The sequence below is a fragment of the Alexandromys fortis genome, unplaced genomic scaffold (assembly GCF_014885135.2).
Source record: "Alexandromys fortis isolate MF-2015 unplaced genomic scaffold, M_Fortis_MF-2015_v1.1 scaffold_47, whole genome shotgun sequence".
In the NCBI taxonomy this organism is placed as follows: Eukaryota; Metazoa; Chordata; class Mammalia; order Rodentia; family Cricetidae; genus Alexandromys; species Alexandromys fortis.
This window is the reverse complement of record NW_026067957.1, coordinates 4,721,210-4,860,834: the sequence shown is the minus strand read 5'-3', so window position 1 is coordinate 4,860,834 and position 139,625 is coordinate 4,721,210. Positions and strand designations below refer to the sequence as shown.

Sequence of the window (139,625 nt, the reverse complement as noted above, 5' to 3'; positions counted from 1 at the left end):
CCTCTCCTCCCCCCCCCTCCCTTCCCTCCCTCCCTCCCTCCCTCCCTCCCTCCCTCCCTCCCTCCTTCCCTCCCTCCCTTCCTGAAACAAGGTTTCCTGTAGCCAAGGCTAGCCTTGAACTAATCTACTTGCTTCCATCTGCTGCTCAATAATTCTTCCTCCTCCTTCATTTGTTTGTTTGTTCTTGTTGGTTTTTCCAGAGAATGTTTCTCCTTGTAGCTCAGGCTACCCTGGAACTTGCTCTGTAGACCAGGCGACCTCAACCTCAGAAATCTGCCAGCCTCTGCCTTCCGCGTGCTGGAATTAAAGCTGTGTGTCACCACCACCCAGATAATTAACTGCCTGTCTTAGCGCATGGGCCTTTGGTGAGTTGCTCAGCTTTTCTGAGCTTCCTATAACTCCCTACCTCTGAGGCCTCTTCCCTTTCTCCCTGGCAAAATGTAACCTTGGAGTCTGGCCCCACAGAAAAAGCGGCCCTTTCCTTTTGGCTCTCAGACCTTCACACTGCATTCTGTCATGCTGTGCCCATGCAAGCCACGTGTCCTGCATGAGACCTAACCTCTCTGAGGACAGATGCCAGGCCTCCTCCAGGAAGGCTCAGCCTTTGTTGTTGGCCCAGGTACATGACACAGGTTCAGGAAGCTTCCCTTTCACGTTGTAGAACTTAGACTCATGAGCCATGCCTTTTGGGGTGCAGGGGAGGCCCAGGAACACCAACAGGGAGCATGCTGCTGCCAAAGCCTGGCCAATATCCTGCTGGCCTCATGGAGCAGCCCTGGATGCTGGAACCCTGGCTCATTCTGACAGATCCCTCTCTAGCAGAGTCTGCCAGGGGCCTCCAAAGAATAACCAAGGGTAGAAGTAGAAGCCCCCTTTTCCCCTTACCCCCAGCATCTCCTAGCTCCGGGTTCCCATCAAGACCCCCTTCCTGGTAGGAACCTGGAGCGTGGCAAGGATAGTCGGCTACAATCTCTCCCATAGGAAGAGGTGCTTAGTGATTCCTGCTTTCCAGGGATGCCCCATCCTCCCAAGAGAGAGGCTCCCCAAGGCCCAGCAACAAGAGCTAGCCCCTCACTAACCTGGATCAAGCATATCCGTAGCATTGTGGGCTAGGGGCTGCCACCCCTCACTGGGAAAGCCCAAGGCGTGCTCATCTTCAGTGCCTTTGGGAAGAGAGGAGGCCAGGCTGGTGGCGCCCCAGGGCACCTTTGTGCTCCTGATAGGGAAGCCCAGCCCTCACTAGGCTCTCGGTGCCCACAGCATCTGGGACAGGCCTGGGATAGGACCACCGTATTCGTGAGCTTCCCATACCCCTCTCCAAAGTCCACCCCTCCTATTTCTACAAGCACCCCAGTTTCACAATCTCAGGGAGCCACGTTAGCCACTCCTGGGCGGGGGCTGCAGCTCATCTCACCAGGACAGGGGGGCAGGTCGCAGACCCGGGACTCTGTGGCAGTACAGGCATAGCCGCAGGGACGAGTTCTCTGCTGGTTGCCGCTGGTACAGCTCCCACTGCAGGGAGACCAGGCGCTCCACTCCTCCTGAGGTTCGTAGTCTGAGTTGAAGTAAGGGGCCAGGATGAGTGCACTCGGCCCCCAGAGCACACCAGCACAAATTCACAAAAGGCACCCCTTTATCCCCGGCCAGCGCCAGTGGATGGGGCATAACTGGATTCCAGTCCTGCCTATTCCCTCAGTTAGATGTCCTTATACAGCAAACACCTGTGCAATGCATCAGGCGGTCCTATATAGACAGAACAAATGCCAACCACCCACTGTGTCAACACAGGGGTACTTGGAACTAGAAGCCACCAGGCCCACTATCAGTGTGACCTTAGGCAAGCCCCATACATTTCTGAGCTAATGTTTTTACGTCCATCAGAACCAAGGAAGGCAGTCAATAGTGCTTGTCTAGCACGAGTAAAGCCCTGGGTTCCATCCCCAGCACCAGGTTGGTAGCCAATGCAAGCCATCCCAGCAGGGAGGACACAGGGGGAAGAAAGGTAAGAAATCCAAGATTACCCCTGACTGTTTATTAATTTTGAAGTTAGTCTGGGCCTCAGGTTACTCTGTCTCAAATAGTAACAGAGAGAAGCTGGAGTCAGAAATCGAGGGTGGCAATACTTTCTTTCCTAGGTCTGGGATTCCGTTTCTTTATCTGAGGGAGAGCAAACACCCGGGCCCGGGCCTGTATCCCTGTATCCGCGTCCAGGTGTGGAACTCCGCAGGTCTGGCACACTCCTCTCTAGCTCCCAAGGCCTCAGGCCAGCTGGCACCAAGAGCCGGAGGGCGGGGATGGAAGAAAAGCTGAGACTCCTGAAGCTCTGTTTACAGCAGTTTAGGAAACCTGGAAGAGCTTGTCAGGACTTAGTCTTAATCCCTGGCGTCTCAGCAGTGGGATAACAAGACCCCGGGGCTTCCGGAGAGTCGGAGAAGCTGTTTACCCAGCGCAGTGGGAAGTACAACCTGAAGAGTACTCGTGGCCACCCCAGCAGGAGGTGGAAGGAGAGCCAGGGAGTTCGTCACCACACGCTGACACTCTATGGACATATTTTTGGTATCTGTATGTGTGCGGCATGAGTGCTTGTGTGCTCATATATGTGGAGGTACACATGGTTCGGGGGGGGGGGTAGTATGTGTGTGCGTATGTGGGTAGGCCCCAGGTTGACATGGGGTGTCTTTTTTTTTTTTTTAAATAACTTTTCTACCTTATTGACACCGGGCCCCCTGCTAAACCCAGAGCTTGCCAGATAGCTAGTATGATCCGTCAGCTAAAGCTGGGGATGCCTGTCTGCCTCTGACATCCTGGGAATACAGGTGGGCTGCCATTCAGCTGGCTTCTGGTTTGTTTGGTTGTTGTTTTTTTTTTTTTTTTTTTTTTTCCCCAAACACAGTTTCTCTGTTTTGGAACTGTTCTGGAACTCACTCTGTAAACCCAAGGGCCTTGAACTCACTGCCTCTGGTTCCCAAGTGCTGGGATGGAAGGCTCACACAACTGTTACCTGGCTTTTTTCCTTAAGAGTTGCACTCTGGCAGGTGGATCTCTGTGAGTTCGAGGCCAGCCTGGTCTACAAGAGCTTGTTCCAGGACAGGCGTTAAAGCTACATAGAAACCCCATCTCAGAAAAACAAAACAAAACAACAACAACAACAAAAAAAAAAAAGAGTTGAACTCTGGTTCTCATGCTTGCATTACAGGTGCTTCCCCCCCTTGAGTGATCTCAATGGCCCAGCTGTTTTATTTTTTGAGACAAGGTCTCAAGGTAGCTCAGGCAGGCCTGGAACTTGCTACATAGCCCAGGTTAGCCTCTAATCCTCAGTCTGACTCCTGGTTGTATATGATGATACCTGACTGGATAGAAGCTTGCTGATTCACTCTCACCAACCCCATGTCATTTAGACATGTGACCGCCTGGTTCAGAGAGGTAAAGTACCTGGCCTAGGGACACTCAACGGCCGAGCCGCAAAGGCTAGCAGTCAAACTCACAATCTCAGGATGAGGCTCGCTCGCTGTAAGTGGTGTGACTTAAGTGTATTTTTCAGTTTTTTTAGGAACCGAAGCGTGAACATTTATGCTATTAAGTAACACTTACTTAGAGGAGCTCAGGGCTATTGTTCAAATGTTGGAGGGAAAAATATTTCATTCTAGCAATGTCACTTTGGGGTTTTCAACGGTACCTGCATAGGCCTGGCTGCATAGGGCTACCCAGCACTACTGGCCTGGAAACTTCACACACACACACACACACACACACACGCACACGCACACGCGCACGCACACATGTGCGTGCTCCAACTCATTCCCACTCAGGACCTAGCAGGGCAGCAGCTGAGGGTGCCCAGCCAGAGCACTCACCGTAGCTGTCTGGTTCCTTGAAGTCCTGGTCCTGAGGACCCAACCAGCCATAGTCCCAGTTGTCTGTGTCCCCACTGGACCAAGGCTCCTCCTCCTGGTCCTCTTCACTGCCCTCCTGGTCCTCACCGTCACTGTACTCTGTGGCGTAACCCTTCTCTTCTTCCTCCCCTACTTCCCCTGGGGCCGTGTCTCTGAGGCTGGCGCCTCCTTCTTCACCTTCCTGATAGCCCCAGAAGAGGGGCCAGAAGAGCTCCCTGGTGGGCAGCCAGCTGGAAACGCGCAGGGGCCAGAGACTTCTAGGTTCAGAAGGCAAGTCCATCTCTACCTCAGCCTGGGGGTCCTGCACCACCTCGATGGTTACCTATGGGAAAGACAGACGGATGCCAGACAGGCAGGCTCAGCACAGGACTCCAAAGAGGAGACCGGTTGGACCCAGATGCCAAGGCCCATCCTTGCTACCAAGCCTGCTGCTGTCTTCCTGCCTGACCTTGGCCTCTCAGGGAACAAAGGGCATTGGGTCGGACATCCTGCGTGTCAGAATCATCTGGGCGTAGAGGCGCTGGGGTGAATCTAGCAGGTGCCAGGCCCACTAGTTTAAGAGAGGCTGTTTGGAATTCTGCCTGGTCTTAGGGGCCAAAAAGGTCCAGAGCAGGACTGCAGATGAGACATCCTGTGTCACATCCCCAGGCTAGCCTCCGGAGTGCTCCAGCTGTACCAACCACAGAAATAAACAAGTAAAAATACAAAGAAGAAAATGAGCCATGGGGGCGCACACCTTTAATCCCAGCAGTAAGGAAGCAAAGAGAGGCAGGCGGATCTCTGAGTTCAAGGCCAGCCAACTGGTCTACAGAGTGAGTCCCAGGAAAGCCAGGGCTACATAGAGAGACTATGTCTTGAAAAACCAAAAGAAAAAAAATTATTAAAAAAAATCATCTGCTATACACACTACAAATCCATCACCAGCAGGAACACTTGCAATCTTTGTGTGCACATATGCACGTGTTATTTTAATACAGGTAGACAGATAGACTTAAGACAATTAGAGAATATTTTGCACTTTTACACTCTTTGTTTTGGTCAAAGTATTCTGCTACACAAACAGGCACACCCACTATTCTTAAAGAGTAAGGATAGGGAGTAGAGCACAGGGCTCGATTTCTGCCTGGCTTTCCTGGAACACCCTTCTGAGGGCTTTTCCATGCTTCAGCACCTTGCCCTCCATTCTGAACTGAATCCCTCTCTTGCATGCAGTAGGGTTTGGGGGCCAAGAGGGGATCACCCCCGTAGGCTATTCCAGCAAGTCTCCATCACATTCCAAGACCTTGGCAGTATCAGGAGCAGGGTGTCTGGTGTCCGTGTTCCTAGTCCTCAGACTAGCCCTACCAGGTTGCTGGGTTTGTCCCCTGCTACATCCAGGGTCAAGGCTCAGGAGCCAAGAGACTTTTTGACGAGGAGAGGGGCAGATGCTCTTCCCACACTGCATGAGAAGTTTACTGTTTTCACTCAGCCAGCAGAAGAAAGAGGATGAAGCTCAGTCGCCAGCCTGGTACCTCTCCAGGGGTCCCCTATACATTTTTTTGTTTTGTTTTGTTTGTTTGTTTTTCTAGACAGGGTTTCTCTGTTAGCTTTGGTGCCTGTCCTGGCACTAGCTCTTGTAGACCAGGCTGGCCTCGAACTCCCAGAGATCCGCCTGTCTCTGCCTCCCGAGTGCTGGGATTAAAGGCGTGCGCCACCACTGCCCGGCTCCCCTAGACATTTTATATGCTCACCTGGATATTGGGGTTTGGGGCACTCAAGTCTGTGTTGGCCAATCCTGGAAGGTTCTTCAGCTCCAACAGCAGGGGTGTGTGTTCTAGGGTCCCGGGAGGGGTGGCTGTACCCAGAGTCAGAGCTGCTGGCTCAGGGAGGGTCTGACACTCGGGGTGACATGGTTCTGCCTGCAGATGGTCTCCAGCAAATTCCAGTGTTACCTCCTTATCTTGGGGAGAGCCAGGATCTGGGGCAGGCGAGGCCTGGGGAAAGAAAGAGGAAGGAGCGGGGGCGACTAAGATCAGAGTGTATCACATGGAAGGAACTGGGCTAAGGAACCAGGAACCTGGGCCTGGCTGAATCATACAGTCGCCTGTGACACAGAGCATCTGGAGTATGTGTTTGGAAAGTCTTAAGGGCCCTAGGAGATAGGTTGAGGTACAGTCAAGAGCAGAAAATAGACTATGTTCACAAAATGGTCTTTTCTCTCTCTGTGTGTGAGTGTGTGTGTGTGTGTGTGTGTATGTGTGTGTGTGATTATACCAAAGCTGACTGAACAACTGACCCTGGAAAGACACCTAAACACACACACACACACACACACACACACACGCCCAGTGCTCTAGTATACATGTGAAGAACAGAAATACATTTTCAGGAGTGGGTTCTCTTCTTCCATGTGGGCTCCAGGGTTGACCCCAATACCTACTGAGCATCTTATCAGCCCACAAAGCTTCTGACAGCAGAGGCTTCAAGGCAAGGATGGATGACACCGCCCAGCTAAATGCGTTTATTCATCTTACAAATGAAGCGGCCCAGAAAGAAGAAGCAGCTACCCATGGTGGTAGCTCCAAAGTGCTGTCCTAGCCAGGCGGTGGTGGCGCACTCGGGAGGCAGAGGCAGGCGGATCTCTGTGAGTTCGAGACCAGCCTGGTCTACAAGAGCTAGTTCCAGGACAGGCTCCAAAACCACAGAGAAACCCTGTCTCGAAAAAACAAAAAAACAAAAAACAAAAAACAAAAACAAAGTGCTGTCCTAGTCCTTCACCCAGACCCTTGCCTCTACCTACTCTACATGTACTGCACCCCCACCCCAGAGCAGGAAGATTCCCGGGGAAGAGCCTGGTCATACCAGGGCATGGGCAGCAGGCCTGCTCATTCCCCTCAGCATAACCCAGACACCTGGCCCTGCCCTCAGCAAATTTCTTGGCAGCTCCTCTTGTCTGTTGGGCCTTGCACCTCTTTTCAGTCTGCTCACTTTGACTGTCAGCCAGTCTGTCCTCCACCAGCTGCTGCCAGAGTGCCTGTCTCCGACAGTGCTCTTCTGCTGCGAAGAGACACCTTGACCGAGGCAACTTTTACAAAGGAAAGCATTTCACTGGGGCTTGTTCTCAGATTCATTCACAGGCTGAGCCCATCATCATCATCAGCAGCATCATCATCATTATCATCATCATCATCATGGAGGGGAGCATGGCAACAGGCAGTAACCAAGAAGCTTTCATCCTGACCCACAGGCTGAGAGAAAGAGAAACTGGGCCTAGTGTGGGCTTTTGGAAGCTCTAAGCTCCTTACCAGTGGTGTGCTTCTTCCAGGACCACACCTGCTCCAACAAGGCCACGCCTCTTAATCCTTCTCAGACAGTGCCACTCCCTGATGACTAAGCATGCAAATATGCGAGCCTATGAGGGCCACTCTTTTTCAAGCCACCATAGTGTCCAAGCCAGGACTATCTTTTGTCAGCTGAGATGGTGAGGGGAAGGAGCCCCTGAGTAAAATTCACCTTAGATGGTAAACATTGGGTAGTCTATGCCTGCTACCTGTTTCTGTTCCCCACGTACCCATGGCAAGGCAGGAGGAGCTCCTTCCAGGGACACCTTTGTGGGTCCTGTTCAGGCCACAGTCTTATTCCCTTCCACCTTGTCCCTGGTGCAGTATAGGACAATTGCTTCTAAAAATTTAGATAAGAATGAACCCAACAGGGGGACTGGAGAGATGGCTCAGAGGTAAAGAGCACTGGCTGCTCTTCCAGAGGTCCTGAGTTCAATTCCCAGCAACCACATGGTGGCTCACAATCATCTGTAATAAGATCTGGTATCCTCTTCTGTACTGTAGGATACATTCAGGAAGAACCCTGTATACATAATGAATTTAAAAAAATCTTAAAAAAAAGAATGAACCCAATAGCCAGTTCCATTTTCTATTAAGGTATTCAACAAAGTGAAGGGTTCTACCAAATGAGAATAAGAAAGAAGGGTCAGAATCTTCTTACTAGACATGTCCACAGCATTTACTGTGTAGTGGGCACTATTTGTGTGTGTGTGTGTGTGTGTACATGTGTGCATGTCTGTGGAGGCTGGAGAACAGCTTTGGCTGTCATTCTTCAGAAGCCATCTGCCTTTAAAAATACTTTCTTAGTTTTATTTTATATGTATGAGTGTTTTACCTGCCCCTGTCTCCCGAGTGCTGGGATTAGAAGCGTACAGCACACACCCGGCCCTATAAAGAGCTTTACCGACTAACACCCCAGTCTCTACAACAAATGCCTCCGCTCAGATCAGCCCTCTGCCAAGCAGCCACAGGACAGGTGGATGGTGCAGAGGTGGAACCTCCTCTGCTGATGTGCCCGGAGACCTGAGCATCCCTGGTACCTCAGGTCAGCTCCACAGCCCTGATGGTCCTTCATTATTTATAATGTATACAATATTCTGTCTGTGTGCATGCCTGCAGGCCAGAAGAGGGCACCAGACCCCCATTACAGATGGTTGTGGGTTGCTGGGAATTGAACTCAGGACCTTTGGAAGAGCGGGCAATGCTCTTAACCAGCGCCCCTGGTCCTGACTCTTTGCCCAGAGTCTCCACTGTGCTGCTGCCTCCGTCACAGATGGGCAGTCGTGGGTGGCTTTGGTGACTATTCTGGATGCTCTTGTCACAAGTTGGAGGTGGTGAGGGACAGTGATGAAGTGATTTTCATCTGGGAACCACCGGCAAAGTCTGGAAAGATGAGTGACTGTCCTCATGGCCTGGGGTTTCTAGTGGCACCTAGTGGCTAGAGGCCAGAAATGCAGCTAAGCAGAGAGAATTCCTGGGGTCAGAAGAGACCACCAATTTGCACCTTCATCTCTATATAGCACGGGAAATGGCGGCAGAGAGGCTAACCCAGACCCTGCTGTCCTAAAGGCAAGCAGAACGTTCCTTCTCATCCCTCCTTACCATCTCCACCTGGCTCCTGAGGACAACTAAAGCCAGGGAAAGCCCCGGCATTGGGTCCCAAATCCTCAGGCTGCCCTTCCTCCTTGGTATACTCTTTCCTGAGCCTCTTACGCTGGAAAGCAGTCCCTGAGAAACTGTTGGGGGGTGGAGAGAGACAGAGAAGTCCTAATGGGGTCCCTCAGATGCCTACCCTAAGAAGAGCCAAATGCAGGCCCCCATCCCCACAGCCCATCCCCGAGCTGCCTCCTCTCCCTTAACCAGCTCTTCTTTGTTCCTGACAGAGAGAGAGAGAGAGAGAGAGAGAGAGAGAGAGAGAGAGAGAGAGAGAGAGAGATCTGGAGGGACAAGAAGGCCCCGGGGATGTGGGCAGCTGCAGGAGGAGGCTGCTAAGACAAGCCCTAGGCCTGCTATTACAATGGCCCCATGTAGCTCCCTCCTGGACTAGAGACAGTCAGGCCTCAAGCACAGAAGATTCACCACTAGGAAAACACCTGCATCACCACCAGGTTGCCCACCCAACACCAGAGCTCTTCCAAACCCCTCCCCTCTCCTGTCATCCGGGCCTGCTTTCCCACAACAACGCATAAGGAGTGTGGGTGCTGAACAAGAAGCCTGCCAGGTGCATGACCCTGTGGGTTTGTCAGGACTCCCAAGGTCCTTCCTCTGCACTCAGCTCTCTGCCAGCCTGATTATTTTTGTTGTTGGGATTACAGGGGTATTCAACCACATCTGGCTTTGAGGCCTCTGAAGTGGGGTTTCTCAGCAATGGCCAGGGGAGCCAGGTGGCACACATCTGTAGTCCCAACAGTCAGGAGGCTGGGGCAGGACTGTCAGTCCAAGGCCAGCCTGAGCTATGTAGTGAGTTCCAGGCTGGCCTAGACTTTAGGGTAAGAGCCTGTCTCAAAAAAGCAGGCCACCTCCCGCCCCCAAATAGCCACACCAAACAGAATAAAATGATGCAGGCAAGGGGTGGGATGTGTTTCTCTCAGGAGACAATTCGGCAACATCTGGCCAACATCAGATAAGCAGCGCGGGACATGCCATGTGAAGATGTGCCGACCTTCCTGGAACAGCTCCTCATGGCTGGCCTCGTCTCATCTATGTTTAACACCTCTCTGATCTGATTTTTCTTGTAGACTGGACCTTGTAACATAGCTAGAAATGATATTCAATTCATGATCCCCCTGCCTCAGCTTCCCACGTTGTGGGATTACACCTTCTGGGTTTAGTCATGTGGACTCACTGAGGAGCCAGTGGATTGGGTGAATCCAGGTCCCACAGATAGCTGTCTGCGTTTTCTCAATAGGATCCTTGACTTGACATTAGAAATTTTAGCTGGGCTGTGGTGGGGCATGCCTTTTATCCTTTTAATTTTAGAAACACACCAATGTTTTCATGGAGATGATGTAGCCCCCTTTTTCACTTTTTAATTATTATTATAATTTTTTTTTTTGAGACGGGGTCTCACTATGTAGCCCAGGCTGGCCTGGAACTCACAGAAGCCTGCCTGCCTCTGCCCCCTGAGTGCTGGGATTATGGGTGTGTACTGCCATGCCCAGGTGTGTTTAGTTGTTTCTCAAGAGTGCTGGGATTACAGGCGTGCGCTGCTATGCCCAGGTGTATTTAGGTGTTTTTCAGAGTATTGGCAGGTTCTATCCTGGGCCTAAGGATACATTTCTGACTCTAAAGTAATGCATCTTCTCACACTAAAGCATACAAAAAATAATTACAGCATGAACTGACGAGTTAAAATAAGAACTACTGAGCCAAGACAACAGAAATAAGGCCAATTTAGTTTTTATTTTAATTTGATTCTATTTTGAGACAGGGTCTCACATGGGCCAGGCTGGCCTTGAACTTGGTATGTAGCTAAATTAAACTTGAGCTTCTCATTTTCATGCCTAAACCCCCTCTGGGCTGGGTTTACAAGCCCGCGTCATCACTACCAAGCCAATTTCATCTGGTCACTGTCATTATTCTCAGGTTAGTAGTGAGACTGACCAAAAGTCTCTGGGGTTTGTTTGTTTGTTTGTTTTGTTGTTGTTTCTATGGCTGCTGTTTCTAGTTATTTCATTGTTTTGATTTTTTTTTTTTTTTTTACAATGTCTCGCTCAGACTAGCCAGAGACTTTACATAGCACATATTGGCCTCAAACACGTGAGCCTCCTGCTTCAGGATCCTGAGCGCTAGAATTACAGGTGTTCAATGGTACATCGAGCTCAGAAATCCCCGCGTTTGCCCACATCGGCGGTTCTCAACAATGGCCAGGTAGATGTGAGTCCCGGGCAACAGTTGACAGCATCTGGCCCCTATGGAGGTGGCCACTGCCTAGGAACAGTGGTAGGTAGACATCCTGCAAAGCATAGGACAGCTATCCCCAGGACAACAAATTCCAGGCCCCAGAATGACAGACTGCAGCTTTACTACCAACCCTGTGATTTACCTGAGGAGAAAAAAAGTCTTAGAGATAACAATGGTTTGTGATACTTCAGGGCCATAGGGCATAAAGTTAAGGGAGGGTTCCCAGCCTCTAAAGGGCTCCTGTAGGCTGGGCTCTCACAGTGTGGTTCAAACTCCGGCCCAAGTCTTGCGGTCAGCGTCACCTATTTCCTACGGGTCCTGGGTCCTGGCCCCTCCGTTCTGGTCTTGGAAATGAGGGTTTTCCTCCAGAACAGCTCAGGGCAAGAAGGAGCCAGCTATGCCTCCAAGAAAAAAGGGATGGAGAACGCCCACTGAAACTCTAAGAAGAGAGCATCCAGCAGGACCGCAGAGCCGAAAGAGCATGACCGACTGGAGTTCCTAACACAGCAAACACTCTTTCACCTTGTTCTTCTATCTTACGACCCACGGTCCTTGTGGAAATGTCGGGCTGATGGCTCACACCCACTAAGGTGCAAAGGCCCTTGATTACCTCAGCTTTCCTCAACTCTCAGTGAAAAACTCTATTCCTGGCTGTTTGGAATTAAGGGGCTGGGACTGGAGAGAGAGGACTCAGTGGTGAAGAGCACTTGACTGCTTTTTCAGAGGTCCCGAGTTCAATTCCCAGGACCCGTAAATGAGGGCCCACAACCATCTGTAACGGGATCAGATTCCTTCTTCTGGTGTTCATGAGGACAGAGCACTCATACACATAAAATACACGAATAAATAAATCTTTAAAAAAGAGAGAGTATGGAGGCCAACCAAGGTAGCCTAACAATATTTAAAAAAATAAAATTAAGGGGCTTCTGCAGGGGATCACCTGGCCCACCTGGGCAGCCCCAGGCCACCACTCCACAGAGCTGAGCTCAGGCGCTCCGGAGGCCCTCTCGCCACCCTGCACGACTTCTCAGGGCGGGGTGGCTCTGGGTGAAGTTCGCTCAGGGTTAGGAAGGGGTCCATAGGACCCAGGAAGCCGGGCCACTGCAGAGCAGGAACCAAAGTCAACTTTCTCCTTAGCAGCCTGGACGTCACAACGCCGCCAGGGCTCCCGGGCATGCGTGGGGCGTGTAAACTCCTATAGGCTCAGTGCACCTGGCCATCACTGGTGGATCCCTGAGTTCGAGACCAGCCTGGTTCCAGGACAGCCAGGGCTACACCGAGAAACCCTGTCTCCTCGAGGCATCCAGCCCTCTCTGTCCCTCCAGTCCTAATCATCTCTCACCTCCAGCATCCTCGAGTGGCCGTGGGGCCCGGGACCCCGCTTCCTCAGTGGTAGCCCTCGGCCGGTGGCCAGCAGCGCAGCCAGCAGCATCAGGGCGCGCGGGAGCCGCGCTCGCACGGGCGGTGGCCGCATCGCCTGTCCTCGCGGCTGCTCTGCGGGAGCCGCCAGTTTCGGGAGCGCGTTCGCGCAGCGGCGCAGGCCCGGCCCGGGCTGCGCGGGGACCCAGCCAGGAGCGGCGGGAACGCGCGCGCGCTCGGGGGCGCGCGGCCGGTGATCCCGGGTCCGCGAGCGAGGTCAGCGGCCCTGGTGTCTTCCCCCCTCCCTCCTCCAGGGGCCCCTCGGCGCTCGGGGACTCGTCCGGGCCCCGCGGGCGGCTCCTTTGATCTGGCGGCCTCCCCGCCCTCAGTCCCCGCCGCTGTCGCCGTCGCGGCCCCAAGCGAATTCCTGTCCCGGGGAAGTTGCCGCCCGGCGCTGTGCGGCCCCGTGCGACCGCTGCTGAGGGGCGGGGAGGCTGCGGCGCCACAGCAGCGCTCCCCGACGGCGCGGCGACGGCCACCTGAACTAGCCCGGGGCTCGCTCGCAGCTGCGGCGAACGGCGGGAGTCTTTGGAACCTAGGCAGAGGTGTGCGTGCAGCCAGGTAGGTTTGCGACGAGGCTTGGCAAGATGCCTCGGGCTAGAAACTCGCCGAGCTGCGGTCCCTGATCGCAGTTCCCTTTCAGAACCGGGAGACCACACAAACTACAGTCCCGGGACGGCGGGCGGGGTGGGGAAGGCTTGAACGCAGGGGTCAGGGGATCTGTCCTGAAGCTGGTGTCACTGACCATAGGGTTGGCCCAGCCCCTTCTGCCAGCCCCTCGGGTTGGGTCTTCACAGCAGGCTACAGAGTAACTCGAATTCCTGAGATGACCAGTATGTCCAGCTGCGTTCAGGAGTGGCTGGAGCAGAGTGAAATTCTCAGAGCTGCGTTGAGTTTTTTTTTTTTTTTTTGGGGGGGGGTGTTTTTGAAGTTACTCTCGTTCTCCACAGCAGCAGACAATCTGGGTCTGAGGTCGGGTCAAAGGGGTTGGATACTGGAGATTTCGCATGATCCACCTAAGAGGATACTTGCCTGGTACATGATAAATACTCAAATGCTAGCCAACAGGATGCTAGCCTCTGAGCATCTTCTAAATCAAACTGTGTTTACTAGGCTGAAGGCAAGGCTGTAAAACAATTTTGGCTTAACTAGTTTTACTATTTAGCCTGTTAACCATGCTTTTGATGCTTTCTACGGGGTTAAATGTGACTTGGAAGGTAATGAGCTTGTTTGTTCGTTCATCATTCATTCATTCATAGCTGTCTCCAGGTCAGTAACTGCTACTTCACCTCAAGCCCCACTCCCTGACTGGTCTGTCTGAAAGGGGTCCTGCTGGCTGTACCACTCCCGTTCCCACAGTGCTTCCACCCCTGACTGCCATGATACTTACCTTTTCTGATTTTGATCAATTTCATTGAGACACAGTTTACATAAAATAAAATATATCCATGTTTAGGGGCTGGAGAGATGACCTTACCTGCATCCACAACTGATTTTTTTTCCCCCCAGACAGAATCTCATTATGTAGCTTTGGCTGTCCTGGAAGTCACAGAGACCCACCTACCTGTTCTGTTTCTCTAGTGCTGGGATTAAAGGCATAGGCCACTATACCTGGGTCTACCGTGGTTTGAATGTTCCCCATAAGTTCATGTGTTTGAATAGTTAGCCCTCAGTTGGTGGAACTGTTTGGGAAGAATTAGGAGGTGTGGCTTGTTGGAGGAGGTGTGTCACTTTAGGATAGGGTTGAGGTTTCAAGACTCAAGGCATTCCCAGCGTGCTCTCTGCTTCCTGTTTGTGGACTGGGATGTGATCTCTCAGCTGCTGCTCCAGCACCAGGCCTGCCTGCCTTCTGCTCTTTGCCCAGTCAAGACGGTGATGGCCTCCTGTCCCTCGGGAACTGTAAGCCCTGAATGAACTCTTCTAGAAGTTGCTTTGGTCATGGTGTCTTATCACATCGCAATGGAAAAGTAACTGATCCAGCCACCACCTGGAAGTCCAGTTTTAGGGGATCTGACACCCACTTCTGGTCTCCAGTGGGCACTAGGCATGCACATGGTGCACAGACATACATGCAGGCAAACAGATAAAATTTAAAAAAAAATATATATATATCTATTTTAACTGTACAGCTCAGTGAATTTTAAGTAATGTATAGATTCATGTGGGCCAGTGAGATGGCTCGGCTGATAAAGGCCCTTGCTGCCAACCACCTGAGTTCCATCCTTGGAATCCAGATAGTGGAAGGAGAAAACCAACCCCCACACGTTGTCCTCTGATATCTACCCATGCCCTGTGCAATATGCATGCAGGTGTGTTGCATCCACACCCACAATAAACAGATAAATGTATTTTGGTTTTTCGAGACAGGGTTTCTCGAAAAACCAGCTTTGGAGCCTGTCCTGAAACTTGCTCTTGTAGACCAGGCTGGCCTCGAACTCAGAGAGATCTGCCTGCCTCTGCCTCCAGAGTGCTGGGATTAAAGGCCTGCACCACTGCCCGGCTAACATATTTTTTAAACATATGCTTTTATGTGACCACTATAGCTAAGATTAGAACCTTCCCATGATTCTGATTTCTTTCTAGAGCTGTATGAAGATAAAACGGGGGATGATGAAAAGTCATGAGAACCCTGTACTGTCTGCGGACAGTGCATCCCTGCCATTCTTCTCGTGATCTGATGATTTTCTCATGATTTTCTGAGCTATATTGCTACATTTGTAGTCATCAACAGTAAAGCAAAATGACTTGTCTGCCGGAATGTAAATTCATCTCTAAATTTCTGTTCTTCTATATCTTATTTCTTCATTAACGAGTCTTTTGTATTCATTTTTATTTCTCTAAGAAAATCACGATTTTTATGTTTTTGTTGTTGTTTTGAAGATGATCTTTTAACAATGTCATTGTACAATCACCACCCCATAATCTTGTCTCCTGGCAACAGCTTATGCTACTGTACTACTATTTGCCTTTTTCTAGAATTTATCAATAAAATCATGTGATATAGTCTCTTACGTAGGCTTCCTTCAGCATGTTTCTGAGAGACATCTACCTTATAGCTATTGGTGATTTGTTCACTTACATGGCTAGGTTGTACCTATTGCTATTATTTGGGCACACTGCAATGTGTGTATCCACTTAACACGATGTTTCACGAGTTGTTTTCAGTTTGGGACTGCTATTAGTGAAGTAGCAATGAATGGTCAAGTTCTGAACGGACACGTTTTATTTTTTTCATGGAAATATAAACACCTAGTTGGCTGCAAAAAGGAAAGTGGTTGGGAGCTGGAGAGATGGCTCAGAGGTTTAGAGCATTGCCTGCTCTTCCAAAGGTCCTGAGTTCAATTCCCAGCAACCACATGGTGGCTCACAACCATCTGTAAAGAGGTCTGGCGCCCTCTTCTGGCCTTCAGGCACACACACAAGACATTGTATACATTATTGTATACATAATAAGTAAATATTAAAAAAAAAACGAAAGTGGTCATCTTGCTTCTCAGATGGTCCCCACCAGTAACCTAAAACAGCCCCAGTTACTCCATTTCTATGCCCACTGACTATTGTAATTCTTCTAGTTTTAGCCATTCTGTGTGCCGGACGATATCTTATTGTTTTCATTTAAACTTTTTGATAGTAACGATGAACAATTTTTTAATGGATTAGCATCTTTTTTGTTGTTTAAATGCTGGGATTACAGGCATGTGCCACCACACCCCTTGCCAGACTTTTTCGACAAGTGTTTGATCAAATATTTTATCTTATCTACATTTTAAAAACATTTAATGTTATAAGCCGGGAAGTGGTGATGAACGCCTTTCATCCCAGCACTATGGAGGCAGAGGCAGGTGGATCTATGAGTTTGAGACCATCCTGGTCTACAGGGCAAGTTCTCGAACAGCCTGGGCTACATAGAGGAAACTCTGTCTTGAAAAAACAAAATAAAAATAAAAAAAATAACTTTATGTGTATGGTTTTGCCTGCATATGTGTCTGTGTGTCACATGCATGCTTGCCTGCAGTGGCTGGGCACTGGGTCCCTTGGAACTGCAGCTACAGTTAAGAGCTGCTATGATGGTGCTGGGGGTTGGCCCTGAGTCCTCAGGGAGAACAGCCAGTGCTCTTAGCTACCCCAGGCCACTTTTAGTGAATGTGTTGACTTTATTGAGGAGAAATTCTTTGCATGTGTGTATCTGTGTGGTGAGCACATTTGTATGTGAGGAGGCCGGCTGCTCTCATTTTATTTACTGAGGTGGGGTCTTTCTCTGAACATGGAGCTCACAGGTCATCTAGCTAGCTAGACAAGACGGTGGGTGCTGGGGACCTGAACGCTGGCACTCATGCTTGGTGACAAGTCACCTGAACTACCGCCCTAGGCCTGTCATTTTCATATTTAGATCTATCACCTAATTAATTAATTATTGTATATGGAGGCTAAAGATCATCCTCCCGCCCCATACGGGCATTTAGTGACTCCATTGCCACTGGTTGCAGCACTTGCATTTGCTTCTCTGAAGTACTTTGGATCTTTTTCTTTTTCTTTCTTTCTTTTTTTTTTTTGGTTTTTCGAGACAGGGTTTCTCTGTGGCTTTGGAGCCTGTCCTGGCACTAGCTCTGTAGACCAGGCTGGTCTCGAACTCACAGAGATCCACCTGCCTCTGCCTGGGATTAAAGTGCTGGGATTAAAGGCGTGTGCCACCATCGCCGGGCATGTACTTTGGATCTTTTGCTGAAGCTGGGCAGTGGTGGTGCATGCCTGTAATCCCAGTACTAGGGAGGCAGGTAGACCTCTGAGTTCAAGGCTAGCCTGGTCTACAGAGCAAGTTCCAGGGCTATACAGAGAAACCCTGTCTCGAAAACGAAACAAAATAAAAAAAGAAAAGAAAAAGAAAGAGAAAATCAAGTGATCACATTACACATGAGTCTGTTTCTGGACTCTGCTGAGTTTAGTGACCCACAGGCACCCTAAAGCCAAGAACACTACCTACAATGTTAAAGAATGGTTTTAGGCAGTATAAGCCATTTTTCAAAACTGTGGACTATTCTTAGGTCCTTTGTATTTACATACAAATTATATTACTTGTCAGCGTTCACAAAAACGCCTGCTATCTTTTTCCACTCTCCAATTTTTCTTTTCTTTTTCTTTATTTTTGGTTTTTCGAGACAGGGTTTCTCTGTGTTGCTTTGAAGCCAGTCCTGGAACTAGCTCTTGTAGACCAGGCTGGCCTCCAACTCACAGAGATCCGCCTGCCTCTGCCTCCCGAGTGCTGGGATTAAAGGCATGTGCCACCACCACCTGGCTTCATTCTCCAAATTTTTCTAGCCAGTAACATGGTTCAGTTGGCACTTTGCCGCCAAGTCCCGTGACCCCACATGATAGAGAAATGGGCTTCTACAAATTGCACTCTGACCACATGTGAACTGGCAGGCTTACCCAGACACATGCTCTCCCCACAATAAATGTGAAAGAACAAAATAAAAAAAAAAACTTTTCACTGTTTTTTTTTCACAAGTACAGTGAATATCTCCCCTGACCTGCAAAGAGGCATAGCTGCCCCAGCCTCTCTAGCCTTTCCCTGTGGTCCCCCACCCCAACCTGCAAAGACATACCTGTCCTGGCCTCTCTAGCCTTGGCCTGTGGTCCCCCACCCCACCCCATCCCAACGTGCAAAGAGGCATAGCTGTCCTGGCCTCTCTAGCCTTGGCCTGTGGTCCCCCACCAAACTTACAATGATCTTCCCACCTCTGCCTCCCAACTGAGGTCTTCTTTTACTGAAACCCATCAGACTTTCCACTTCCTCAGACAAGTCTTCTCTGCTACCCGTTTCTATTATTCCTTTTGGGTGCTCTGCAAGCCTTAGCAATCTGTAAAACGGTGTTCACACACTTGTCCATATCTGTCTTTTCACTGCTGTTAATGCCCAGTGCACTTGCACTTGCTGGCATTGAGGTTAATGCCTAATATTTATTGGCTGAATGAATAAAGGCAGGTGTCTATTTCTGAATATTTTATTAGGGCAAAACAATATTTGTGGGATGATTCATCTCAAGTAGGTCCCCTTTAATTCTTAACATGTACTCTGAAAACGGATACCCTCTACAACCTACTATGTATAGCTTCACAGTCATCCGATACAATATCAAATTTTAAAAAATATCATGATCTGGCAAGAAGGCTATGGGCGAGTGACATTTGTAAGACGTTACTAAAATTCAAATGAACCCCACATTCCCAGATGGTAAGAACATTGCAGCAATGGAAAGGGTTAGGTCACAGGACACCTGCAGACTCCAGCTTACAGTAACTTGGTCAGTGGGAAGGCATGGATCAACAGGACCACCCTAATTCAGCTCTCACACCTGCTCTCCTCCCTCTCCCCCATCCCTTACTGCTAGCTGCCTTTGTACAGAGAGGGATCATCAAGACTATGGGCATGCAGGCTAAGCTCACACAAAAGGCTTCTATGTCCTGTGGAGAAAGACCCAATAAGGAAGCTCTCAGTTCCAGCTACTGGCTAAACCAATCCTGAGGTACAAGGATAAGGGGGAAGGTAAGTCACTACTCTGCCTCACTTGGTGGTGCAACCGCCACTCCTTTGAAAGGCCTACGCCAGTCAGGATCTGTACAGGAAACCTGGGACCTGTGCTAGACTTAGAGTTGACCCGGGGAGAGCAGCAGCACGTGGGGGTGCCATTCTTGCAGGCACCTTCCATTCCACCTACCTCGACTGCTCCAAAAACAGAGCGCTAGGTATTGCTTCATTAAAAACAGTGACCGCAGGGTGAGAGCCTCGCGTCCTTCCGTGTGCACCAACTACAGTGACAATGCAAGGCCACATCATAGTGAACGAAATCTTGCCCACGTCTCCCCAACCCCCACGCTGCTCCCAAGGGCGAACTGTGAACGTAGAGCCTCCAGACTCAGCCAAGATGAAAAAGGCCATTTTCATTAAGGGCTTAAATTGGCTCCTCGTGTTTCCTTCCTAGCAACACTTCACTCTACAGCAAAAAGCCGTTTGGAAAACACAAGTCACCGATAACTCCCATTTTACAGGCAAGGCAAGGGAAGGGATCAGTGGAAGGCCTTAGCATGTCTCTGAGCTGGCTGTCTGGCTGGACACAGCAGCTGGCTACGAGCCCAAGCACACATTTCATGTGGATAAGAAGGAGGGAAGGAAGGACATGGTTTTCTTCACGTGGAAGGTATTTTGATTGACCGGCTTAATGGATTAAGATGCCTGCTGGGCACGGAGCTTACAGGTAACGGCTCATCCATAGGTTCTGGAACTTGGTGGTGAGTGGGATGGGGGCTAAAGATTCTCTGATAAACCGCCAAGCAGAATCCTCATTTTTTATGAACCTCTCTCTTCATAGCCCCAGGTTAAGGTGATTTTACCTGTGGGAAGTACTCCACAGTTCCTGATCATCACAGGCACAGGGCTGTCAGAAAGAAAGAACACCATTCTCCCTCTTCTAACCCCACCTTGAAGCAAAATGACAGGAACACCCAGGTAGTTTTTACCTAGAACAGCGTCCGGGCACTCAGTCATATCAATCCACCCGTCACCCCCAGAGCTTTACCGGGTCCTCTTCTGTCCGAGTGTTGGGACTACAGATGTGCACCATACCTGACCCATAGCAATCATTTACACAGGAGACTGGCTGTTATTTTCTATGGCGTTTTGTCAAAAATACTACAAACCATTAGGCAGATTCATCAATTTGGAAAAAATGGAGTTGGTAATAGATACTTTGTCCAAAAAGTCAAAAGATCTAAGTCAGTTGTTCATTCCACCCACTTTTTGCAGGGTGTATTACATACCAGGTAATCCAGCCACACCCTGCCGGTCATGGACACTCAGATGTGGATGCCCTCAACTAGTAAAGATAGAAAAAGTCCCCTGCGGATCACTGAGGTGCATGGCTGTGCATGCAAGGGGCAGGCTGTCTACACTGCAGCTCCCCACACCCTGCAGCACACGTCAGTCCTCTCTGAAGCAGAAGACACAGAGGGCGAGCGAAGGACCAGCCAACGAGAGAGAGAGAGAGAGAGAGAGAGAGAGAGAGAGAGAGAGAGAGAGAGCGCGAGCGAGCGCGTGGGGCGGAAACTTTGCCTAGACCAGAAGAGTTGAAGAGCATGAGGAACTGAAGAGGGCTGGATCCCTTAAACAGGGATACTGCAGAGGGGAGATGCTCACTGCCCTGGCCCCTTGGGCCATCTCCCTCACGTATGATTCTGGTTGGCTGTAGTGGGTCTTACACACAATGGTAAGGAAAGGCAGGATGCAAAGCGCCACGATGAGCTGCACCTTGCAAACCAATCAGCAGCCAGGTCTGGTGGTGGCAGCTGACTTACATGTTTGAATCTCTTCAAGATTCTCAAGTGCTGGACTAAGATACCCTTGTATTGCCCCAAATTTAGATAATAATCTGTGACACGACTGGACAGGAGATTTCTATAACAGAGTTACAAATAACCAGTCACATATAATGTGCATACACCACTTTGTCCTCTAGAATGTACATAGGTAGATCACACGAGTTTTCTCTCTTCAAAATAAACTTTGCACCAAACAAGTGATACACACATAAAAATTTAAATGCCTGTCAAGAACACTTTCATTTGAAGTGACTTTGCTAAAAGACATGCTCATCGCTTAAAGTTCGTTACTTTTACAAGCCCTATGTCTACATCATTAAAGTCACTATACTTGGTATTCCAGTGGGATTCCACAGGGGGAATGTGAGCAAGATGTTTTGAGCTTTACAAGACTTCGTTACAAAATCTTTTTTATAAATGTAGTTGTTGTCTCTTTCTATGGTTCTTTTATTTACCATTTGCTTTTTCTTTTTTTTTTTTTGAGACAGGTTTCACTATGCAGCCCTGGCTGTCCTCAAGCTCAGAGATATGCTTGTTTCTGCCTCCCAAGTGCTAAGATTAAAGGCACAGGCTACCATGCCCAGCTTATTCAACCATTTCTATTCCTTTTTTGGGGGGATGGGTGAGTTGAGACAGGGTTTCTCTGTGTAACAGCTCTGGCTGGCCTCGAACTCACTCTGTAGACCAGCCTGGCCTCGAACTCACAGAGATCCACCAGCCTCTGCCTCCCGAGTGCTGGGACTAAGGCGTGTGATGCCATCACCAAGCTCCATATCTATTCTTTAAGAAAGCCTCATACAACCTTAGACTATCTCCTGGGCTGGAAGCTCACAGATCTCAAGAGGGCATGAGAGCACAGCTTCACCAACAGCAAGGCTTCTGCTTTCTCTTCCATGTACTGCAGCAGACAAGAAGGTCCCAGGAGAATCTGGGTGGGGCATCTTTACCAACAAAAACAGTAATTTTAAAGAATGACATATAGAATATACTTTTATACAGTTCTTTTCATTCTGTTCTCAATCAAGTGATAGACTTGATCACTACTAAAAGACAAATTCATCTTCAGTACAATAGAGACAAAAGTTCTCTTCCACTATGCTTTGGTTGAAAGAAAAAAGTACTAACTCCAAATGGTGTTCTTCAGATGTGTTCTTTGGTCAAGCAGCACAAAGCTCTGGATGAAGTCCCTGACCTGGTAGTGACAGAAAAACAGAAGCTGTTCCAGTTTAGGAAAGAGGTATTTGATCAGAAATTCCTCAAAGAAAAAAATACACAACAGAAGCTCAAGAGAAGCCAGCCCTAGATGCTGGGTTAGGGTCGTCTTAGGATGTCAAGAGTAGAAGAACCGGCATTTGGAAGAGCACTGTTCAAGTGGGTCAGCATCTACAAGGAAAACTTACACCACTGACGATGAGGCGGAACGGGTGAAGGACTGACCAACACTTTCCTTTACCATGCCAAATCCTACTCTGGACCCAGAACCAGGCAGAGGCTGTCGTAACTTTGGAGGTGGGAAGCATTAGGGTTAGATCTGGGGAAGAACCCAAACTCTGGATACATCTTCAGTCTGTGACCATATGAAGAAATAAGTACTAATGAATAAACTATCTGGTGACCACCACCACCACCACAACAGAGTAAGAACAGATTAGGGAGACTTTGTGTGTGTGGGGGGGGTCACATAATAAACTTCTTGGCATTGTTAACATTGAAGACTAAAGACAGATGCTTTGGTTGATTAACTTGACTGGTTAAATAAGGGTTACCAGGGGGGCGACTTCTGAGACCTGGACGGAAGTCAGCAGAAGGCACTTGCTCCCTAGGGAGAGGGCCAGTGAGTCTCAAAGGCTGGAGAGCCAGGGCCAGAGTAAGTCTTGATGGATCCAAGTCCGTGAGGTGGCTGGAGTGGGGAATGCCTGTGCGGTAAGGCATAGGCAAGGGTCAGTGTGATTTCACAAGTAGAATAGTTATAAAATAAAACATTTTTTAATGGGCAAAGTAATCATTTATATGTATATAAAGGTGAGACTTAGCAAACAAAGGAAGAATGTGAAGCAGTTTGTTTTTTTACTATTTACAAAATGCCATTTGGAGTGGAGGTGGCCACCTTCAGTAGTTTCAGAAATGTCTTTCACATGAGGTGGTCACTGAAGTGTGGTTCCTGGAACTGGCTCAGAAAGGCCACACGCTGTCCTGGGAGGGAGTTTCCCCCTCTAGGGAGCACCAAAAAGGCTCAGTCTTCTGTCTCCTCATAGGTCGTCTCATCAAAGGGCCTGTCCAACAGAGGCACCAACCGACGTCGTGAGTACTTCAGCTGCAGCAGGTCCCCGACTTCATCTATCTCCTTTAAAGCCTAAAACACACAAGACAGGGGTCAGCCAGGACAAGCAGGATGCAAGCATGCCCAACACTTTCCTGGAATGACCACAGTGGTATGGTTATCTCGGTGGAACACACTGAATTCCAGCATCCAGGAAAAGTCGTACACAGCTGAAGCTAGATAAGAGCTCAGGCCTGGCCATCAGATGGGCACGGGCACCCAAGCATGCACTACAAAGGCCACAGTTCTTCTAAGTGTAACGTGCTCGGTAGGAAAGGGACAGGCTTCCTGCCAGGATCATATCTATAATTCTGTATGAAAACACACACCTTGGGTCAGTGAGGGGCTCAGCTGGTAAAGGCGTCTTCCACATAGCCTCACAACCTGAGATCAATCCCTAGGACCCACATAGTGGAAAGAACCAACTCCTGCAACTTGCCCTTTGGCCTCCATCTTTAAGTTATGGCATGTTTGAACCCATACCCATACTCAAAAGCACAATAAATAAAAATTGTAATAAAATGTTTTTTTAAAATGTATATTTTAGAACAGTTTACCAGCATAAAGTTGAGTTTGCCTGTTCTTTATTCCAAGATGTGAAAAATAAAAAGAATAAGCGTTGGACTTCACTGTGCTATCAGAACAAGTACCTCTGAAGCCAGGCTTAAAACTGAAGACTCCACATACAGTCGACTCTGAACTTCAGACGGGGGAACCCATTTATTTCTTGACTCTGACAGAGGATTTATACATTTGAAACAGAAGAGTACGCAACTCAGAACGCAAAGGAAAGGATATTTACGAACGGTGACTTCAGGAGCACCTCATTTTTTTTTCCATCAGTGTAAAAAGGAAAGTGGTCAAGAATAGTCAGTGAGCAAACAAGCTCACAGTGCCCAAGGGGATGAGGGTAAGAGCTCTGTTCTCACAGCAAGTGCTTCACACAAGGCTTTTGAATGTTATTTTGCTATTTGATGTGGAATCTCAATAAACTTCCCAAGCTGATCTGAAAGTCTTGAGCTCAAGTGATGTTCCTGCCTCAGACTTCTGGGCACCTAGGACTATGGGCATATGCCAACATTCACAACCCCAGGTAAGATTTTAATCTATTAAAAAAAACAAATTTCTAATAGAAACTGTTGGCTCTTAGTGAGGTTATTTGGTTAGGAGTAAAGAACCACTATATGGTACCTTTTTTTTTTTTTTTTTTTTTGGTTTTTTGAGACAGGGTTTCGGAGCCTGTCCTGGAACTAGCTCTTGTAGACCAGGCTGGTCTCGAACTCACAGAGATCCGCCTGCCTCTGCCTCCCGAGTGCTGGGATTAAAGGCGTGCGCCACCACCGCCCGGCCATTTTTTAGCAAATAATTACAGTGACCCCTGCTCAAGACACAGGATGAACTCATTCAGGACAGGCCGAGTGAGGAAGCAGGTAACACCGCTGCCCCCCCCACAGCTGATGCTATTGTTCTTCCCATTATGTGGAGAAATAACTTTACTGAAATATGACCCACATTCTACAAAACCCAGCTCTTTACTAGTCATAATTCAGTGCTTCTATACAATCCCAGCAGCAATTTCCATCACTTCACTAAGTGTAGAAAGTTTCAGTCTCTCTATCTCTCTTGGCTCTTCGAGACAGGGTTTCTCTGTGCAGCCTGGCTGTCTTGGAACTGGCTCTGCAGAGCAGGCTTTCTCTGTCTCTGATTAACTCCCACACTCAGTACGTTTACTGCTCGGCACCCCTGCTTTCCCTCTGAGCTCTCTCAACCACCACTGTATTCTCTGACACGGCAGTTGCCCACTATGGGCATTCCTTATGAGTAGAATCCTAAGTCACAGCTGTGTCTAGCTTCTTTCAGTTAGCACAGCTTGTAGGTCTGTCCACGCTGCAGGGTTGCAGCTTCACTGGGCATCCATGCCGGCACTGCTTGCTTTAGAAACTACCTTTTGCTTACTGCCTACCCTTGGTGCCCTGTCAACAATCAGCTGACCAGACGATTAGGCTGATTCCTCAGCTCTCATTCCAAGCCTCTAGTCTAACTGCAATCCTTGTGCTGGTATTCAGCTTTAGCTACTGTGGGGTGTAATTAGATTTGTGATTAACGAATATGAGTCTTCCAAATTTCATATTCAACACAAGAGGACAATCATGCCTGATATTGGAAAATTAGCCAACTTCCTAGAGTGAAGTCACGAGCCTTGGAGAGGAACCTCGACCACTACCACTACTTTACTAAGATAGCATAGTTCCTAACAATAATATAAACAAATTTGTCCTTATACCCATGGTTAAGTGTAGATCTCACCCTCAGCAAGGAAACTTCTCTTTGCAACAGACAGAGACCATTACAGAAAATCACAGCAAAATGCAGGGTTCTGAAGCCCAGTCCAAGCTGATAACATCTGTACCACAACTCCTGCTCTAAGGTTCAGGGATCACTGCTGAAGGAGCAGGAAGTTTACTGTGAGACTGCGGCTCTTAGAAATCTCAGAAGCTAGACCCAAGTCTTACCAACACGACTGCCTAAACTTGTCCTAAATACTAACAGATATGTTAACACGGAAGGGGAATGTTTACAAGGTCTCAACTCTACACGCAGAGCTACAGACAAACAGGGAATGGAAACAGTCGAGTGGAAGAAATAGCCCTTCCCCGAGAAGAGAACACCAAGTTTTTACCTAATACCAAACAGTCAGCCCTGAAATAAGCATATAAGTAATGTTATACAGACTGAGCAAGTTGTATTTATATATTTACAAACACACACATAACAAAGAGGCCACGAATTTGAATGAGAGCAAGGGCAGTGGTGCATGGGAGAGACTGAACTGGAAAAGAGAAAGGGGAAAGATGTAATTGTCATCCTACCCACAGTCCACAATACTAGAGTATTGTGTTGATCACTTACAGAATGAATACCAATGACTAATAAGGCGCTCTAACTAAAAAAAAATTATTTATTTATTTGTTTGTTTTTTGAGAAAGTTTTGTTTGTATCTCAGGCTGGTTTCAAACTTCCAGCCCTCCTGCTTCAACCTACTAAACGCTGGGTTACTAAAGGAATGCATCTTTATGCCCAGCTCAGGAATATATTTTTAGTGAGAGAAATTTCATTTTGTAGATATAGAGGGAAATAGTAAAAAGTCTTCAGCTGTAAGAAATAGAAGTATAGGGCTTTAGAGATGGCTCAGAGGTTAAATGCACTGGCTGTTCTTCCAGATGTCTGAATTCAATTCCCAGCAACCACATGGTGGCTCACAACCACCCCTAATGAGATCTGATGCCCTCTTCTGGCAAGTAGGCATATATGCAGATAGAACACTATGCATAATCAATGAATAAATAAATCTTAAAAAAAAAGAAGTATAATTAGATATGTTAAGGAACAGAAACTGTTAGCTGGGCATGGTGGCACACACCTTTAAGCTAAGCACTCAGAAGGCAGAAGCAGGCAAAATTCTGTTTTGATGCCAGCCTGGTCTACTGAACACGTTCCAGGACAGCCAAGCTGTTACACAGAGAAACCCTGCTCTTAAAAAAAAAACAAAAACAAGACAAAACAAACCAACCCCCAAACTTCAATTAAATTATTATAATATTTTTAAAAAGAACGATTTAAAAAATTCCTTAAGATTAGTAGATCTTAGCCAAGTATAATGGCACATGTCTGTAATTTCACTACTCAGGAGACAGAAACCATTACCAGCATAAAGAATTTGCTGGACGGGGTATCTTAGGCTGCTGTGGGAACAACCAGCAAGCTTCCTTTTGAGTGGAGCTGTGATCAACACAGAGCAGCCACACAAGGAGGAAAGAGCTTAGGAAAGGAATGTATTTTAAGTGTAACATCGAATAAGAAAGTTTAAATTAGAAACAGCTGGAGAGAAGAGACCTGTCCTACTTTAGACTGTATCATGAGAGACAACAGTACAAGTGGATGAATGCTGATTGAGTAAGGTAGCCCACACCTATAATCCCAGCAGCTGGGGGGCTGAGACAGGAGGATCTCTAGTGTGAACACTGTTAGTTCAGGGGCAACCTCGGCTACTCAGCAAGACCCTGTCACAAACCAAAACAGAGGAAGCTAGACGGTTCTCCAGAACTCTGGTACTGGATTTGTGGACGATATGAAAGATTCGGCAACTGCTTTGAAATAGTCATTTAAGATAACACTGTCTGTCCTGTCTCACCAGGTGCTCGGGCTGGAGAAATGGCTCAGTGGTTAGGAGCACTGGGTGCTCTAGAGGAAATGGGTTCAATTCCCAGCACCTACATGACAGCTTACAACTGCCTGTACCTCCAGTTCCTGGAGATCCATGGCACCAAGTGTGCATGTGGCGCACACACATACACACACACACACACACACACACACACATCGTACAGATAAAATATTAATACACATAAAATAAATCTTAATAAAAAAAAATCCTAGATGCTCCAGAACATCAAGTGACTGGTACCGTCTGATATACAGCCCCTTTTAGAATGTGCCGTATTGATTTCAAGGTACTTACCGTATCAAGTATTTCTTTGGTATGAGCTGCTGACAGGCAAAATCTGGCTCTGGACTCAATGATTGGGGTAGCAGGAAATCCCACCACAACTACACCAATGTTCCGCTTCAGCATCTCCCGCCCAAAGGCACTACAAAAGGAAAACCAAGAAATGTAGCCAGACATGGTGGCACACGACTTTAATAGGCAGAGGTAGGTGGATCTAAGTTTGAGGCTAGCCTGGTCTACAGAACTAATTCTATGGCAACACAGAGAACTAACCAGGGCAAAATATAGAAATCCTGCCTCAGAAAACAAAACAGCAACAAAAGAAACCAAGAAGTATAAATAGCAGAAAGTACAAAGTCTTACTAGCTTGATGCCTGCCTGCCTCCCCCTCCCCCCCAAAAAACAGGGTTTCTCTGTGTAACAACCCTGACTGTCCTAGAGCTTGCTGTGTTGATCAGGCTGGCCTCCCACTCATGGAGACCCACCTGCCTCTGTCTCCCCTGCTGGGATTAAAGGCTCACACCACCACCACCTGGCTGCTGGCCCAATTCTTGATGATTCTAAAATCTCTGCTTTTCCAGTCCTCTGATAGTCATTCCTTCACAAAGGTGGAAGAATGCAACTGGCAAGGATCAACTCTGATAAAGTCTGCTACAGGTGATAGCCTGTCCCTGAAATGGAACAGTGGTTAAGATTGCAAACAAACCTGTGTTAGAAAACAGTAAGTTTTGAGACTGTGAGGACAGAGGACTTGTGACAGGTACAGCGGGAGTAACTGACTGGAATTGGCCTCCTAGGTCAGGAATTCCTCTTTTTTTTTCCTTTCCCTACTTGGGAAAGCAGGACAGGCTGCTTCTGAGGCTCTGTAGGCCAGCAGGTCCCCCAAACGCCACAGCTCTTATACAACAAGTTCACCATAGCTGTCTTGTGTCTTCCTCCACAGCAGAATCCGGACTAGATAATGAATTTTAATGGTTTGGCTTTTGTTTACCAAATTTTGCTTTGTGTTTTACCTTCCCTTAATTTGTTCACAAGTACTTGGGAATAAAAGGCAGCCCATGGCAGGTGTGGTGGTGCACACCTTTAATCTCAGCGCCTGGGAGACAGAGGCAGGCGAATGCGGTGAGGAAGTCTGATCTATACATAGTGACTTCCTGGCCAGCTAGGGCTACACAGTGAGATCGTCTTTAATAAAGCAAGCAAGGAAAACAATATCCTGCCCATGTAGCAACACAAGAATGCCAACTTCTCCTCCTTCCCCCCCCAACATATCTTTCTGTCTAATGACAGACCAGTTTGTGGCCTTTCCCAAAAGTACCCAATTTTGGCCGGCATGTAGAGCATCAAAGGCACCACCGGGGAGTCTTCATTGCCATAGATGATGAATCCCATTTCTTTCAGGCGTCTCCTGAAATACCTGGTGTTCTCAGCCAACTGTTGTACACATTCTTTGCCTAAAAAACCAAAAACCAAAATAATACTAAGGAATAGAAGAAAAAGATAACCATTTTCTTTGTCTTCTTTTTATCTGCCAGGACTTTTGTTTGTTTTGTTTTTCGAGACAGGGTTTCTTTGCCTAACAGCTCTGGCTGTTCTGGAGCTCTCTATGTAGACCAGGCTGGACTAAAATTCACAGAAATCCACCTGCTTTTGCCTCCTAAGTGTGCTGGGATTAAGGTTGTGCACCACAATCGTCTGGAGTCTTCATAGTTTTTATTGCTATGAAAGTATACTACAACCAAGGTTACTCTGACAAAAGAAAGTTACTATTGTTTTTTTATTTTTGAGACAGGATCTCTGTTGTGGAATAATCTTTCTGTATACTGTGAAAATGTGTTGTTCTCATTGGTTTAATACAGAGCTAAATGGCCAATATTTAGGCAGGAAGAGGTTAGGTGGGACTTGTGGACAGGGAGAATGCTGGGATGAAGAAGGTGGAGTCTCCAGGAGACCCAGGGAGAAACAAGATAAACATGCTGTGCTGAAGAAAGGTACCAAGCCACGTGGTAGAATATAGATAGGAAATATGGGTTAGTTTAAAATGTAAGAATTAGTAGTAACCAGCCTAAGCTATTGGCAAAACACTTATAACAACAAGTCTCTGTGTTGTTCTTTGGGAGCTGGCTGGTAGGACAGAAAATTATACCTATGGGTCTCTCTATATAGCCCTGGATGTCCTCAAACTCACTATGTAGACCAGGTTGACCTCAAACTCAGAGATATCTGCCTGCCTCTGCCTCCCAAGCAGTGAGGTTAAAGGCCTGTGTTAGCATACCTGGCTAAAAAAGTATTTAATTGGGGGCTTGCTTACAGTTTCAGGTTAGTCCTTTATCACCATTGCAGGGAGTGTGGAGGGTGGCATGCATGCAGGCATGCTCTTGGAACAGTAGCTGAGAGCTTTACATCCTGATTCAGAGGTAGCAGGAAGAGAGAGCCACTAGGCCTGGCTTCAGCCTTTAAAATCTTAAAGCCCACCCCCAGTGACACACTTCCTCCAACAAGGTCACACATTCTAATCCTTCTCAAATAGGCTACCAAATAGGAACTAAGCGTGCACATATGAGTGTTTGAGGGCCAGGCGCATTCACCTAGAACACCACACGTATGTTCTAGGGATCAGAAAGCGACCTCTGGATTTAGAGCTGTGTGCCACCATGCCTGGTTTAATGCAGTGCTAAGGATCAAACAAGGGCTCTGTGACTTCAAGGTAAGCATTCACCAGCTGAACTACACCCCCAGCCTTTTCCTCCATTTTAGAGACTTCTAGTGCTGCCTTATACCGGGACAAGATTTATCTTCCTACTGTGAACAGTGGAACGCTAGACAAAGTACAGAGCATAATGTGTTGTACCTATGCAACTCATTTAACAATGTAATGCAGATTTTTTAGCCCTTATTATTATCAGCTATTTAGGATAACAAGGAAAAGCAGGTTAGTAGTTAGTCATCTATTATAATCGAATTTGTAGTCATGTTAGGTATGTTTTCAAGGTCAAACAGATATATTTTAGGTATACAGGTGGCCTGCAAACACTTCAGAGATCTACAGAATATGGCATTTAAAATGTTTTAATAACACGGGTTTCTCCCTGTCTCTCTCTTTTTAATGACAATGAGACATGTCTGCTCCTGGCAGCATCAATCTACTTCAGAGAAGATGATGGGTACCAAAAACCTCCACAGGGTGTTTACTTTCTTTGTGGCAAAAGTTAGCCACTGGGCAAGAAAGTGCCCTTGCCTCAACTGCTGACAGTGTGCTGCCCAAATTGGACAAGCAGAACATAAAAGAAAGTGACTGACGAACTTTGCCAAAACAAGGTAGAACAACCCTTCAGAATATCCTGCTTCACAGAAAAGTCTGCCAGGTATGCAGGCCTGTAGGTAGAAGACGGCTGCCCCAATGTTGCAGAGGAACCTTGGGTGACTGTCCATGCAGTCAACTATCATTTGTTATATTTTTTTGGGAGTTGCCTGCTTGCACTTCCTGCTTATTCAGGTAATATTTCCTTCTTGGGTCTCTGATGGAGTTGAAGACTTTATAGTTATAGTTTTCCTTGTTACCAGATTCAGAAAAAAAATTCACTAAAGAAATGTAAAGTGTATAAGGTTGAAAGGCATAAAGGTAGGTTTTGTAATGCAAGTCAGAATAGAAAGTGAATTATCACCAAAATAAGATAATGAAGGATTTTCTCTAAATTTGTCAATTGTTAATGAATTAGACATTGTTGATATTTTTATAGCCTGTATATATTGTATAGTTATTGTACTTATTGTATATTTTTTCTTATATTAGTTATAATCTTTTTTTTTTAGACAAAAAAGGGGAAAGGTGATATTTGTTTGTGTTCCGACAAATAAAGCTTGCCTAGAGATTAAGTGCAGAGCTAAGCCACTAGTTAACCATAGAGGCAAGGCAGTGGCAGCATAATCTTCAATCCTAACACTTGGGAGGTGGAAGCAGCAGGAAGATCAGGAATTCAAGGCCACACTGGGCTACTAGTCTAAAAGAAAAACAGAGCTCACACCTTTGATCCTAGCACTAGGGAAGTAGAGACAGGAAGTGATATGGCTAGGCAGAGAGAGGAATATAAGGCAGGAGAAGACAGGAGCTCAACCCTATTTTGTCTGAGGATTCAGTAGAGGTAAGAAGTCTCTCTAGTGGCTGCTCCTTTACTTCTTTGATCTTTCAGTTTGTGACACTCTGGGATCAATCTAGTGATGCAGAAAATGAACTAAAATTTGGAACTTTCTAATTAATGACCATAAAAGACTAATGAAGTAATAAAATCCTTACGGGTGTGGAATTTGTGTTCATCTGTGCAAATATGTAGGTGGTTTCTTATGTTCTGATTTAAGCTCTCATTTTGAAATGTTCTTTCTATGTTCACATTCATGTAGCAATAGAACTTGAAACTACAGATAAAGATAAGCTGGCAAAACCACGAGGATTTAAACTTGTCATCATGCTGAAAGAAGAGTTTAGTATTGTTCCTGCATTGCATGTGCACAGGACCTCTGACATTACCTAGTAGAGGGTTGGTTTGTTACAATGTTGATTCCCTTTGAATATTAAAAACCATTTTTTAGTATGTATTATTATGCTTTGAGTTCATTCTCAATACTGCATAAGTAGATATGGTAACCCATAATTGTTTCTTGTTAGTCACTTTACAAAATTTTAAGGCGCTGGTTGCTAGTGAGGGTTCCTTTTCTTCCCACCATGTGGTCCTATGGATGGACTCAGTGCCACATTTGCTGACAAACACCTTGTTTTCTATCACCCCTTTCTGCTTTCCCTGACAAACGGCCCCAAGCCCCATCATACTCATTTGAAAATCAAACACTTATCAGAAACAGTACTAAATCTTAAGACTCATCTATTATTCCTTTAAAAACGGCGGCGGCGTGGGTGTGTGGACAAACACAGGATAGACGAGACGCAAAAGGAAGAGACGGGACACGCGGCTCCCACGTGGGTGCGCTTTAATGGGGAGAGGGGAACACAATAAGGGATGGGACGTGCGAGACACACAAGGGTAGGGGGAGAAAAAGGCCAAGAGAGCGAAACCTCATGGACCCTCGCTTTTAACAGGGGGGGGGGAGGGGGGGCGCAAGGTTATCTGGGAGGAATGACCCTCACCTGGGCGCGGCCAGCGCGCACACAGGTGACGGTAATCCAGGAGAAGTCTGGGAGCTGTAGTTTCCAAGGAATAACATCATCTAAGTAGTTTTAATTACAGGAGTAAGAAAACCCTGTTCCACTGGGCATGTAGAATAGACCTCTAATCCTAGTACTCAGGAGGCTGAGGCATACACATACACAGTTAAATTCAAAGTGAACCTGGGATACATAGCAGGATTCTGTCTTTAAAAACAAAACACAATCACCTCCCAAACCCCTCAATCAAAATACTTTGTCCATATCAAATATAAAATGGGCCAAGTACTCCTTTCATCCTTGATCAACCCCAACAAAACAAAGTGTGGCTCCTTCAGCCATGCATGGTGGCACATGCCTTTAAACCTCGTACTCTAGAGGCAGGAGCAAGTGATCTTTATGAATTTTGGGCCAGTCTGGTCTACATAAACTAGTTCCAGGGCAGACAGGGTTGTGTAGAGACCCTGGGTCCACAAAACAAATAAACACCCCAACTCTTTAGACATCCAAGGAAGAGACCCTATCACTGATGAGTCCCTGATAGGAAACACTGAAGGGTACAGATTACTTACAAAAAACAAACAAAAACCAAAACAACAATAACAACAACATAACCCCCCAAACTGTGGCAAAATCTAAAACAACAAAAACAAACACGTGCAGGAGGCAGAGAGGCAGGTGGATCTCTGTGAGTCTGAGGCCACCCTCGTCTACAGAGGGAGTTCCAAGACAGTCAGGACTCTCCCACAGAGAAACCCTGTCTTGAAAAACCAAAAAAGTGTGGCTATACTATGATTCTATTCTTACAAGAACATGTGTGTGTGGGAAGGGGCATTAAAAACTGAAGGCAGCAGAAAAAAAAATATCAAAAACTCACTAAAATCCTTTCTGTAGTGATGGCAAACATTTAGAGTTTGTTAGTATAATTGCTGCCCATCTTATGAATCTCACTATTCATTTGAAGTTCATTTCCATGCCACTAGAAAGATATAAAGACTAAACTTTAAGAACTTCTACTTGACACTTTTCACGTTTGGATATTTTAGCTATGAACTGTGTAGAAGAGGAATAAAACTTCACAAACTTTCTGGATCAGCAGATTCTGAACTGTCACAAATACCCCCACAGGATGTGCAAAGGACCCCTTAGTGTCTCGGGAGGGAGGAAGAGTTGGGAAAACATGACAGTGAGCATATAACTCACTAGGCCTTTAAGGATGCAGACTTAGACTGAAATCCAGATCATCACATCTAAAAATATCATAAAGCAGTGACTGGACTGGGAAGGGGTAGATGAGGATAGAACATGTAAAGGAAAAAAGAATGAAGGAGGCTTTAAAAAACCAAATTGCACTGGTAACTGAAATCTGTTCTGCTGGTTTTCTAACTCGGTGAAAGATGGAAAATCTTAGGTCAAAACTCTATGAAAGACAAAACCAAAATAAATGTTAGCTAAAATGCAAGATAAACTAACATATTCCCCTTAAGTTCCTGAAAATGGCATCAGGAAAAAAAAATCTTTGTTAGCCAATTAAGAATCCCAAGGAAAAGAAACAAATGCATCTTCACCAGGCTTCTAATAACCTAAGATGCTGTCTGCCTCGGAGAAGCACCTTGTAAAGGACAGGTGAAAAGGCTTCTAGGAAACGAGCGAGCTGGAGCAAAGGAGTGGGAGTCAGGTTCATCAACTCTGAGCCCCCATTTTGCTAGACTGGAGACCGAGCATCAAAGGGCCCAGCTAGAGTCACGGCCAGACTAAAGGACATCAAAGCAGCCCCTTGGCTCTCCAGCTCCATATAAGAATGAGAGCAGCTTAGCTAACACAGGCCTGTAAATTCCTCCAACAAGCAGAGTTTATCACCCCCTCCCTTGTAGTGGCTTAATCCTTTAATTCGTTTCAATGCCAAAAAATAGGATTTCCTGAGGGCTGCCACAGGATGTGCAACAAGCAGCAGGGGCAAGGGCTTAGCGTTGTTGATTCAATATAATCAAGAGTTTAGCACAAGGGTTGCTAATGCACAGTCAGTAACACAGGACCCCGAACAAAAGGAAGAAAAGAGGCCAAAAGCCTTTGAAAAAAATAAACCAAATTTTAAAGGGTGCCAACTCATTCAGGATTGAGTCTCTCTCAGCTCTCCTCCCCTTGGACCCAGAATCTTTAGCATGTTAGGCAAGCATTCTACAACTCAGTTACTTCCCTAGTCCAGGACAGTCTTAGTTTGTCTAAAGACTATTCTATCCTCTGACAGAGGTGGAATATAGGTAACACAACTACTTTAGACAGAACCAAAGGGATGAGGAATCTACTGTGTACAGTGTGGGCAGGCATCCACCTCCAGACCCAGAGGGTAGCAAACAAGGGCAATTACTGGAAAAGGTCTGCTTGGTTTTAAGTTGGTAATTTGAGTCAGATAACAAGGTAGTAAGTTAGTTTACAAACTGCTAAAAAATGAACATTAAGGAAAACATTTATTGGCCAAGACTATCTGTATGTTATTTCTAAAGACTTTGGGATTTTGAAGCTGGGCGGTGGTGGATCACACCTTTAATCCCAGCACTCAGGAGGCAGAGGCAGATGGATCTGTGAGTTTGAGGCCAGCCTGGTCTACAAGAGCTAGTTCCAGGACAGGCTTCAAAACTACAGAGAAACCTTGCCTTGGAAAAAAACAATATCTGAGTAGTCAAAATGGGGAGGGGAAAACAAAAAAATAATTCCAAGTAACACCCCCAATCCTGACCTCGGGTCTAAAGCCTCAATTCTCCCTCCCTAACTGGTTTCTGATTCCTAGCCCGGGGGTCAGGGATCAGGGTCCTAAGCAGTTAGGTCTCTGAAAATGATGAAAACCGGCAGCTTAGCTTTATCACCAAACATCACACTTCTTGCCTCCCTTTTTCTTGTGGGTAGATTCAGCTTTGGTGCTCTCTGATGTAAACAAGCTTTAAAGTATACATAAATAACAAGTTAAGTCTTTTAAATGCTAGTTTGCCTTCTGATTCTGGTGTTTTCAAAATGCTAGGTGACTGGTGACAATAATTATCAGTGGTTTGAGGAGAATCCTTTTTGTGGGGAGTGGGGAGACAGGGCCCCACCTAGCCCAGGCCAGCCTTGAATTTCCAATCCTCCCTGCCATTACAGGCACGCACCTGGCTCACACTGGCGGTACAGGGGGTGCTTCTGTGCTGGTTTTTAAGCTTTCCTGCATATGAACACAGTCAGGCACTACCACCTTAAGATGTCTCTGATGAAGTTCTCAGAGTTTACTTTTGGAAGGTCCTTCGGACACTGATAGAGACTCTCTTCTCACACTAACGTCAACCTCTCCCATGACTTTTCTGACCAAATCACACATTAAATACCCCTGTCTTTGAGGAATTCAGATTGGTCAAGATGGACAATCCTGCAAATCATATTAGAGAAAATCCCCTGAACATGGTATTTTATTGCCCTGTTTGCCTTCAGCAAAGACTCTAAAGGTAAGGAGCACCCATACCCTGATATTTTCTCTCCACTGACAACAAATCCCTGTATTTCCTGGTTGAAGTCAGAACTGACCTCAATAAATTGCTCTTCCTAGGACAAGACTTCACCGTAGCTGCAGTCTCGGCACCTGTACAGTCCCTCTTGAACAGAATTGCTCTACTGTATTAAAGAAGCATTATGGAGAAAGAGGTGGAGCTCAGAAGCCAGAGAGCTGGCTTACTACGTACAAGGTCCTGGATGAAAAAACTTCTAAGGTAAAAGCATCACGGATAGGCCTTCTTCTTTAACATTCATTACACTGTTAAGGTAGATGACAGGAACATACAAATCAAATTTAGGTAACTAGAAAGTCCACAGGAAGCACTAGAGATAAAACCAATCCTTTAGCATATTCTCAACTCTCATTGGGGAGCTGTCAGAGGATAACTGGCCCCTCTGTCTTGTTACTGAAATATATTACTAAGTCGCTGAGCAACAACCGTCTCAAAGTTGAAGGACTGCTATCACCAACTCTTTTAGATAAAAACCTCAGAAACAATTCCAGGGGAAAGAAGCAATGCCAATCGTGTTGTGGTGTACAAAGTTAGATATGTTCTTCAACACAGACTAAGCCACAGAGGCCACAAATCCAGAATGGTGAGGATAAAGACTATGTCCCAGCTCAAATAAACAGACATAAAAATTGCAGAGAAAAATCTTTAAAATAAATCTGACTATAAAAATAAACCAACCCAAAAAATTAAAATAGAACTAAGGAAATCTATCTACTTTAATCCCTAAAAATTTAAGACCTGAGCATCACCGTAGCATGCAACCACATCTCCAAATGAAGGGCCTCTGGTTTGGGGCTCCTTTCCTACCCCAGGGGAACCTAAATGCCTTTCTTAGGTATTCTAAGAACAATGTTCCATTTAATGGCCAAGTGTACATCTGTTCAAGGCCTAGCTTCCAGCCTGATGCTTGTGGGCATCTCAATAGCCAGCTTCAAACTGACTGCAACAAGACACAAAAAGAAGGTTCTTATTGCAAAAAACTTTTATTTGCATTTGGATTTTGAAAAAAGAGATGAGAGTGGGAGAAGGAAGCACACACAGGTCACATCCCTGAAAGGCTCTTGAGCTGAACTGCTTCTGAGTGTGTGTGTGTGGGGGGGGGGGGGGTGGAGATAGCGGTGGGGTGGTAAAGAGCTTGCTGAGTCACAGAGTGGAGACAGGCAGTCAAATGTCCCAGTGGCTGTCACTGTCAGCATGACCATCTACTAGGAAATTCAGGTGTTTTGTGGAAAATTAGCTGAACAAAGTAAGAAAATTAGTAAGAGGCCACAAAACAGCCTGTTTTAATAAAACACTGACTACAATCAGAAGTAGAAGCAGATGGACTGAGGGAAGCCACGTCCTATTTGGAAACAAGATACCGAAAGAACTTGCCCCACGTGTGAGCTCAAATTTCCCCACCTGTAAAGTGGTCTTAATGCTTTCTGATTTTAAAAAGCTTAAGCCATTGGTTAAAAGGCCTTTTGTGTTAGACATTAAAGCAACTAATTTATAAAAGAAAATTTTTTTTTCGTTTATAGTAATTTGTAAGAGGCTCTACAAAGAAAAAGCTCACTTAAGTTTGATTAAGCATGTTAGATCTGAGTTGGCCTCAAATAACTTTTACTGAGTTGTAGGAAACTTACTTTTCACTGGGGATGCAGTGTGGAAGGAGGTTGTTTAGAGGGAGGGACAGAGGGAATTAAGAAAGGAGCAAGGTGAAACAAAGGAAAATGTTTTGACTCTGGGACTAGTTCCTCCAGGAATGTTACCCTGCCAAGCTGCAGGACAGTTTTTAAAGACCTGGAGCACATCTTGTTCAACTCCAACACAGAGCAGGTAACGCTCGCTGACAGATGTTTCTTGACATTAAGTCACAGGCTTCGAGCTCACCCCTGGAAAAGCTGCTCAAAAGTTCTAGGAAAGGACGGCCACACCAGGAAATGCACTCTGCCCTTTTCCTTCTTTCTAATCACCGCACTCTGCTCATTATCCCCTCTCTCCACTGATCTGGCTGAGTTTCTAAACAAACTCCATTAAAGCACAATACTAAAGAAAGAAGCAGAAGGCAGACACTCCTGGACTTGGAAGGCAGTGTTGGGGAAATATCAAAAGTTGTCCCTTCTGAATAGCATGCAGCTCTCCTCAGGATCAAGCTGATGCTTCTCAAAGACAGGGTAGTGTCTACTCCTAAATTAGTTGTTGACAGTTCTCTGGATCATTTAACACCTCACTAGCAAGTCTTTTGCTGGATTAATTCAAACAGGTCAAGCCTAATTTTAATTAAACTTCAACCTACCTACTCAAGTCTCTTTTACACTAGTAAGAGATTTATCTAGGTTCTTTAGAAACTAAATGCAGACAGTAGTGTTTTCTTTCTGTATGTAAAGTGACTTCTGTAAATCATTATAAAAGCTTCTTGTTACATGCACTTTTGGAGTTTATCTCTGACTTGGTCATACTGGTAGCATTCAACTACACAAGCAATGTACTGTATAGGAAGCACTAAATTATTTTACATTCAAGTGCAGTTCTGGAAAAAAAATTTTAAATCTTAGTTGAGTTTTCTAAATATTTTACTTTAATAAAAAGATATTGGAGCTAAAATCCACCACAGAATATGGTCAGTGATGCATGAAGGACAAGCTAGCTTTCCAAGTGTCTGGTGGACTTTTCGGAACTTCCTAGGCTCTCACTTTTTTCACCCACCAGCCTGTTATAACTTGAATTTTTGAATGACACTTTTACAATATACACTCTTCCCACTTGTGCAAGCACTGGGGTCAACAGGTCTTAGTGTGGCATTTCCTTTGAATGTAAAGACTGCTTTTGCACTGAGGCTCCTGCATCTTCATGGGAATTTCTACATGCCACAAGGTATGCTGAAGGACAGGTATCAAGTCTTCTGAGGAAGGGCCGAGATATGACGCTATTGCTCTCCACAGCCTCCTCCTCCTCCTCAGACTAATGCCCAGCTGACATCAACTCTGGTGCTGTAAAAGGAAGGCTCAGGACAGTAGGCTTAGAGTCAACTGAATCACTTAAAAGTTTCGTTACCACAGCAAGCACGGCAAGCCTTGCAATGGTCAGTGAAGAGGCTGACAGAGGATCCCTGTCCCCATTCAGCTCAGGTCTTTCTAGCACCGGAACCTTCTAAGCTGGTCCCAGATACTGTGGAGCACAATTAATAAACTTTTTTCTTGAAGAGGCAAATTCATAAAACTGAAGATGACAACAATATTTCCAAAAGTCTCTCCATAGAGATAACAGGATCACTGACAGATGGGAACAAATATAAAATCAGTTTTGACTTTAGAAAAGTCTTAGTCAAAACCAGCTCTCCTACTTAACTGTTTCCAATGCAGGCTGTAGCCCATCTATAGTACCATGTATTAGAGTGGAGAAACCACGGCTGAGGATGTGAAATCTGCCAGAGCCACGATGCCTCGGAAGCAGCAAGAGAGCAAGTTAAATTAAGTTGCTGTCAATCTGCTAGTAGAAAAACATTTTTACTTTGTTTTTGTTTATGAGCTAGGCCTCAAAATATATAGCTGAGGACGACCTTAGACGATTAATTTTCTTGTCTCCACCTCCCAAGTGCCAGAATTACAGACTTGTGTCACGTGTCCCACCCCTGAAAAGACCTTTAAAAGTAAAACCAGCAAAATCAAATTACCCTCCTTTCACAGTAACTGGTCAACACTGCCCTCTGGTGATACAAATGAATAAACCAGGCAACATCTTTTATTGTTCATTTCAAATACATTTAAGTAACCGCAGCTCTTCTGAATGCACATCTCATTTGAAAAGTTTTTTTTTAATTTATTTGTTATGCATACAATGTGCTGTTGGCATACATGCCTACATATCAGAAGAGGGAACCAGATCTCATTACAGATGGTTGTGAACCACCATGTAGTTGCTGGAAATTGAACTCAGATCCTCTGGAAGAGCAGCCAGTGCTCTTAACCTCTAGCCCCCTTAAAAAGGTTTTAAATCAAGGACGTTTACTCTGGAAATATGCTACTGATGATATACACATTACTATGTAGTGATTACATTTTCAAATAAAAAGATGTGATTAAGAAAGACCCTGAAGGCAAATGCCCTAAATTAAAAGCACTGTAGGACAGCAAGAAAACGTCTCATCACATGTAAATCAGGCATGGCAGTGGGGGTGCACACCTCTAACCCCAGCACTTGGGAGGCAGAGGCTGTGAATTCAAGGCAGCCTGGTCTACACAGAGTTCCAAGACAGCCAGAGCTACAAAGAGAGACCCTGTCTCAAAATAAACAAACAAACAAAAATTCCACAGGAGGGAGCCAGTAGAGTTCTCAAGGAGTGTGTCTTTAACACACTTGAAAGTGTCTATGGAAACCAAAGCCTAACAGTGGACCCATTGGAAGCCTGACTCCTTATTTAGAAAAAAATCTCAACCAAAAAGCATAGTTGGCTGCTAAGTTCTTACTAAGTCAAAGACGTACCAAGGCTGGTGCCATCCTGCCCCATAATACACTTCATAGAGGTGATGATCTGCTCCATCACAGGTGGTGACATCGACGTGGCATACACAGCACTGTGAGAATGTGTACGCAGGTAGTCTATCAGTGCCTGTGGAAGCAGAGGCGGATATTTAGAGTCAGGTCCTGAGCACACAGTTATGCAAGTACCTTCCTTCTAGGTGCTACTGGACTCTTTCATTCAAAAGCCTGCAACAGGGCGCTAAACAGAGACTCAAGGTCAACTAACACCATCAAAGCTCACAACTGGCCAACAAAGATGTCAGAAACAGCAAAGTCTTGGGTTTTGGTTTTCAAATTCATTTTTAAAGGATCACTCTAAATTCAAAAAACATTTAATGTTATGAATTAAGAGTGCTGAATTGCTTTTTGAGGTAAAATAATTTACTTCTAAGTGTCATCTGTATCTCATCCTATACATTTACCGTCCATCTTTATATTCCTAAATAACAATTTTCCTGGGCTGGGAGTGTATCATTCAGTGGTGTGGAAACACCAGGCAGGTGTGAGGTGGTTCCTCAGTTTGATCACGCCCCTCCCAATATTCTTTGGAAGGAGATTCACAAATTGATACATAAATTGGCAGAACTTCATTATGTCTTTCATTAGAATATTATCACTGAGTAAAATATCTTTTAATCATCCCCATCAGGATAATTTAAAAAAAAAAAAACACAACTGATTTTATATCAGTTTCGATTGCGTTCCTGTACCTTTTACTATCATTTAAGCCTTTAATTAAGGCTTATTTTATGTATATGAGGTTTTTGCCTGCACATGTGTATGTGTACCAAGTATGTGTGAGAAGCTTACACATTCTGGAATTGGAATTAAAGATGGCTGGAAACCAATTATGTGGGTGCTGGGAACTGAACCCAGATCCTCTCCAGGTACAACAGGTACTCTCAGCTGTTTTATTTTGTTTTGTTTTTCCAAGACACTTTCTCTGTGTAGCTCTGACTGTCCTGGAAATCAATCTGTAAAACAGGTTGGCCTCAAACTCAAGAGATCTGTCTGCTTCTGCCTCCTAAGTGCTGGGATTAAAGTCATGCACCTCTACCGCCCAGATTAAATCTTTAAAAATAAAATATGCACAAGAATCTGTTGTGTGATGGCACATGCCTATCACCTTAATCTCTGGACGGTGAGGCAGGAGGATTGCAAGTCTAAGGCTAGTCTGGGCTACAAAGCGAGACAATGTCCTAAGTAAAGAGGGGTGATCAGTAGCATATATACTAAAACCAAATAAACAGTAAAATAGTCTTGTTGCTTCTAAAACTCTCAAAATTGTACCTCAAAGCACAAATATGTCGATTCTTAATTATACCCTATATGATTTATTAGCCTTTAATTCATAACAATATATCTTATTTACCAGTTAACTTCTAAAGTAAGTTTTGTCTCATTAACAAAAAGGTAAAATAATGACAGCTATCAAACCTGATTAGAAGCAACTGAAAATGGGTCTTTCTAAAGGCAATCAATGATCAGTGTCGTTATTTTGTCACCAGTGTCCAATCTGGAGCGAAGAGACATTTGTTTAAGTTATACAACACAGAGGTGTGTACAACTCTACCAGAATTTACCTGGACAATTCCAGGTGGTCAGACTGAGGCCAATGGCCAGTAAGAGTAGAAGTGTATTTTGTGAGGACTATGGATAATGGCTGCAGAAATACAACATGCACAATCCAAACTGAAGTGCTCACAAGTCTCATACAGTAAATGGCTTTTCTACACACACTTCAATTCACAGTAAGAGTGGCACAGACACCTAAACATAGAAGAGAGCACTGACACTGGACAGTGGCCCACACCTTTAATCCCAGCACTCAGGAGGCAGAGGCAGGCGGCTCTCTGAGACTTCTCTGTGAGAAGTCTACAGTGTGAGTTCCAGGGCTACAGAGAAAAACCCCGTCTTGAAGAAACAAAAACAAACAAATAAGATGGTCACACATTTTCCTGGCTTAAAGCCTTCCACAACTTCATGATCAGATCACCCTACAAAGTCTAACTAAGGTTCTGCTTCTGGGCTGACCTGACTCGTCTAATTCATTCTATCCACCCGTACTGAACAGTGTGACGCTATGGAAGAACAGAACCTGGCGTTAGGTCAGATTCCTCTCTACTGTGGGGCTTCCTATAACACCATCTTTCATGCAGATAGGTCCATAACTTCTGGGTCCATCACACTTATCAGAATTTCCAGTGTTTCCTCTGATCGCCTAACTCTGACGAACATAAAGCATACAAGTAAATGTGCCAGAACTTATGCAGCCCATAATTGAGAAAACTGTACTATGAAATTCTGGATGTAGGTGCTCCTGACAAGGTTTCATGAAGCTTTCTGAATTGAGTGAAACTTAATGGGATCATCAAGAGGGGAACTGGCTGATACCACATGCCTTCAAAATAAAGCATTTCTTACAGATAAACATGCTATTTTCAATGAATACACAGACTTCTTGCTTCCTGCTTGTTGGTTTGTGCCACTATTAGCACTATATATCCTTCCAAGGCATTTTGCTTATGACCTGGGGTGACACAAGGACCCTCAGATTCCTGGACTATGCTGCGCTGCTGTCTGAACCAAACCCCCAGGAGTCTCCATGTCCCTTCAAAAAATATTTAGCTTCTATCAGCATGAGTCTAGTGAACAACCAACAATCACAGAAACTTAATTAAACTAAATCTGTTTTCCTATGGATGCTTCTGTGGGTTGTTGGAGTTTTGTTACAAAACTTCAGGTTCCTCTAGCTACAATTTTATGTTAACTTTTTAAAAAGATTAATAAAAAATGTCCTTGCTTTTGTTACTGTTGTGAGTTAATGCTGAACATGTGTCTGTTGGGAGCAGAGGCAAATATAGTTCCCTCTCTTGTCAGGCAAGGTGGTATCCCTGGGCTTTCCCATTAGGGTAGGACAAGCTCTGGTTAAGGACAATAGCCACACTGCATTCACTGAGAATGACTGTTCTTTAAGGCTCCAGTTTAGTTTTAAGAAGACATTCAGAGCATTTATGAGCACTTACTAGCGTGATGCTTGGCATACATTTCTTAATGATATTACAACAAGTTTTTCTTTTCTTTCTGTCTGAGAGTCAAATTGAGGTCAGAACACATGCCAGGCCAGGTCTTTACTACTCAACTAGAGGCCTGACCCAAGTTCTTTTTTAAGTCATAGCTTTATGGAAATATAAGCCACATTCCACCAGAGTTACCTCTGTAAAGTGTACAATTCAATGGATTTTGGCATAGTCAGAGGGGTGCAGCCCTTATCATTACCTAATTTTAGAACATTTTCATAACCCAACAAGGCAACATCCTATCCATCAACAATTACTTTCCATTTCCCCATCTCCTTAACTAATGTACTAATCTACATTCTGTTTCCATACCTATTCTAGATAAACACACACACACACACAAAAGAAAAGAGAACCAACCTATCATACGGCCTTTTGAGACTGACTTGGGTTAACATGTCTACAAAATGCATCTGTGTGGCAGCATAGGCACATGTCCTTTTTAAGCCAGTATCACATTACAAATCCCCCCTCCATTTACTTTTACGGAAAGGAAACCAAAAAGTCGAAAATGCTTTCCCCTAGGTCTTACAAAGTAAAACACATTCAAATGCAGACAGTGTTCATGATTTTGTATGGCTTCTTAACTGCCTTAGAGCTCATACATAACTTTAAAGTTGAAAAATAGATGCTTTACAGTGTATTACAGCTAACAAAACCATCTCTTTTTGTTTGTGCATTCCGATCTTCCATTTTCGTTGGCTCCTGTGACTATCCTTTGAAAGTGTGAGCACAGCTCAAACCCAACAGAAGATTGTGGCAAACAGGAAGCACCACTGTGCGCTCTCTTACAAAAGAGTGTTCTATATCTCAGACCAGAATGTAGTTTAGAAAGAAGCTCCAATGAGCACACAACAAACAATGAACAGAACCAGCCTTCAGCCCAGCAAGCGAAATCAGAGTCACTCCCCAGGCTGAAGTAGGAAGTCCACCAGCACTAGAACATGAGCCACAGCCCATTTAGGAGCCCCATTGGACCCACCAACTAGACAGCTTCCAAATCAACAGCCTTTCTTGATCTCTAATCGACCATCTAAAGGCCTGCTTTACCTTCTTGCCTCCAATGTATCCTCCAGAAGCACCGAAGCTCTTTGTGAATGTTCCCATCATAACATCTACATCCTCGGGATCCAGGCCAAAGTAGTCTACCACACCTCGCCCTGAAGGCCCAAGGGCCCCAATGCTGTGTGCCTCATCCAGATACAAGTACGCCTTGTACTTCTTCTTGAGAGCAATCACTTCAGGAAGGCGAACAATAGACCCTTCCATGCTGGCAAAACAGGGTTAAAAAAACACAAACACTGAGACTTTTTAACTCTCAAAATTAGCAACTGGACACTTTATTTTTAATGCTTTGAGGTTATTGCTTTTCAAAATAAATCTGAAAATTCCACCTCTGGTTTAAAACTAAGTTATGCAGTATACTGACTTGGCAGGAAACAGGAGGTTGACTTCTCAAAAATAAGTGCCGCACTGTAACTGATTTTATTTCAAAACAGAAAGAATTAAAGCTACAGCAGATTATTTCTGTTTGCTTTTGTGGGACTAGGGATTAAAGCTGGGGCCTTGCATATGCTAAGAAAGCATTTTACCACTGGGCCACATCTCCCCCACATGTGTCTTCTAAAGCTTGCAATTACAAGCAACATTAGACTTTGTATTCATTGTACATGCCTTGAGTTCCTGCCCAGGGATTCCTTCAGTGGACTGTGGCCTAGGATATTTCTTTTTTTTTAAATCAAAGTTGTTTTTGGTCATGGTTTGTATCACAGCAATAGAAATCTAAGATAGATTGTCCAAATTAACAAAAGAAAAAAATCTTAAAACTAAAATACAGCCTGGTATGGGGGCATATGCCTGTAAATCCTAGCACCCAAGAGGCAGAGGCAGAAGCAGAATTAGGAGTTTAAGGTCAGTGTGAGCTACATGAGACCGTATCTCATAAAATAACAACAAGTAACATATTTTTAGTTATTTTGATGTGAGTTTTGTGGTGCTGGAGATTGAACCCAGGGTCTCACGAATGCTAGAGCACAACCACTGTGGGAAGATCTTGCCATGGACTCTGGGTGAGCTTCAACCAGACGGATCACCTGTCTCGGCTCTCTGAGTGCTGGAATTACAGGTATGTACCACCACTTCTGGCTTTGTCATTTGTCTTTGATAAATTAGAATCTTTTATGCATAAGCTTTTCATAAACAGTTGAAAAATAACTTTGATAGAAGAAGGATCTGAAAGCTGTGTACCATACAGACTTAAAGACCTTTGGGCTCAGTGCCTCCTGTTCCCAGGAATTTTTAACAAGTCATGAGCACTATCTCCTTAGTCTCCAGCGCAGGCTAGTCTAGTGAGTCCTTCAGCTGAGAGTGTACATGACCTTACAGGCCGAGGCCACAGGCAAGTGCAGTAGAGCAAGAGTACCTATATATGCCTTCCACCAGGATTAGGATTTTCTTCCAGGGCCTTCTTGTCCGAGGCTGACCATAAACAATGGCATCTTTCAAAAGCTTCTCCAAGCTTTGCATATCTATGGCACAAAGAGAGAATTCAGTACCCAAGTGTTTTTTTCTAACAGTATCAGAAAAATAAGAATATACATTTCTTATTTAGAAGTGTCTCAGACAGCAAAAGACATTAGCATAATTAGAGCTGAGCAGAAAAGATGTTAAGATATTGCTTCATTAACTGACATCTAAATGTGACAAATGTTCAAAGTAGAGAATTAGGTGTGTCAACTCGACTTCCTGACCGAGGAATCTGACCTGACCAATTGTAACCTCCTGGCCGACGACCTCGTGACTGGCTTGGACCATCTCATTGCAAAATCCCTTCCTGCCCTGGCCCTGCCCCCCATCCCAACCCAAATTCCTCACCCAGGGGCTATATAAGTTGCAACCATGACGCTAATAAATGGAGGCTTTGACAAGAGAATTTTGCTTGGCCTCGTTCCTCTCTCTTGCCCATGTCTTTTCAGACAGCGCCTCTCCGGGACCCTGGAATAACCGACCTGCCAGGCGGGTTACAACCCCTAGACTAACTGACCTGCCAGGGCGGTCTACAGATGGTTAGATAGAAAATCTCTGCCTTTGAATTAGCTTTTCTGTGTTTTTAAAATCAAACTTCATCTTTAAGTGATTCATTCAGAAATAAATGTATAAAGATAATATATGTTCCTTCTAAAAAGCAAACATGCACGGGCCCAGAGAGACGGCTCAAGGTTTTAAAGCACTTGTTGCTCTTGGAGAGGACCCATATTTGAGTCCTAGTATCCACAGGGTATTCATAACCACCCATACGTCTAGTTCCAGGGGATCCAATGCCCTCTTCTGACCTCTGTGAGCACCAAGCAAGCACGTACATGCAGGCGAAACACTCACACATAAAACAAAATAAATATATCTTTAAAAATAAAAAGTAAACATGGAGAACAAACTTCAAAGTGCATGATCTATTTTCTTTTACCCAAATGCATTCAATAGCTGCTTATTAAACAACTGGTTAAAAATATGCCAGTTTGGGACATGCATGAGTCTAAGCTTAAGTCAGCTTGGCACTCTGGTGTGGGAGGTCCTTCTGTATATGTGCTGCTTTTACTGGTTAATGAATAAAGAAGCTGTTTTGGGCCTACACAGGACAGAATAGAGCTAGACGGAGAAAAATAAGCTGAATGCTGGGAGGAAGAAGGTGGAGGCAGAGGGGAAAGGCTTCAGTTGCCAGGTGGAACCTTGCCGGTAGGCCACGAACCTCATAATAAAATATACAATAATGGAAATGGGTTAATTCTAGATGTAAGAGCTAGCTAGCATGCTTAAGTGATTGACCAAGCAGTGATTTAAATAATATAGTTTCTGAGTGATTATTTCAGGTCTGGGCAGCCGGGAACAAACAGGCAGCCTTCTACAAGAGCATTACTCAGCTGAGATCGTCCCACGTTCCCTCCGTCAGCTGTGTTGCTGAAAGACAGCGTATTTGGGGCTATCATTAGTAAGGACCATAGTTTTCCTCTCAAACGTCTCCATCTCTATAGACTTTATACTTAAAATATTTGTTTTGAATGACATTAAAAAAATTCTCCCTAAAATCTAAGCAACATTAAATGTGAGGAATATGTTATACAAGTGAGAGGCCCTACACTATAAACTTTCATTCTGTGTTCTTTACTGCTTATCACTGAAAGAAAGGGTCAAAATTGTATGACTTTGTCTTTCTTATAATTGAACTTTGATAGGAAAAGGAAATAGTGTGATAAAAACACACAGCAGGATGGGCAAAGGTCATGACTGTGCCACACCTTTCAGTATTTGCAGCACAGCAATCGGCGTACTGCTTGACAGCCCAGAGCAGGAGACAAGTGAGTGCGCTCACTGTAGCTGTTTCCTATGTTTATATACAGAAAGGAGACAGAAAGGAAACAGTGGTTCAACACTTTAGACAAAAGGAAGATCACAGGAAAAAGAAACTGAATGTGGCAGTGCATGGCTGTAATCCTAGCAAACTAGAGGCTGAAAAGGAGAATCCTTATAAAGTCAAAGACAATCTAGGATAGATGGTAAGTTCCAGGCTAGCCAGGGCTACATAATAAGACCCTGTCTCAAAAAGCAAGCAAGCAATAACAGTAGGAAAGGTCTTCTACAAACTTTAGACAAAGGGAACTATCTATAGCAAGAACACTTGGACAGATTACAGACTTAGGGAAACTATTTCCATCTTTCTTCCATCATAGACCATGTAAATTAAAGTTTAAATATGCCACAAAACTCCTAAAGGAAAATGTGAGAGAACAGACCCCCTTTACTGAAGAAGCATTAAATACAACTTAAAAGTCAAAAAATTTTGGTAAGTCAAAATAACAAGACATTTAAATAAAAATAGCGTGACATAAAAGGACAATACAAAGAGCTCCTAAAATCAATAAAAAGATATTAGCTTGAGATTAAATGAATTATCAAGAAATAGCTACAAATACAATAGTTGCATGAAAAAACCGCTCTATACCTAAAAAAATAAAATAAAACCCCAAAACTATGCCCTTATTAGGTTCAGAAAGATTTAAAATGATACATAATAGACCATGTTGGCCAGTGGGTACAAGTGGCCAATGTCACATTTGTTATTTGAAAAGGTATTAAAAACATACTTGCTGGGTGGTGGTGGTGCATGCCTTTAATCCAAATCCCAGCACTCAGCAGGCAGAGAGAGGCAGGTGGATCTCTGTGAGTTCGAGGCCAGCCTGGTCTATGGAGTGAGTTCCAGGACAGTCACAGCTACACAGAGAAACCCTCTCTTGAAAAACCAAAAAAAAAAGCACACCCTTTTCCACGGGCACTCTGAGGGTGCTCAACACTAATCAGATGATCATGGAAATATGTTAGCGCAGTGCTGCTTACAGTTAAAAGCTCAAAAAGGATTTAAGGACAAACAGAGGAGACAACGAGCTATGGTCTATCTGGACACGTAACATTTAAGCATAGGGAAGAGTCACAGGCATGGACAAAAAGGTAGCAATATTTATGGTTAAAAGTTTCACAACAACAATGAAAAGGTCTTAATCACATACAAAACACTTCCAGTCTCATTGTAGAACATTTTACTTAAGATAAAAAGAAAAAAAGAAACAAGTTATTGCCATCCAATCCTTCCTTCCAGAGATACAGACCTAATATTATATTATTCTACAATTTCATCTGCATACATACATTTTTGCAAGAGATGATATTTTAAATACAGCTGGATGATCTTTCTCCCTATATGTGTTTTAAATTATAAAAATATGATTTTTACAAGTTTTTATATAAATAATTTTTTAAGATTATGATTTGTGCACTTTAATTTTTTAAAACTATGATTTATGCATTTTAAGAACTGCACAAAGGTATTTCCATTTAGGGAACAAGTTTTAGCTTGACAACACCATTCCCTACCATCTTTGTTTATTGCTGTAGTTTATGTCTGTTCTCTTTTTCTTGAACATGTGTCTATATGTATGTATGTATGTGTGTGGTATATGTGTATAAACTTATGCATAAACACACACGTGCAGGTACACATTTGCAGAGGCGAGAGGTTAATGCCAAGTGTCTTCCTCAATCATACTCTACCTTATTTTTAAGACATGGTCTCTCCTGAACTTCTAGCTCAGCAATTGAGCTAGACTGGCTAGCCCCAAAGATCTTGCTGTCTCCATCTCCCAGTGCTGAGATTATAGGCATGAGGTGCCATGCCCATCTTTTTATAGCAGTGCTGGGGATCAGAACTCAGGTTTTCACACTCATGTGACAGAGACCTTATAGAATGAGTGCAGCCTTAAATGGGTACTGGGAACCAAACTCAGATCCTCTGTAAAAGCTGTGCACATTCTTTAACCACTGAGCTACCTTTCCAGCCCCAAACTTTGTTAAGTGTGTGTCTTGTGCCTGTGTGTGATGAGAGGTGAGGAAGGCTCACACCACAGCACAAGTGTAGTGCAAGAAAACAACTTTTAGAGTCAGTTCTCTTTTACACGGATGGGTTCCAAGGATTGAACTCACACCACACAGCTTGTGTAGCTAACTCCTCACCTGCTGGTCCCAGCCGTTGTATTGTATTTAGTTGTTGCTTAACTATTTGCATCTCTTCACTAATCTTACTCCTAGTGTCAAGACAAGACATGCTATGTATCCAACAAACGTATCTGAACAGAGATTTACTAACAAGGAAAGGAGAGATGGAAAACCTAAGAATCAAATCAAGGGAAGGCAGTATAAACTGCAAAAAGGAATCCCATCACCATGTTCTCTTCATTCGTAGATGGATAGACAGATATAGAGATACACACATATTCAAGCTGACCTCATGAAAAGTCCTCCCAAGTGCTAGGTTTACAATCACGTGCCACCATATTCTGCTTTTATTTCATTAAAGGAACAAAAAGTGTCTTTTGAAAAGACTGGACCAGAAGAACATTTTAAATCTTCTACTTCAGCTGCCTTGTACTTCCTACTACTACTGTAACTTTGTCATCACCAGACAGTAAAGCCAATGGCAAAGCCCAGAATAACTCACTGTTGTGTTTGAAGATTCGAATGGTTGCTCCCGACAGCCTGGCTCCTAGAACCAGTGATGCATGGTTCAGTTCATCACTCAGAATCAGACAACCCTGCAAAGTCACAAGCACAGGAAGGTAAGACACTAATCTCGCTGAAAACAGTTTTCAAAGACGCTTTAGAAGCATATGCAGAATTCGATCCTGAATCTCTCTAAGTTGCTTGATTGTTCATCTTAAAGGCTGGTAGGACACATGATCTAAAACGTGGAGCTCTGTATTGAGTCTCTTGTGCCCATGTTTAGATAAAAAAGATTTTCCTTTGTAAATTGAAGGTGATATAATACCTATTTCATGTGTTATAACAAAACAATGCCTTAAAATCCCTTAACAAACTGCCTAAAGCATATGCACTTAGATGTCACCTCCTAATATTTCATATTCATTTTATTTTTGAACCAACTATATAATAGAACCTCACAGTAGACTACAAGAAAAAAAGCCAGATTGATAACCTAAAAATGTTAACTAAAGGGTCTGAAAAACAACCTTGCGAATTTTGCCTGAAAAATAAATTGATGGAGGTGGGTCTTGTATCTTATCTGTTGCCTTCATTGGTTAACTAATAAAGAAACTGCCTTGGCCCTCATAGGACAGAAAATTAGGTAGGCGGAGTAGACAGAACAGAATGCTGGGAGAAAGAAGTTTAGTCTAGGAGTCGCCATGATTCTCCCACTCCAGACAGACGCAGGTTAAGATCTTTCCTGGTAAGCCAGCTCGTGGAGCTACACAGATTATTAGAAATGGGTTAGATCAATATGTAAGAACTAGCCAATAAGAAACTGGAACTTATGGACCAGGCAGCGTTTAAAAGAATACAGTTTCCATGTAATTTTTTCGGGGCATAAGCTAGACCTAGCTGGTGGCCGGGAGATAGAGCGGCAGGGAAGCGGCCCACAGCTCCTCACAACAATAAATTATCTGGAAAGAGAAGGAAGTTGGGAGAATGCTTTTAAAGTACACTAGACTAGAGCTTTGCATGCTAAGTCAGGCTTACAAAAGAGCAGTCCTCCTGCTCTTCTCCCAGTGATTTCAATTTAGACTTGAGAGGAGCTGCAGGGGGCATGGAGTCCCACCATGGCCTTCACCCAGCTTCCCTTTAGTAGCACCTTACCAGTGCAGCATCTCCCAAAGCCCAGAGGTTAACTGTGACACAGTACACTGATGAATGCAAAGCCTAGTTCATGTCTGCGATTAATCGTTTCCAGTCTACCCTTGGCGTCCATTGAGGCACCATCTTCATTTAATTGTAGCCCCTAGTCTTTTCCAGGGTACTTCCTGACTCCCACGTGCTGGCTGTCCCTTATTTTGTATAACGTCTCACTGCAATTTGTTTACTGTTTGTTCCATCTGTTCCTTAGAGAATCAGTTACAGCTGAACTGGAGTCACACTAACCGTTTACAAAGAAAACCTTGAGGACCAGTAAAGCAATGTGACATGTTCACAGTCACGGACAAGTTTGACCGTGTAACCAACAGAAAAGCAAAACCCAAGTCTGAGGCAACCCACTGCGTCTATCAATGTGCCTAAACATCCATGCTAAGATGTAAAACAAACAAAAGAGAAAACAACCTCAGGGGTTCTTTTTGAGCTGACAGTGCTGGGTAGCGACATTTAGAAAGCATTTTACCTCTCCTTACTTTAGCTGTAACAAGTTCAACTACAGAATGGACATGCAGAGATACAGACACACACATTACGTTTATATAAAATTTACCTATATATCAAGGTAAATGCATTTTCTTTCTGTTTGTTTTTTGTTTTGCTTTGTTTTTTTCAAGATAAAGTTTCTCTGTAACATTGGAGCCTGTCCTGGAACTCACTCTGTAGACCAGGCTGGCCTAGAACTCACAGAGATTCACCCGCCTCTGCCTCTGAGTGCTGGGATTAAAGGCATGTGCCACACTGCCTGGTACATTTTCTTATTTTTATACTTAGGTAAAACTATTAGGTTTCTGAATTAAACCTTTCTTTCATAATTTTAATCTTTTGGCATTTATTTTCATTGGAATTCTTTCAAAATTGTACAGGAAGAGGGAAAGACCACGGGTTCTAGGAGGAAAACTCCAACTAGTACTGGTTCTGCAAGATGTACTTGCCAAAAAAAAATCTGTGATGGAGTATCTATCATTGTAAACTGTGCTTAGCCTAATGTTAATAATAGGGCAACTGGATCAGGATGTGTTTATCAAAACAAAGAACATATGTATAAGAGAACTGCCACAAATGATGCCATCTTACTTTGCCAACAAGAGCAGGAATGTTCATTGAATTTGTGGCAAATCCCATGCCATAGGTCATAGCAGCTTCCACGCCCAAGAACCTTGCTACCAGTTTCTCTAGTTCTTCATGCTTGTCCAGGTTTCCTGTATGAAGAAGTCAATTAATGAAATCAGTATCATACTCAATTTTAAAATTACTAATTTATTAAGAGAAAACTGGACCAGCAAGACGGATCAGTGTGTACACTTGCTGCCAAGCCTGAGCACCTGAGCTCAATTCCTGGAACAAACATGGTATATGGGAGAACCAACTCCTGAGAGTTGTCCTCTTACCTATGCCACACATACACATGCACACAAATAAAATCAAAATATTTTTAGCAGGGTGATGGTGGTACGCGCCAGAGGCAGGCAGATCTCTGTAAGTTCAAGGCCAACCTGGTCTACAAGTGAGTTCCAGGACAGCTACAGCTGTTACCCAGAGAGACCCTGTCTCAATAAAAACAAACAAAAAACTTACAAATAAATAAATAAATAAAATAAAAATAAATCAATCCACGTGTTGCATTTTCCAACTCAGTTCATCAAGAAGCTGACACTATAAACAGCAACAGCTGTAAAAACACAAGAGCTGTTGCAGGTTCGGCAGCACATACACTAAAACTGGAACGACACAGAGAAGATTAGCATGGCCCCTGCACAAGGATGACACGCAAATTTGTGAAGCCAAAAAAAAAAAAAAACAAAAAACAAAAACCACAACAGCTGATATATTCAGATTTAGCAGCTCTGGAGAAAAAGGAAGACTACTAACTCAATGTTTTCATGTTCTAGTCTCAGGTCTAAGATCTAACAAGTTTGTGTCTACATTTTTGAAGTCACCAGTCATGCAAAACAGTGTAACTGGCCTGTTGCAAAGAGAGAATACACAGAGGATAAGAAGCTAGACAGCAGAAGTATCAGCAGCACTGCTGGCCAGCTGAGGTACCAGCTGTGCCCATGACACCACCTATCCTCAGGGATAATGGCTCACTTGAAACCACATGGAGCACACCTATTCTCACTTTCAAATGACTGTTAAGTCTGTACTATGACAACTACAGTGGCTTTCGAATCCCTAATGACTGAATGATTTGCACAAAGAATCAAGACTGAAAAAAGATTGTTGATCTTGAATGCTATGTATCATTAAGACTTTAACAAGTATTCATCGGCTGAGCACCACCAATAATAATCCCTTATCAATCTCAAGATGTTGTTATAAAGATCAAGATAACATGCTGGTACTTTACAAAATTCGCAGTGCCATAAAGATACACAGTGCTCACTGTACCCGATCCGTGTGTAGCTCTCTAGCTCACACCACTGACCTGTGATTTCTCAAGCTTCAGCTACAAAACTTACTTTAAAGGTGGAACTGGTGAGGTGGTGATGGCACACGCCTCTAATCCCAGCAGTTAGAAGATAGGCAGGCAGATCTCTGAGTTCGAGGCCAGTCTGGTTTACAGACTGAGTTTCAGGACAGCCAGAGCTACACAGAGAAACCCTGCCCTGAAAAACCAAAACCAAAACAAAAGAATTCTACTGATATTTTCTGTTGACAAGTTAACACACACACCCCAAAACACTGGGAGGACAAGAACTGAAACTCCATTTATGAATACTTGTAATCCTTAGCACAATTAGTGAAACACGAGAAATACAAGCATGGTAATGTAAAGGGTAAACTGCTTCACTAAAGATATCCTGAGGGGCTGAGGAGGCAGCTCTGTGATGGGACAGATGCACAGCATGTCCAAAGACCAGAGTCAGACTCCAGAACCAAAACAAGACAACTCCAATTCCTTTCCCTCAGAATACAGCCACTTTGGAAATTCTTCACAAAAATAATCAAGATAAAATAAGGTCCTGACAAACAGACATATACAGAGGAGGCACAGAAGACGACAGTGTCTGACACACAGGAAGACAGCCATGAGACCACAGGCTAGGGAACACTAAGGTGCTGTCAGAGTGAGCTTGGCCTTGCTAACACCTTGACCTCATACTTCTAGCCTCCACAATTCCCTATTTCTCATTCTTTGTTATAGTAGTCCTAGGAAGTCAACAGAGCTGGGAACTTTGAGAGAGACAAGGTTAAATCTATGTCCTTACCAAGTAGATGATGAGTTGATGAGAGAGGAGTACACTCACTGCATGAACTCCAGAGAGGCTTAAAGTGAGAGGCAGCAACAATCAAGGCAGGAAATGGTTAAGGCTGGGCTACAACCATGATATATAAAACCACAAAGCCAGGAATGGCAGAACACATCTGTAATCCCAGGACTTGTAGGAGGATCTCAAATTCAAGACAAGCCCGGGATATATAGCTGCAAGACTAAGCATACCTTACCCTCTTCCTCTTAATACCAAGCCCCCAAAACCATGAACTCCCACCGCTGATGGGACTATACAATAGTGTAGCTGCTCTGGGAAGCAGCTCAAAACGCTAATCATTACCATGTGATCTAGCAATACCACACCTAAGTATATACGCAAGAGAAATGAAAACGTTATTTCACAAATATATTCTTAAAGCCAAAAAGAAATAAACCAAATGTCCAGCAGAGATAAACACGATGTGGTTGGTACACACACACAATGGGTTGTTACTTAGTCACAAAGTAGAATGGCATGCTGATGCAGTCTATGAAGTACTAATGCATACTACACATAGGCAATCTTGTGAATGTACGCCAAGTGAAAGAAGCCACACGTGAAAGGCCACAATGTTACATGAGTCCATGTATATGAAATGTCCAAAGGAGGCAAAAAAAAGACTGCAGACCACTGGCTGCCAGTGAATGCTAGGGGGTCAGGCAGCTCTATAGAGGGAATGAAAATATTCTAAAATTTAAACTGTCATCTCTGTCATCTCTGCAAACAATCCTAAAAGAAGTATACTCTTCAAATGGACAAATTATACATCATATAAATTATATATTTTTTTTCTGAAACAGAGTTTTGCTATAGCTTTGCAGTCTATCCTGGAACTAGTTCTTGTAGACCAGGCTGGCCTCGAAATCAAAAAGATCTGCCTGCCTCTGCCTTCTGAGTGCTGGGATTAAAGGCGTGCACCACCATCACCTGGCCAATATAAATTATATCTTAATAAAGCTTTTAAGACAAGAGACAGAAAGTAACACACTGTCCCTTCTAAGCCTAGCACAAGCAACCCAGTAACTCTGCCTTCTTTCGCCCACACAGTAAAAGAACATCATTTAGAACGCCTGGGCTTCAGATACTGAAGTATACGTACTTCCAGGTAAATGGTGAGGAATGGCAAGTTTATAGACAGATCTGCCCACCCAATTTCTCAGTAACAAAAGACAAAAAATGAAAGGACAGAAAACAGGAACGCAAAACAATTAGGAGATAAATACTAAGAGTCTGCACATATTTTTCAAAAGCAATAACTAAGAAAATGTTCAGGAGATTATCACGAAACCAAAGAATATGAGTCTTCAATTTATAAGGATCCACAAAGCAGCAAGACAGCACAGCTTGTGAGGGAGATTCATAACAAGGTAAAACTGAAATTTCCCGATATACTCAAAAGAAACGAGGTCTTTAAAACTAGGGGGAAAAAATCTCAAAAAGAAAGGGGAAGAAAAACCGTTTTCTCATATGGAGACTCTAAATTTAAACAAATTATTATATGAAAGCACAATCGGGGCTTTAGGGGAAGGAGGGGATGGAAGGAGTTGGGGTAAAACAAGGATGCTATTGGGTGTACGAACATGAACAATGTAAAAGCCCATGTGTGCATGTATGTATATAAGAATGATACCCATTTTTTGCATGTTAACTAAAAATATTACATTTTTAAGGTGTCCAAGAATATGCAAAACCAACAAAGGCCCAGAAAAACAACAGCAGAATCCATTTCTGCAGGAAGGGGAACTACATGGCCGAACCACATGTAGCATGTAGGTTTTTCATTGCATGCCTTTGGGTACTTTGGGAATTACTAGCTATGTTTATGTATTATTTATCCCCATCAAAGGTTTCTAAACAATAAAGTCTTTCTAGTTAGAAATTTGGAGAGAAGGAATTACACAAAAACGCTATGAACCATAATAACATCATACTTGACCGGCCCCACTCCTCACAAGATATTTTTTTTTAATATTTTATTTATTTATTATGTATACAATATTCTGTTTGCATGTATGCCTACAGGCCAGAAGAGGGCACCAGACCTCATTACAGATGGTTGTGAGCCACCATGTGGTTGCTGGGAATTGAACTCAGGACCTTTGGAAGAGCAGGCAATGCCCTTAACCTCTGAGCCATCTCTCCAGCCCTCACAAGATATTTTCAACCTTGCATGTGGTAGTGCCAGAATGACTAGCTGAGCAATATTATCACATAAAAGACAGTTTCTGATAACATATTTCAATTCCCTGCACACCCAGGAGGGCACTAGACAATGAGCTCTACCAATGAGGGGTCCGTTACTGAGAGGAAGGAACAGGGAATAAGGAATCCAAATTGGACATAGGAACAAAATTCCTAAAATGGCTCCTCTCACCCCAAATAAAGAAATACCAGAATGCCACAAGAGCTAGTTCCAGGACAGGCTACAAAGCTACAGAGAAACCCTGTCTCGAAAATCCAGAAAAAAAAAAAAATACCAGAATGTAATTGTAAAACAGTCCTGAGAGCTATTGGTTCAGACTAAAGCAAGAGACAGAGTACACAGAGAACTACAGTAAAAATAACATGCTTCTCAAACCTCCTCAGCAGTGATATTTTGTTTGTGTTTTAACAAATAAAGCTTGCTTGAAGAACAGAGTGCAGAGCTAAGCCACTAGAAGCCAGGCAGCAGTGGCACACACCTCTAATCTCAGGACTTGGGGGGCAGACAGATCTCTGTTAGTTCAGGGCAACCCTGGGCTACACAAAATTGATCCAGTCTCAAAGAGAAAAAGAGCTCACACAAAGGTGACCCCAGTACTTGGGAGTCAGGTGGAGACAGGAGCGATATATGACCGGGCAGAGAGAGGAAGATAAGGTGGGAGGAGACAGGGGCTCAGTGCAGCCTGAGGATGCAGTCTGAGCACTGGTAGAGGTAAGAATGCTCTAGTGGCTGGCCACTCTACTTCTCTGATCTTCAGCATTAACCTTTATATCTGACTCTGGGTTTTTATTATTAATATCAATAAGAATTGTGCTACACTCTGAGGCTCCTCCAGCCCTGGAGACTCAGTGGGTTATTACATTGGGGTGGCGGTACACTCCTTTAATCCCTGTACTCAGAAGGCAGGTGCAGGCAGATCTCTGAGTTCAAGGCCAACCTGGCCTATAGAGCACATTCCGGGACAGTCAAAGCTATAGAAATCCTGTCTTAAAACAAAACAAAACAAAAACAACAACAAAGAGCACTGGCTGCTCTTCCAGAGGACCTGGGTTCAAGTCCAAGTACCAACATGGCAGCTCACAGCTGTCTATAACTACAGTTCCAAGGGATCTGATACCCTCATGCAGACACACATGCAGGCCAAACACCAATGCACATAAAATCAAAAATTTTAAAAGATGGTTAATCTTTCACATTTTACAGATTTGTAACAACAGTTTACATTTACTGAGTATCTAATTCTATTCCAAGTGCTTTACATGAATTAGCTTATTTAATTCTTGGAACATATCTACGGATTATCAGCCCTAGCTTGCCAGCATGAAAGCACATTAGTTTTGAGAGTTCCTGTGCAATAAGTGGCACTTCTAAGAGTCACGAAACAATAAAATTTACAAAACCTTGCTATAGACATTATGTATATGCAACACACTGGGATCCATCTCAAAATGTGTTGCAAATATTAAGATTATCCATCACTTGAGGAAAAGAAAGTGTGTGTGTGTGACCTAACTCACCCTGAGCTCATACTTACCAATCTCTTGGCGAGTGCTGCACACTCCAGCTCCATACTCCTTGAGAACTTCAGCAGCTGCTTCCTGACATGATCCAGTGTTTCTCGCAAATCCAAGATAGTTGTAGGAACCCATGTTTATAACACCTTTAATTATATTCCCTGTGTACCTGTGTTTCAATAGTATAAAACTTAATGATACTCACAGCATGCCTAATACTTAAGGGTGACATAATACACTGGTAACACAAAAGCACTATACAGAGAAATAGAGAGGACACTATCTGTAGAAAAGGAGCACAGACTCATTACTAACAGGGGAGAAGAAAGGTACAACAAAATCTAACAAGCACAAGCATGAAATCATCAAAGAATAAAAATTATTTTTAAAAAATGTTAATCTATTAACAGTGATAAAATTATATAAAGTGTGATAGCCAACGTTGGTTTAGAACATTCTTATAAACTAGCCTTCATTCAATATTTTCTTCTGGAGGGCAATTTGGTGCGACTTATTCACTGAAAATTATATATGTTTTGATTCAGCAATTCTACATGTGAGCACGCACACACAAGGATCCTTTAGGAGCCATTGTCCTCCCATAGGCACAGGGACCAGTGATGATCCCCCCTATGATGGAAGCTCAGTCGGTAAGGATGTCATGGTTCAGATGACTGACGGTAGAAGTAAAGTGCTGAGCCTTTAAGTGCCTGGGATCTGGGACTGACTAGCATAAGATGGCTAGTGATGGCACACCAACACTGTGGAATATTATGTAGGTATTAGCCACTACAAACAATGAACTTATAGTGAACATACACATAGGCAAGATGTTGCCAGTATGTTAGCAAAAAAAAAAAAAAAGAATATATATAAAACATATGATCCCATTTTTGTGTATTAAAAAGTGAGTTTGAGGGCTGGAGAGATGACTCAGAGTTTAAGAGTACTGGCTGCTCTTCCAGAGGTCCTGAGTTCAATTCTCAGCACCCATACGGTGGCTCACAGCCATCTATAATGAGATCTGGTGCCTTCTTCTGGTTGCAGGACTACATGCAGGCAGAACACTGTCATTTCCCACTCTATAGTCTTGTTATACAAAAGGTTCTCAATTCAGGAGATCTAATTTATGGCTTCTCACAATGTTTGTGCCACTGAGACTGTGTTTACGATGTGGCAAGATGTGCTTCAAAAAAAATTTTTCTCTGTGAGGTTCAACATAATTTTTATATGCTGAAGCCTTTGGCTCATTTGGGCTTAATTTTATACATGGAGATGGATATAGATCTATTTTCATTTTTCTACATGTTGGTGTCTAACGAGGCCAGCATCATTAGTTAAAAAATGCTTCATTTTTCCATTTTTCTATTTGCAAGGCAGACTTAAAACTTAAGAGGAGGATAGCTTACAAACTTTTAATTAGATATTCAATGGTTAAAGCCCTACTTATAATATTCTTATGGGAGATACTGAATCAACAGGTAAAGTATATAATAATCAACAAAATACAGTATATTAATTATAATTCAACTATGGCAAGAATATGTATATTAAATATAAAACTTATTCTACAACAGTTTTATAAAAAAATGCTGTTTATGGCTAAACCTTCCCAGTTTTGCCAGTTGATATTAAACTCTTAATTTAAAACAGTAGCCTGTCTGGTACAAAAGGGCAGGATAACATCTGAAAAAATGGTTTGATAGAATATTGACTATGATCAATGTTTCTTATACTAAATAATAGATTCATTGATAATTTTAAGATGGATTCCTGGACAATTGTATTTGCTCAATTCAAAAGCCAAAAACAATGGTCTTTTCCCAAATCATTGCTACAATTCACACACCTGTATTTTGCTAATGTTATAACAAAAAATCCCTTAAAGGATTTTATGCAAAAATTTTACAAATGGCTCTTCCAATGGAGGAACTGTGTATATGGCTAATAAAAAAAAATTGTGGGGCATAACAAGGCTCCTTCAAAGCAACTCATAGAAGTTACAAGCAGATCCAGATGCAAACGGATCTGGCATGATAACACCAAGCCGACCTTTGCTAAGGCAAGGTGGAAAAGCCCTTGCAATGCATTATGAAAAAACCCGAACTATATATATTTGGGGTTGAGGATGTGTTTATGCTTTTTTCACAGAAAGAAAAAATCTGGACTTGAGTCGTGGCTGCAGACATCCCACAGAGGACTTCCAGAGGCCACTGGAAAGGTCCTTGGTCCGGCCTTCCCTGCCCCCAAGGAGAAGAGTGCCTGATAACAGAACCTACCACTCCACTCTGCAGGGTGTCATCCTGCCTCCAGAGTCTAGGGACACCCGCCTGAGATAGTGCCAGGATGTGCTTCAGATAGCTAAATCCAGCTCACCTCACCCTGGAATCCCAGCTGCCCTGAAGCACAAATGCTGAACTGCTTCTACAGTTTGAACTCTGGTTTGCTTTAAAGCTAAGATGCAGACTAAACATCAGACTGCTTTAATCTTTGGGACACAAAACTCATTTTAATTAAAATATTAATGCCTCTTCACTTAAGAAGGGGAAAGATTGGGGTTCCTGTCACTGTTGCTCAGAGACTGGAACTGGTGGTATTTGATAACAACAATGTATGTCATTGTACTCTTACTGCAATTGATCTAATGATATTTGTAACTGCTTATGTTGGAAAAGGTTTGACACATGCTGTAAAGTGTTTGGGTTTAATGCATATGTTTAAAAGTTTAGATTTATACCCCTTTTACACTGCACTAATTTTTGGCAAACAGCACTCATAATCTTATTGTGGAGTAGGCATTTAGGAAGGAGGATACCTTAGGCCAGACTAAAAGGTGAATACTGGGTTTGGAAAAAGCCCTTTCTTCTTGTTCTGGAAGATGGAGTTATTGGTGCCCAAAAATTATATCATTATATCTTTTGTTTGAAGAACTCTTCACAGTCTTTTCATTAATGATAGACTCAGGGGCCCAATGACGGGAGTTAGTGTGGATCCTCACCTGAATAGCACACCATACAGAGGCTGTAAAGGCCGGCTCAACATGGCATGGTGCCAGGTACGAGGAACGCTCTTCACATAGCCTAAGACAGGATGCCCTGTGGTCTGCTTACTTTAATCCTGCTAGATACCTTTTATTTGAGAAGCTCCAAGGAAATAATGCTACTCATAAGGCACCCCTCTGTCCCCATGAGAGGTAAAATTGCTTCACCATTCGAGAGAAGGGTTTCTACTTGTCCCAGTTCCTTCTCTTTTAAATCTGACACCAGGGTTGACTCTGACTTGGTGCCTTCCACTTAATAACTGCTTGCCTTTATATAAGAGAGGGGGAATATGTCAGGAGCCATTTCCCCCAATCATTACAGGAACCATCACCCTAGGGGGTCTGCAGAGAACCCCTCACCCAATTAACTGTTAATCTTAGCGGAACCCGCCTCACATTCCAGCTATCCAGGGAACCAGGTGTGGCAACTTGTGACTTCTTTGCCTACCTCCTGGCCTACGTGACCTGGAACATGCGGCAAGAATCCAGTTTCCCTTCCCCCCATTCCTTACCATATATAAACTGTAACCCGTCCCTAATAAACGGAGGCTTTGACAAATCTGCTTGTCCTCCTTCTTCTGTCTTAGCTCATTCCCTTCCAGGTAGCGCCCCTCCGAAACCCTGGAGTAACTTGATTGCCGGGTGGGTTACAAACCCCTAGACTGAGTAGCCCACCCAAACGCAATCCACAGAACACTATATATATAATAAATAAATCTTAAAAGAAAAAGTGAGCTTGACACCAACCTGGTCTACAAAGTGAGTTTCAGGACAGCCATAGCTACATAATGAGATCCTGTTTCAAAAAATAAACAATGCTGGACAGTGGTGGTGGTGGCACACACCTTTAATCCCAGCACTTAGGAGGCAGGGACAGGTGAATGCCTGAGTTTGAGGCCAACCTATTCTATTTGCAGGACAGCCAGGGCTACATGGAGAAACCCTGCCTCAAAAAAACCAAAAACCAAAACAGAACAAACAATAAAATAAAAACAAAAGAATCGAATGAAACAGAAAAAAAGCCCTTGAGATCAATGAGGGCTGTGGTGTGTGTAGCTCACTGGTGCAGCATTTGCCCAGCATCCCTGCACTTCCTCCAAAAAGTATTCCAAGAACAAGGACAGTACTGCCAGGAAAGTAATCATATTGTATCTTCAGCTGCTGCTTTTGCTTTGAGAGAATACCCAAATTCCTCTGTTGGTAAGAAATAATTTCTAAAATGACTCACTTGAACGACCAGTTGTAGTCATGGGACTGTCTCTCCATGATGTCCACCCTGGCTCCAGGCACACTACAAATAGGTCGGTTCCAGTTGTCTCTTATCCTCATGTAGAGGTTTCTTGTATAGAAGTTTTCAAAATCCTGATACAATGACACAAAGTCCTGCCAACAAATAGGAAAACAGTAAAATTTAACTGATTTACTTAAAGAAAAGTCTCACAATTTTTCTTTTCATATCTCAGGAGTACATATTTAATTAACTGACATATCAAAAATACATTTGGAAAGGCGTTGATTCTACGTTTATTTCAAGTCTTTTTGAAAGAAACTTAGTGTTGGTGTTTGACCTATTATTTTATGATTTCACATAACTAAAGCACATTAATGTAGAACTAACTGCTTTCAAGTTATACCCACGGAAATAAAACCCAGTCATATAATTCTGCCATTGAATAGTTTCCCTTCTTAGCAAACTGGAAAAAACTACCCTCCCACGTGCTTTGCACATAATAAAGCAGGGAAGATGCCAGAAAATTGTTTTAATCCCAGTTGAAAAGGAGAAAAACACAAAAATACTTCTAAGATTAAGATTTTTTAATCCTCTGCATATGCTCAAGGATCAAAATCAAACCCACCCATACCAAAAGATTAAAAAAAAAAACCACTAACACATTCAGTAGAGTAAGTCTTTGGCCTTGGATTTTGGATTTTCCCTATTAGACAGAAGTTAAGAATGTACATTCTGGTCTAGAGAGAGGACTTGTTCCAGCACCCATATTAGGCAGCTCACAACCACCTGTAACCCCAGCTTCAGGGGACCCAAGCCTCTGTACTGGCATGCATATACCTACACATAGCACACATATACACAGAATTCAAAACAAAACGAACAAATAATCCTCTAGAGGCAGGTAGATTCTGAGTTTGAGCAGCAAGTTCCAGGACAACCGGAGCTACACATGAGACCCTGTCTGAACACAAACGAGTACATTCTGAAAATGGACTCCTACCCCACTGATTTTAGTCTCCCTTTTCTTTAAGAATAAACTAGAATTTTAGTCTGTAAAAAGTTAAATTACGAGAAAAAAATTAAGTTACAATAGAGCCAAAATGAATGCACAGTGCTATTCCTGCGTCAGTTCACACGAGACCTACCGAGCTAAAGGGTCAACCACACAGAGAGAAAACAGAAGTGTGCTTTACTGTAATCAGCTCATCACTGAGTTTGTAGCCATCGGGTCTGGGCTTGTTGTCAAACTACATTAATCTGGTAAGTAAACCTATCAAAAACATTTTAAAACCATATGCTTCACATTAAAAAAATTCTATATAAATTCTAAAATAATCTTTCATCGACGTGGACTCTAAAGTGCCTAAGACTTAGCTGAGCCCCTGAGTAGATATCATCTCTTCAGGCAGCTCAGGAGAATTCTCTGAACGTAAAGAACAGACCAGCTCTCTCATAATTCCTTCTAATATTCACCTTTTTCTTAAGGCAAAATAAACCACCTCACATCCTACCATCTCTATCACTGTTCTAAGAAAATAAAGAATACTGGGGCTGGAGAGATGGCTCAGCAGTTTAAAGCATTTGATGATTTTGCAAGGATCCGAGGTAGTTCCCAGGAGTTACTGTGGCATGGGAGAATTGTCTGTATTCTGTCAATCATGTTATAAATAAACACTGATTGGCCAGGCAGAAAATATAGGCGGGAAAACCAGACAGGAAGTAGAAATGATGTAATGAGAACAGGAGAATTCTGGGAAGGAGGAAGTTGATTCCTCCCACTTCTGCCCAGAGAACCAAAGCAGCAGGATGTGTGCTGCCCCACTGAAAGAAGGTACTAAGCCACATGGCTAACATATATCAGAAAAATGGATTGATCAAGATGTGAGAGTTAGCCAGTGAGAGGCTAGAGCTAATGGGCCAATCAGCTTATAACTTATAGAGATCTATGTGTGATTTTTCTCTGGGACTAAACAGCTGTGGGAACCTGGCGGGACAGAAAACCCCAACAACAAACAGGCACCCCTCCATGTTACATTACTGTAACAGTAATTGGAGTCTGTAACTCCAATTCTGGGAGCTCCAATGAGCTCTGAATATGGGTCAAAGACATTTGCAGGAAAAGGACTCATACATATTTAAAAATATTATATAATAATAATAATAATGTGTCTGTCATAACTGGAAGGTAATCACTTAATAAACCTGTTCCCTTTCATAGTCTCCCCTTCCATCAAGGATACCAGCTAAGCAAAGGTAGGGACAGAGATACTCAAATTCTAATTATTTTATTTTGACTATTATTTACCATGTATTTATTTCCAAAAGCATGTACATATGCATGGATATACGAGCATGTGCATGTGTGTGTGCGCATGTGCACGCAGTAGTCTTCATCTTCACACTGACTAGACTAACAGCATGTTTTGTTGTTTTGGAAACAGGTCTCAAATTCATTATGTAGCCAAGGATGACTTTGGCTGTCTCCCTCTGAAGTGCTGAGATAACAGTATACCCATGTGGTGATAGGAGGCAATCCCTCTATTATTAACTGAACTATGTACATTCCAGTCTCTAGCTTCTGCTAGTAAAACCACAGTACTGATCATCTCGGCTCACTCTTATTAGCTATTAGTGTGTATACATGCATGTGCTCATATATGTATTGTGGATATGCATGCCACAGCATGTATGGAGGCCAGAAGACAGCTTCTTGGAGTTGGTTCTCTCCAAACACCTTAACATGAATTCTCTGGATCCAATTCAGGTCACTAGGCTTACAAGACAAGTGCCTTCCACACTGAGCCATCTCACCAGCTCTGATAGACACACGTATTACACGTTTTTTGTCCGAAGAAAACATTAAATGTAAAGAGGGCATTGTGTCTTGCAAATCTGAAGATCCTTTCTAACTCTAATCAGCTATTTTAAACAGTTTTTTTCAACTGTTTTCTAAACATCGCACATTAATGTTCAAGGATGAACTCTAAATACTTTAAGCAACTGTTTTCTCACAGACAAATTTTTATTAGCAACAAAAAGGTATGTTTTAAATACATCAGCATGGAAAAGGCAAAACAATCCCTCTGAGGCTGGTTCAGATACCAGAAGGGGGGGGGGGGCTGGAGAGATGGCTCAGTGGTTAAGAGCACTGCTTGCTCTTCCAAAGGTCCTGAGTTCAATTCCCAGCAACCACATGGTGGTTCACAACCATCTGTAATGAGATCTAGTGCCCTCTTCTGGCCTGTAGGCATACATGCAGGCAGACCACTGTATACTTAAATAAATCTTTAAAACAAACAAACAAACAAACAGATACCAGAAGGGTAACCAAAAGCCAAGACAGGAAAAGGGCTGCAGGATAGAGCATGGCAGAGCTTCAATGGATAGAACAAGGGATGCCAGGTCCAAAAGCAGTGGGCACAACAGCAGCAGAGGGACTTAGGCCAAATTTAGTTTTTCTTGACCCCCTACCTAGTTCTAAGGTGGCAGCTTTAGTGGAGGTTAAATAGGGAAGCAGATCTAAGGACAGCTAACTAGATTCCATGAAGCTTAGCCCAGAAGAGAAATTGCTATGGAACACCTCAATTCCAGACAATCAGGGTGTCTATTGTCTGAAAAATCTTGTACCTTTGATATTCTAGGACTAAGGTTAAAGTAGGGGACTTGGTTCAGCAAGATGGCTTAGTAGGTAAAGGCACCTGCTGCGAAGCCTGACTACCTCAGAACTTACATGAAGGAGAGAACTGACTCCTGCATGTTTTTCTCTGACCTCCACACACATGCGGAGGACACCACCTCATTACAAATAGATGTAAATTAAAAGATTTTAAATGAGGACTTATTTTTTCATTCATTTATTCACCATGTTGACAGACTTTCAAGCTACATTAAAGAACAAAGTGGGTTGATCTCTCTTCAAATAATGAAATCCTATCATTTCTACCCCATGTCACCATTTCCCTGCCCTTCTCTCCTCCTAATCCAGTCACTGTGGAATGACTTTAGTCAGGGTGGACCTACAGTCACGATGATCCATCACTGAACAAACATTGACAGAGTAGTTCCTTCCAGGCACGAACTGGGCATGAGGGATAAGGTAAGGGAGCACGTCTCTGCACGGCAAACAGGTACAAAAACATAGCTGATGCCTGGTACGACAAAGTATGTACTATGAAAGGATCCCGGTCCACGGATGGGGAAAAGTATCTAATCAGTATAGACAAGTCCAAGCAGGCTTTAAGGATGTATTCTTCATGGATGATCTGCCTACAATTCCTCACTAGTACAATAAATAGAAAGAACCAGTATCTTCTTGAGACCTGCCTATATGTTAGGTTTGCAGCTCTTCAGTTAAGAGATTCCTTTACTCAAGAGGAAAACTCAGATTCATGGACTTGCTAACTAGGGGTCACCGTAAACACTACCAAAAGTAATCTGAGGTCACCTTATTAAATAGTCACTAAATATCCTGCAGTGGTATATTTAAGGTGAGTCTTTGAGAAAACATGCTACATTGTTTAAAACAGAGATCTCGCCTAGTGTAGTGTCTATGCAGGCCTTCCTTATACTCACAGGGGTAAAGATGGGCGCAACCACTTTGAGACAGAACTTTCCAACTATTCATGTCCATAATGTGCAATTCTGTCCCAACAAAGGGGTCTACACATTGTTAAATAATCACAAGAGCAGCAAGCATTCCTATCTATTATTTATAATATACTGGGGTACCTGACAATTGCTTTACATATACATGCTTTTTTACATACCTGAGTATCTCTTTACCCTCTTACAAAAGATGTTGTTTCTCCAACCTTCAGAAAGGTAAAATTTTTTTTTTTTTCTGTTAAGGAACCAGCTTGAGCCATAGCCACAATCTGATGTGGATTTTTTAATTCCAAACTATGACCCTGATCCCAAGGCCACACTGTGAGACAGGTGGGCAGGCAGGCACAGGCACTGAATTCCAGACACTCCTGAGACCTGGCTATGGAAGTGAAATGACAATGCGTACAAGGAAGATCTGTAAGGCTGAGCCACTGCTTTTCTTTTTACATCAGGTAACCTGCACACAAATCCACAGCAGACCCTCACACTGGCAACACCAGTCAGCTTCCACATTCCACAGCCTGATACTTGTGGCAAGAGCAGTTTCCAAATCTGGCGTGGCTTCTTAGCTGGGGGAAGAGGCTCTGAACCCAACCCAGTGCTCTGGAACATTATAAACATCTGATTCCTCCTCTCCTTCAGTGGCCTACAGTAATGGGGGCTAATTCCACTGCACTTTCAACTATATCAATACATTCTCTATAATCACTACTTGAAAAATATTTAATAAATAAGTTGTCTGTATTTATAGATTAAAAAGAATAAAATTTAAATAATGTGCTGTTGGTCACCCACCAAGTAATAGGGCTGAGCTGGAAACCCTAGCAGCATTCCAAACTAGCAGCCATTAGTAGTAAAGCTACACTTACTCCAAGAAAAATCTTCAGTGACACTTTTAACTCAACAATTTCCATTTAATTTTAGAGCCCAGGTATTATGGTTTGGACCAAAGGTCTCTGAAAGGCCCATACCAGTCTGAGTGGGGGGTTGTGAACCTTCAGCACATAGAACCTGACATTAGAGTAATGGGGATGCCCTTGGGATGGTGAGACCCTGGCCTCAGTTCTTCCTCTGCTTTCTGGCTGCCATTAGGTGGGCACCTTTGCTTCACCCTGGGCACCCCATCATGCCTCATCGAAGGTTCATAAGTGACAGAGCTACAAAGCTCTTTGATCACTGAGCCTCCATAAACTGCTCTTCCTTTGAAGCTGTCTGTCTAAAGTTCTTTTAATCACAGTGAAGGACACACTAGGGTACAAATTTCAATTTATCAAAAAATAAAAAGACAAAATTTCTCTCAAACATGAACATTTGAGGCAAATAACACTGCTTTGATGTTGATAGAACATGCCCTGAAACAGGTTGACATCAAGACAATCTAGAGTCTTATTTATCCTTGGCTTTCGGTAAAGAGAATAAAAGAAAAATGCATAAAACCACTGGAATCATGAAATAGCTTTTATGTTTATTTAAATCTTTGAAATAGAATGGAAAAGATAAAAATCTATTGAAAGCAGGCAGAGACAGGCAAATTACTGAGTCTGAGGTAGCGTGGTCTACAGCCATGTAGTAAAAGGAACAGCGGGCTGCGTTCCCAGCCCCCGGCTAGCTTTACACCCGAAATAATTACACGGAAACTGTATTCATTTAAACACTGTCTGGCCCATTATTTCTAGCCTCATATTGGCTAACTCTCACATCTTGATTAACCCATTTTCATTAAATCTGTGTAGCACCATAGGCTGTGGCTTACTGGGAAAGATCTTAACCTATGTCCGTCTCAGGCCACTACACACACTGAGCATACATACACAGAGATAAACAGAAATACAAATAAAATTAATCCTAAAACTGTAAACCATAACTGTAATTCTCTAATTTGGTGGTGGTGGCACATGCCTTTAATACCAGTACTTGGGAGACAGAGGCAGGTGCATCTCTGAGACAGAGGCTAGCATGGTCTACAGAGTAAGTTCCAGGATGGACAAGACTACACAGAGAAGCTGTCTAAAAAACAAAAACAAACAAACAAAAAATCTACTTTGTCTGAAGGTACTAAAACAGCTACCTATTTGGAAAACCCCGAAGTACTTCTGAACCCTAATCTACTTAGCCCTGAAGGCCACACATGAAATAATAAATATCCTGATGCCGGCAGGTACTCAGTTCTCTAAAGATTTCAAAATACATGACAATAATCGACACAATAACGCATTCCAAATACAGGATACTGCAAAAAACTCTGTACTGTCAATGTTTATTTGGGCACTATTTTTTCTACTAGAGAAGATAACTTTAAGATAGAACCTCAAATAGCAGAAACAGGGCTGGAGAGATGGCTCAGTTAAGAAAGTACACTGTTCTTCCGGAGGACCCTAGTCCAGCCACAGAGAAATTGGCCAGTTATCAGCATAAAGACGGGACTGAGAGTACTCACCTTAAGATGAAGTTTGGCCTGAAACAATTTAGCCAAGGATGTCTTTGAGCTCAACAGCAATGCTCCTGCCTCAGCCTACCAAGAGCTGGCATTATAGACATGAGCCACCATGCCTCTCTTTCCTGCTTTTTCGAAGTGTACTCTCTTTCTTTACTGGCTGCTCATTCAGAGATGATCTCACCACCCTGTATCTGACTCCCTCCAAGTCCACAAAGAACAATGTAAAGAATAAGAAGCCAACGCCAGGGGCAAGGGAAAGCTCAGTCAGCATCTAGCGGGTTGCCATGCTCCAGCAAGATGCCCCACACTGAGGCACACGAAAGCAGCACTAATGGGATGGAGTGCAATATTTAAAATAAATAAAGTGGGGAGGGACCCAGGGAGAATGACTAGAACGGAAATATCTGGGGATCGCATTGTATGACTTCTCAAAGAATAATTTTTAAAAAAAACTTTCAATGCTGAGTGTTTATTAGGAATGGGTAACACATGTGCACTGCATAAAGCTGTGAAGGTATGGGAATATTCTAAGAGTGGCCTGAACTGAATCTGATCTTCCTCTTGGAAACAGTCACTACCCCTCCATTTACTAAAACAAGAGCGTTTGCCACATTAGCTTGGGGACAGGCATTGACCTGTGAACTGGACAACTATGTCCAATGTGTCTAAGAGAATCCAGTCTCTGCATTATAAACATTATAAACACAATGTAGGATCCAGAAAGAAGGATGAACATTCCTTCTGCACCATATACACTATAAAACTAGGCAATTTTTAGACACACTGCTTGTGATTGTTAGCTTTCTAACCTATGAAATAGGGATGCCATTGTCAGCTTCATTAAGCTCTAGTAATGTGGTTAAGTTAAAGTTCAATGTTGCACGGGAGTGGTAGTGCATGCCTTTAATTTCAGCACTCAGGAAAAGTCAGGCAGGTGGATCTCTAGAGGCCGGCCTGGTATAAAAAAAAAAAAACCTGTCTCAAAAAGGAAAAAAAAAAAAAGTTAAATAGTTTGCTCTGTTTTTGTCTTTGATGTTTACTTTATGTTACATGAGTATTTTGCCTGCATGTTTGTATGTGGATCAGAAGGTGCAGCTGTGAGCCCCCATGGGGATGCTGGGAGCTGAATTCAGCTCTCTGCAAGAACAAGTGCTCTGAGCTTCCGAGTCATCTCTCCGGCTTTCAACACTGTCTTCAGCTTTCTTTGTGGAGTATACTCACAAAGGTTTGTTACAGTTGTTATTTGGTGTCTGCTTTGTTTTGAGACAGAGTCTTACTCTGTACCCCAGGCTGGTCTCAAAATCACAGCAATCCTTCTGTCTCAAAGTTTAACTCCATGTGCACAGATTTCCACTTGGGGGAGGGGGAAACCGTGAAAATGACAACACTTCTATGAACGGATTCTATTTAACAGAACCAAAGACTCCCTGACAATTACCTTTTGTTCTTCTCTTTCTGTTGCATGGTGGCATTTTTCAATTCTCCAGTGCCTCAAGAAATCTCGAAGATATCCAAAGAGAGTGAGCACGCCATACCCCACATATGTGAGCACAGCAACCAGCATGGGTGTTTCTTCAAAAACTTCATTAAACGGTCTTTTATAAAGTCCTCCATTTTCTGTAACATGATGAATCTAAGAAAGCAATTAAAATTGTTTGTTGAAACCACAGCAAGAAAAAAAATTTCTACTTAAAATCCAAGTCCTGAGAGATTTGTAGAACAATATACTTTGAGAATTGAGTAACAGGCCAGTGAACATGCTAAGGCCGTGCTTATTGTCAAGAGAAATGATGTAAAAATCACTTATGAACAATGAAAGGTAGGAAAAGAGACAATCAGAATCAACACTGATCAACATTGATTTTTCTCAGATTCCAAACACTTTTATCTCAAGGAGCATTGTTCTAATAAAGAAAATGAAAATAAAAAAGAAAATAAAAAGAAAAGAAAATAAAAAGAGACAGGCTAGCCGGGCGGTGGTGGCACACACCTTTAATCCTAACACTTGGGACGCAGAGGCAGGTAGATTGCTGTGAGTTTGAGGCCAGCCTGGTCTACAAGAGCTAGTTCCAGAACAGGCTCCAAAACTACAGAGAAACCCTGTCTCAAAACAAAGTAAATATTTTACTACCAGCTATCCTTTTTGTTTGTTTGTTTTTTGATTTGTATTTCAAGACAGGATTTCTATGTAGCCTTGGCTGGCCTGGAACTAGCTCTGTAGACCAGGCTGGCCTTGAACTCAGAGATCCACTTGTCTCAGCCTCTGAGTGCTGGAATTAAAGGTGTGCACAACCACCGCCTGGCCATACCAGTCATTCTTAAAGCCACACAGCTGTAGTATCAAACGACTATTGGCATAAGGCTGCAGCAGTGCCTATTAACTTCCCTCAGTGATAACACACACATAAAAGTAAAAGGAGGCTGCGGAAAGAGCTCAGCAGCTAATGGTTCAATCCCTAGGACCCACAGGCTGAGCTCCCATAAACTGTCCTGGCTCCCACATGAGCTGTATGTATGTAGCACACAGGTGCCCACAATAATACCTGTAATACAGCCAGGAGAGAAGAGTTCCTTAAATGGGGTATGAGAAGAGGATGGAGAAAGAAAAGGGTAGGAACACCAACCAAAACTAAAGATTATGAAGAGCCTTGCAGAAACCAAAAACTCTGTAAAATAATCCTAAAAAAAATTTTAAGGGATTTCAATGGATACTCTGGATAGGTAGATAAGGCTTCCCCGATAAGACCCCTAAACACACACACTTTTAATTAATTAATTAAAGAATAAAGCCTGGCAGTGGTAGCATACACCTTTAATCTCAGTACTAGGGAGGCAGACTTGTCAGCCTGATGAGAGCTAGTTCTAGGACATTCAGGACTGTGCTTGTACAGACACACAAGTGTGTGTGAGCAAGCACAAACACACACACACACACACAAACCCAACAAACCCTCTGGGGGGGGGAGAAGAAGTAAATGATAACAAACAAGGTGATACTTAATTTAGGAAGGCCAACTGTTAAGAACACCAGCAGCTGTCAGGAATTGATCCTGATCCCCTTTATTTTGATCTAAGTATACATTCCCAAACTTCTACAGATTACCCCTATTTTACCATTTCAGATATGTCTGTTGTTTTTTTTATGGAGACAGGGTTCCACTGTGTCACCTAGGACAGCTTCAAACTTACAAATCTTCTGCCTCAACTTCTGAGTGCTGGGATTACAGATATGTGCCACTATGCCTGGCAGCACTTGGGTTTTAATATACAAACACAAAGATACTTTTGATTTCAATGATTAAAACATTTTACTGTTTGGTTAATTTTAATAAAAATCATATTTTACAGAAGAAAGCCCTGGAGAATGAACTAATGACATCGGACTGCAGTTAGGGCAATCAATCAAAACTACTAGGAACACATGGTCAAAAAAGCAATGTACAGGACTCCTGTCATATGAATTACTATAGTAGAGAAGTATCAAAGGACTCAAAAAGATCCTCTCTTGCTCTGCCAGGCATTCCTGATTAAAGATATAATGTAAAAACAAATAGGAACTTACAGCCAGGTGGTGGTGGCACACGAATTAATCCCAGCACTTGGGAGGCAAGGCAGGTGGATCTCCGAGTTCAAGGCCAGCCTGGTCTACAGAGTGCCAGGACAGCTAGGGTACACAGAGAAACCGCATCTCGAAAAACCACACATAAACAAGCAAACAAATAAAAAAAAGTGAGTAGTAAGGAAGATACTAACATCAACCCTGGCCTCTGCAGGTACACACACAGAAATTCTAGCATCTCATGCCCTCCAGTCACAATTATAAGCACACAAAAATGTGCTGCTGATAGTACTAGTCAAGAGAAGATTCCCAAATTCCAATGAACACCAAGGTGCATTTGCTTCAACAGGACTGTTACTGATCAAGGAAATACAAAAGAAAACAAAACAAAAAGGAAAACTTTCCTCTCCAGTCAACACTACAAACACACAAGTATAAAACACACTGCAAGACAAAGGGAAAGAAAAAATTCAAACACACTATTTTGTCCGTAGCCTTTTTGCTGTCAAGCAACCATATTCATGATGCAGCTGAAAAGGCTGGAGAGGTGGCTCAGTGTTAAGAGCAATGGCTGCTCTTCCAGAGGACGTGGGTTTGATTCTCACCACCCGCACGGCAGTTCACAGCTGTCTGTAGCTCCAATTCTAGGGGATTCAATGACCTGTTTTGGCCTCTGCAGGCAGCAGACCAACAAGTGGTGCACAGATACACATGCAGACAAAACACCCATACACATAAAATTAAAAGACAAAATGAAAAAGAAAAAGTACCTTAAACCAAAGCAATAATGGAAAGATGTACTCAAAAGATACACACGCACACACGCATGTATGTATATGCTAAAACTGACTAGAAAGAGACGTAAGGAATCAGGGTGGTGAGGCTGGTAAGGTCACTATCTCAGTGGTTAAGAGCACTGGTCAGCTCTTCTAGCAAACCTGAGTTTATCACATTTCCAGCACCCGCACAGAGGTTCAAACTGTCTGTTCAGTTCAGCCCCAGGGGATCTGACACCCTCTTCCGGCCTTTGAGGACACTAGGCACAAACCATGGTAAACACACTATAGATGCAGGCAAAACACCCATATACATTAAATAAATTTTTTTTAAAGATTTTATTTATTTATTATGCATACAACAGTCTGCCTCCATGTATGACTGCAGGCCAGACGAGGGCGCCAGATCTCATTACAGATGGTTGTGAGCCACCATGTGGTTGCTGGGAATTGAACTCAGGTCCTATGGAAGAACAATCAGTGCTCTTAACCTCTGAGCCATCTCTCCAGCCCCTTAAATAAAAATTTAAAGGGAAACAAAGTAGGTAGAAGAGAGAATGGACAACCCCACAGCATCCTCTAAGCCATTCTGAGGCTTGTTAGTTTCTTGTTAGTTTGTCTAGCCCAGCTAGACTCACACTCACTATATACAGAGGAAGGCCTTGAAACCCCTAACCTTCCTGCTCCACCTCCTAAACTCTGGAATTACAGGTATGTACCACCTCACTTAGCCAGTTTGATTTTTGTCTCTTTTTCTAGTCAATACTATTACTGAGTTTTTACTTGAATTTTGCTTCTGATTCTACTCACTATTTAGATTTTTTTTTTAAAAAAAGCTGCCTATGACTACCATAACTCAGGCCATCTGACTAGCCATTAGAATCTCCAACCTATTGATATTGCAACACAGTGCTGTGATCTACAAAGGTCACACTTAAAAACCAAACAACATGACCTCAGAATGTGATATATGTCAAAAGGTGGGCAGATCCCCGTGAGTTCCAGGCCAGCCAGATATATATAGAGAGTGATATCCTGCCTCAAAAACAACAAACAACCTTGTAACAAAACAACAGAAATAATCAACATTTTAGGCAAGTTTATCATCTTTTTGTGTTGGACACACTCATTTGTAGCTGCTATCCTGGGGAAGAGGCTTATTAGTTCTCAATAGGCCTCAGAGGCCAGGGCAAACAAATCTACGTTGCGATCCCAACTTACTCCCCACAACTCTACATTTCCATCTGCCTCCATCTTACTAACACCAAACCTTCCCACCCAGCCCCTCCTCCCTCCCCAAACCTGATCCTCCCTGTTACATTACCTCTTTTGGTCACCAGCATCACCACCCAGTCGACTCTGTCTCCCAAGTTTGCAGTCATCTTTAGCTCCACCTTAGTTTTTGGCTTCCACCCAGAGTTGGTTCCAGACCTTCTTGTTTGGCACCAGGAAGTGTGTCTTGTTTTTGTCTTTTGAGACAGGGTCTCATGCAGCCCAAGCAGGTCTGGAAATCACTACATAGCCAAAGATTATCTTGAAGTCCTGATCCTGTCTCCACATCCCAAGTGCTAGCTAGGGTCACAGGTCTGTGCCACCACAGCCACTGGCAACAGGGTATTTGGTGGGGGTGTGTGTGCTGAAAATGTTGCATACATACAGGGACAGTATGCAAACACACAGAAGTGAAAATTTGACAGCCTGGTACAAGAGACTAGCATATTCTACCCCTCAAAACTTTTTTTTTTTTTTTTTTTTAACTATTTGAATATCCTTCTTGCTATCTGGTCTCCACATCCGTGGGCTCTCCCGATAGATCAATAACCATGCCTAAACAAATGCAATCACAACACTCCCTTGCTCAAGTGTCACTGTCTTTATAAGTCTCAAGTCACCATCATGGCACTCGACTAAGTCTGTAGCCTTGTGTGGCTGACATTTCTTCCTCCTAGCTCCTAGCCAGTCACAAAAAACTTCTTGCCAGTCTTAAAAAAAAAAAAACCCTCTTCCAAGAATGAAACCCTTCCTCAAGTAATGCCCAATGCTGAAAAGTCAAGACATAGTAAATTAAGTACATTACTTAGAAATGAGATTAACCCCAGAGACCGTGGCAAAAAGAGAAAACGGAAAACCAGTGCTTCTGAAGATGAAGACGGTCAGGAGAGAAGGCTGTAGTGTATTTCACAAGTCTTGTGGAGTTCAGATGCTTAGAGCCATGGGCTAAAATTGAAGTAAAGGGATTCATTGACTCAAGAAAAAAATAGTGAATGTGTATGTGTGTTCCTTAAGGAAGGAAAGAGAGAGGAAAAATAGTGGAAGGAAAGGGAGAGAAAGTTGGAGAACACAGCGGAGCGTTTGAGAAATATAAGGGGTGGAGAGAGGAGGGGAGGAGAACAGAGATAAGGAGACAAAAATTCTCTTTCTGAGCCCTCTCTGAATCAGCTACAGTTATTGTTAGCTTTTAATGTGAGGACATTATTTATTTATTTATTAAATTTATTTATTTTCATTTTATATACATTGGTGTTTTGCCATTAGGTGTCAGGTTTCCTGCAACTGGAGTTACAGACAGTTGTGAGCTGCCATGTGGGTGCTGGGAGTTGAACCTGGGTCCTGTGGAGAAGCAGTCAGTGAGTGCTCTCTTAACCACTGAACCATCTCTCCAGCCCCGAGGGCATTATTTATTAAAAACAAGAACTGCCGGTATGATGTTGCACATGTTTAATTCCTGGACGTGGGAGGCAGAGGATCTCTCTGAGTTGAAGGCTTGTCTGGCATACAGAACAGCCAAGGTTACTTAAGAGACCCTGTTTAAAACAAATCAACAAAAACAACAATAAAAGGACATTGTATTATATAATAACAAATCAAATAACTGATACAGTACTAGTATCTAGTCTACAACATTATTAAAATTCTGCCAACTATCCTTATGATGTCCTTTACAAAAAAAAAATCCTGGAAGTATGGAATTCTGTCTTTGGTCTCAGGAAAAAACAGGCAATATTTAATTATACTGTAAAATGACTTAGAAAGACGAACTCATGACTCTGAGTAGGTTTTTAAGAATCCCATGAAAGGATGCAGAGTTAACCATATTTTGCTCAAATAGCACAATAATTATTGGGGAAATCAAGGCATACATTTCTGTTATGAACACAAGCTCATGTAAGTACACTGTCATCAAGCAAATGAATGCATGCCAGTTGCATGCTAGGAGGTCAAAGTCTGAGCACCTAGTGGATGCTTTATACTATTTTTAAGTCTTTATGTCCAGTTGCTGGGGGGAGAACTTCAGCTCCAGCACTCACATAAGAGCCAAGGAGGGCAGTATTTCTTCTGATCTCAGTGCTAAGGAGGAAGACAGGTGGATCCCTGGGGGTTCACAGGACAGCCTACTTAGCAAGCTTCAGGCCAGCGGGAAACCCTCTCTCAAAAACTTAAATTGAGGCGGGCAGTGGTGTCGCACGCCTTTAATCCCAGCACTCAGGAGGCAGGGGCGGAGGACCTCTGTGATTGGAGGCCAGTCTAATCTGGTAAACTGCAGGCTAGTCAGGGATGCATAGTATGACCTTGTCTCAAATAATGATGTTGGTAATAAATATCATGTAATAATAACATAAAATAATAAAGCAAAAGGTTCCTGAGGAACAACACCTGGTATTCTCTTGGCTCTGCATCACATGCACAAACACATACCTTCCCACATGTAACAAAGTAAAATAGATAAACCTAATGTCCAATACGAGCCACCCGTTTCTCTTCAGCAACCCAAGAACTGTTGTTATCATGCCTTCTGCAGTAAGGGAATCCCACACATTTCTATTGTTCTTTAAAATCAGGACTGCTGAAATGATTTTTCCTTGCGATTACCTTCTCCCTACCGCATACCACATGCCTCTCCCTACTGCACACCACATGTATTAGATGAAGAGCCAGGAGCTCCATTCAAATCATACAAGGTATATGCCATGCTCTGAGCGTGTTTCCACAACAGTCTCTCTGATAGGCAGAGAAATTATGAAAATTAGATAGGCCTTTGATTTTCCTGCAATTAGAATAAGTCTGTAACGTCAGACTTTGTGTTGTGTGTGGTTTGGACGAGAATGAACCCCACAGGTTCACATTATTTGCATGTTTAGTCCCCAGCGGATGAACTGCTTGGAAGGACTAGGAGGTGTGGCCTTGGAGAAGGTGTGCCACTGCAGGTGGGCTCTGAGGTTTCAGAAGCCCATGCCAGACTCAGTGTCTGTCTCTGCCTGCTGCCTGTATATCAGGATATAAAACTCTGGCTTTAGCAATCATCCCTGTCTGCTTCCCACCATGACAATGGACTACTCTGAAAGAAACCCTCCAATTAAATGCTTTGAGAGTTGCCTTCATTGCGGTGTCTCTTCACAGCAGCAAAACAGTAAGGGCAACAGACTGAAAAGTGCTCCCCAAACTGCTGTCAAACAGACTATCTGACATGACTGTTCTACTGAAAACCCTAATCTTTTTTTTTATATTTATTTATTTGTTACATATACAATATTCTGTGTGTATGTCTGCATGCCAGAAGAGGGCACCAGACCTCATTACAGATGGCTGTGAGCCACCATGTGGTTACCGGGAATTGAACTCAGGACCTTTGGAAGAGCAGGCAGTACTCTTAACCACTGAGCCATCTCTCCAGCCCCTGAAAACCCTAATCTTTCTGAACAAATTGACTATAAAATGTCGGGAAGCAAATCACCAAGAAGACAGAGGTTATTCTGAAGATAAAGGAATAGGTGGAATCACGTCAGATAGATAATAGTGATTGAAGGTCTACAGTATGTGAGCATAGGATTCTAATTAAACAATGGGGAAATAGAACAGAACAGAAAACTCCATAAAAGAGCACTGTGAATACAAAATTGGATCAGTGATAGAGGTGGCATTTCAAATTACTGAAGAATGAATTGCTTTTCTATTAATTAAAATAGTTTAGTATGTGCAAATAAATAAAAAGTAGACCCCCTGGTCAAGGAATGGAGGCTCACACCTTTTATCCTACTACTTAGGAGACAGACACAGGAGGATCTCTGTGTTTGAGTCCAGTCTAGTCTACATAGTAAGTTTCAGGATAGCCAGAACTACACAGAGACTACATCTCAAAACAAATAAATTAATTAAATTAAAAAATAGATACCTACCTAATAACATACTATAAAATCAATCCTAGATTATTAAATATCCAAATGTAAATCCAAAAATTAAATTGTAGCATGTTAAAAAAATTTATGATCTTGGAGTATATAATAATTTCCCTAGAATCAAAGCACAAGCCACTAAGTAAAGGTTAAAATTTTCTCTGCACATGCATGTGTGTGTATGTGTGTGTGACTAGTGCATGCATGTGCACTGAGGCATGTGCATGGATGTGTAGATAGAGGTTGATATCAGGTGTATTCTTCAGTTATTCTATATCTTATACAGTATACCCTTTGTCCAAGCAGCCCCATTCGAAAAACGTTCATTGCAATGAGCCACTGGTCTGGTAAACGCCTCTGGCACACCATCATCACTGGACCCTCTCCGGAACTCCTCTAGGATATCCTACCGTTGCCCCGGACCAGTCCCTTCACAAGCTCCAGCAAGTCATATATAGAGTAGATGTTAGGGTGGGCCAACCTGAGGCCCAGGATGTGGGTCTGGGTGGTAACTGAGCTACTAACCTGGTCAGCCTGGGCCATTGGGACCACCCCCTCAGATGCTCAGATGAGGGGCAGAACCAGTTCTTCCAGGCCATGCCCCCACACCCCGCAGCTCTCCCATGAGGGGCAGGGCAAACTTTCCTGCTACAGAGCAGCAGGACCAACTATCCTAGGGCCAGTAAGGGACAGGCAGGCTCAGCACGGCCTTCAGATTTGCACACACCACATAGTTCCTATGGTAACACAGGTCATGACCCTAACTACAGCAGGAACACAAACCCAGACATAACCCTCTGTGGCAGCTTGGCCCTGTGGCAGATCAGATCCTGGCCCTGGGCATGTGCACAGCCCTCGGTGGTAACAGGAGATAGAGACATTGATTCAGACCCTGGCTGCTGCAGGAATATTGACCGAGAAATGGTCCTAGGCAGCAGAAGGGCCCAGATGACTCCATGGCCCCAAACACCAACATGGCTGCAAGTTGTGGCCTAGACCCTGGGCATCTGTGTGGCTTTGATGGTACCATAAGCCACAGACATCAACACAGACCCGAGCTATAGTAGCTATGGTAGTCCACTGACCCAGACATGTTCTTGGGCAGAGGCTCAGGTACAGATGGGTGGCATATTCCTTTAATATCAGTACTTGGGCCAGGCAGTAGTGGTGCAGCCTTTAATCCCAGCACTCAGAAGGTGGATCTGAGTTCAAGGTCAGCCTAGTTTATTGGGTGACTGCCAGAACAGGCTCCAAGGCTACACAGAGAAACCCTGTCTGAGGGATGGGGGTGGGGGACAAAGGACTTTTGCAGCTTTGAGAAAGTTAAAAAAATAAATAAACACAAAGGACTGCAATGTAGCTTGGTTTTAAAATGTTTGCTCTGCAATCATAAAGGTCTAGTTCTAATTCCAGCAACCATAAAACCTGTCCTCATGCCTTTTTTAACAGGCTGTCTTCTTCTGCAATCACATCTGCAAACTGTCCACAGAGAGGCAGAGAGAAGATAAAGGAGGATACGTGCATTTCACTTTGACCACTTCCTGCTGGCCAGAGGTTAACACGTGGGTGTCCCCTAACTGCATGACGGGTCTGGGTTGCCATGTGACACCGAGAACCTGCGATGTGGTGACTAACATGAAAAGAGGGAGAATGCATAGTAGAGCACTGAGTAGTCCTGCCACAACATGGCATCGAGAAAAGCCCTAACTAGACTTCTTTGTCCTTAAACAGTCAATTTTCCTGAAAGTCTGTATTAAATAATCTATTGCTTCTTTTTTGTTTTGTGACTTTCTTTATCATAGAAAAGTTAGCCTTGCTTGGGGGGGCTTTAAATTTGTTCCCCATAATTTGGCAAACAGTAGGCAGTTACAGAATTTTGATTTGTGGTCTTATGGAGTTTTGAGGATATCTATCTTTACATACGTTATGAACAAAGCAGCAAACTGGTAGTTATATCAGGTGAGTAAAGTCTGATGTCCTCAAATATAATATATATTCTAATTATTTTGCTATTGCTGTGATAAAATACTGACCAAAAACAAATTGGAAAGAAAACTGTTTATTTGACTTATATGTGTTAATCACAGGGCATCACTGAGTGGAGTCAGGGCAGGAACTCAAGCAGAAGCAGAGAGAGAAACCACAAAAAACTCTGCTTACTCGCTTGCTTTCAGGCTCACCTTTCTTATTCCTCCTAGGACCACCTGCCCAGTAATGGCATCACCCAGTGAACTGGGTCCTCCCACATCCATCTACAATCAAGAAAATGCCACACTTACAAGCCTACAGGTCAATCTGATGGAAGCGTTTTCTCAACTGAGGTTCCCTCCTCCCAGGTAACTCTAGTTTTGGGTCAAGTTGACAAAAACAAAACCTAACACACATGCTCACATACACCTTGAAGCCCTAAAGTGTTTAAAGGTTACACTACCCCCAATATATACCAAATAACAGTTCAGACAGAAAATTGTAATTGAACTTATAGGGAAATAGTACTTGTCACATTTCAATTGAGGAACAAAGGCGGCTCCAGCTAAACTACATGAAAAGGCGACCTATTGAAAGGATAGTGGTGACAACGAGGAGGATAAACAACTCTGAAAGGCGAACACAGCAAGCTCCCCGGCCTCAGGAGCAGTCAGTCACCTTTCAGACTCTCATCAGAAACTCAAACTCGGTGAGAGGATAGTTGGATTCCTTATGGTCAACTCACAGATGTGGCCTTAGCAGTCCACCTCACACATCAAAAAGTGTTCTAGACGAGAAAAATGGGCACATGCAGCTACAGTCAACTCGCCTGTGCCAAGGGAAGGGCCGAGCAAAGAGGGTGGCATGACGGGATCAGCACATGTCAGGGATGTGTACAGGTGAGACAGAGAGCAAGATGTGTGGCAGGGTTGCCTTTGTTCAGCCTCCTGCCTCAGCCTCTAGTGCTCAAGCCTGACTGAAGCAGAAACTGCTACAGAGGAAGTCAGGACAGTCCCCACAAGATCATACTGTTCAGACAGGATCTACATAGGAAGGAGAAAAAGACATGATCTCCTGAGTAAATTGGGAGCGTTGGGGTCACAGGAGAGAGTAGAGGGGAAGAGCAGAGGAAGGGAAGTGAGTGAAGAAAAATGTATAGCTTAAAAAAAATTCATACTATGGTTGAACTCATGGTCCCCAGCTGGCTGCAATCACTTGTGGGAGCAGGCCTTGAAGGTTATAGCAGAGCCTGACCTTGAGCTCTGCTTCCTGGTCCACCACCACAAGGTCCGCACAGTCCTACCAGGCACCACTCCTACCTGCATGAACTGCTCAGTATGCTTTCACCGCCATGGACTGGGCCCCTAAAACTGTCTGTCAGGAATCTGGACTGGGCCCCTAAAACTGTCTGTCAGGAATCTTGTCACAGCATTAACCTGTGCAGACTCACCCAGGGTGCCTCTCAATGGACACCTTCCATCCATGAAAAGCTGAAGGCTTCTGTTGTGGGTTTACAGTAGAATAAATAAAAATCATGTCAAATGATGTTTTCCAGTAAGCCCTGGAAGCTAATCTCAATCCATTTCACATGATAGTTAAGATACTGCCAAATATTAGGGATTTTATCTGATAAGGGGAAATATGGTCACAATTTTGCAAATGTTTCCTGCTGATAAAAACATGGCCAGCTTTGGCACAGCTGTGTGTTCACACAAAGGCTCACACTATTCTCTCTACTATGCGTGGCATGCAGTAGGAGAGGCTAGTGCACTTCTGTCAAATTCCAAGAAAAGGCCAGCCTCCGTTTCCATGGGCTCGTCTCATACCTCTTCCTCCCAACTGTGTTCTTGCACATCCAAAACTCCGTGTGTGATGCATGGATGTGTCATCTGAGAGGCACTATGGCTCTCTAGTATTGTTATCTTTGATCTCTCCTCTTCTACCTTAATGCCCTCTTGTACACACTTGACCAACTCCATGGCTTCAACTACCACCCATTCCCTTTTAACCAATTCTCACGAGATGAAATCATCATCCTTAATTATCCAATTTAATGCCCCCAAGACTACGAATGGATTCTGAACTGTCACGTGGGTACTGAGAATTGAACCCGAGATCCTCTGGAAGGGTAGCCAGTACTCTTTAACAGCTGAGCCATCTTTCTAGCTCCTACTAATGAATTCTGAATTCAATGCTATAGTAGAGTCAGACAAACTAAATACTGCCAAGACTCTTCCAAACTCAGTAACTTAAATGTCTGGACTTTAGTCTTCTTATCTGCAAAATGGGGATACTATTTACCTAGAAAGACTCTTCATTTTTTTTTTTAACTAAACTAAGTTTATTCTTTGACAGTTTCATATGTGTATATAGTACATTCTCTCTATTTAATCTCACCTCCCACCTGTTTTCCACCTCTTCTCCCTACAGGTCCTTTTCCCATTTATGTCTTCTGTAACACTTTGAATTTTAACCGGGATAGTTGTGTGGTCACAGATTTAGCCTCTGTGTTTTGCACACAGTTGAAGGCAACAACTATCCCTTCCTCAGAATCCATCAAAAGCCAAGAGTTCCATAGAAAGATGAAGGCCCCCTGAACCCCTCCCTATCCATCATGACTGGCCTGTGCAGGCCCAGTGTAGGCCGTTGCAGATGCTGTGAGATCATGTTTGTAAGGTCAAGTGCTATACCACAAAGACAGCATTACACATTCCTCCTATTGGTCCTCCAGTAGGTACTCTGTAAATGGTGCAGTTTTCTTTTTTCTTGTGATGGGGTCTTATGTAGTCCACGCTCAAACTCACTATGAACCTTAAACTTCTGTGGTCTTTTGCCCCCACTCCTGCAGTTCTAGTGGTAGAGCCCAGGGCTTTGCGCATGCTAGGCGAGCACTCTATAACTGTAGCACACCCCAGTCCTCTCTGCTACTATTAATGTTCATACGCTTTCACTGTCTGAAAACATTGCGTACCCTTCTTACTGAAACAGCCACCATGTACCATGTTTTTTCTTGAACCACTTCCTCCCAACTGTGTTTCGCAGGCCTGCTCTTCAACCCTGTGTGCATCTTTTCCAAGAAGCATTATGATTCTTAAGTTTAACGACCTCTATCTCCTATTCTAGCTTAAGGACATCTTCTCATCTTCTATATACTTTGTCAGTGCCATAGCTTCAAAGACTACCCATCCCTTCAAATAACATCTCCTGAATTCTAACTACATACAGGCATATAATATAAACAGTAAAATCTCAAATGTTTGCTTTAGGGTTTTCAAATTGGTGGGGAGGAGGGAAGGCTTATTTAAATTGATTCAAAATCATCACAATTGAGCTAGGGACATGGCTCATTTGGTAGGGTACTTGCCTAAAATGCATGAAGCCCCAGGTTAGAGTCCCAGTATAATGGTGCTATATATGATTCCAGCATTTAGAAACAGGAGGAAGCTGGCAGTGGTGGCAAACACCTTTTATCCCAGCACTCAGGAGGCAGAGGCAGGCGAATCTCTGTGAGTTTTGAGGCCAGCCTGGTCTACAAGAACTAGTTTCAGGACAGGCTCTTCAAAACTACAGAGAAACCCTGTCTCAAAAAGCACCATCCCTCCCCCCTCCCCACAAAAAAAAAAGACTCAAGAGATAGGCATGTTTAACCATGACTTACACACTACACAATGTACATATGTATACATTTATCAGAACATTACATGTTGTATTGTGGAGCAGTGGGCTGCATCCGGCCACCCGGCTAGCTTAACGCCCCCCCCCTGAAATAATTACACAGAAACTGTATTCATTTAAACACTGCCTGGCCCATTACCTCTAGCCTCCTATTGGCTAACTCTCACATCTTGATTCAACCCATTTCTAATAATCTGTATGTCACCACGAGGTGGCTTACCGGGAAAGATTCAGCATGTCTGACCTGGCGGCTGGCTCCATGGCGGCTCTCTCTGACCCTGCTTTCTTCCTCCCAGCATTCAATTCTGTCTCCCCGCCTACCTAAGTTTTGCCCTATCAAAAGGCCAAGGCAGCTTCTTTAGTTAACCAACGAAAGCAACAGAAATATAGAAGGACCTCCTACACCAATTACATAGATACAATTTTTGCATTTTTCTATCAAATGACTTTTAAGAACCTGGACAGAAAACAATTGTTTCAATGCTTTAAGCTCTACAGTGAATGTGCACCATTTCTACAACCAAGAGTAAGAATTTTTTAAAAAAGAAAAATAGCCTTAACTTCATTAAGGGTATTGAAAATAGTATTAAAGATAAGAAATGTAAAATAAAATGTCTGAGATTAAGCAGGTCAAGAGCAAAGGGCTTTCCTAATATTCACAAATCACAAATTATAGACGCTTCTTAGAAACTACTCAGGAGGCAAGTGATTTGTGGCACAAACCATCTACTCAATCAAGTAAGGAACAACCATTCTGCATGCAAACACTGCCTCTACCCGTCCCTCTCAATTGCCCATTCTGCCAATAAACACTGCTTCTTTCAATAACTGAATCAGCCAATTTAGCTCTCTTGCTTAGAGGGTGACAAGCTTCTAGTGTACCTGAGCCCACCTAACAAATTGGCAAGTCTGTCCTCCTTCAACACCCATTTTTGATACTATCTTAGGAACCAAATGGTTTATGATTTCTTAAGAATTCTTTTTTGGTTGTTTGTTTTGTTTTTCAAAACAGGGTTTCTCTGTGTAGCCCTGGTTGTTCTAGAACTCACTGTGTAGACCAGGCTGGCCTCAAACTCACAGAGATAGCCTGTCTCTGCTTCCCCACGCCCCTCAGTTCTGGAATTAAACGTGTAAACTACCAGAGCCCAGCCTAAAAATTCTTATTAAAAAGATGAGTCCCACAAATGATTGAGACAGCTAACAAAAATCAAATGTTCTTCCTCTTGGGGCAAAAAGCATTTGAAACAAAAACTTATCTCAAGGTTTCTGTAGTTACCACATTATTTCTGCAATGTCTAGAGCCTAAGGTGTCTATCCTGCCAAATCCAGAATGTATAATGGTTACTATGACTACTATTTTGGTTCCCACTATCTCATAACCAAGCCCCAATCACTGTTTCCCTTCAGTGGAAACAAAAGCTAGGTGTAAATCACTCTTCCTTAGTTATCTGTGGATCTCTTTCTGACATCACACTTGTTTCTACTATGCTTGACTTTTATTTAACAAAACTGGGGCTCTAATGCTCCCTTGTGGTTGAATTTTACTGATTCTGGCTATTAGAAGTCATTTATCCTTCTTAATTTCTCATCAAAACTACTCCCAAATGGAAGAAAGTTAGATTCAAAGCTGTCTCAATGACAGTATTCTTTCTCTTCTTTCATACTGGTTCATATTGGTTAAAAAAAAAAAAAAGCAGAATCTGACAGGCCTTGTGGTGCACACCTTTAATCCCAGCACTAGGGAGGCAGAGGCATGGGGATCTCTATGAGTTTGAGGCTGGCCTGGTCCACAGAGTGAGTTCCAGGACAGGCTCCAAAGATACACAGAGAAACCCTATCTTGAAAAATAAAACAAAACCAAAATCTGAGTCCAAATCTAAACTTTTATAAAGAACAGGTCTTTTTTTTTTTTAAACGTGATGACATGCACAACCATCATTTACTTATTAATCAACTGCTACCTCAAAACAAAGAACCCAAAAACACAGAAACTGGTTTTAAGAAAACCGTGAATTACAAAGACATCCTGAAGGTTCTTCCCAATTCTAATGCAGCCAGATAGTTCTCAGGCCACAAACCACCCTCCACACCTTCAATAAAGGCTGACTCTCCTCCCACTTCTTTAATGGCAGAGAGGAAACTAATTGCTTATTGTTCAACTGTAACTCTCCTCTGCCATCATCACTGAACAGTAGTAACCTCTGTTTCGTAATACTTCTTTACCAAATTATCTACTTATCAAACTCAGCCCCAGTCAGGAGTCACTGTTAACACAGGCATGAATCTTTTCAAACTCAGTTGAGTGTATACAAACATCAGAAGGAGCCGCTTCCCGTTGTGCAAACTTACAGAAAGTCTACAAGTTTCTATTTCTCTCCAGTCCGTTAAAAAGCAACATTAAGACAGGCAAGGAAACAATTTACATTTCAGCCATGTGATATTTAGTACTTTAAAGCATGACCCTTATATACCTAGTATCTTACTGTGTCTTTTCAGACAGAATTGGCACTATTTCCCAATACCCTTTCCACTCCCAGGATACAAGGAAAGATAGGTAGGGGGTTAGAGCCCATACATTTAACTTAACACAACCAACTTCGAAATTATTTTAGGACATTCTCTTCTCATAAACTTAGAGCTCTTATTCCTCACAAATGAAATACCAGCTTTAGAATTATTTGTGAAAAATAGTTTTCTAGAAAGGATATTGCACCCCTTAGAACATTCCATTAGAACATTCTTCCAAATGCCATTGTGCCTTGAGTGAAAATGTTCGATAAAGTAGGTTTAAAAAGCCAGTAATTGGGGCAGGAGAAATGGCTCAGTGGTTAAGAGCACTGGCTGTTCTTCCAGAGGACTCCGGTTCAATTCCCAGCACCCACATGGCAGCTCACAACTGTGTGTAACTACAGTTTCTGGGGATCTGACACCTTCACACCAATGCACATAAAATGAATTAAAAACAAACAAACAAAAAAAGAGCCAGCCATATGTTACAAGCACAAACTTCTTTGGGGATGGGGGGAACCCTGAGGTTAACTGTATATAAATCCAGACTGGCTTTGAACACTCCTCCTTCCAGTCCCAGCTTCCTCCTCAAGCACCAGGATTACAGGTGTTTGCCACCACACCCTGCTACAGTCACAGATTTTTATATTTCATTTTAATAACTTGGTATTTCTCCATCTTAATAGTTGGCAGTCTCTGAAGAAATACCATGCCTACAAATGCTAAATTGTTGGGATTCCAGGAGGTCAGAACTTGATTTACTATTTAGTCAGAATATCTAGTGACTGAAAGGAACATTCAGACAGAAAGCATCTCTAACACGTGGCCGGCTTGGTCTGGACTTCCTTTTTCCTCACCAGTTCACCCATTATTTTCTAGCTCCAAGGTTCAATTTCCCTGATACATTCTATATCACTACAATGTTGTCTCATTAGCCACCTTACACTGCTAGTGAAAACAGAGAATTCTTCCATGGCTCACAACTGTCCTCAAACTCACTATGCAGACTAGGCTTGACTTGAACTTACAACGATCCACCTGCTTCTGCTTCCTGAGTGCTGGGTTGAAAGGCCAGAGACACCAAGCCTGGACCACAAATGAGACTTTTATCACACCCTCTCTCCCACAGTCAGTTTTTGGAAACCAATCTTTTGAATCTTAACACCTTATACATTCAAAGGAGGTCAAGTCTTTCCTATGTACTCCCATCCTAAGCCTCCGCTCTTCCCCACAGTCTCAATAACTCATCTCGACTTGGAGAAAACGCTTCCACGACACAGGGTTAACAGGCCAGTCACCGACTCTGATTCAGGGGGACAGGTTAGTATCTATGTTAATGCCAAAGCAAGGTCATCATCCTATCAAAACTGCAATAGTCACACTCCAGCTGAGGGGTTTAAAACTCTTCTTCCTGGTATCTGCACGAGACTTAAAAGTGTTAAAGTCAAAATCATCTCAGCATTCTCTTCCAGCAATGTTACGTCTTGAATCTCTTGAAGAAGCTCATCTTAGAAACGTATTTCACTAGAGGAGTTAGCAGACATAAATGAAAGGCTAGTTTAAAAAAAAAAAACACTGTCAGGAAAACCAGGCCTGTTGGCACACGGCATTAATCCCAGCACTTGGGAGGCAGAGGCTGGAGAATCTCTGTGAGTTCGAGGCCAGCCTGGTCTACAACGCAGGCCAGTCGTGGCTGTTACACAGAGAAACCATATCTCAAAACAAACACACACACACACACACACAAAATGCTGTCAGGAATTCAGAACTCTGTAAGGTATTTTAGAACTGCATGAATACGGTTGATGATTCAACTTCTGTTAATTAGTACAAGGACTCATAACAATTTACCACTGGATTAAGCAATGCCCTCTTCGATAGCTCGGTTGCTTGGTGAAAGGGGCCACCTAATCTAACCTGGATGGTGGGATGGGGTCTCACCAATCGCACAACAGGACAACTTTCAAGACACCCGGGGAAGGGGTGGGGGGTGGGGGGTGGGGGAGTGGGGTCCCTGTCAAGGTTTTCCTGGTAAAGGAAGTTCAGAATGGGGTAGGAAGAGGCTGCCTGGGTGAACTTCCACAACCGTACTGCCTAACTTTCCTAACTCTTCCTGTCGGGGTTGCAAGACTCTACAGGAAGCATGTACTTGAGGGGACCTGAGAAGGAACCCTAGAGAAAGTACAGCCGGGCTCCGAGGGCGTTCCTCTGCTTCCCAGTGGGAGAGGCCTGCACTGCTTGCAGGATCGGGACTAGGAAAGGAAGCCCAGCTTCCAGGGACCCGGAGGGCCCTTCAGAACAGCAAATGCTGGGGAGCTTCACACAGCTGAGGAGCCGGGCAGACTTAGGGAGTCCCGCGTGTTGGGGAGCCCAGTCGAGACTGGAGAGTCGGACAGAACTCGGGAACCCCGCACGTCTAAGAAGCCAGGTAGACCTGGGGAGTCCTGCAAGGTTGAGAGCACCTCATCGCTGGGGAAGCGGAGGCCCGCGGGGCTTGGAGAGCCGGGTAGAAATGGGGAGCCTCGAATAACTGGAGAAGCGGCATAACTGGGGAGCCCCACATGGTTGTTAAGTCCCGCGCTGCCCTTGAGTCTCCCTCGCATTCAGGTGGAGGCCCAGTCAATGCCGGGTTCCGGGCGCCAGCGCACCTGAGCCGCGCCCAGCCACCAGCCGGCCGCTGAGAGCAGCCCGCGCGGCTGCCCGTCCGCCCCGGCCTGGCCCGGGCTTCGGCTCGCGGGGTCCCGGCCCATCGCCCCGGCCCCGCCCGGCTTCTCGGTCCCGTCGTACCTGGCTGGCAGCCGCGGCAGTGGCGGTGCTGCTCTTCACGTACCCGTTCCTCACCTCCCCGTTCTTCACGCAGCCGTTCGCCCGCAGCGGGCGGCGGCAGCAGCAGCCGCCAGGCTCCGGCCGCATCGTCCCGGCAGCACCCGGTAGCACGGCAGCCTCTGGAGGCGGCTGCGGCGCCAACTCCCGCTCCACACCGCACCCACCTCCCCGAAACCGGAAATGGCTGCAGCGCCGCTGCCAATTCCCGGTCCGGCCGTCACGCGAGGGCGGGGCCAGCGGAGAAGACCAGGCTCGCCGAAGCCGGGCTGCCGGAGGGACCACGGGGCGGAGCCTGATGGAGTCCGACCAATCCAAAGGCTAGGGAGGCGGACCTCATGCTGCTTCTGGCCAATCAAGGGCGAGAGAAAAGCGGCTTGCTAGCGTCAAGGGGGCTTCTTCGGAGGAACTCGAGAGCTGGGCGCTTGATTGGAGCCCTAGACAGGTCGTAGGTGGAGCTTTGCTGCCTAATGGTCCAGACTGAGGAGGAGGCGGAGCCCGGAAAGAAGTAGCCAATTAGCGTGTGGAGGAAGAGACAGGGGGCTGAGCCCATCTCCAGAGCCGGTTCCCGGTTCTCCTGCACAGGTGGTGGTTGCCCTCTGTGCCCTTTCTCCCTAGAGGTTCTGGGATTGAATCAAAGCCCAAGACAGGCAGCTCCCTTTCTTCATTAGCAAATTCCTCTGTGGGTGTTAATAGAATAGCCCTTTTGACTGTCTCTCACCGTTCCTCACCGTGCGCTACGCAGACGTCTCGAGGGCGCACCGCTTGTTTCTATCCGGGTTTGCCCTGTACAGTTTCCTCTGAAGACTTTCCTTGAAAGTCAGGAGACCTGATCTATTTTCAGATCTTCTGATAACCGAAACTGAAATTTGAGAGTTAACTACTTTATGAGTCAACTTCTTTTTAAAATTCTTCCTGCTTCATAGACTCGTTTGCAATTACATTAGTAGAGCGTTTGTGCACCTATCAAAATACCTAATCCAGACCAGTAGTAAAAGAAAGGAAATCGTTCTACATTACAGCATTACAGAGAACTTTAGTTACCCATAAATTTTTAGTGTCATGATTAAGAGTATGACTCAGTCTTGGTTTGAATTCTTGCTGCCTCACCTACTAGCTGAGTGACCTCCATGTGTCTTCCTCTGCTCTGGGGGATAATAACAGTTGCCATAAGAGAATCTAATGAGTTAATGTATGTGATGTATTTTGTGCAGGACCTAGCAATTAGTAAGTGTTCATTAAGTGCTGGTTTTTATTAATTGCTGAACGCGCTATGTGAACCCCAACATCACACAACCCCTACTCCCCTGGAGCTTTTAGAAATGAGTTGGCAAGGTATTTGTTTTGCTCGAATTAGGAGAGGACCAGTCTAGCAGAAAGTGGAGAGAGCACAGAACTACTTTTGAGTCACGAGCATTCTGATCCCAAAGTGAATACGGTAATCAGAAAGAACTATATGGGGCCTGGAGAGAGGACTCAGCACTTAAGCACACTTAATGCTTATACAGAGGACCTGGATTTGGTTCCCAGCACCCATATAGTGGCTCAGAGTGTCAGAGGATCCAAAGTCTTACATTGATTTCTGAGGGCAACAGGCATGAACTTGGGCCACACACATACGTGCAGGCAAAACACTCAGACACATAGAATAATACATCTTTTTTTAAAGTTTTTTTTTTCCTTTAAAGCTCTGTATGCCTTTAAGTCAAGCATGGAAATGCATGGATATGATGCCAGCACTCATGAGGTGGAGGTAGGAGTATCAGGAGTTCAAGACAACCTTTGGCTATAAACCAGTTCCAGGTCAGCCTGGGATATATGAGTCCCTGCCTCAAATATGAGGGGGTGGGGATGACTCAATCAATGGAAGACTGCCAGGAAAACGTGAGGAGTTAAGCTCGGATTCTGAGCATCTCGTTAAGCTCCCAGTGCTCAGGACACAGAGCCAGGAGGATTCCTAGAGGTATCTGGCAGCCAGTCTAACTGAATCGGTGAGCTCCAAGTTCAGTCAAAGACTCTGTCTCGAAAATAAGGTGGGGAATGAGTGAGGAAGAAACCCGAACGTTGACGTCTGACTGTCGTGTCACACACCCACCCACAAAGAAGCGTCTGCCTCGTGAAGCTTACACGCCACTGAGAAACAAGATGAGGGGCTGGAGAGATGGCTCAGTACTGAAGAGCATTGGCTGCTCTTCCAGGAGATGCGGATTTGAGTGCCTGAACCCACTAACTGATCATAAGCATCTGTATAGGTGATCTGATGCCCTGCAAAGACATGCATGCAGACAAAACACTCAGACATATAAAATAAAAAAAATAATTTTTTGCTGGGTGGTGGTGGTGGTGCACACCTTTAATCTCAGCACTCAGGAGGCAGAGACAGGCGGATCTCTGTGAGTTCAAAGTCAGCTTGGTCTACAGAATGAGTTCCAGGGCTGTTACACAGAGCAACTCTGTCTCAAAATAAATAAACAAACAAAAATTTAAAATTTGTTTTCAAAGTATATACCCATATAAAGGAAAAAGATGAAATTAAAAGGAAAAACTTTTGAAGGAGAAGAAGAAATAGGCAATAGGAATTTCAAAATGGGACATTGGATGACAGCAGCAAATCAAACTACCACAGGCAGTGGAGGTATTCAGGGCAGAAATCTGGTTGAAAAAAGAGCTAAGCTATTTGATTGACACTTAGATAGGGGGGCTGGGAGAATGTGGAAAAGGCTTGGACAAAAGGTGTGCAATTAGCTGGACCTTGAAGGGTGGGTGGGACATAAAACTGGTTCTGAATGTACAGGGGAGTTTGTTCCGGAGGGAAGGACCCACGGTAGCACATGTGCCAAGCTGGGCAGAACAGAGCCTGGATCCTGGGAAGAACCTGTCCCTTCCTCCTGAGGACAGGACACCACCAGCTCCTTATGTTGTTCTGCCACTGACTCACCACTTGTGGCCTTAAAGCAGTCACACACAGCCCTGATTGCCTCACTCGCCATCTGAGGTTAATTCCTGCACTTCGTCTCTTGCTAGACTGTTGTGTGTACATGATATAATACACAAAGGATGTGATTACTCAATAGGCCATTGCTAAATCCCAAAAAGGACTCTTCAGTGGGAAACACCCCGGACTCCACAAAATCTTCCAGATCCACAAGCTACCTCCTGCTCCTCATTTCACAGAACTTGTATGCAAAGTCTCATGCTCGGTACCAGAACTCAGCTCTCCTTGTCTTCCAAGATGGCTCGAATCACTTCAGCTGTGAAGCTTTTCTCGAAGCGCATTGTCCCTATAAGATCAGACGGCCTGTGTCACATGGCTTTGGAATTCTCAGAGAGTGCGTGATCACAAACAAGAACTCCGTTGTCAAATCCAGGAGGACTGAAGACCCAGCTCCAGCACTCACAAACCTTGTGACTTAGCAGTCTAACTCTCAGTAACTCAATTCCTATGTGTATGAAATGGAACACACGGACTTCACGGAGCTGGGGACTGACTCCAGGCCCAGGAATTCAGCGCCTTCTTTTACTTCCACAGGCACCAGCGTGTGCATGGTGTGAGAACACACTTGCACACCCCCAAGCATGCACATGCACATGCACACACACATGCACACCACGATAAAAATAAATTTTAAAAAAGAATTTTATTTTGTGGTCTAATGAGGTATACTGTCTAAGTTTAGGGGTAAGGAGAGTGCTAATACAGGCAGATTCGGGGTTACAAAGATTCGGAATAGAGCTCTTTGCTGTTTTTAATACCCTGAGGTGGCTTTAGGAAAATCTGCATTATCTCTACAGGCAATTCTATCTTGACTGTCCATCAACAAGAACCAATTAGGTTACAGAGCAAGGGTCTTTTTTTTCCCCTTCCTCACGCCCCTTAGTTTTCCCTGTCTTTCTGTCCTGCCTCATCAGTGAGACCACAAGACTCATAGGACAGAAAGGAGCCTATTGAAAGTCAGCTGCTTCTGTATAAAACAAAATAAAAACACAAAGACGGGAAGCTCAGAGCTGGGAGGCCATCTTGACATTAAGAGCGTATACAGCACTTCCTTCCCAAGTCCTCCACGCTTCGTTCATTCATTTCTCCATTTGGCCATTCATTCATTCATCAATAAATACTGTTTTGTTAGCTATCGTATTAGATGTCACAGTGATAGGCTGGAAGAGCAAGGTCTCTACTCTCAGGAAACTTTCAGGGTGTTTTTGTGTGTGTGTGTGTTCATGTGTGTGCTGGTGTACGTGTGTATGGAGGTCAGAGGGTAACTTTGGGTGTCATCCTCAGGAACACTGTCCTTCTCCTTTAAGATAGGGTCTTTCTTTTTTTGTTTGCTTTGCTTTGCTTAAGACCGGGTTTTTCTCTGTAGCCCTGAATGTCCTGGAACTCTGTAGATGAGGCTGGCCTCGAACTCACGGAGATCTGCTTGCCTCTGCCTCCCGAATGGTAGAATTAAAGCGTGTGCCCAGCAAGACAGGGGACTGAAGGTCATCAATCAGGCTAGGCGGACTGGCTACTGAACCTCACGAGTCCTGTGTCTGGCTTCCCAGTGCTGACATTACAAGAACTCAGCACTGTGCTGAAAAGCTGAGAGAATTCTGAAGAAAGAACTCAGTTTGCCACACTTGCTAGTAGACTGAGACATCACCTTAGCCTTTTGTTTATTTATTTCTTTGTTTTAAATGCTGTGTTATGCAGCCCAATCAGGCCTTGAATTCACTTGATAACCCTAGATCTTTAGAGTCAAAGATGACCTTGAACTCCTGACCCTTCTGCCTCCCCCAACTGCAGAGATTACAGGGATACAACACCGTGCCTATCTTCAGACTTGATTTGGAAGGGATGGGCTGGCCTTTTCCCTTTCCATTACCCCTACCCTAATATAATAAGCCAAGGAAAGAGACTACTGTCCTCCCTAGATTTCAGACTCCACTCTCAGTACCACATTTGCATCTCCCGAAGCAGGACGAGCATCATTGGCCTTCTTCTGGTCTCCATATGTGCTCCATTATCAAGACTGGGCTATGTAAAGAAATGACGGCATGTAAATATGAGACTTTAGGAGGGATAAATGGTTCCTGATCACACACCTAGAGGGTGCCCACTGAGCATGCGGGAGAGCGATTTTAGTCTGTGCCGTATAAAGCATTGACAGTAGGAATTCTGAGGTTAGAGATGTGATCTGGGAATGAGTCAGAGCTTGTCTCAGTGGCAGGTCTCTGCTCTTGTGTTTCTTTGCTGTTGATGCACCTCAGAGCTTCCTATCCAACCACCACACCCCAAGCTTGCTGCCACCCTGGACTTCCTGTGGGCACTCAGCCAGCTAAATGTTGCAACAATCTGAGATCAGCTTCAGGAAGTGGACTTTTGCTTCTGGCTCCAGAGATTCAGAGTAGTGACTTTTGAAACTGGATTCAAATTGGATTAAGCATAGGAGAGATTCATTATTGGCTCATCTCACCAGACTGGATCCAGGTGCCCTTATAATGGCCCTGGGAATACGTTCCTACCCTTGGCTTGGCATCTGATTTAGGTACTTTCTCTTGCTATAGTTAAAAAATAAATAAATAAACTGACCAAAACCAACTTGAGGAGGGAAGGGTTTATTACATCTTCACACTTTTAGGTAACAGTCCATTTCTGAGGGAAGCCAGGAGAGGAAATCAAGGCAGAAAAGCGCTGTAGGCAGGAACTGAAACCGAGCCCATGTTAGAACACTACATACTGACTTGCTTTCCGTGGCTGGCTGGGCTTGCTCTCTCTCATAGCCCCAGAGTGTTTGCACTGGAGGGGCACACCTCACAGTAGGCTGGCATTTCCTCATCAATCCTTATCGAGAAAATGTCCCACGAGGCATGCCTGACGTCTGATGGAGCGCCTCAATTGACTTCCCAGGTGACTCTAGTTTGTGTGAAGTTGGCAAAGATTAATGAACACAGGCTCCCTTCCAGTTGTTTTGGTTTGGTTTTCACCTTGGCATGGCCCCTGAAAAGGCGGCTTTCCTTAGAACTGCCTCGAAACCTACCAAGGGTTGCCATTTCTAGCTCAGTGTGAGAGCGCTTGTCTAGCATGTGGAGACTCTGGGTTCCAACTCAGCATCAGAAGCAAAGCAAAACAAACCACTTTCCTTTCTGTGCTAAGACTGGACCTGGACAGGCAGGGCACCAGCACTCAGAAGAACGCTGGTGAGTTCCTGACTATCCTCGGGGCCTCTACTCTCTGCAGTTCCCTCTGCTTGATGAGGCTTACTTGACCTGTGGTCATTCATCCATCTGTGTATCTGGAGCTGGTCCCGCACCTTGATTCCCTAAGCCCTGTCCAGGCTTAAACCAATGGTGGTACAGCAACACTGGGCACCTCCAGCAGCTTTACTGCCAAGACCTCAGCATCTTTTCTAACCACTGCAGTGAGTCTCTTTGCATCTTTCCCTCTACCTCTTTGAACTCCTTGAAATCCATCATGGCCTATTTAACTCTATTACAGTCATTCTGTAGCCTGTGTATGTCTGTGTGGTTACCATTCAATATATGATCTGAGCACCAATATTAGTAATTAAGATTGGAATAGAGGGCTGGAGAGATGGCTCAGTGGTTAAAAGCACTGACTGCTCTTCCTAAGGTCCTGAGTTCAATTCCCAGCAACCACATGGTGGCTCACAACCATCTGTAAAGAGGTCTGGTGCCCTCTTCTGGCCTGAAGGCATACAAGTAGACAGAATACTGTATACATAATAAACAAACAAATAAATAAAAAGATTGGAATAGAAAGGAGGCTGGAGCCGGGCAATGGTGGCACATGCCTTTAATCCCAGCACTCGGGGAGGCAGAAGCAGGCAGATCTCTGTGAGTTCAAGGTCAGCCTGGTCTACAAAAGCTAGTTCCAGGACAGGTTTCACAGCTACAGAGAAACCCTGTCTCGAAAAACCAAAGAATAAAAATAAAAATTAAAAAAAAAACAAAAGAAAAGAAAAGAAAGAATGAATGAAAGGACTAGAGAGATAGCTCAGCAGTTAAGAGCACAGACTGTTCTTCCAGAGGACCTGAGTTCAATTCCCAAGCACCTCCATAAAAACCGTATGTAACTCCAAGATCTGTGACACGGTCACACTAACATGCATGCAGGCAAAACACCAATGCACATAAAACAAAATGAATTCTTAAAAATGAATTTTTAAAAAGATTGGAATAGAAGAACTTGTGTCCGCTAACACCCAACTATCAAGAGAAATTAAGACCATGTGGTTGATGGAAGCCAATGAAACCATTGTAGCTTATGAGTTTATTATTATTCAATAACTTTTGCCCTTGTGGAAAGACACAACATGTTCACCTATGTTTCTGGAACAGAATGTTCTCAGCATCCATCTGAGTTTTGTGCCTATATCTATACCACGATTTGAGGCCAGTGGTTTCCAAATTGAAAGAGACGAGTCAGGGGCAATGTCACATAAAAGAATGCTGTGTTGGTGCGAACAACAGGGAGCCATTATATTGACCATGGATGCTGCATCGGTGCAAACAACAGCTAGCCATTATATTGACCATGTTGGAGATAGGCGTATAGTAAGAGGTAGGCACTAGGGATACCTAGGAGATGCTCAGCAATTTTTTTATTGCTGTTACAGACAGCACTAGTTATAGACTGTTTCTTGTCCAAATCTTAAAAATACCCTCTAAGTTCGCTGTATGGTAACTATCTGCATTTATTTAATTTGCTAAAGGGGCTGATACCATCATCTTTAACAAATCACTATCCTAAAGCAATCAGTAGAAGTCTGCTGTGGGTGTGACTGGATGAGTGACGGAAATACCGATAAGATACACTGAGAAATCATTCTGTGAAAAAGGTACTGATAGGAGCTGAAGAGATGGATCTGTTAGGAGAACTTGTTACTCTTACAGAGGACCTGGATTCAGTTCCCAGTGCCTACAAGACAGCTCACAACTATCTGCAACTTCAGTCCTAGGGGATCCTCCACCCTCTTCTGACCCACAAGGGAACAACCAATGCTTGTGCTACATATACGTGCACGCAGGCACACCTATAAAAATAAACACATCTTTTAAATTAGCATTAATAGTGACAGAGAACTCATATACAACCATACTTGTTCCAAGAATATCATATGCCGTCGATTTAAAGTGCCAGAGAGGTGGGCATGTAGCTCAGGAATTTAGCATACAAGAGGCCCTGGATTCATTTGCCATCATAGAAAAACTTTTTTTTAAAATATCTATTTATTTATTATGTATACAATATTCTGTCTGTGTGTATGCCTGAAGGCCAGAAGGGGGCACCAGACCTCATTACAGATGGTTGTGAGCCACTATGTGGTTGCTGGGAATTGAACTCAGGACCTTTGGAAGAGCAGGCAATACTCTTAACCACTGAGCCATCTCTCCAGCCCCCCCCCCCCCAGAAAAACTTTTTAAACTAAAATGTAGCCGGGCAGTGGTGGTGCATGCTTTTAACACCAGCACTCGGGAGGCAGAGGCAGAGGCAGGCAGATCTCTGTGAGTTTGAGGCCAGTCTGGTCTACAAGAGCTAGTTCCAGGACTGGCTCCAAAGCAACACAGAGAAACCCTGTCTTGAAAAATAAACTAAAATGTACATACATTGTAATATATTTATATCTTACATATGTGAAATAAATGTCAATAGGGTATCCCAGAAACTGCTTTAAGATTAAAAGCAACAAGAAGCTATAGCTTCTCTCTGCTTCCAGGTCCACAGAGACGTGAGCTGACTTCCTGTGCTTCTTGTCCCCATCCCTGAGCCATGAGCTACCACGCTGACAATATAGACTATCCTCACAATGAGACAAAACAAATCTTTCCTCCCTTGGAAAAAAAGGAAAGTCACAAGGAAAGAATGTTCTTTCTAGGTAATGTGCTCTGTGTATTTCCTGGGATGATGGAATTTTCCTGTGAGAGACACATAGCTAGCCAGGCCTGTGATCTCAGGAATAGGGAGGTGGAGGCAGATCCCTCAGGACTTTGAGGAATCCTCAGGGTCTGTCTAAGCAACACAAGGTTCTGACTCAAAAACTGAATAAGCAGAGCAATAAAAACGGCCATGAACAGTAGTTTAAAGGCCAAGGTGCCGTTTCTCTTCACTTATTTTTTTTTCAAGATGTGGTTTCTCTGTAGCTTTGGAGTCTGTTCTGGAACTTGCTCTATAGACCAGGCTTGGCCTCAAACTTAACTTGCCTCTCTCTGCCTCCTGAGTGCTAGGATTAAAGGTGTGCACCACTACTGCCCAGCCCCTTTCACTTAGTATTATAGAACCTTTCAAAGATTTTCCCTCCTCTCCCTCAAACTCTAGGCTTACTTGGTTGTTGGGGACTGTGGACCACCAGACCCTGAATTTCTTGTAAACAACTTGTTTTCCTCTGCTCTGAGCAGCTTGCAGCTGCTCTGAGCATGAGCCCGAAACCCTGATGGCAGGAGAGTGTGTTCTGATGAGTCTGCAGCTGAGAGATCCTAAGAACAGGGGTGTGGCCAGAACCCTATATAAGCTGCCCATGAACACAATAAAGTGGACATTTTTGTCTCAAGGATGTCCCCGTGGCCCCGTCTGTGTGTGTGTGTATGTTTTTAAATTTTCAGCCTAGTTCCCGTAGCATGCAGCGAGTAGAGCGCGGGATGGAACCGGTGGAGTTTTACACTTGGTAACAGCACATTCTGGACAAGATAATCTAACTACCTTTGAAATGATCTTGTTGGGATTTTTCTCCCTCCCTCAAAACATCCCCTCCTTTCCTCTTCTTGTATTGTCGCCATACCCGATGACTTCTGGCCTCTAGTGTTTGGAGGAGCCGTGCTGACCTGCTCTGAAGACTGTTATTCTCTGCCTATGCTGCTAGGATGTGTCAAACCCTCAGCAATGGTTTCCTCGGTTGCTTTGCTAAAACACACAGGAATTAGATGAGGGAGAGAGGGGGCAACAGGAGAGTTGAGTTCAAAAGGACTAACAAAAAAAGAAACTTCCTTGTATCTGTTTCAAGACCTTGATCATGGGCTAGCCTGATTATAGTTGTTGTTTGTTTGTTTTACTCTTTGGGGGCCCACCAACCAGCTCCCAAATAAACACACAGGGACTTATTCTTACTTATGAATGCCCAGCCTTAGCTTGGCTTGCTTATAGCCAGCTTTTCCTCCCTCCCTCCCTCCCTCCCTCCCTCCCTCCCTTCTTTCTTTCTTTCTTTCTTTCTTTCTTTCTTTCTTTCTTTTCAAGACAGGGTTTCTCTGTTGCTTTGGAGCCTGTCCTGAACTCGCTTGTAAACCAGGCTGGTCTCAAACTCACAGACACCTGCCTGCCTCTGCCTCTCTAGTGCTGCAATTAAAGGTGTGTTCTACCACTGCCCAGTTAGCCAACTTTTTTTTAATTTAAATTATCCTGTCTACCTTCTACCTTTGGGCTTTTATCTTTTTCTATATATGCCTTTCTTTTCTTCTTACTCCTGGCTTGATGTGTGGCTGTGTAGTTGGCCCCTGGCATCCTTCTCTCCTCCTTTTCTCGCTCCTCCCTTCCTCTCTGTTCTATTCATTCTCTCTTCCTAGCAGTCCCACCTATCCTTGCTCCTGCCTAGCTAATGGCCATTCAGCTCTTTACTAGACCAATCAGGTGTTTTAGACAGGCAAAGTAAGACTGCTTCACAGAGTTAAACAAACGTAACATAAAAGCACACAAGACATCTTTGCAGCATTAAACAAATATTGCACAGCATAAACAAATGAAACACATCTTCAGCTAATATTCCACAGCATGAGGTGGTTCAGCAGGGTTAGGCAGTTACTGCCAGCTCTGAGTTCAGTTCCCAGGATGCACATGGGTAGAGAGAACTGACTCCCACAAGTTGTCTCTGGCCTCTACAAATACTCCATGGCACACGCATGCGCGCGCGCACACACAAATACTCTTAAAAGCCCTTGAGCTTCTCATATTTCCATTATGGTACACTCCTACATCTTAACAGCTCCTAAAGCTTAAGCATTGTGTTCAAGAAGACCGTTTTATTTCACTCAGCCAACCTTTCCCACGCTGACCACTCTGCGCGTACATTTCCCCCCTAGTATTCCTCGTTCTTGCTGCTCTGGTTGGGAGTCAGGTGTTAAAGATGAGTTGAGAATGGCTCAGGTACAGAGCAGGGGTATGGTCGACTCACTCACGGCTCGGGGAAAGAAACCTGTTTGCTCTGAGAGGTGTGGCAGGTTAAATGTGAGGCTCACATGGACCGCAGCCATTTGGCTACCACAGGAAAACCACCTGGGAAAGCCAACACCAGGAAGTGGGTCCGACAGCTATTGTGTGATGTTTCCAGGAAAGCTGTCAATGAGAGCCTATTCCCTAGACAGGACACCAAACACCAGCCAAGTGAGCAAATACTGTCAAGACTAACTTCGCGCACAGTGAGTTTACTGAGGTGACACACAGAAGCATAAAGTGACTCAAGGCAGCTGAATCACAAAAAGCCCAGCCCAGCCCAGCATGGGTGACAACTCAGGGAAGTTACCCCCACACACCTGGCAGGCAGTACCATGGGACAGCTTCCTCCCTCACCAGCAACCCACGGCTGGTATAACCTTTTGGGAGGGGCCTTGTGAATCTGGTAAAAATTTCTCAGTTTTCTTAGCTTTGTAAGTTTTACTACCTTCTAGAAAGTCTCCTGCCTGTCTCCAGTGGGGACTGTTTCAATAAGGAGGAAATAACAACAGGATAGGTGGAGAGGATGCTGTGATTGGACGATGCCTGCAGTGTGCATTAAACATGCCAGCTCGGCTGTACCAAAAAAGGTAGGTTGAAGTGTGTGTGTGCGCGTGCGTGCAGTGTGTGTGTGTGTGTGTGTGTGTGTGTGTGTGTGTGTGTGTGTGAAACTGGGACTGGAAGCACGCAACTATTATACTCATTCAACAGAATCCTCTTTTGTTTTGAATGGGAGAGGGTGTAATGTAGCCCAGGCTGCTCTCAAACTCACTACGTAGTCAAGGATGGCCTTGAATGTTTCTTTCACCCGTCTCTTCTCCAAATGCTGGGATTACAAGCATAAACCACCACACCCAGTTTATGCAGTGCTAGGGATAGAACTCAGTCTCTGTGTATGCTGGTGTGTGTGTATGTGTATGTGGGGGGAACTACTGAGCTATATCTCCAGTTCATCAAAATCTTTTCAATAATACTATTGAAGTCTAATGAGGGGTTGGAGAGATGGCTTAGCAGTTGAGAGTTCTAATGAAGTTGGGCGGTGGTGACATACACCTTTAATCCCAGCACTCAGGAGGCAGAAGCAGGTGGGATCTCTCTGAGTTCGAGGCCAGCCTGGTCTACAGAGTGAGTTCCAGGATAGGCTCCATAGCTACTGAGAAACCCTGTCTCGAACCCACTCCCCGCAAAAAAAAAAAAAAAAAAAAAAGAGGTCTTAGGTAAACTGCAAATATTCAAATACATAACTTGATGAGTTTTGATATATGTATATTACTTGTGTCCTCGGTGGGTATTGTTATCATCATCATCACGATGGTTGCATGGGGATGGGGATGGTGTTAGTGGTGCATGTCTGTGTAGTCACATATGAGTCTGGATATGCCTGTGTACCCATGTGCCTGTGTGTACTTGTGTGGAGGCCACAGAAAGGTGTTCTCTTCCACCTTCTCTTCATTCCCAGATAGTTTATCTCACTGAACCTGAAGCTTGCCCTTTTGGCTGGGCTAGGTGCCCTGTTAGCTCCTAGGCCAGTCTGTCTCTGCATCTCAAAGCAGGGTTACAGATATGGCAGTCAGACTTGACTTGTTGGGGAAGACGGGTACTTGAACTCAACCCCCCATGCTTATACAGCAGGTGCTCTTACCTACTGAGCCATCACCCAGACCTCTGAGTATTTCTTAATCAAAGTCAAATCGACAGCCCAAATTAACCAACACACATTCAGTTATCATGTGCTCATGTGGGGTTGCTTCATTTTGTTGCTTTGAGACAACCTCACTATGCCACTCAGGTGAGCCTGAAACTCAAACTCCTCCTGCCTCAGCTTCCTGAGCACTGGGATTATCAACATAAATTACTATGCCTGATCTACAGTGAAATTATTTCTGCTTCTCTCTCTCTCTCTTTTGAGACAGGGTTTCTCAGTGTCATCCTGGCTGTCCTGGAAAATCCTTGAGGTTCTATTGTGGATAATTGACTTTCTACTTGTAAGTACTTCCCCTGTTTTTATGATGCAACTATTTATAATTGCAATTAAAACCTAATGACAGGGGAACTACAAGCTCACTTTAATAACTAAAACAATTAACAAGTACAACATACTAATAAAGTACAAAAGCCATATAATCATTTTAATAGACATTAAAAAGCTTTTGGCAAAATCTAACATTTTTTTAGGATAAAACATCAGACATAGTAGGAAAAGCCAGAGTTCCCTCAACCCCTTAAAGGGCATTTAAAAAACACATACAGCTGGAATTACTCTAGTGGTGAAAGTCTGGATTTTTCCCCCCCAAGATCACAAACATGATAGGAAGGTCACCTGTCACCGTTTGTATTCAACAGTTGAGCTGCAACTTCTAGCCAGGGCAATTAAAAAGAGAAGGTTAAATAGAGGACTTCCAGGCATGGTGGTGAATGCCTGTAATTCCTGTACTGAGGCCAAGGCAGAAGGATTGTGAGCTCACAACAGCCTGGGCTGTGTAATAAGACTCTCTCACTAAAACAAACAAAAAACCCCATAAAAGAAACAGACAGACAAAGGGATAACATGCAACACGATAAGATGCTGCTTCAAACACGTTAGGATGGCTAAAACAGAGACAGACAGTAACAAGTATCAAACACGTTAGGATGGCTAAAACAGAGACAGACAGTAACAAGTACTGGTGAAATATGGAACATTCGGAACCCTGTATGTTGTTGGTGGGAATATAAAATGCAGCAGCAACTTTGGGAAATAGCTGTCCAACTCCTTAAAAGGTGAAAAAGAGCCATCATATAACCCGGCTATTCGGTTCCTCTGTCTCTACCCAGGAGAAACCGACTAACTACATCAACACAGGAACATGTATACAGATATTCATAATCACAACAGTTAATGTGGAGACACAGCTCGGATGTCTATCAACTGATGAGTCGAATAAAAAGAGTTGATGTTCATAAAACAATATTATTCAGCAATGAAAAGGAGTGAGATACCTATGCATGATATGGGATACAAGAAACTCTGAAGCATTGGGCTAGTCCAAGAAGACACACCTAAGGAAAATGCAGATGCTTCTAAAAAATGGCCAAGACAGAAGGCACAGGAGTGGTTTCATTGACCTAGGTGAGACTAGAGTATGAGGGGGTACCAAGGGAGAGGGAGGTAGGACAGGGAATGACTGTTAGTGTGTACAGTGTTTGGATGAGGCTGTTTTAAATTAAATTATGGTGATGGTTGGGAAACTCTAAGTATTCTGAAAAACACTGCATTCTATACTAGGTGTCTTATGGTATATTAAGTTCTTTTTATTTTTTTTTCTATCTTTATTTTGATTGGATCAATGCTTTTGCCTTCAAGTATGTCTTCTTCCTGTGTGTGCCTCGTCCCTGTGGAGGTCAGAAGAGGGCATCAGATCCTGAGAAACAGGAGTTACATGAGCCTGTGTGTTACTGTGTGGGTGCTGGGAATCGAACCCAGGTCCTCTGCTAGAGCAGCCAGTGCTCTTAACTGCTGAGCCATCTCTCCAGGCTCCTCTGGAAAGTTCTTAATAAAGAAAATAAAATCTGGGGGCTGGGTTCAATTCCCAGCAACCACATGGCGGCTCACAGCCATCTGTAATGAGATCTGCTGCCCTTTTCTGGCCTGCAGGCATATATGCAGACAGAACACTGTATACATAATAAATACATAAAAAAAAAAGAAAAGAAAATCTAAGATACTGTACACACACACACACACACACACACACACACGTCCTATTGATAATGAATAGACTATGTTTTTAACCTTAAAACAACACTACTTTCTGTGTGTTTGTCTTGAGATGGAGTCTCTTTCTAGCCTGGGGTAGCCTTGTAGAGGAGGATAATCTTGAATTGCTGATCTGCCTGTGTCCATCTCCTGAGTGCTGAGGCTCTAAGTATACCAATGCCCTCTCTGGGACTAGTTTTTGTCTGTTTGCATTTATTGCATCTGCAATTTCATCTGTAACCACAGCAGTAGGGAAGCCGAGGCAGGAGGCTCACGGACGGCGTGGCTCCATGTGAAATGTTGTTGGAGTCAGGGGAGCGAATGAAGGCGGAAGGGAGAAAGGAAGTGAGTTAACCATGATATTCCTTTGAGAACTGTTGGTCTAGTCACTTAAAAAAAAAGATTTTTATTCTGACATGTGTGTGTGTGTGTGTGTGTGTTCACACATGTGTGCAGGTGTGAAGGGAGACCAGGAAAAGGTGTCGGATCCCCTAGAGCTGGACTTAGATGGGTCGTTAGGCGCCTGGTATGGTTATGGGAGTAGAACTTGGGTCCTTCTGCAAGCACTGTTAACCTCTCCTTATTCACTTTCTGCATGTGTGACCTTGATAATGAGGAAACTGGGTCTCTTAAAGGATTAATAGGTGACAGAGATTCAAACAGTGGCCGTCGGTGGAGGAAAAAAAAAAAATCAGAGTCCAAGGCTTTAGTAGACACTCTGCACAGTCATTTCTTGAACTACTCTAAAACAATAAGTAAAGTCAGCTGAAAACATCTAACCCTTACAATGTTCTGATGTGACCCAAAGGATGTGACTCGAATGTGATGGACAATTATGGACCTCTGCTCCAGTCCGGGGGCAGTCGACCTACGGAAAGCTTGAATCTGTGTCCATAAGCTGCTTTCCCACTGTCCTGGTGGAGAGGAAGAAAGGCAGGAACCAGATCTCCAAGCTGAAGCCCTGATGTCACCCTTCCCTGGAGGGCACATGTGCTCATAGATCAGGACCCCTTCAACCTATAGGAAGAGATGGTGTGGAGCTGAGACCTGAAGTGATTAGATAAACTGAGGCATAAGGGAAGGGTGCATTTCCTCCCACCTACTTACCTGGCCTCCTCCACATCCCTTAGGGATCAGAGTCTCAGACATTTCAAGCTGGCTTCAGACTGCTAAGTAGACAAAGATGCCCTTGAACTTCTGTTTATCCTACTTCCCAAATCAAGAGCTTACACGTTTGCACAACTATGGTTTCTGCAATGCCAGGGATCAAACTCAGGGCTTCATGTATGTTCTACTGATCTACAGACTAAGCTATTCCCCAGCCTCAGCTTTTCACTCCACTCCATTTTCCCTTTCTTCCTTCCTCCCCCTCCCTCCCTCCCTCCCTCCCTCCCTCCCTCCCTCCCTTACTCCCCCCCTCTTCCTGCCTCCCTCCCTCCCTCCCTTCCTTTCTTTCTATTTTTATTTTTTGAGACAGGGTTTCTCTGTGAAACATCCCTGACTTTTCCTGGAACTCTCTTTGTAGGCCAGCCAGGCTGGTCTCGAACTCACAGAGATCTTTTTGCCTCTGCCTCCCAAGTGCTGGGATCAAACGTGTGTGCCACTACACCAGGCTTATTTTTTCCCTTTCTCTTTCCTCTTCTTTCTCCCTCTCCTCCCCCCCCCCCCTTTAAGATAGGATCTCTTGTAGCCCACACTGGCCTGGAACTCCTGATCCTCCCACCCCTACCTCCCAATCACTGGAGATACAATGTGGCTTCCCTGCCTGTTTTAAAAAGGAGATAAAGTCTCACTGTAATGCTCACCCTGGCTCTGAGCTTATGGACTAAAGCTAGGCTCATTCTTAAGGCATAGCAGAGTAACTGGAGGCGCAGGTGCAGCTGGAGGTACAGGTACCCAACTGTGGGAAGACTTCCCCCTTAAGCAAGTGTCTTACTCAAGAGTCTTCTGGTGACAAGCACCAAAAGCAGACAGCTAAGTTAGCTTTAGTGGCACAGAAAGTTTGGTGAAGATGTGGCGGGTACTGTATTCCTAATAATGCCAGCACACACACACACACACACACACACACACACACACACACACACCCCACCAGCTTTCCTTCCCTTCTGCCTCCTTATTCTGTTTGGGTACAGGGAGGAAACCCTTGATCTCAGAGCAGAGTCTTGCCAGTCATGATTCATAACTGGGCTAAGGTAATAACAGAAATCCAATTCACCTTTGCCACACCTTCACCTTTCCATCCTTCCTTGTATGGTGTCAGCGACCCGGATCCAGACACAGCAGGCCCTTCTGCGAGGTCTGTAGGAGAGATTTGTCTTTATTAACAAAGACTGAGCCCCTTTCCTTCTGGTTCCTTCCTGGCTTCCTTGATGCTGTGATGGAAGGACAAGATGTCTGGAGCTATGGGAGCTATACTGTGACCACGAGACAACAAGCGCCATGGTAAATCAGCATGGTGAATGCCAACTGACGGAAAGAGCCTTGGTCCTCAGAGACACGGCTGAAGTGAGCAAGCCCTGCTCTACCTCTTCCATCCTTCCTGAGGAAACAACTCGTCCGGGGGATGTAATCTCTCTCTCTCTCTCTCTCTCTCTCTCTCTCTCTCTCTCTCTCTCTCTCTAAAACAGGGTTTCTCTGTGTAGCTCTGACTGTCCTAGAACTCCCTCTGCAGACCAGGTGGACCTCAAACTCACAGATATCCTCCTACCTCTGCCTCCTGAGTGCTGAGCCACCACTGCCTGACTAGGTTGTCCCTTATTGTTCCTCAAACGCATCTAAATTCAGGTAGATATATGCCATGCTCAGGGTGAGTCCCAAGGGACCCAAGAGCCACTTTTCCTGAACTGAGAAAACAGAATCTGGAGAGCCTGCCGGGTCTGCTCCTCCTCCAGCCTCATCTGTAGTCTGAGAACCACATCAGGTCTTCAAAGCTCTCTCTGCTTCCACTGACCCAGCTCTCCAATGGCAGAGCCAGGTCTGCATTTCCTGTATCCTAGACAGTTAGCTCTACAAGGACTACAGGAACCTCATTTCAAAACCTGGAAAAGAGAATATGCAGATCTGGCTTTGAGTCATCTACACCCAGACCCAATGAGCAAGGCCCTGGAGCAAAGGTACACATATAAACACGGCTGTGAAAGGTTCACTTCAGATGTGTGTAAAAATTTTTGAGTGCTTGTTTGTTTGTTTATACATTGGGATAAGGTCTTGCTATGAAGCCCAGTTGGCTTCTAATTCAAAATCTCAATTTAGTTTCCCTACTGTGTGGATTACAGGTGAGCCCCGACTAGCCTAGGAATTTCTTTTTCTTGTTTTGTTTTTGCTTTTGTTTGAGACATGTTTTCTCTGTGTAGTTCTGGGTGTCCTGGAAATTGCTCTGTAGACCAGGCCATCCTCGAACTCACAAGGAAGCATCTGCCTCTGTCTCTTGAGTGCTAGGATTAAAGGTGTGTGTGCCATCACTGCCCGGCAAAACCTAGGAATTTCTTAAGAGAAAGGCAGGCATCTGGTAAAAGACCTCCCAAAGTGTCTACTATTCTCTATTTTTTAAAAATATTTATTTATACAATATTCTGTCTGTGTTTATGTCTGCAGGCCAGAAGAGGGTGCCAGATCTCATTACAGATGGTTGTGAGCCACCATATGGTTGCCGGGAATTGAACTCAGGACTTTCGGAAGAGCAGGCAGTGCTCTTAACCACTGAGCCGTCTCTCCAGCCCCTACTATTCTCTATTGAATGAGGCAGAATAGTGGGCCAACTTAGATGGGAAATCCCTCATTCTTTTTAAAAACAGGCTGGCCTTCAACTCTGCCTCCTGCCTCTGTCTTCAAAGGCCTAGAATCACAGACCCCAGCAACCCTACAAGTTCACTCTAATGGGACAATTTCAATCTCTTTTGAAACAGGATTTCACTGTAGCCTGGGTTGAATATTGCTATGTAGCCATAGATGACCCCTGAACTTTCTGATCCTCCTGCTTCTAGCATTTCTCTCCCCCCCCCTCCCGTCCTCCCTTTCTCTCTCCTCCCTCTCTCTCAGGGTGTGTGTGTGTGTGTGTGTGTGTGTGTGTGTTTGTGTTCATAAAATGTCTAAGAGGTCCTCGGCCAGCCCAGCTTCCTTTCCAGCCCCTTCAAAAGACTTGATTGAGGAATGAGGAAGAACAACGATAAAGAGGAAGGAAAAGAATGGGTCCAGAGTAGAAAACATTGTCACCAGGAAACAGAGGACCCGGTCTCTCCACCCTCAACGGTCCTCTGCTCCCAACAGAGGGTGAAAATCAGGTCACCTGGTTATTTTAGGCTCCCATCACAAAGAGACCGACTGTTTGTGTGTTTCCACACAATGGCGACAACCTTTCTCTCTAGAAAGTTCACCGAAACAGATTGGGGTCAGCCTGGACAGCGGTTGCTGCAGGGACCAGAATACTGCACTGGACGACCCGAGGACGGGTTGGCAGCTTTCTTCCGTGACCCTCTGAAGGGGGGATCTGACAGAGGAGAAGGGCACCATCTCCAGCACTGTCCTGGGGCTCCTGTGCTCTGGCGAAGGGGGAGGAGGATGTCCACGGGGAAGGAAGTCAAGGAAGCCAGATAGCAGAGGAGCAGGCGTGGTTTCTGGGAACAGAGGCTGGCCAGCATCCCTTCCTCCTCGGCATTCCTGCCTGCTGACGCAGTCCAGCACTGCTCCTGGACAGGAGGCTCAGCAAACACTTCAGGCCCAGACTGAGGACGTGCGGTGCACAAGCACAGTCTCACGGTCCATGCAGGAGGAAGGGACTTAGGCACCTCTGTTGTTATTCCACGGAATTGTTACTGATGGACTTTTTTTTTTTTTTTTTGCTGGAAAGAATAAGGAAGGAAAATGTTCTGACCACTGGACCAGTTTAGGGACTATAAGTGGCTGGTCCTTTACGGGAATAGCTTGCTGCTAACTTTTGTTTTGGAGTTCCGAGCACTTCCTTTTGGGTCAGAGATCAAGTTAGACACGAGGGTCACCGCGGGGTGTGTAAGAGTGAGTGAGTGTGGAAGGAAGACAAGAGAATTACACTGGAGTCCTTTGGAAAAAAGCCTGGAAACCAAAGGCAAGATCGGGGCTCGCCTCGGTCTGTGTGGAAGAAAGGACAGGCTTAATGTAAGGTATTCTGTGGGAATTACAAAATCAAGAACGCTGCAACGTAGAGAAACGCCCCCGCTTTCTAGCCACTGTTCTGAGCATTATGGAGGATTAGAAACACATTTCTAGGCCACCTCCCAAGAGGCCCACAGTGCTGCCGGAGAGCAACTGTATACACTGTGGATTATGAGAACGCTGGTAATTATAGCCGACTCCGTCACCTCGCCAGCCTCTGTCCTTTTTCCCGTTCTATTGGTTCGAACCTAATGAAAGCTCTAGACCAGATGTCGAGTATTTTGCAGACACCATTTGCTCCACTTTGGTGACTTTTGGTATTGTCTTCATATTTTACAGATGAGGAAATTAAGGCTTAGAAAAACTAATGAGACACACTTGGGAAACGGATGGTATCGAGATTCCAACACGGGCCAGTCCAACTTTATTTTTGCGGTCCATCCCACTGCTGTCCTGCTGAGGAGGATCCCTCACCCCAATTTAGAATTCATTCTGATGGGGCACATTGTATTTCCAGTGACCGTGGTTGACTGTATCACAGCCTCTGTGACGCCTGCACGAATGATAAGGGGTCATTGCCTAAATTTCCCACCAGGAGGAGGATATAAACAACATCGACCCCTTCTAAGGCTCCATTGAAAATCTGGGAAAACAGGAAATGTATTGGGCTTCCTTGCAGAGCATTGGTGAGGAGTCAGTTACCGGGTTGTGGGTGCTGCTTCCAACAACAGGCTGCACCCGGGAAGACTTAATTCAGTAGAGATGAGGACTCGCCCCATATACTCTAACCACAACCAGAAGCCATGTACAATTAAGGCACAGTTGCGTATAACAGGTGGTAGGGAGTAACTGGATACTCAGGGTAAGGGTCTTGTGACCCTCTCCACCCCTCCTGTATCAACAGACCCAGCTGGGATGATCTTTGGGCAAAATGGCATAGTGGAGTTTCCCCAAGGTAGCCGTTGCTTGACTTAGGGGACCATCACCTACAACAGGTCCGAAGAAGAAAAAAAGGCAATTACTCCAAAAAGTACTCAAAACAGAGGTTGTTTGATGCCAGGAATTGGTAGACAAGCTGAGCTCATGGGAGCCAGCAAGACAGTCCTGTGTATAAGAGCAGGGCACTACCAGTGCAACTGAAGTACAGAGGGCACGTAGCCTGCCTGGGCTGCTGTCCCAGCGCAAACACAAACACAATGCCTCAGTTGCTGGCAATCCTCACAGCTCTGGAGGCTGGACATCCAAGAGCAATGTCCTTGCAAGGGGTTATTCTGAGGCCTCTGCCTTTGACTTATAGGCAGCTGCATTGCACTGTGTGCCTTCTCTGTGTGTACACACCAAGGGAGCGCTAATAAGTTCTCTGCTATCTATTGCTTTTAAATGTAAAGAGAAATTTATTTTAGTTTTTTTTTCTTGTCTGTGTAACAGCTCTCACTGTCCTGTAACTCTTGTAGATCAGGTTGGCCTCGAACTCACAGAGATGTGCCTGCCTCTGCCTCCTCCTGAGTGCTGGTGAGATACCACCACCCAGAAGGTTTTAATTTTTCGTGACAGTTTCGTGCAGCCCAAGCTGGCCTTGGATTTGACATATTGCTGAGGGTAACTTTGAATTCCTGATCCTCCAGCTCCGCCCACCTCCCACATACACATATACATACACGCACTTTTGTAGCCTTGGTTGGCCTGGAACTTGGTATGTAGACCAGACTGGTCTTGAACTTGCAGTGATCCTCCTGCCTCTGCTTCCTGGATGCTGAGGGCATTCACTTTTCATTGCACGGCTTCCTCTTGCTTTATAAGCGCATGTCCTTAGTACATCTGGATGTTGCTTGGCATTCAATTGAGTTCAGGGTGCAAGTATTCCAGGGCACACCCACTTACTAAAGAATTTAATGTGAGCTGATATGCCCAGGCCTGAAAAGTGTTCAAAAAGAATCTCTGCAGAGATGTGGTCTTCCTGATCCTGACCCAGTTGTCCTAGGGTGGAATAGGAAGGAACCTACCTGAGGGCTGGCTCCAAAGTCTAGTTGCACCAATTACCACAGGACTTTCTTCAAATACATGCTGGGGTCAGAGGCAGAAGGATCACCGCAAGCTCAAAGCCAATCTGGTCTGCATAACAGGCCACAATAGCACAATATTATGTAGCATACAACAAGGCTACAATAGCACTAGGGGAGCAGATGGATGGACAGAGGACACACACACACAGCAAGGAGGAGCTCAAGGACTCAAGGTCACCCTCAGCAATATATCAATTAGTAGGGGTGGGGTGGGGACAATAAGGACTCCTTGGACAGGGGTCAGCAATGCTGCGTCCTGGAAGAGGACAGAGAACTGCAGAATCTCCAAGCTTTTCAAGGGAACAGCTGAGCAGAGCTGGTGCGGCGGCAGGCTTACAATCCTAGCACTTAGAAAATGGAGACAGGAGGATTACTCGAAGTTTGAGGCCAGCCTAGGCTATACAGTTCCCGGCCAAGTGGAATGACACAGTAAAATCACGTTTCAAACACCCCCCTCCCGCGCCCCCAAATGAAAATAAACGGGGAAACCGCTGTTTAGCTGCAGGCTGTTGTTGCTGTGTGAAAGGAAAAAGCGGTTGTATTGGTTTTAGTTATAAGTCAGCTTTTTATGTGAGATTTGCTAGTTTTAAATCCCGACACCTCAAGTTGTGAATGGAGGCCGAGGAGAACCATTCTGAATGCTGTTCAGGGCCGCCCGTCTGAAAGCTCAGAGATAAACAATGTGGTTAGGTGAAGATCCTGGATAAGAGAGGTGGTCTCTGGACGGCGTGAAAAGGGAGAGTCTCGGAGAAGGAGTGAGCGCGACACGAAATGGGGCAGGGCTGTGGACAGCTGCCGTGGGGACACTGGAAAAAGCGCACGGACGCAGGCGCTTTGGAGTTCTGTGTTGGGTAACCAATCTCTTTGCAGCAAACCTGCAGGAGAATACACTTTCAGCATGGATGCCTAGGGTGCCAAGCCTATGCTTTTCCTGTAGCACACAGTGCTGTTAGCTTGACTCCCAAAAGGCTGGGTCACGCTGGGTTGTACTGAGGCTCCACCTTGCTCCAAGTCCAGATCTCAATCCGGTTTGCTGGATGAGGAGTCTGGAAAAGCCAGTAATTCAGGATGTGGGTCTTAGTGGAAGGAAGAACTGGGCTTGAGTCCCGAGTCCCTGTTGATGTGTTCCAGGCCTCCGTAAAGTGACGATAAAACAATGGCTTCTGCACAGCGTTGTAGAGACTTACAAGGAAAAAAATGAATATAGTCGGGAGGTGGTGGTGTTCACCTTTCAACCCAGCACTCGGGAGGCAGAGGCAGGTGAATCTCTGAGTTCAAGGCCAGCCTGGTCTACAGAGTGAGTTTCAGGACAGCCAGGGCTACACAGAGAAACCCGGTCCCGAGGGGGGAAAAACGTGGAAAAGTGAATCTAAGATGTTTAGTTCTTTTTTTTAAAAAAAATATTTATTTATTATGTATACAATATTCTTTCTGCATGTATGCCTGAAGGCCAGAAGAGGGCACTAGACCTCATTACAGATGGTTGTGAGCCACCATGTGGTTGCCGGGAATTGAACTCAGGACCTTTGGAAGAGTAGGCAATGCTCTTAACCGCTGAGCCATCTCTCCAGCCCCTAAGATGTTTAGTTCTATATTTAGTGCTTAGCGTGCCTGACAACATGATGGAAGGAGAGAACTGACTTCTGCAAGTTGTCATCTGATCTCCATATGTGCTCGGTGACATCACACACCCACCCACCCACTCACCCACACAATGACCTCTGACCTCTATATGCACTCCGTGGTATATGGACACTCACATCCTCACTCAAATAAGTGAATGTAAAATTTTCAATTTCTTGGGGCTGGAGAGCTGGTTCATCAGTTAAGTGTGTATATTGATTGTTCTTACAGAGGACCCAAGGGCGGTTCCCAGCCTTATGTTGGGCAGCTCACAACTGTCTGTAACTCTACCTCCAGGGGATCCAGTATGGCCTTCTGTCCTCTCAAGGTAACTGCCCTCTTGTGCATACACCCACTCAGGTGCGTGCACACACATACATAATTAAAAATAAAATAAATTTTGAAAATGGTTTACTTCTTAAGAAAATGATAAAGCTACTCTCCTGGTTTTTGTGCATCCGTCTCTTGTGAGTTGGGTAGTATGAATTCATAAATCTCTCTCAACAGGTGTGATGTGTTTATCTAAGTTATCTTTTTAACCAATCAAATCTTGGGAGTCAGACATTGGGATGCAGACCTGACAGATCTAGAGAACCTCAGATAAAGGACGGACTGACTCTTCCTATCCACCTTCGCAGATAAAAAAAAAAAAAGACCTAGAAATCTCCCTAAGACCTTCCTTATCTCTTCCTGTACCTCTCTATGTGGTCCTCCAAAATCTCTTTGGCTAATTCTGGTCAGTCAGTCATGGACTCCGCCCCTTGGTTCAAAATTTAATTTATTAGCAGTGTCAGGTTGTCAGTGAAAACATCCCACAACATCTCTCCAGTTCTTGTTTGGAAAAAAGGAAAAGTTTTAACTCTAACACAGTAACACTTTATACAATAAGAACAATTATCAGGTATTACCTAAATAAAAAGGAACTGTTTCAACCTTAACAAAATAAATCTACACACAATAAGAGCAATTATCAAGTAAGAGTTACATTCATAATATCCCATAAATTTATTGCTGAGTTAGTCATATAGCTTTCACCTTCAGTTACAATGCTACGCATTTGTATTTGTAGCTTTGGGAATGATTGAACCCTGTCAGCATTGGAGAAACTCATCCCCAAAGCAATTGAAAGATTTAATGTCTTTTGTTAAAAACCATACTGCTCTGGACGACAGAATAGCTTTGTTAGATTAAAAAAAAGAAATTCAAGCGAGATCATAGAAAAAGTATTTTGAAAACTTCTATAAATGATCAAAACCCAAAGCTACAAATACAAATGCGTAGCATTGTAACTGAAGGTTTGGTTGACACTGACACAGGTGTAGCAATAAGTTTTTACCCAAAACTTGGCATCCTTGTTGATTTGTATTTATTATTCCAATGCCAACCTTTGCCACACCTTCTATATACTCCAGAAGGCTGGGCTCTGTTTGGGTCATCTCTAGAATAAACACTGTTTCTAGGAACCCTTGCCTACAATCCCTTTTCAGGTGACCTTGTTTACCACAATTAAAACATCTGACCTTTTCATTTTTCTTACAACTTTTAGGAATCACTTCTATCAAAGTATCAACATAAACGTGAGATCCAATCTCAGCTGTATTTTGGATTGGTTCATGTATGGGTGCTGATCTTGCCTTTAAAAGCCTAATCAAGCCAAAGGTTTAATTAATATTTGCCTGACTCCTGGATCTGATATTATTCTATTTATGGCTGAAGTCAATCTTTGCAAAAAAAAAAAATCAGTGAAGGCTTCTTTTGGGGCTTGTATAATTTTAGCAAATGACTGTGTACCTCCCACCTGTACTACATGACAGTAAAGCACTACTCCTGTATTGTGGCACCTGCACTACAGGACCATTCGCGAGCCTGGCAAGGGCTTGGAGATTTAGACACACAAAGACACACAGACAGAGACACGGGTCATCCTTGAAACGGGAATGCCCCCAGAATGCCCCCTTTATTGTGTCCAGGGGCAGCTTATATAGGGATCCTTAACTGATAGCCACACCCCAGCCAAACCCACCAGAAACCACTCCCCTGCCATCATGAACGCCTGAGGGTCTCGTGCTCCGAGCAGCTGCAAGCATAGCACGTTGTTTACAGGAAATTCAGGATCTGGGGGTTCACAGCTCCCAACATACTCAGTCCTCTTTCTTAATTTTTTTAACCTTGTCCCAAGTGTTCAAAGTGTTGTATAATATTATACCCCATTCTTAATGTGGGAAAGACTTTCTTTTAAATAAAGCCTAATTTCCCCCTTAAGAATTCCCAGGTCGGGCTGGAGAGACGGCTCAGTGGTTAAGAGCACCGCCTGCTCTCCCAAAGGTCCTGATTTCAATTCCCAGCAACCACATGGTGGCTTGCAACCATCTGTAATGAGATCTGGTGCCCTCTTCTGGCCTGCTGGCAGAGTACTGAGAATACTGAATACATAATAAATCAATCAATCAATCAATCTAAAAAAAAAAAGAATTCCCAGGTCACCAGGTCTGCTGATGACAACAGCACAGACAGAACTGTGCAGGAACAGCCAGTTACAGTGGCAAGACTGGGGGGTGTATTGGGGGTGTGAGGCTGGCTGTCACGCAGGTGGTGCATGGCTGGTCTGAGGCACCTGCTCACGCACAGTGAGGCAGAGGGCACACAGCTTGGGAGAGCACAGGGAAGCCTGCATGACAGAGCCAGCTGGTGGTGGGCAGCCGACCCCAGCAGCGTTCGGGGTTAGTCACCTGCCGTGTTTGGGTCTGGGGGCAGGTGGTGGCCAGAGGCTGCTGTAGGGACCACAATAGGAAAAGCCTGCTACTTGCGGGGGAGGACCTGAGGGGAGGGGGGAGACCCAACTAGGACGGCAGCGGAGAGGTGGCGGCTTCACCACCTTGGTGGCATGATCTAATGCCCCACACTGGGCACCAGTTTATGTTTTTATCTAAGTTATTCTTTTATCAATTAAAAACTCAGACTGGGCAGGGGTGGTACATGCCTTTAATCCCAGCTCTCAAGAGGCAGAGGCAAGCGGATCTCTGTGAGTTCAAGGCCAGCCTCATCTACAGAGTGAATTCTAGTACAGCCAGGGCTATACAGGGAAACCCTGTTTCAAAAAAAAAAAAAAAAAAAAAAAAAAACAGAAAATGAATAAACAAACAAAACCCCCCAAATCTCGGGCGTCAGATTTTGGGATGCACACCTGATAGATCAAGGAAGCAGTGGAGAAACAATGGGCTGACTCTTTCTCCACCTTCCCAGGTAGAAAAAAACCTCCAAATCTCCCTAAGCCCCCCCTTATTTTTTCCTGTCCTTCTCTATCTGACCCTCCAAAATGTCAGTGGCCAATTCTGGTCAGCCAGTCACGGACACCACCCCTTGATTCAAGGTTTAACTTTATTAACAGTCTTGGATTGTCAGTGTGAACAAGTATCCCACAACACAGGGACTTGGGATTTAACCTTCTGCACAGCACTTGAGCTCTGGTCCCCCACCCCCAATTGATGCTGAGGAGGGAGATAGCACCGAGCCGGTGAGCAGAACCCCGAGTGTTCCCATCTCCCTCACCAGCCATCTTTGTTCTCTGCTTTCTGACTGCAGATGCAGTGTGGCCAGCCCGCTCACACTCCTGCTGCTATGACTTCCCCGCTGCAACTGATGACACCCTTGAACCGTGAGCCCACCTGAAGCCTTCTTTCCTTCCGTGTTCTGTTGCAAAGAAGTGAAACAAAGGAAAGTGGCCCAGAGTTACCGAGCTAGTCCACATTTACCGCTTCTTCCTCTCAGCCGAGTGTTCTTTATCACACAAGTGGAGTTTGGGGCTTCTTCCTTACCCTGTTCATTATGTCTGACCGGTTTCATGTGGGGACAACGGGATTTCCCGTCTTGGGGTACAAGGTTCAGACATAATGAATCTGAGATAAATGAGAGATATTATAATAATAGGCAATTCCAGCCTGGCATTTAGCTCAGGAAGTGGACTGCAGGCCTCCCAGGCCCTAGACACAGACTCCTGGGGTTTACAGGAGGGTGACTCAGAGGCCGGGGAGCATGGTTCTCACTAGAGGCTCTGGTGGCAGACATGGTAGATATGTGCATGTGTGTAATAACATGAAAGTGTGTGTGTATGTGTGTGTGAACATGTGTGGAGGGTGCTAACTCTGACTGGTGTTGGAAATGTAAACATTTGAGAGGTCAGTGTATGAGCCCTGCTCATTGCTGTGACCTCCGTTCCTGTTACAGTATTGACCAGGGTATAGGGCCTTGGCTGGGTTTTTTCCTTGAAGGCCTATGGAGAAAGAGAGAACTTGGGAGGCTTGGATCTTTGTCCCTCAGGGTCCTAAACAAAGGATAACAGGTAAGTGGATTCCAGAAAGATTGTCCAGTCTGCAGAGGAGCGAGGAGCCTGCCTGTTGTCCCTTGGATGACCACTAGAGGGAGACCTGGGCTCAGAAGTAGCCTGTTGAGGGGTGGCAGGTCCTGCACTGGAGAAAGTGCACACGGAGGTGACCAGAGCCCCAGGACACAGGTAAAGGTGGACTAGCTGGATTATCCGTGAGGCAGGAAGGCGGTCTCCATAAGTGCTGTGAAAATCTGGTCCTGGACGCGCTGTCGCCTGCTGCGTGCCCACTCCATGTGCAGACACCCCACTGAGGCTTGCTAAGCCAAACGTTGCCCAGCAGTACAGACGAATCTTCAGACAAGCCTTGTACAGGTGGGAGAAGCAGGGTCAGGCCTCTTGGGTGGAGAATACTCGGGCTTAGAGGACAGTCTGGAGGAGATGTCAAGGGCACCGAGGAATAACTTCCTTTGAGTCTGTGAGGAGGGGTGTGGCTAGAGGAGGAGCCCCTCCAAAGTGAGGACCCGAGGATATGTGTCCTTCAAACTCACTCTGAAGCAAGAGAATATTGCAGTGTCTCAACCCCACCTGTCCCATCGCTTCCTCTTCCCCTCCTTTCTTCCCTTCTCCCTTCCGGATCTCTCCTCCTCTCTCTTCCCTTTCTTTTGCAATGTTGGGATTAAACACGGGACCTCATTCATGCTAAGCAAGAATTCTCCACCACTGAGTTCCACCCCGGCTCAGTTATTTGTCTCTGGTGCAGCGCATAGAGATGCCAATGCTAAGAGGCAGCGATGTCAGACAGCTGCTGTTTGGCGCCTCACAGCCAAGCAGCACTTGGCTTTTAGAGCTACTGGAGGTCTTCAATGACATGGTGCCCGCAGAGCAGGAACAGGAAGGTTGTGCTCCACAAATGTCAGTGGTTTTTCTGTGAAGGAAAAAAAAAAAAAGACTTAGGGAAACCCAGTGGGAGCAGCTACGCTCCTTCAGGGGCCAGAGCAAACCACAGCAAGCTGTGATGTCAGCCTCAATGGCAAGTAAAGATGGAAGTGAAGACTACACAAAGAAGAGAGGCATCCAAGGCCTGCTCCATAGGAATGTGTGCTGTATGTGTGCTTTGTGCAAACGGAGGCAGTGTGTGTGTGTGTGTGTGTGTGTGTGTGTGTGTGTGTGGTGTCAGTAGCACATTTGTCTTTGCTTGCCAGGTCCAGCACGAAGTCTAACAGTTGGGGAGTTTGCAATACAAACTCTCTTTCCCTTCTCTTTCCCCACCGCCTTGTGACAGCGCAGTCACCTTTCCTTTGTTTGTTGACAGCTCTATTTTGTTGTTGTTGTTGTTGCTGTCAACAAAGACAAAGGCATGTTTACTTTGCCACCTAGTCTAGGTTTAGCTATTGACCTAACAAATAAAACACAAGTCTCCAGGCTGGAGAGATGGCTCAGAGGTTAAGAGCACTGGCTGCTTTTCCAAAGGATCTGAGTTCGATTCCCAGCAACTGTATGATGGCTCACAACCATCTGTAATGAGATCTGGTGCCCTCGTCTGGTCTGCAGGCATACATGCAGACAGAACACTATACATAATAAGTAAATAAATCTTAAACAAACAAACAAAAACCACAAGGGTCCATATTCAGCTTTCAAAACTAGACCATCCAGGGTGCTCTGGCTTCCTCCTTCTCTTTGTCACTTGGATCAGGCAACTCTGCGGCCCACATGATACAGAGCTAAAGGCCTTGCCAAGAAAAAGGTGTGAAGTCAGCAGTCCGGTCCCACTGAGCTTGCGATGCCTCTAGCCACCCCATGCAGCTTGAGAACTCTTTGGGGGTAACCCTGACCCTCATGCACCACCTCTGTGGGTGCTCCCTGACAGCCTTTCTCAAGAGACTCGGAACCTCACCTACAAACCTGGCACGACGTTCTGCAGGACAACAAGATCTTAACTATTTATCACTTGAAGTCACTAAGTGGGCTCACTGGCTGCTGATCACACATCTATAAATAGCCATTGTATTACAGGCTTCTAGAGGGTTCTCAATAAAGAGCACGCTCATTTCCTTCTTGGGTTTTTCAACCAAGAAAGGATGATCGTAAGAAGAAGCTGGCACAGACGGTGGAACAGCAGTTCTATTATTGATAAGGGCCAGACAGCAGGATGTGGCCATAGGTCTTCAGCCACCGAGCCTGCTACTACTGAACCCCAGATGTTAGGTAGCCTCACCCACATAGTCCCAAGGAGCACTGACAACAGACCTGAAAGAGGAAGGCGGATCATGCCCAAGGGGGGCAAGGTGTAGCTCTGAGCTAAGGCTGCCCAGGTATTTGTCCCAATCAAGAGTGAGGAAGCCCCTGTTTACTCTGCCATATCCACTAGGGGAGCAAGGAGCAATGAAGTGGAAAGTTCCAGAAATTCTGCTAATTAAACTTCCCCATTGGGAAGGAAATGTTAAGAGCTTGATCTAAGTGGCCCTAAAAGGCCTTGGAGGTAAAGGCTTGCTACCCAGCATGGTGCCACTGGGGCCTGTGGACCTTGAGGGAGGAGGACCTTCTGGAAGATCTTTAGGTCGTTGTGGTGTGTGTTGGAAAAGAATTTTCGAGACCCCACTCTCCTCTCCTATCTCTGCTCTGAGTTGAGCATTTTAACTCCATAATACTTGGTCATGATGGCCTGCTTGGACACAGGCCTGAAAATGACAGACTTACACCTCCAAAACTGTGACCACATGAGTCGTTCCTCTTCATAAGGGATTGCAGCTGGGCGTTACAGGAATGGAGAACTGAGTGACGTAATGGGGAGGGATGCTCTTTTGGAGTCCTCCCTTCCACTGGGGGCCCTTTCATGCATCTGCCACCGTTCTCCCCAGGGGAGTGGCGCCCTCGTGACTTCTCCATCTCTGTACCCAACTGCTTGCCATATTCCTCTGTCTCTCGCTCTGGTGTTCGAGGAACTCTTGCTAACATGGTCTCCATAGAGTAGAGGTCAGGACTCGCTGGCTGCTGTCAAGAAGCCTCAAACCTGCCCTTTCTGTTGGTGATGTTGTGATACCAGGAACGAAGCCTCCAGCGTACCAAGTGAGTGCCCCACCAGTGAGTGATATCCATGCCGCTTCAACTTGCTGCTTTGAGAGCAGGGATTTTGTTTTCAGCCTCTCTGCTTTTCCCAAGCCTGAGGTTTTGTTAGATCATTCATGCGGATAGAACAGATCGCCTCTGCGGGAATAGCATACACAATGTAAAATCAGTTTTTAAAACAAAGACCTTAACAAGGAGGATCATTCTATTTTATGAGTGAAACTGCAGTTTTGGGATTCTTTTCTTTCTTTCTTTCTTTCTTTCTTTCTTTCTTTCCTTTCTTTCTTTCTTTCTTTCTTTCTTTCTTTCTTCCTTCCTTCCTTCCTTCCTTCCTCCCTCCCTCTCTCCCTTCCTTCCTTCCTTCCTTCCTCCCTCCCTCTCTCCCTTCCTTCCTTTCTTCCTCCCTCCCTCCCTTTCTTTCTTTCTTCCTTCCTCCTCCCTCCCTCCCTTCTTTTTTTGAGGCAGAACCTCACTTTATAGCCCAGATTGACTTGGAACTTGCAAATATCCACACATCCACACCCATCCCTATTGTACAGTTGACTTGGGGACTGCTTATGTTCTCTCTTCACCTCTCTTTTAAGAAGAGCAAATGTAGATCGACTGAAGAGAACCGAGAAGGAATCTCCAAGAGTGAGAGGGGCTCCAAAGGAGGAACGTCCTCTATCACTTTCTTTAAAAAAATTATGACATTTTATTTATTTCTTGTATATGCATGTGCACATCTACAACACTGATATGTGAAGGTCGGAGGGCGACTTACAGAACTGAGAGGAGTCAGTTCCTCCTTGGGTCCCAGGGATCAAACAAACTCAGTGGGCCCAGCTTGGAGGCAACTTCCTTTATGTGCTGGGTCAGTCTGACAGCCCCATATCGATTTCTTGTTTGATGGGAATTTGGTGAGAGTTACACCTTTTTTCCTTTGTTCTCTTTAAAACAACAACAACAAACTAAAGGACCGGCAGATCAAGCTGATGGCAACTGTCTTCCCATCCCAGTCCAAATGCCCTTTTGTGGTGTGACTGACCAGGAGAATGGATCAGCTACAATGTGGGTGAAGGCCGGAGTCTACACCAGACGCCTGGACCTTCACACAGCCTGATGCCTCTGCATTCATGGTCTCGGAATACTGCCGGGGTCCCAGAGATGTGGTCTCACCACTGCACGAGGAAGGGCCATGCGGAGACCCCTGCAATCCACCTGGCAGCCGTGTCTGTGAGCTCTTCAGTGTTCCCTCACCAACCGACGGGTTTGGAAAAAACAAGCCATCGTTGCTTCGTACAATGAGGGTGGTTTGTTCTACAGCTGTAGTAGCTGAGACAGTACCCATTGCTAACCTTACACGTTTCAGGCTCCTTCGTATGCTTTAATATTTACATGCATGTAATTTCATACTGAAATATATTCGTGTGAACACACATGGATTACTTAGCCCTTTAAGACTCCCTAGAGTACAGACTTGTACAGATGAACCTCTTCCTTGCTAATGGAGGTCTAGGCAATTGCTAACTTTTTTTTTTTTTTTCGAGACAGGGTTTCTCTGTGGCTTTGGAGCCTGTCCTGGCACTAGCTCTGTAGACTAGGCTGGTCTTGAACTCACAGAGATCTGCCTGCCTCTGCCTCCCGAGTGCTGGGATTAAAGGCGTGCGCCACCATCGCCCGGCGGCAATTTCTAACTTTTCCATTATGATCAATCATATTGTTTGTTTGTTTGTTTGTTTTGGTTTTTCAAGACAGGGTTTCTCTGTAGCTTTGGAGCCTATCCTGGAACTCACTTTGTAGACCAGGAGGGCCTCGAACTCATGGAGACCCGCTTGACTCTGCCTTCCCAAGTACTTGGATTAAAGGTGTGTGCTACCACCGCCTGGATCAATCATATTGTAATGACTATCTCTGGACCTTCATGCCTCCCGGCTCCAATCCACCCTGCCTACTTCTACCACTGCAGGGTTTGAAAGACCTAAGGCCTTCTGGGTACTTGTAGGGCTTTGGTCCTCTGGACTACCCTGAGAAGCTGACCCCTGTTCTCTTAAGAAAATAGAAAAACATCCGGGCACAGTAACCATTATACTCCTCTCTTTGGGCTTTATTAAGGAGCTGAAAACCAGACAAGTTTAATTCCAGCACTTGGGATGAAGAGCAGGTGGATCTGAGTTCAAGGCCAGCCTGGTCTACAGAGAGTTCCAGGGCAGCCAGGGCTACACAGAGAGACCCTGTCTCGAATCGTCCCCCTTCCCCCACAAAAAAGGCTGACATACAAAGTAGACCTATGAGCGTGGCGGCGCAGCTGCACTCCGGGAACACTGATAAAGCATATGGACCCGGTGGCCTTCTACGCGGCAGAAGATTATTGAAGAGAATTTTGCAGTTGTGTGTCACTCTGTAGTCCCTAGCGTGCTCCATGCTGCTTGGGGGTGATTGGCTGAGGCCTTACAGGAAAGGACGAGAAGGAGTGTGGGTGTCTCTGATAGGAAGGGACTGGGGACGGGCCCTGCATCCTGCAGAGGTATTTCTGCCAGAGGCGCGTGCGTGCTACATGAGGGCTGCTGACAGAGTGCTGTGTGCCTCCGTGTGGATGTGACCAAACTCAGGGATGTGCTGCTGTTAAATGAAGCGAGGCATTTCCATGGCAACACATCTCCCCGCTCCCAGCCAGATGCCAAGCCCTTAAATTATATTTTTCTGGCTGAAAGCACCTCGATTGCTTCTAGTCTCCAAAGCAATGGGACTGCGGGGACACCAGATGCCTCAACCTCATTTCCAACATTCAAACAAAGCCTAAGGGGTGATATGTGGAGGCACAAAGGGGTTTTGTTTGGGGGGAGGCCTGTAAGTAGCCATTAGTTAACGGGGCTGGACGGGCTCCATGTCTATCATCTCTTGGACCAGTGAGCTGGGGTTAATGTCTTCCAGCGCTTCAGTCTAAAAGAAGGAGCTGTACAATGAAAGTGGGCAGAGATGTCAATCATTCATTCCAGTAATCAGTGCCTTTCTGCCCATCCATTGTCTTTCTTTTGGTTTTGAAGAGGTGGGTCCTATGTGTCAGGCATCCCTGCCTCCTTGGTCACAGGAAACTGGTCAGAGGCACGCAGCTGACCCAAAGTTGGCCAAGCTGATTCTCTTCCATCGATTCAGGTGAGGTAGTGGCAGCCCCGGGAAAGTAAAATCATAATAGTCGCACTAAAACAGCAGAGTGGACACAAGGCAGCGAAGACCACCGCGGGAGAAAGGAGGAGAACAGGCCAGCTGCTATGTTCCGACAGCTCTCCTGATTCTGCTTCCCAGAGGCTAGGGTCTGCTTCCTGCAATTGGCTGTTTTCTGTTTGGTCTTGTGACATGCTCCCTAAGTTCAGCTGGTGTCTTTCCTACCACAACCCCACCCACAGTAACAGAGAGTCCTCAACAGAGGAGGGTGCCTGAAAATGCACAAATACAAGATGATGGCGGCTGCTCCCCCACAGCTGCTGCTCCCCCCCACAGCGGCTGCTCCCCCACAGCTGCTTATTTGCAGAGAGTTTGTGGGATCAATGTCAAGGCAAGACTATGACCAAGGACGTTTCTGTCACTTAATGGCATTTTGTTGAGCAGCTACTATGTGCTGAACACTGTTTTAGATGTCAGCGAAGCAGATCCAAATGAGGGTGCCTTTGGGGAGTTTATTCTCCGGAGGACACAAACAATGGGGGAATAGAAGCTGTCGGAACAGATAGCGCTGCGGGCTATGAACCCAACAAATGATTCTCAGAACATGAGTCATGTAAGCCTAATCGGTACATCAATGTTCTATGTGTCCATAAATGTTGTCAGGTGCTTTTGTTTTCTCAAGAGGGATGAAACAGTTGAGATAATAACTGCCCTTTGACCCAAATAATAGCGGGGTGAAACCAAGTTTTGCTTGCTGTCAGCTTTTACATCATTTGCTCCAGGAAGGCGGGCCTTCAGCTCTGGGTTAAAGGTCTTTTGAATTGCACCCTATGCCTGGTCCATTATCATATCCTTACGGTCATGCAGGCGTTTTCTCCACTCCCTAAGAGACCATCCCTATGAGATGCCTGCCAACAATCACGTGATACAATGACCCCTTCACCGATGCTCAGTAGTTGCCAGAATAATAAACACCAGGACTGTTAGTCTGATGAGCAACAACTCCTGTTTTATTTTATATCCTTAGATAGCTCTTTCACGTTAAGACCCTGCTTGATCCAGGAACGGGTGGTTAATGGCTCAGCTAGAACATGACTGGCTTGAGAGACAGGAGCAGGACTGTGCACGCTTTCTCCACGGCTGAATCTGGGTCTCATCTGCTGCGTATCTCTAAAATTGAAGAAGCAGCGCCCATGGTCCAATCTCCAGGGCCCTCAGAAGGGACAACTGATGGGGCACATGGAAGCGCATGGTCACAGAGCTACAGTGAGAACCCAAGAGACACACAGTGTAGTCAGCATCTGGACAAAACCTCCTGGTGTGTCCAAACAGTAGAGAGCTTACCTCTCCTCCCTTCTGCCAACACGGGGTGCACAGAGATGCAAAATCTTAGGGCTCTGCGGCCGTCATTGCTGTCTGCACAGGTATGCCCCCAGAATACAGTACTCCTTTTCAGGGTAGTACCAGGGCCTTACAAAATGGCTCACCCTCCAATGTGACTCATTTGTTGCCTTAGCAAGCAAGCCCAGGATTGGTACTTGCGTGAGTGAGGCAGACCAAGGCTGGTGGGCACAGCAAGGTGCTTGAACTTGGGCTACACAAAACAAGAGGCTGGTTCTCTGGTTGGGATAGGTGGGACCAGATTCTCCAGTCAGCTTGGCAAAGGAGCCAGAACTAGTCTGCTGTAGATGTTTGCCAACAGATGGCTCAATACCAGATCTCATTTATACACGGAATCAGGGTAGACGGAGTTGGAGAAAGGCAAACCTCATTTTCACTCTTACTACTGAATATGGGGGGGTTCTGTTTGTTTTGACAGGTCTTACTATGTAGCCAAGACTGGCTTTGTTATTTGCCACTTTAGCTTCAGTCTCTAGAATGTTGAGATCACAGGTGTGAGCCACCGTGCCCGAACCTCTGCACAGCATTCTTCATAAGGTTTGCTATGTGTAATTAAAAATTCACATAGGTAATATATGAATGTATTTTTATAAAAAAAAATCAGAGAACACAAAATTGTATAGTGGTGCCTTCTACCACCTCCCAATGTCTCCTCTCTAACCCTACATTTGGATGGAAATCCCCAGACATATTTACAACAGGAGGACATGACACATAGTCTTTGGTTTTTATTTTTCCCAAGACAGGGTTTCTCTGTGTAGCCCTGGCTGTCCTGGAACTTGCTCTGTAGACCAGGCTGGCCTCGAACTCAGAGATCTGCCTGCCTCTGCCTCTTGAGTGCTAGGATTAAAGGTGTGTACCATCACCATCTTTCTTTTTTAGTTTTTTTTTTTTTTTTTTTTTTGAGACAGGTTCTTGCTTTGTAGCCCCAGATGGTCTGGAAGCAGACTGGCCTCCAACTTTCCACCCTTCTGCTTATGCCTCCGTAGTGCTGGGGTTCCAGATGCGGGCCACCATGTCCACTCAACGTTAATGCTCTATAGTGTGGATGTCCCATACTCTATTAGCCTGCTTGGTACCAACTTCTGGGTAGTTACCAGTTTTTCATTATATTTTTACACATTATGTACCCACATGAAGGGTCTAGAGGAAAGAGACTGAAAATTGCTGGATTAAAGTTTATGTCAACACTGACAACTGGCTACCAACTTACATTCGCCACAGCAGTGGAACACTGCCTTCCCACATATCCATGCCAACACTGAACAGGTATGTGCCTGGCATTGTTCTAAACACAGAGCACCTATCTGTCTTGTGGCACTGATAGTTTAGAGGAGGAAAATAATAATTATTTATATTTCACATGTATTTATTTAGTGTGTGTATTATTTAGTTACCTATGCAGAATACAGAACGACCAGAGGAAGAATGAGGTGTAAGTGGCTGGGAGCGAAAAGCCAACAGAATCGAGGGGCCAGCAGGAGAAGGGTTTGTAGGTGACATTCTGCCTTGGACTCAGGGAGAAGCGTCATGAAGGGAAGGAAGAGCCAACCAGGCTGCTATTGCAAGAATCTAGCTGAGGTGGCAGTGGCCTGGGTCAGGGAAGTAACAATGAAGATTCTGAAACCTTAAAGCTAGAGTTTCTGGGGATTAGATACAGGATAAAAGAGCAAGGTATAGATGGCTCAGTGAGCTAAACGCTCCCGGCAAACCTGCTGACCCCACATCCATATGGTGAAGAGGACCAACTTTTTTTTTTAAATTAATTTATTAAAGATTTCTGCCTCCTCCCCGCCACTGCCTCCCATTTCCCTCCCCCTCCCCCAATCAAGTCCCCCTTCCTCTTCAGCCCAAAGAGCAATCAGGGTTCCTTGTCCTGTGGGAAGTCCAAGGACCACCCACCTCCATCCAGGTCTAGTAAGGTGAGCATCCAAACTGCCTAGGTTCCCCCAAAGCCAGTACGTGCAGTAGGATCAAAAACCCATTGCCATTGTTCTTGAGTTCTCAGTAGCCCTCATTGGAGGACCAACTCTCTTAAGTTAAGCATTGGAACTGTTGCTAAAATTTAGCTGTTGCATTTTACCTTCTTATTCATCTTATTTCCTTAAGAACTCTGACTTACCAGTGAAACCAACTGAGAGGCAATAAACTCATCTACAGGGGAGCTCAAGTTTGGACAGGTAGTTGATCAAAAGGAGAATCAATAACAATGCATCAGCCGGCTAGGTAAGCTGGACCTTCATTGATCTTCCCCCCTGTACCCTGGGAAGCTGACCAGGGCTTTTTCCTGCCCAGCTCCTCAGCCTCTGGGCCTGCTATCAGTAGACAGTCCCAAGGCTCTCGGGCCTCATTAGCATTCGAATATGCCTCAGGTGAATCCACCTAGGCTTTTCTTCTTCCAACTCTAATAAACAGCCTTGAGATTAGGGGAAAAGGGATAAAACCAGCTTATTTTAGTGAAAAAGGAACTCAGAAAATTGGAACATGGGAAAGCTAAACCTTGCTGAGTCTGCCTGATTTAGCAATACATTTGTGTCTCACAAAGGCCCTGGGACCCTTCTAGGGAAAACCAGACATGGGCTGAACATGGCACTAGACAGGGGCTCTACTGAAACAGGCAGAAAGCATACAGGATCCAGCTAATCATGTGGCCTTCCTGACTGTTTTCAGAAGCAGATCCACAACGTAAGCTTCATTTCTAGGAACTGGGTAATAACCAGTGCTGCCCAGCGAGATTTTTGTGTAAGATCCCAAGACTCAGAGAGAGGCTGTCAGAATGAGCAGGGAAGACATTAGGAAGGACACCTGAGTGTGAGCTTTCACAAACCTGTTGGTGCTGAGCTTAGCATATGCCTCACCCAACTCCTTCAAACAACTCCCTTCATAAAGGCCATCCACATTGCAATCTATGCGGCTACAAAAAGAGAATATATGCCTTTCCTATGCATATGTCCACTTAAAATATTTTTTTTTTGAGACCGGGTGTCTCTGTGTAGCCCTGGAACTCACTCTATAGACCTGAGATCCACATGCCCCTGCCTCCCAAGCTCTGGGATTAAAGGTGTGTGCCACCACCACCCAGCTTGTGTATGAGTGCTTTGCCTGCACCTATGTCTCATGAATGGCCAGTGCCCTCAGGAACCCAAAGTGTTGAATCCCTTGGATCAGGAGCTGCGGAAGATTGTGAGTGGCTATGTGGGTGCTGGGAACTGAACCCTTGAGCTGCCAGCGCTTTCTCAAATGCTGAGTCATCTCTCCGGCCCTTAAAAAGTCCTCTAAAGCAGAGTACACAGCATGTTTTCATCACTTAACATTTTAGGCATTTTTCCCAACTGCAAAGTATTCCCCACAAAGACACTGGTACTTTTCGAGTTTTTTTTTTTTTTTTGAGACAGCTTACTAAGTGGCAGCTCTGGCTGTCCTGGAATTCACTATGTAGAACGCCTGCCTTTGCTTCCCGACCAATGGATTGAAAAGGTGCTTAGCATGATACCTGGTACTTTTAAACGTAATTACATTGAGCAAGTCTTTTTTACTACAGTGCTGCTGCCGTTCCTAGATTTGCATTCTAAATTTCGACTGAGGTAGAACTGCCAGGTTTGAGAGTTGGGCTTCTAAGGTTGGGGAGATGGCTCATTAGTTAAGTGTATATTAATGCTCTTCCAGAGGGTCAGTTTGATTCCTAGCACCCACACGGTGGCTCACAAACATCTCTAACTCCAATTCCTGGAACTCTATCACCCAGGCACCAGAAGAGTAAGTGGTGTATAGACATATACACAGGGAAAACACCCACCCACATAAGTAAAATTAAATTACCACCTTTTAAAAGAATAAAGCTTTTGCCAGGTGGTGGCAGTACACCTTTAATCCCAGGACTCAGGAGGCAGAGACAGGTAGATCTCTGAATCTGAGATCAGCCTGGTCTACAGCGTGAGTTCCAGGACAGGCTCCAAAGCGAGAAAAACCCCATCTCAAAAAACCAATAAATAAATAATTTATTTTTTTAAAAAGAGGAATGAATTTTAAGATTTTCAATGTAAATAAATATGTAAACAGGTACATCAGGAATACACAGAGGCAAAACACCAAACAAAATTTAAATATGTAACATTCTGTAAAAAAATATTACTCTGTATAGTTAATCAGACTTTCTCTTAAATATAGTTGCCCATTTTCCTACTGCCCTTGAAAAGGCAACTGGTTTTAGATAGTAGTTCCAGGAAGGGAACTGTGATTTGTCTAGTCACAGGACTTTCTGAACCAGCCACTTCCTGCTGCTAGACATGTGGCTTGTTTCCAATCTTCACTCTGATAAAATTCTTGTACAAAAGCCTTCCTGAATGGCTCTGATGACTTCTGTAGACTCAGTTCCCAGAAGTAAAATTTATTGGGCCCAAGGACACATCACTGAAAAAAACACTTAGAAGTCATGTATTTCCTAAACAGAGATAGTCTATGACTATGTCCCATAATGCAAACACCCTCACCAGCAGAGAGCATTATGGGTGCCAGTTCCTCTAGTTCTACTATCCAGGCACTGATACCATCAATTATATATATGCTACATTTTAATTTTATCCTTTGATAAGTGATGAAGTACTTAAAAACAGTACTTCCCGCTGGGCAGTGGCGGCACACACCTTTAATCCCAGCACTGGGGAGAGAGGCAGGTGGATCTCTGTGAGTTCAAGGTCACCTGGTCTACAAGAGCTAGGGCCAGGACAGGTTCCAAAGCTTCAGAGAAACCCTGGTTTCAAAAAAAACCAAAAGGCTCGTTCCTTGGTGTCAGGCTTGTTTCTGGGTTCCTTTCTTCAGATGTAGTTTCTTAGGTTAGACTTGCTCTGTCAAGGTGCAGATTCATCCTATCCTTTAGGTTCTGCAACTTTCTAACCTTGCACTCTCTCATACAATCATTTAACTTAGAGACTCATTCTGAAAGTCTTTAACAACAAAACGTGTTTGCCCGTTTTGCTGTGTATGTCACATGTGGGCCTAGGGACCAGAGGATACAAGAATCCAGGATCTCCTGGAACTGAACTTGGGTCCTCCACAAAAGCAAGTGCTCTTGCTGAGCGGTGGTGGCGCACGCCTTTAATCCCAGCAACTCGGGAGGCAGAGGCAGGTGGATCTCTGAGTTCGAGGCCAGCCAGGTCTACAAGAGCTAGTTCCAGGACAGGCACCAAAGCTACAGAGAAACCCTGCCTTGAAAAACCAAAAAAAAAAAAGTGCTCTTCCGGGTCCTCTCTTCAGCTACCCCTCAAGAAGTTAATTCTGATGCAGGAGCTTCATACAAGATTCATGTGTCAGCATGTTTATGTTTCCCTCCCCACATCTCTCAGCCATTTACAGCGGCTTGTAGACAGAAATGAACTGAGCTGGGCTGCATGGCCTGTAACTTGCAAGCTTCCTAGAGGAGCTCTTAGAGGAGCTTGGGATGGAGTCAGGTCTCTTTCCTTGGCTAGCCTATTTCCACTTGCTCCTAAAAACAGGCCAATGCCTTTATCTGATACTCTAACAGTCTCTCTTAGAAAAGGATAAACTTTCTGTTGGTTTTACCAAATGACAGCTTGTTGGTTTCAGGTGGGTCATTTAAGGTACATCAAAGAAAACAAGGAAAATTTCCCAGGGATGTTACTTAAAAATTTCCTACCATGCACCAATTTTTAGAACCCAGCTTATGTAAGTGATTTGTATTTAATTTTTGCCCCTGACAAAAAATGCAGTATCTATGAACTCAATAACTAAGTGCAGATTAATAGAGGGCAGAGAAAGGTAGAAATTAAGCAAATCACAGGCCGTGGCAGGGCTTCCAGATAGCCTCAGTCTCCCACACTAATAGGCATACCCAGTTTACAGACAGGCGCACCTAACTCCCCTATTACCCCCCCGCCCCATGACATTAAATCTGACACCAAAAACTATGGCAGTGACTGGACTTTCACAGAATGTTCTGACAGCCACAATACTTAGGAGAGAAACAGCCAGAGGCTTCAACAGCATCAATACAGCAAATAAAGAAAAAGTGTATCCCTGATACACTCTCAAAGAGATACAGATCTTTAGTTTAAGATGGGAGTGTTTATTCATGGAGAAAACAGCTAACAAAATACTCTAGAGACTTTTAGTCCATTAAAGCCAATTAAAAAGCCACCAGAGTTTGGAGTTCTAAAAGACAGAGACTACTTTCTCTTTTCCTTTGTTTTACACGTATTTAACTCTAACTTCTTCGGGGGTGGGGGCACTTTGTGTCTGTGTATCATGTAGCTCAGGCTGGCCTTTGAATTTGTTATGTATGTAGCTGAAGATGTCTTTGAACTTCAGATCTTCCACCCTTGGAGCGCTGGGGTAGGCCACACCACACCGGATTCATGTGGTACAGGGTAGTGAACCCAGGACACATGCATGGTAGACATGTGCTCTACCAATCAAGAGACAACACCAGCTCCTGAGGGACACTCTAATTCCACTGTCTTCATGTGCATAAGATTCTTCTCTGAGGGCAGAGAAGAGTGAAGATCTCAAAGTATTTGATGACAACTAGGAGTTAGGAATTCTGGTTGCTGGTTCACAAATTATATAATGCTGAGAGGAAGATACTATTTCCTCTTAATAAGCTCTGAGGTAGTGACACACCATAGACATACGATCTCACTTCTTCCTCCTGAGGTAACAGCAGAGGCTGAGAAATTCGTGTGCATCATTATCATACCTATGAGGTATGACAAACACATTCCTGCTTGTATTGAGCTGGATTCAAACACTTCTCTGAGCAAACTGTAATCATTCTACTCTCCAAGGCACATCCAGACAGCGGCATGACGGATGACTTCATCCCTGCCCCTGTGTGAGGATTGCCTTGGGGCGAGAGTGCCTGGCAACAGAACTAACCTTTAAGTCTTAAGTGTCAGAATTTACCCTCGCCCGTTTTACTGGGCTACTCTGGTCATCCAGATGGCACAAACCATCTGCAGTAATGTCTCTTTTTGTCTCCTCCATGGGTTCTAAGGGGAAGTCCTGGTTTGTGGCCAGTACCTGTCTAACAGTCATATTAACTCGAGCAGTTTTCAAATAGGTGGCACACACTTGCCAGTCCTCTACAGAGCAGGGTTCAAGCAGTGAATCGCTAGGGAGGACAGCTGGGAGAGGTGTCTCCAGGCAGTGAGGCAGGCATTCCCCATCAGGATGCGGAAGGACTCGAGGGACTGCATGATTTAACAGGCGGCTGAAACCTGACATCACCATGATGTCGCCACTGTGCATAAACATGGCTGTAGGGGCCTCATCTCTCTTGAGACCACCCAGGAGAAAGATGGCAGACTGTCCAAAGCTACAAAAAAAAAAAAGAGAGAGAGAAGCTTCTATTATTTAGTTATACTTGTGAAAGTTACTGCCAACTGCATTTTTTTGTACTTCAGACCGGCACGGACTGAACTCAGTTCTGAGTTGGGGGTAGATACCTTTGCCTGCTGAGCCACCTCATGATCCTTATTTTTGATCTGTGTGTACTTGTGTGGAGGCCAAAGATTAATGCTGATGTCTTCCATAAATGCTCTTCCAACTTGTTCAAATTTATGTGTATGGGTGTTTTGCATATATGTGTACACGTGTGTGCCTAGTGTTTTCAGAGCCAGAACAGGAAACCAGATAGGCTAGGATTGGAGTTACTGATGTCTGTGAGCCACCATTTACCTACTGAGAACCAAACCTCAGTCATCTAGAAGAGCAGCAAGTGATTTTAACCACTAAATCACCGGTCTCACTTGGCATCTTTTAATTTTATACTTTATTATTATTTCTGTATAAATCTAACCGGTGTATGGATATGCTACAGAGCACAAATGGCGGTCAGAGGACATTTTAAAGTTCTCTCCGTCTACTGTGGGATCTGAGCATCAAATTCAGGCCATCAGGCTTGTTAGGGAAATGTTTTTGCCCACTAAGCCATCTTACTGACCCCATCTTTAAAACTTACTATGCTTGAGTCACAGTGCATGTGTGAAAAGTCAGGGTAACTCCTGGAGTTGGTTTGCTCCTTTCATCATGTGGTCCCAAGACTGAATTTAGGCTGTAGGCTTGCATTACACGCTTTTACCTCAGGAGACATCTCACAGGCCTCACCTTACTGTTCTTGAGACAGGATCTCTCACTTAGCCTGTCTCTCCACCTACCAAACCCAGCTAGAGTACAGACATGATCTGCTTCATGTTGGGATGGGGGGGGGGAGGGGAGGAGTTCCTCATGCGTGTTACTTGCAGCAAGTTACTTAACCAACTCAGCCACCTGCTCTGCCATCACCTTTAAACCATTCTGGTTTGTGTTTCCCAGTGACCAAGCCATGATCTGCTGCCCAAACATTATTATAACAGCACACAGACTTGCTACAAAATAAATAATACAGCGATGTGCAAAGCAAGAATGGAGTTTCAACATTATCTAGGTTTTTTAAAATGTACATTTTAACATTTCAGTATTTCAATAAAATCATGAGTCACTATGTTTCTAATTTCTTCATTTCTAAAACAATTAACGAGAGGTCGGTCCTTTTCTTGTTGAGTTTCTATGGATTCTGCATATACTAAAACTTCTGTTTGAGGGACAGAGGTGAACTGCTCAGGCTTTGTGTTTTACTCTGTATCTTGCTCTACTTAACAAAAAAGGCTGATTCAATTTGCTTTATGGCCTTCTAACTTGCTTATTACACACAGTAATGATAGTACTTCCTATCATAAAACTTTACTAATTTTAGCTTAAAAATGTCTTAGAAAAATGAACAAACAAGCAACCTGAAACCCCTGGAATTAAATTACCTGAAGGACAGCAAGGGTTTGGAGTGATCTAGTTCAGATCTGTCCACATGGATTCCCAGTGTAGAGTCAAGGCGGTAGTAATTCAGGATACCCGCTTCTGCTTGGAACCCCTGAAATCCACAGGCAGCGGCGACTTGCTCTGAGAGGAAAGCCAGGTCAGAAGGAAAAGGTGTATAATGATCTGCTGAGTATTTCTTTGGTAAAAGTAGAAAAAATAAGAAAAATAAACAATAACCTCAAAACATAGGAAATTGTGGCATAAAATCCATTACTCACTAACTAGTAACACAGGCACTTACTAAGGTTTCTACCTATTACCAGTGGCTGCTACTGAAGAAAATGTCTCTTCCCTCCTCAGCAACCACACAGACCAGCAGGAGGCGTGGGGTTCTTTGAGGTCCTCCTCCTAAAGGTTGTTTGTATTAAAAGGAAATCCAATACTACAGTCAGCTTGCAACCTGGCTTGATACTCATCTGCCTGGTCAATCTGAAGGGGTGACATGCTCAAAACATCTGTGTTAAGTCCAATCATAATAAAAGTAGGACCTCCTTTTTCAGTCATTTACCTTCTTTTTTCTTTTAAAGTTTTATTTGAGACAGATTTCTTTGTGTTAACAGCTCCGACTGTCCTGGAACTTACTCAGTAGACCAGGCTGGCCTTGAACTCAGAGAACTGTCTGCTAGAGCTAGGCTTAAAGGTACGTGACACCACTGCCTACTTCTGTTTTCCTTAACACTCAAGCTCCACCAAAATGACAAGTCTGCCACTAGGAGCTGGGGCTTTCTGGGCCATCAACATTTGTAGAGCAAAGATGTTTCTTTGTTCTCACTTCTTCCTGTGTAAAGTTAAATTAAAATCTTACCAGAACCCCCCCCCTTTTTTTGGTTTTACCATTCCACTAATGTTCTGTTACAGCAAGCTGGAGCAAGTCACAAAAGTGGCTAGAGTGGAACCAACTGTTGGTGCAAAAAAATTGCTGTTCTGTGTGCCCCTAGGGGCTGTGGATGGCTTTCCCTGTTTGGTAAAAAGTTGTTTTTAGCCTTTGCTTGTATGTGCGTTTCATTTTTTTTAAAGATTTTTTTTTAAAGTTTTTTTTTTTAAAGATTTATTGAACTCAGGACCTCTGGAAGAGCAGCCAGTGCTCTTAACCTCTGAGCCATCTCTCCAGCCCCCTAAAGATTTATTTTTTACATATTCAATGTTCTGCCTGAAGGCCAGAAGAGGGCACTAGATCTCATTACAGATGGTTGAGAGCCACCACGTGGTTGCTGGTTCGGACTTGGAACTCAGGACCTCTAGAAGAGTAGCCAGTGCTCTTAACCTCTGAGCCACCTCGTTTGTTTGTATTTAACAGCATCTAAGAAAATTCTTTTTTGTTTGTTTGAGATAGGGCATCTCTATATAGCCTTGGTTTCCTATTTAATCCATAATACAAACAAACAAATATATATAACAAAATATATATATAAGTCAAGGCTGCTGCTACAGTTTTGCCCCTCCCCAGCCCTTTTAAGGGTCTACTCTATTTAACAACCCTTTCCCACATTTTTTTTTGTCTTTGTTTTTTTCTGAATACTCATATGGCTTTGGATAATTTTCACTTCTCATTTTCTTAGTAAAGATAGGATAATTTTGAAGTATATAAAAATAAGCCAGGTGGTGGTAATGCACGCCTTTAATCCCAGCACTAGGGAAGTAGAGGCAGGCAGATCTCTATGAGTTCGAGGCCCTCCTTGTCTACAAGAGCTAATTCCAGGACAGGCTCCAAAGCTACAGTGAAACCCTGTTTCAAAACAAAAACAAAAACAAACAGGGGGCTGGAGAGATGGCTCAGTGGTTAAGAGCATTGCCTGCTCTTCCAAAGGTCCTGAGTTCAATTCCCAGCAACCACATGGTGGCTCACAACCATCTGTAATGGTCTGGTGCCCTCTTCTGGCCTTCAGGCATACACACAGAAAGAATATTGTATACATAATAAATAAATAAATATTTAAAAAAACCAAAAACAAAACAAACAAAAACAAACCAAAGTAAAAATAGTAAGAGCAAATGAAGATATCATTAAAAGCACTGACTGGCTTCTCTGGATTAGGAGAGCTACTGCTTAGAACAGTGTGGTACTGCTGTAAAGACTTTACATGCATTAGTTACTCAAAGCTTTTAACAAGATTTATGTGGGTGACTGTTTTGCCTGTACTGACGGGTATCAATACCTTGGAACTGAAGAATAGTTATGAGCTACAATATGGGTGCTGGAAATTGAAGCTGGGTTCCTTTTAAGAGCAACACACGCTCTTATCTTAACCATTGGGCCACCTCTCTAGCTCCTCACCTAATTTTCTCAGACAGTCTTGTTACATAGTCTAAACTGTCTTAGAGGTAGGATTAGAGATGTGAGCTACCACTCCCAGCTCTCCAAGGGATATGAAAAGGAGGCAATAAATCATCGCCACTCCCTGAATTTATGCTCCCGACAGCCTTTACTATGGCAGGGACATATCAAGTTTATTCAAGGAGAAATTCAACTACGGGGGCCCAAGAACCTAGAAATGTAAAAGAAATGAATAAAACAAATACCTTACTGTCCCAGTTATAATGATACCCCAGGGTGACCCAGCGCAGTCTCTCTAGTAAACTTCGGGGTCTCCGTTTATTTACCTCTTTAGACCTGAAAAGATTGAAAAACAAGAGAATTTAGTCATCTTAAACAGCATCAACAATCCTCTCTAAAGACCCAAGTCTATGCTGATAACTAAGGCTTGATAAGGAGGCTGACAGGTAGCTCTGGTTGGCCTAGGACTTACTAGGTAGACCAGGATGGCTTCAAACTCAAGCAATCTGCATGCCTCTGCCTCCTGAGTGCTGGGATTAAAGGTTCCTAGTTTGGAACAGAGGTGCTAGTATTTAACCTAACTTTAAATCTTTATCCAATTCCCCAAAATAATTTTCAATGTTTTCAAAAATGCATGGCCTAATTACTGGCTTTGGTAGCAATCAGAAACAAGTTACGCTCTCTGTCCTCGATGCTTCCTCCAGGCACTAGCAGGATGATGGATGGCCATCCTATCCCCCTGGCCATTGTGCTCACACAGCAGTTTTCTGTTTTGTCACGGCTAAGTAAGTACTTTATGAAAGTGCAGGCACTTTTCTCAGCAATCATGTTATAATACCATTGCTTTCAAGTGAACCCTAACTGCGTGGAAATGAACTGGTCAACTGTCCACTCTGCAATGGGCAATCTGGGCCCCATAAATGAGCTCTGCATTTTCTTGCCCTACAAAAAAATGGCAAATCACTGGAAAGCCATCCTTCTTAACAATTTCCTCAAAGACCACAGTTTTCTTTCCATTGAATTTGATTCTTAAAGTTTTTTTTTTTAGGATTAACTGTATGTATATGCATGTTTTGCCTGCATGTAGATATTTGTGCACCATGTGTGCAACTGGTGCCCAGGGAGGACAGAAAGGATGTCATACACCCTAGAACTGGATTTATGGATGGTTGTTAACTACCACGAGGGTGCTGGTGCTAGGACTTGAACCTGGGTTCTCTGGAAGATGAGCAAGTACTCTGAACCACTGAGCCAGCACTTCAGGCTGGTCTGAACCTGATTTTTAGTTTTCTGTCCCCAGAACCATGTTTTTTCGGTTTTCTCAACCTGAATCTCTTAATCACAAGTGAACATTCACTGTTACTGTAATTGCTAACATCCTTTTGCCTCGCTTAATCATCTAGATTCTTCTCTACGTAACTTTATGCAATTCAAGTTCTCAGTTTTGCCCATGTCTTTTAAAGTCAATGAGAAACACAGTCACAATCAAACGATACAGGAAAACAGCATCTTTCTATGCTCAGACTTTGACTGTAGCGAGCTGTGTGGTGTCACACCTGATGGAGATGTGTAATCAGCTTCTGAGATGCCTAAGGCCTGACCTATGCTATGATCACGCAATGATTATCAGCTGCCTGCATATGCGTGAACCTATGGGCAGTGCCTACCTGGCAGTTCGGGGTTGGCAGCCCATGCCTACTTAAGGGCTGGGAGAGGTTTGCCCGGAGAGAGAGGGAAAGAGAGAAGGAGAAAGATTACTGTGAATAAAGTCC

At 44.5% G+C, this 139,625-nt stretch overlaps 3 protein-coding genes, 1 long non-coding RNA gene and 1 other non-coding gene across 5 annotated transcripts in view; 2 read left to right on the top strand and 3 right to left on the bottom strand.

The window, feature by feature from the left end:
• The window catches only part of Ism2 (isthmin 2), a 16,225-nt gene extending 3,310 nt beyond the window's left edge, over window positions 1–12,915 (bottom strand). The window contains exons 1-5 of the mRNA XM_050152475.1: window positions 12,459–12,915; window positions 5,624–5,866; window positions 3,855–4,215; window positions 1,415–1,555; window positions 1,080–1,163 (exon numbers count right to left, since the gene is read on the bottom strand). Of these exons, the coding sequence (XP_050008432.1) occupies window positions 1,080–1,163; window positions 1,415–1,555; window positions 3,855–4,215; window positions 5,624–5,866; window positions 12,459–12,590 (961 nt within the window). The 5' untranslated portion in view covers window positions 12,591–12,915. The remainder of the gene's footprint in view (window positions 1–1,079; window positions 1,164–1,414; window positions 1,556–3,854; window positions 4,216–5,623; window positions 5,867–12,458) is intronic.
• Window positions 12,916–18,521: 5,606 nt separating this feature from the next.
• On the bottom strand, window positions 18,522–91,221 carry Sptlc2 (serine palmitoyltransferase long chain base subunit 2). The gene is made up of 12 exons (XM_050152384.1): window positions 90,988–91,221; window positions 71,982–72,176; window positions 63,499–63,653; window positions 59,251–59,399; window positions 53,334–53,458; window positions 51,052–51,145; window positions 46,432–46,537; window positions 45,060–45,279; window positions 40,891–41,017; window positions 29,054–29,189; window positions 27,748–27,877; window positions 18,522–23,261 (listed from the first exon to the last, which is right to left on the bottom strand). The coding sequence occupies exons 1-12, from the start codon at window positions 91,111–91,113 to the stop codon at window positions 23,142–23,144; spliced, it is 1,683 nt and encodes a 560-aa protein (XP_050008341.1). The 5' UTR covers window positions 91,114–91,221; the 3' UTR covers window positions 18,522–23,141.
• LOC126507786 (U6 spliceosomal RNA) lies at window positions 53,950–54,054 on the top strand. The gene has a single exon (XR_007593640.1). It is a non-coding gene; the product is annotated as a U6 spliceosomal RNA (small nuclear RNA).
• Window positions 91,222–102,529: 11,308 nt separating the features above from the next.
• On the top strand, window positions 102,530–105,329 carry LOC126507698 (uncharacterized). Its single transcript, XR_007593614.1, has 3 exons — window positions 102,530–102,810; window positions 104,134–104,205; window positions 105,035–105,329. It is a non-coding gene; the product is annotated as an uncharacterized lncRNA (long non-coding RNA).
• A 25,362-nt stretch (window positions 105,330–130,691) lies between these two features.
• The window catches only part of Alkbh1 (alkB homolog 1, histone H2A dioxygenase), a 19,328-nt gene continuing 10,394 nt past the window's right edge, over window positions 130,692–139,625 (bottom strand). The window contains exons 4-6 of the mRNA XM_050152376.1: window positions 138,099–138,189; window positions 135,521–135,714; window positions 130,692–134,040 (exon numbers count right to left, since the gene is read on the bottom strand). Of these exons, the coding sequence (XP_050008333.1) occupies window positions 133,611–134,040; window positions 135,521–135,714; window positions 138,099–138,189 (715 nt within the window). The 3' untranslated portion in view covers window positions 130,692–133,610. The remainder of the gene's footprint in view (window positions 134,041–135,520; window positions 135,715–138,098; window positions 138,190–139,625) is intronic.

Excerpts from the sequence above, each read along its gene's own strand:
- Sptlc2 (XM_050152384.1), bottom strand. The coding sequence starts at position 91,113 with ATGCGGCCGGAGCCTGGCGGCTGCTGCTGCCGCCGCCCGCTGCGGGCG. Across the intron at positions 53,459-59,250 it reads CAGCACTCGCCAAGAGATTG|GAAACCTGGACAAGCATGAA; the intron begins GTAAGTATGAGC and ends TTCTTCATACAG. Across the intron at positions 23,262-27,747 it reads CCAAAGAAATACTTGATACG|GCTTTAAAGGAGATAGATGA; the intron begins GTAAGTACCTTG and ends TGTGTGTTTTAG.